Source organism: Pelodiscus sinensis, chromosome 4, assembly GCF_052426305.1.
Source record: "Pelodiscus sinensis isolate ZL-2025 chromosome 4, ASM5242630v1, whole genome shotgun sequence".
In the NCBI taxonomy this organism is placed as follows: domain Eukaryota; kingdom Metazoa; phylum Chordata; order Testudines; family Trionychidae; genus Pelodiscus; species Pelodiscus sinensis.
In genome coordinates, this window is record NC_143055.1 from 95548579 (window position 1) to 95650580 (window position 102002).

Here is a 102002-nt window from a genome sequence, read left to right on the forward strand (position 1 = left end):
CAACCCTTGTACTCCCAATGAAGCATATATCATCTACAAGTCTCCTCCACTTCATTTTGTTTTGAAACAAAACTTTTAGCTGACCCCAGGAGTACTCAGTTGTTGTCCTCCAAACCACTAAAGAAGGCTAATGTGATCTTTCCATTTTCAAACAGAATGCTTAACAGGACTGAAATATAGGACAGGGCTACCTTATGGGGAAAAGTAAATTTAAGCTATGCAATTTGAGTTAGCAGTATAAATTAATGGAGCTTACCACAAGGTGTAAGTGTGTAATGAACTAACTTATATGGTTAAAATGTCACATGCCTAATCCATACTACACTGTCAACAGGAGAAATTCTCCTGTTGATTTCCCTTGCTCTTCTTGTTCCAGTCAATAAGAGAGTGAGGGACAGTTCGTTTAGCAGGTCTTCCCCTAAGCCTACTAAATCACACATCAATGGAATGACCACTAGTCCTGGAGACAAGTCATAGGATAAAATGAATAAAAGTTGAGCACAAGTGAGACTTGACCTAATGTTATGGGCTGGAAGTTAGGTAAGTGAAGAACCCAGTACATACAAAAGCTTCCAATATTCCCAATAGATTCTTACCATTAAAATGAAAATTGAGCAATACATTGAGATGAACAATAGCTACAATTAACTTAGGGACACTTTTGCCTTGACCCAAAACAGATGCTAGAAGAATTTCAGGCTCAAAGGGTAAGCTTCAATGTTACGTAGAGGTACGCTGAGTGTTGGAAAATACATTTCCTAGTATACAGAAATGGTAAATATATTTTGCAATAGGCAAGGAAAAAGTAGTATGCTTAACTGTTTAAATCACAAGTCCTGTTTGTTTCACAAGACCATAAATCTGAGATTTACTTTGAAACTGAGTAACTTAACCTCACTTAGAGAAAAGGAAGAATTTAAGGTAAAGCATGAATTGAGTAGAAGTAAAGTTTAGATTATTAAAATCCATTCTCTAGAGCACATACACCCCTGCATAATCTTTTAATTAAAAGGATAATTGGGTGGTTTTGCCAATTATATTCATTTATTTAAAGGATGATAGTGTTCTGGGCATGTATGCTGCATTTAAAAACATGAAACTAAGGCAGCCAGCCATCCCAGTAACCAAATCTGTTCAAAGCCCTTTAAATGAAGGCAAAAATCTAAAGACCAATTATTTGTAGTTTACATATGTATGTAAATTGTAAGAGACAAATACCTACATATCTTTCCTACAGCATCTCCATATTTATTCAATGAATAAGTAATCTCCCTCTGTTGGATGTGCAATAAGGATAGGATTCTCAAAAAGCAGTCAGGTGACTTGAGTAGAGGGTAATTACCATGTAACCTATATAAATGCTTGAAGATACTGTAATTTCATGACAACTGACCAAAATCTTACAGCATAACCTTGTAAATTTGAGCATTTCATAATGCATTTAAGTAATACATGTGCATACGAGCTAATTCAAGTGAAAGTAGAAAAACAGTTGCTTTATTAATATTGAGAAATGTCAGATTGCCATTCTTTTTAAGACCCATCACCATGTGTCCTTCCCACCATCCAAGCAATTCCAAGAGTGGCCAACCACACTTTCATTATTAGCTTTAAGGCTGTAAAGATATGCAACTTTAGGGCTTCTATCCCTCCTCTGCACACCCCCATACAAGCATATGGGACACCCTTTCATGTGAAGAACATGTGACTGAGTATAGACACACCTATTTTACTTCATAAGGTAGATTTACTTTAATCTACCTCTGTTTGAGAAATCATTTCTAAAACTTAGTTCATGACAAACTAACAGTGAGCAAGCTCTGAATTTATCCCAAAGAGGTTACTATATTAGGCCACTCACCCTAGCTGGAGCTGAATTCACACGAATTTGATTACTTCAAATATTCCTTTATTTTACTGACACTGATCTGAGATCAGTACATCTACCCATTTCCACAGTTATAGTAGATAAGTTAAAGCTGTTCTTCTTTAGCAGCTTTGAGATCCTGCCCACTTTAAAAAGTCTTCACTTGTAAATCTAGACACCTGCTGCTTTTTCTGGTACTAAGCAGAAAGTTTGATCAGTAAGTTCTCCCTGTTCTAAAAGGTGCAATTAAATATTTATTACTTCATTTTAAGAATCTATTATTGACTCAAAAATAAAGTTCCTGTATTTTTTGTGTACTAATTCATTGTGCCACAGTTGCCAACTAAAATTAAAATGACACTAAAGTAGTATGTTTATATTTTAAAAAATTAAACAGAATTGTGCTCTGATTCCACTTAAATGGCTGATTTAGATCACACATCCCAGAACGTGCATTGTCTGATATAGGGAAAAACCTAACTCTAGCTATATTTTGAACTACAGGTTGGACCTCTCTCATTTGGCACCCTTGGGACATGAGCTGTCCTAGACTAGAGAGCTTGCTGGACTGGGGGAGGTCTGTGCTCCCCTACTGGCTGCCCTGCTGCCGACACCTTCTCTCTGGGGCTCTCAAACTGCCATTGGTTCTGTTGCCCCCTGGGACTTCGCTGCTGCCACCTGGCCCCGCTGCCCAGGGCTCCTGTAGCCCCATTACTACCGGGGGTTTCCTGTCCACTGCTCCCAGGGAGTTCCAGGACTTCTCCAGCCACAGCTGTCTAGCCACTAACGATCCTGCTGCCAGGTGCTCTCCAGCTGCCTGACCCCACTGAAACCGGGGTTCCCTGGCCAGGATGGAGGCTCCCCAACGCCACCTGGCTCTGCTGACACCAAGGGTTTCCCTGCCTAGCCACTGCAGGACTAGCCAGGATTCTGCAGATCCTGCATTCTCCCAGCTGGCTCTCACTCCTGGGGCTTTGACTTCAGCATGTTGCCAGACCACTGTCCCAGATTTGGGAGAGTCAACCTGTGTAACAGCATTTACAATGCAAGAGTTGACTGATGTAGTACTTACAACATTTTGAAAATTTCCCTTCAGCAAACTTAAGAATACAATTCAGCACAAGAGCAGGAGGCCAAATGCAGAGGAGATCTATATCCAAACAAAGTACAAGTTAGATAACGATTCTGAGTAGGCACAACTTGAATTTTTCCACTATCAGTATGCAAATTAGAAGGCATGGCCTAGAAAGCCTCACATTTGTATAATATAGTGCTACATTATTCTAGACCCTATACACCCTTGGACTCAGTGGGCCAAATTCAGACGATATGCACGTGGATGTTGTTCAGTATCAGAATGTAACTGAAGTTGTACCTTTTACTCAGTGTGTCACCATCTGAGAATGCTTTAGACAACTTTTTCATTAAATAAACCAAATGATCTGGACAATTACCACTGCATTTATTTTTATATATAAAATGCTTTTGCAGGGAAATTTCATTAGAAGCTGTTGCTACAAAAATATAAAACAAGTATAAAACAATATATTTTTACATATATTACTTGTAAGCCACATAAAATATTTACAGGTAACAAATATTTCAATAGCACAAATACTTTCTCCTTAATTGCTAGTATTGACTACTAAGCAGTGGGGAAAACACATACAAAAACCTTATGTACACTTCCAATTGATTTTTCAAGTAAAGAATTCCTGAAAAATAATGGGTTAAGTCTCAGAGATTGCCCAGAATCAGTCGTGCAGAACACTTGTGTCATCCGAGGAAAATATTACAGGATTTGAAAGATGTATTTCACAAATGATGGGCTTTCCTTCCTGCTGTTTAGCAGCCAGTAGAATTTCTGAACTATGAGTGGTAAACTGAATAAATCAGTCACTTTACTTGAATGCCAGCAAGTTATTCATTAAGCCTTCATGCCCAAAGAATTGCCTTATGTTAGTCAGCGAGGGCCAGCTGGATTGGTAAACATCACAAGAATTGAAGACAAACAATGCAACTTCTCTTTGATGTATTCTGGTAATTTCTCATTGTCTCCATACCTAGCAGGTGGAGAAAGATACACAGGTAAGTAACAAAAGCAATTTCTATGCCCAGAACATCCATACGATTTCAATAGATTAAAATACTAAAGACTAAAAACATTTTCAAACTTGAGTTGACATCTAGAGATCCTTAACCTGGTTTCAGGAGTTGTGGGTTCTCAGCCTCTCTGAAGTTAAGTCACTTAGCTCTGGTCTACACTGATTTTGAAGCCGTAAGCAGAACATCCACTCTACCAACCCAGTTATGAAAAGCTGGAGTTACTATAGTGAAACCTTTGTTATCTGGCACTCTGTTAACTGGCATTGCCTCCAGCCACAATACTGTCACATCTTCAGGTGCACAGGCCTGGCTTGGTTTATCATGCTTAGTACTTAAATAAAAAATTAAGCCAATTATCTTCAACTCAAAATAGAAATGAAAGACCAACTGCCTCGTACTACAAAAATATCAATATTAAAAGCTTGAGTTTTACTATTATTGTCCATTGGTTTTTGCTAGGTTGATGGGACCCTCAGATAATCGGAATTTTTAGATAACCAGAATGCCCTAATTCCCAAGAGTACTGGATAACACAGGTTTTACTGTATTTTGAAATGAGGAATAACTCTTATTTAGCAATTGTTATTTTGGGAGTTATTTTGAAATAATTTCCTAGTGTAAACATGCCCTTAGTACTTGTATATGAATTTGGGTGTAGAATTCTTGTGTTCCGGGTTGTAGAGTAAATTATGTAATAATCGGATACAAATTATGTGAAAAAAGTTAAGCAGCTAACTGCCCATATAATACCGAAACTGATATTGCATTAGGAATTTCATACTTTCTTTGAATAGCAATAAAATATTTGCTACAGTCACTTGAGACTCAAAATAGAACATCAGCTGTTAAAAGGTCAGCTGGTCCATTCACTCAAAGTAGTTATTTACTAGGGCATTCCCTGAACTTGTAAATTGTGGATGTGGTTTCAGAAAGATAGATAAGAGTTCTTTTCATTAAAGCTTCCTGTAGTCCCTGAGTAAGTAATACAAGTAACTATCACGTATCAAAAGTGAGATATGAAAGGAATGCATTCCCATCTTGGCCTGAGCTGACCCGTGATAATTGTCCTATATGTTATTCCTATGCTTATTTGATGGCCAAAACACACATGAAGTTGTACACGCTTTGGGTAGGGTGTGTTTTTTTTTATTACAATACTAGTAAACTTTTTTTTTTTAATCTACACACACAAGTGACTGGGAAAATTTCCATATAAGGAAATTAAAAGCAGCTCTTTGCCTACTATAATGTAGTAATCAAAGTTAACATTTGTAGGAATTGAAAAATACACAAACTGTGAAAGGTCAATATTATATACAACTGCAAAGTATCTTGCATTGAAGAGTCTTGTATTTTCGTTTTATTTGAATGTAACGTACATGCTTATAGAATTAAGACTCACCTTGTTGTCTGCCCATTTGGAGATGTGTAAGTGATAGAAGACACACCCGCTTGTGCTACCAACTGGGATCCATCATTGAACTGAACCCATACTGCTCCACTAGTCAACTGATAAGATAAGTGTCCAAAGTTATTACAATTTGAAAAACTTCAATTAATTTTTAAAAAAGTGTACATTATAACCACAGTGAAAGCTTTATCATCTGGCACTCAGGGGGAATGCTAGTTTCCAGGTAACTGAATGTGCCAGATACTTAAGCAACGGGTTAGGTAGTGCTAGAACAGGCTGAGGGGGATGTCTGCTGATGTCAGCTGGCAGTGCTGCAATGCCAGTTAAAGCTTTCACTGTACTTATTTTAAGACATTTATGGTAAAATTTTCAGACGTGCCTAAGTTACCTAGAAGAAAAAGCCTTATTGTCTTTTAAAGGGATTAAGCAGGTTTGAAAAATGGGACTTAGGAACTTTAGAAAATTTTACTCTTAAATTTAGTAGTGCTACAGTTGGCTAAGAATTGCACAAAAACTAATACAAGATTGGTTTTTGTGGCTATTGGTTCTGTAGTATGTAGTACGATTAGACAATTTACTATACAAATTTACAGACTCATTTAGGACCAGAAGGGTCTCAAATTCATGATGTCTGGATGATGACAAATTTCCCCTCTCCCCCCAAACTCTTGCACAAAGACCATAAAGAAACTACACATGCAGGAATAGAAAATTCCCTCTTAATTCATCCTCCAAAATAGCCAACTAATGACAAGCACAAAAATTAACAATAGCCCTTTAGTTTGTTAACTTAGTCCCATCTGATTGTTTAAAAAGGCTAGTATTTGTTGACTCTACTACTTCAGTTGGAGATTTTTTATATATATATATATATATATATATATATACACACACACACACACACACACACACACACGCCAATTAGCCCATCATAAGACGGGATTTTTTGGTCTTTCCTCCACATCAATCTTCTCTCCTGAGCCTTCTGTCTCTCTCAACTCTCCTCCACCTTCTGCCTCGCTCTCCGTCTCTCTCTTTCTCTTCTCTCCCTCCTGCCTCTCACTCTCCATTTCTCGTCTCCTCCTGCCTCTCACTCTCTCTCCGCTCTCCTCTGTCTCCGTCGGGGATGCATGCACCCGGGTGAGTCCGGCTCTCCGCCAGCCGATTCCCTCTCCCCGCTCCTCCCGATTTCCCACGGCCAGCCTCACTGCCCCCGACGCCCATCCCCGACCAGCTTTGCTTCCCGCTGGCCACCCCTCCCCCGTTCTCCCCTGGCCAGCTATGCTGCCTCTGGCCCCTCCCCTCTTTCCAGCTAGCCCCATTCCCAATCAAGCGTGTCTGGGTTTTTTTTACCCTACCCTAGTGACGTGCGGGGCCATGTACTTCACCGCCCCGTCCCCTTCCCCTCCTGCCATGGCGCTCAGCTGAGTTCTGCGCCGCTCAGCCATGCCGCTGCAGAGGAGCAAGCGGCTGTTTGGGCCCTGTGCTTCCCATGCAGCATGGGGGCGCAGAACCCAGCCAAGCACCACAGCATGAGGCAACAGTGCCCCCCAGAAGTGACTCGTAATACTATAGCATTAGAGGCTCAGACATTGGGCTACTATACACACACACACACACACACACACACACACACACACACACACGAAGTGACTCGTAATACTATAGCATTAGAGTCTCAGACATTGGGCTACTACACACACACACACACACACACACACACACACACACACACACACACACACACCCCCCCCCCCCTCTAGAAGAGAGCTTGTTACAGAAAAAAACTAGAACTAGTGGATATGGATATAAAAATAAATAAAACTACAGGAGAAAGGAATTAATGTATTATCGAATAGGTAGTTAAAGCTCAGCTTTGGTAAGTAGGGCACCTGGACTACTCTACTAAGATAGACACCTAGCCTTGAGACACTACTTTCTTATTCATATTGAGCCTCCCTTCCCTCATCCTGTCTTTTCTTGTACCTTCCAACCTATTTGCCTTCAAAAAGTGACTAGAACTGTAGTTTAAAGAGACTTACTCTGTGTTCCCTGCTTGAAAGTGAACATTAAATACATTTTCCAAATTCATTTTTTCTAGTTTAAAAATATACTTAGAGTTCAAGAAAATATGGAATTCTCTACTTTATCAATTTACTACTCACTTGAGAAGCCCAACCAACATTTTTCACAAAGACAGACTTTAAAAGGTGGGCGGAATTTGGACTACAGTCCTTTTGTTGATTGGAGAAGCAGACTGTTTCAGGAATGGTAGTTGTGAACGCAGAGCCTTCATATGATATCTAAAAACAGAACACAAAGAAATGCACAAAACCATTGTCCTTACTAATGATAAGATCATGATCACTTACAGTTTTATTAATAAAAACTTTAGATGTTTATGCTCCTTTATTCCTGGTCTCCTATGTGTGTCATCCTAGTACTTCAATTATTTTACAGCTTGCATATGTTACAAACCAGCAAATGATACTTTTCTACTGTATTTTTTCATCCTCTCAACTAAAGGACTAACACTGTTCTACCACTTAAGTACTTTGAGATAGCGGATTCCCCCTTCTACTTAAGCCTATTTCCCCTTTACTAGAGAGTGTCCTACTGTTACAACTGCAGTGACTCTACTCCATAAACAGGCTTCAGACCATATTAATTAAAAGAATGATAATTTAACAAAGAGAAACTAACAGAAGAGAAGAATATTCCAAGTTGTTTTTATTCTTTGAATCTCTCAGTGTGCAACATTTGTGTCTACCAAACATTTGAAAAAGGCAACAAGATACAACCACTTTTTGATTCAGTTACTGAAGCTTATTGGGCCTTTTGACATGCTAGACATATGCTTTTTATAGACACTTTTGACAAAGTACACTCTGTTAAAAAGCCTTGATGTTATGTCCCAGAACCACAGTTTGAATGCTTGTTAATATCCTGTGTTACATTTCCAGCACATCCAAACCAGAATGTGCCTCAGACAGCTTTTCCACAGTACTTTACAGTAATTAAAATACTTCTGTTTAGCAAAATAATTTTTAAGTAAGAGTATCAAACTGCTCTACACTAATATTGCTGTTAGATACTGCATGACATGTCTTTCAGATTCCTACAAAACCTCAGCAGAACAAATGAGTTGAAGATCAAAAGTTGCAATTTCTTGGCTTGTCAATTTCTATAAATCTAACTGTGCTTCTAATCTAATCTGGTAGGCACACAGGTTAATTCCATAAAAAAAAATACCTTTGTATCTGAATGTAATTTTAGTGTATTTGAATTCTAACTAGACTGCAAGCCTCAAGTCTACATACTTGTTTACTTACAGAAGGATTTATGTTGGGAGCATGACTAGGAGTAGAGCTCACAACTGTACTTCTATCCACTGAGATAGTATCGCTCGCTGTGCAGTTTACACCCACTAGCGGAGAGGGAGGTGCCAAAGCCTTTGGAGAGTCAGTGTTACCTGGCTTCCTGGAAATTAAAAATAGCACAAAAAATAAAGGTCTTTGTGAATGTCCTCACTTCAGATAAAAATGCAGCAGACGTTGTCAAGAAACCTGGAGTCATTTAACGCAGGCTCATCAGTTAATCCTAATGGTTATACACACACACATCCCCTTCCTGCCAATACACGCAGGAAGCTTTCCCCGTGGAGCCACCTGCTCCCTCCTCCTCCTCCCTCATTGCTGCCTCTCTTTCAGAGGTAGCGAGGCAGGTGGGAGCTGGTAAACACGGTGAGATGGCTTAAAAGCCGGCTCCCCACGAGCAGTGGCTCCCACCCATCCCTGTTCCTGTGTGTAAATGTGTAAGAGCTTAAAAATGTTCAGCAGTTAAATGTTTACACAAATACACGATTAACATACCTACTCTACAGTACCATTCAATTAAGAATTTCGAAGTTCACATGTGTTCAACATCTTCTGACCTAGATTTCTTTAACTCACCTGTATGCAATCTAATTGTATTTTATATCAATGGCATGCCCATTAAACCAGAAATTTAAGTGTTTACATACATCTAGTTTTGTTACAATTAAAAATAAACTTTACCTTCCAACAATTATGGGGAAAAAAGGAACACTTTCACTCCTTTTTTCTTCTTCCAAAACAGCAGCTTCCAATGCAAGACAAATACGGTGTCCCTGGTTTTGGAAAAAAGTGAGTTTATATTCAGAACATGCAAGTGCTGTATAAGTATCAGTAAAAGACTATATGCAATGTGATGGGTGTGCTTGGTGTTTGCAGCAGCCTTGTTAAGCCTTACTGGCACAGAGAAAATTGGTTTGGACAAGGCTGCAGTTGATAGAAAAATATTGTTGGGCCTTTAGGGGGAGCTCAACTCATTCTGCTTTAGTTCAAAAGTGCTCACTCCCCATACACCTGATCCAAGCCCACTGAAGTTAGCTAGAATTCCACTGACTTTCAAGAGACTTTGCATCAGACTCTGTATGGACACACATTTAGTGCCCCATAGAGCAAGATCCAGAGTCCATGCCATCCCCCCTTTCCCTTCTCACAGGCCTAAGCAAGACAGAAGCAGGATCCTAGTCCAGGAAGCTTGCAGTAAAATGAGGATAGAGAGTGGAAATGCACATAGTAGATATGTCTTCTTGGTTTCTTAAGCCTATAGATAGGTGGTGTGATTATTCTTAACTGCTTATTGGAAGACAAGAGGCCTGAAAGGGAGAGCCTAGCAGGTTGGTTGATAAATTAGTATTCTATTAAGATTAGCAGTGTTTTTCTCATAATGAAATTCCTTCATATATCTGCAAAACTGCTTTGCAGAAAAAACAAGAGGCTCTTTTCACAATTATCTTTAATTTACAATAAAAGTTACGTATCCAAATACAGTCTGATTGCATTTTTTTAAAGCAACAACAAAAAGAGAATCGTAGGCAATAAAAGGATACAAAATAGAGTAGGAGCCAACTTCGATGGAAAAAGGCTATAAGTTTAGAGGTGGACTTTGACTCACGTGTCAATACAATAAATCTTTACCTCCTTTGCATGATCCATATATACTTGTATATCCTTCTTCAGGCCAATTTCACTTTCTTCCTTCAAAGTGTAAGACTTTCCAGATTTTTCTATCACTCGAATAATACCTGATGTCTTGTGTATTTTTGCCCCTATAGAAAACAAAGTTGTCTATTTCTCGAAAATATCAATAGCTAAAAAGTACAGTTAATTATTACACCCAGGGCTCGACAAACTATTGAATCTACTTGCCCGTGGCGAGTAGATTTCAGCCCGGCGCCCCATTTACTGGCGGCGCACGCATGCAGCTCCTACGCATGCGCAGTGCGGGGCTGGTGAGTGGCTTTCATCACCATTTGTCAAGCCCTGATTACACCTACATTCCTTCAGAAATTGTCTTAATTGGCAAGAAAACACATTTAAGACTTGTTGCAAAGAGAATCACATCAGCTCCTTTAACTCACTCCAAAATGAACTCTGAATCTACTAGAAATCAAAAGCAATTTAAATAGGTCAACTATAATGTTAACATATAAATGTATTAGTGTCTATTTGGTATTAGATATAGTTCCTGTGCAAATGTTGTGCATTCAAAAAAGACACAGGAACAAATATATGAAATCCAAGCCAGATTACACAGCATATCTACTTCACCTTTAATTACTTAAACATTTATTGTTATACCCTTGGTTCAGGACCTGTCTATGTACCCTTGAGAGTTCAGAGAGATTTTTGGAGGGTACATCATCTCATCTAGATATTTGCTTAGTTTTACAACAAGCTACATGAAAAGCCATAACAAAGTCAGTACAAACTACAATTTCATACAATGACTTGTTTATACTGCTATATATTATATACTAAGGATGTTAAGGACTAGTCGACTATCTGATAAACAAATACTTATCGGATAGTCAAGTTGACTAGTCGATTGCCCCTCACTTTGCTGCCTCTATCAGATAATGACAGCAAAAGGGGGAGTTTGAAAGAGAGGGTACTTCAAAAGCACAGCAGCACCACACGGAGCCTGTACCTGGTGCTTTGAAATGCCATAGCGACATTTCAAAACAGCTCCATGTGGCGTTTCAAAGCAGCAGCGCCGCATGGAGCCTGAGGTCAGCTGGGTTCTGGGGAAAATGACCTCGGGTTCTGGGAAAATGCTGCATGGAGCCCAGGATCAGCTGGGGGAGTCCTCTGCTGACCCCAAGCTCCAGGAGGGAGCTTCTATTTTGAAATGCACAAGAGCCCCTGCTGGGGACTCTTGTATATTTCAAAGCTGGCACACCCACATGCAGCCTGGAGTCAGCGGGACTTCCTGCTGGCCCTGGGCTACACATGGAGTTCTGCATTTCTCCTTTGAAATATCTTGTACATTTCAAAGGAGGAATGCGGAAGAGCCCATCGACTAGTGGATGGAAATTACACTGACTACTCAACTAGTAAATTACTCGATATTTAACATCCTTATTACACACACACACACACACACACACACACACACACACACACACACACACACACAGTATCTCTCTACCTGGGGTTGTGATTCATTTTGTAACTAACAAGGTGTTGATTGGGCAAAGTCATTTCGTGTAGATTACACTTAGAGGATAAACTTAAGCAACAAATGGTCTGGTAGCGCTTTATAGACAAAACATGTAGCTGGTATCATGAGCTTCATGTGCGCGGCCCACTTCTTCAGATGACTGGAGTTTTGAGTTTAGAATGTGCAGACCCAAAAGCACATCCTAAACTCAAAACTCCGGTCATCTGAAGAAGTGGGCCGTGCACACGAAGCTCATGATACCAGCTACATGTTTTGTTAGTCTATAAAGCGCTACCAGACCATTTGTTGTTTTTTAAGTTTATCCTGTAGAGACTAACTTGGCTATCCCCTGAAACTTATAGGAAGGTTCAATAAATTATATATATGTAATAGAATTATTAGTGTGTTTGCAACAGGGAAGTAAAACAATAGATTTTTAATTTTTAGGATTTCAGCTTCAAACATTATTCTTTTTATTGAATTACCATACATAGTACATTTGAATCAAACTTGTAAATCTTCCATTACTCTTTCTGTAATTCACATTAGTTTTGTAACAATACAAATTTTCTTGGCACTAAAATGACAGTTGAATAGGCAACTCTAATTTTAACTGTTAGCAAATATTTTTATGAAATCTAATTATAATAGTCATGACTTGTTTCTGATAAAAACAAAAAATTATTATTGAAACCTTTCACCCAGCATATTCTGAGGTAAAAAGTAGTGCATTCAGCTAATTTAAGTGGCAGGATTGTTTATGCAAAATGTGCTATCTGTAGGTAATTCAAGTATGACTATTTTCCTCAAACAAACTCACTTTTCAAAATATAAAGTAGATTTTATGGTAAAAATGAGAAAGTAAGCAATTTTTCAGTAATTGTGTGCTGTGCCACTTGTTTTTTATATATTAGTTTGTAAGCAAGTAGTTTAAGTGAGATGAAATTTGGGGTACACAAGACAAATCAGGTGTACAGTAGCCTAGACAGGCTGAGAACCACTGTTGAAGATATTCCAACTCAAGACATCAAGATAATGAAGCGAAATATTACTGGTTATTGCCTTTGTGTTCCAACTATGAAACACATGAATAATGTACAGTAAACTTCCGATAATCCGGCACCTTTGGGACCCAGGGGGTGCCGGATTATTGGATATGCCAGAGTACCGGAAGAGGGGTTATGAGGGGTTGGGGGGGAGCAGGGAGAAGGGTTGGCGGGGAACTGTACAGCATAGGCAGCACTCCAGCTGCTCTGCCCCCAGCTTCCCCAAGTCTACCGCTGATGGAACTGACCAGCGGCGGACTTAGGGAAGCTCTGCCCCCGGCTTCCCCAAGTCCGCTGCTGGTCAGTTTCAGCAGCGGCGGACTTGGGGAAGCCAGGGGGCAGAGCAGCTGGAGTGCTGCTGGGTTGGTCCTGCAGCGCCGTTCAGGTGAGGGCCATAGCACTTCCGATAGTCTGGCACCAACTGGAACCCAGGAGTGCCAGACCACTGGATGCCGAACAACTGGAGTTTTACTGTATTAATTATTTGTCTTAATGAAATGAAAGGGGCAACTTAAACACAACAAAAACAGGAACTTGTTCTTCTCAACAGAGCTATTGAAAAGTGAAGTAAATTTACCTGAATACAGACCTATTTGTGTTCTTACATATTTAAGAAAAAAGTAATTACAGTAAACTTCCGATAATCCGGCACCTTTAGGACCCAGGGGGTGCCAGATTTTCAGCTATGCCGGACTATCAGAAGGGAGGGTCCATGAGGGGTCTGGGGTGGCATCCCCCCACCCCGCCCCAGGCGTCCCTGATTCAGCCGCTGCTGGTCAGTTTCAGCAGCGGCTGAATCGGGGACAGCTGGGGTGCTGCCGGGTTGGTCCCGCAGCGCCGAGGGGCAGCGCTACGGGACCTACCAGCAGCACTCCAGCTGCTCTGCCCCCGGCTTCCCCGATTCAGCCGCGGCTGAATCGGGGAAGCCGGGGCATAGCAGCTCCAATGGTCCAGCTGCCCGGAGCACTTCCGGGTTCCTGATGGTGCCAGACCATCAGATGCCAGACCAATGGAGTTTTACTGTACTACTATTTCTTTGGAAGGACTAAGATTTAAGTAATTGTATTGGAAAGCAGCTTTGCCTATTTACACCAGAAAAGAATTTGATCTGAAATCTTTACTTTATTTGTGAGTAACTTACAGATATGATTGATCTCCTGTTCTTGAGATTTCTACAAAAAAAAAAAAAAAAAAAAAAAAAGGCTACAAATCTTTCTAAATAAAGTGACAGAAAAAAAAAAAATCTAAGAACAGGCACACTATTTATCCATTTAAAATGAGAACCAAGTCTCAAGTCGGGAGGAAGATGATCCACAAAGCGCGTGGCGGTAGTTTAATACCACTCTTGTGGTATGTGCTCAAAACACTGGATAACTGAATCTGGAGCTAGCATACTTTGTAACTTAACTATTTAAATGTCTTGTGTGTGCTAGGATGAAGACCAATTGACAAAATGCTAAAATATATACAGTACTTTAAAAATTTCTAATACTTTTTTCTTTTTAAATTAAGAAAAATGCTGAACATTTCCGAAGACAAAATTTTTTAATAAAGTTTGATTTTACACAAGGTTTCTGTTTGATCACCAGGATTTCACTACAGCTTTGCTAATAAAAGTTTTAATTGCTACAATAAAAAGCCTAAGATAGTCCATATGATTACATACCGTCATAAAAACAAACTTCGACATCTGCAACGGGTGAATTCTCCATCAGCATACACTTTGCATATCTTGTATAGAAGGTAACTTTCGGCGTTTTGGATCTTACTAGCTGTACAAATTTGGCTGCATACTGGTACTTTTTCCAGTACTTTTCTAAAAAAAAATATTTAAAAACTTTTAATTTATTCATTCAGCAGGAAGATTATATATGTACAAATTATAATGAATTGTTTATGGAAATCTGTTATTGTCGCTAGCTGGAAGTGGGGGGTTAGGGGCCCGGAAATCAGCTTTTAAGAGCTTACCTAATAATATTTTACAGAGCTATTTAAATGCCTCACTCCTGATATTTTTTTTAAAGTTAGATATGAACATCCTGTACTGGCCTGTGTGAAATATGTTATTCCTGTAGATTCATATATCATTTAAAGCATACAATAGCGATTTATTTACATTTGGAAGAGAGAGACACACCTTTTATAAATATTTTGAAGATGATTTTTGTAAATTCGGTGAATGATCTTTAACATAAAATGTAAGCTGCTAATCAGTAAAATACTGTACTCAGTTATTATAGATGGAGAAGTACTGCGTTGAATTCTTGGAAAAAGACACACGGTCAATATGTTTAACAAGGGCCACAAAGAAGGTAGATGTTAGGGTGCCTGGTCTGAAGATTAGTTGGAAACCAGTTCCCCCTCTCAAGTTTAATTCTGACCACTGAATTCCAAAAAAGTCTTAAAAGCCTCAAACTTGACACCCCCCCCATATGGTATAGTATAGGCCAAGTCTGATTTCTTATAAGCAAGTCATTAAATGAAGACCAGGATACTACCTACCATTCATATTTCAAAAGAGATGTTTCAATTAGAGCTCTAGTTTTTGTCTTGCTCCTAAATGAAGCTTTTTTTCCATTGTATTCAACATGAACTATTTGAACTAGTACTCATTCCTACCATGAGCAAAGTTTATCAAAAGCCACACTTTTCATCTCCCTATTTTTTAAACAAAAGTTTCATACTACCTGGCAAGTTGTCAAATCTGTACATAAGGACATCTTCAGGAGGAGAAGGAGGTGCATCATCAAGAAGGAAACCTCTTCCTTCATTTGGATGATAAACTGTGATCTAACAAAAATCCAATAGTTATATTGTTATACCATATATTACAATATTCCTCCTCAGAAAGTTACAGGTGGAAGTTACACAATTCAAGGCTTAACTATTTCTCTATGTATGAAATTTTAATTTACTTCAGCAGGTTTCAACTAACAATGTAGCCAGTTTTTGCTTTAAAATAAAAATCAGAGGTCTGTTTTCTTTAAAACAGAAACAAATCAGTTTGCTACTTGCATTTGAAAGGCTGTACTAGCCAAGAAGAAAATTTCTGCAATTGCACTCCCATCCTTGAGGCAAAATATTCAACTTTTATCTAAAGGATAACAAGCGTTCAGAACAGATACAATTAAGGCTAATATAGCTAAAAGCTATCACTTTCATTTTTTAATATACTGAATAGTTTAATGGTATAGGTCACTTGATATTTATAATAAATAGAAATGCTCAATTTAAGTTAAATTACTACTCACCACACTTCCATCACAAGATATTCTGAGAACTTCTTTCACAAGCTGTTGGGAATGGAGTTCTTTTAGAAATTCCATACAAACTTCTCCTGTATCTAGAATACTCACCTAAAATATATATAAAAGTAAAAGACAAGTTAAAATTTAATTTCTTGTCCAAATGACACTAACTTTTCCCCTGACAATTGTTTCAGAAGAGTATTTGTTTTCTCCCTCTCCTGGTTTACAACAAACTCATAATAAAAAATGAACAGTGATATTACAAATAAACAGCTGGTATTGTGTTCCCTGAAGTAACTTGTACTGGTAATGCTATCATTTAGGACAATTCTAATCCTTATTCAGCATGAACAAAGAGTTATATAGCAAAGTGTGTGGCTTCCAGAAGTGACCAATCAGAAATTTGGAGGCAGGTCAGCCGTAATTCATTTTCAAAGAGTAGGGAAAGGGAGGAGAAAGAACAGATGAAGGATGAATAGAAAAAGCAGTAAGAGAAACAAAGGCAAAGAGACAACAATGAGAAAAACTGGAAAGTGCAATAAGCAAGGACTGGATTTTTTTTAAGGAATGAAGACCAAAAAAAAGCAAAGAGGAAGCAAGTCAGAGGTGTTTGTATGAGAATGAGCAAGATTATTCTCTTCCATTCCAATTAAGATACATAGCTTAAAGAGCGGCAAGGAGTCCTGTGGCACCTTATAGACTGACTGAAGTGTTGGAGCATAAGCTTTCGTGGGCATCTGACGAAGTGGGTCTTTGCCCACGAAAGCTTATGCTCCAACACTTTATAAGGTGCTACAGGACTCCTCGCCACTTTTGCAGATTCAGACTCACACGGCTACCCCTCTGATACATAGCTTAAAGAGAAATGCTTGTGTTTAAAATTGCTAACACAATATTTTAATTTGGTCATATTAATAGTCAAAACAAGGTAAAGTTAAATGTACATTTTCCCAATACTTTTATTAAAAATAGACACGTTTTCTATATGCTTTGTGCCAGTGGTAGTTTTCTTTTTCTTGTAAAATCAGAATAAGACAACACAACATTTGTGTCAAACATCAGTAATGGTATTAAATTATACAAAGACTGAGGTTTTTGCATACTAAAGTAATCTTTGACTATTTCTTTTAATATACATCTTAGAAAGCGTGTAAGCACATATTTTACTGAGCACTTGTTTTAGTCCATAAACCAATTTTTTTTTCTCAAAAATAAATAAATAAATAAATAAAACCAAACACACCACTGCATTTTTTGTTTTTTGTCTGATTGACTTTAGCCTGTGAGCATTCAGAGGAGAGACAATACTTTGCAGTGTAAGTTTCTGGTGTCCTAATAATTCTTTGCCCCTGGTTTTTCCTTGTTCTGAAGTTGGACAGAGACCAAATGCAGATGCTGGTTGAGCTTTGTCAGATATACACTGAAGTCCAGACGTGTATTTCTTTGTATGGATCTGCTTTATAGAAAGTGCACTATCAATGGGAACATTAGGATTTGTTTTATCTTTTAAGCTCTTCCAGGCATTCCTTGATGTTTCTTGCTGCACACCTAGATGGTATCTGAAACCTCCATTTGCATTATCAGTATTGATGTGCTCCAGAGGTTCTTTCAGCTGAGCTGAAAAATAGCATAAGAGAGTTCATGTTAGAGGTTCAAGAACTTCATTACTTTGGAAGATTTTTCTCAGTTCTTGGGGAGTAAGGGAAGGGATATGTAGAAAAAAACCTATTTCAAAGTAAGGATGTTAAGGAGTGGGTAACTGGCTAATCATGTAGTCACTACAATTTGTATCGATTACACAATTAATTGAATAAGGAATGCTGCTTGCTACCCTCACCTCAGCTCTGCAGTTCAAATGTAGGAAGAGCCAAGTGTGCAGGCAGCTCAGCTCCTACTACAGTAGCTCGGCTACTGGGGGCAGAGCAAGACATGACTGGGACTACTATGGTTCTGCTTCCCACCACTCCTGCACTGCAGAGATGGTGCTGGGGGGAACTGGCTTTTAAGTCGGCTCCCCCCAGCACCAGCTCCCCCGCACCTTGCTGCCTCTGATACAGAGGTAACAAGGAAGGGAAACAAGTAGTCACTCAACTAGTCGCTTACATCCCTAGTTCAAAGTAATTTTTTTTCAAAAAATTAAGTAATTGAAAAAGAAAGGTTGGTTTAGTCCTCAGTATTAAGTAAAATTTCTATGATGTAACAATGTCATTTTAGTTTATTCCAGAATAAAATGACTCTCCAATTGGAAAGATGTACTGAACTCCAATACAATTTAAAATAAACTCTGTGTGACTAATGTATCTTTCACTGACTTTTAAATATATTGGGTGCAGCATCTCTCAACTGAAACAGCATTTCTGAAAAACTTGTTTCCAAATTATACCACTATAGTACACTTCTAAATATTTATTTAATTTAAAAAACAGGAATCAAACAATCTCCCTCATTGGAAAGAAATAGTTAATTTACCACTTACATAATATTTGTAATACTATTAACAGTACTAGTGAGTTTTACTGAAATTACAACATAGCAAGCTCTATGTTGTAGTAACACCTCTCAAATGCACTTTGTAGGAAGGGTTTTCTATTTTAGATATAAACTAACAAATAGAACATCTGAATTCGCCACTGCAAAATTAAAATAAAAAATATGTTTACAACATTATATGTGTTCTACTTCAACAAAAGGGTAGATTAGAAACTTAGGTTACACTGCTAGGTGTAAATCATTGGTCTGTATTTTCCCCCATTTTCAACTAAGGGAACAGATTGTTTTCAACACTTGATTAAATGAGGCTAATATTTAATCAACCTCAGCTCTCTCTGCTTTGCTCAGACAATTAATGCATGCTTTTTGCCACCACATAGAAGCAATGCAAAAAGAATAAAAGAGAGAGTGCGCGCACCCACAAAAATAGAAGGTTATATAAGGAATTCCAATTATACATAATCCGATTACAATTCCCTTAAGGGAAAGGAGTCTGGCAATATCAAACAAAGAAAAAGGAGTGCTTTTTGTTATTTAAACCTCTTGGTTAAATTACATCTTTATTATGTACAGTTTGCACATACGATGTAATATAATGCATGGCAAAAAACTCCTCCTTCCCTTCTGTGCCTTTTGTTTTTCTTTCCACCCAGCCTTCTGCAGCCCTCGTTATCATCTGTCTTTCATATTCTATATTCATACCCAAATGTTTTTATATTATTCAAAAAGAATGGCATTACAATGTCTTCAAAATAGTGAAGTTACAATAAAAGTTTTCAAAAGCAAAAGTGGCACATTCAGGAACTTAAATTCAATTGGAAATAGTGAGGCGGACTTAGGTGCTTTAAAAAATGTTATATTTCACACTTCAAATCATCATTTAAAATGCGTACAGAGTTGTTCTGCTTCTGGTTAGAAGTGAACCATGACGAAGGGTTAGAACGTTCTGTATTATCTCAGTTGATGTTAGTTTTTATTAGTAAAACAAATGAGAAAAATCAAAACAATAATGGAGAGGACCTCAATTCAGAGTTCTAGACAATTTGACTATTAATTTTGTACTATTTACTATCCTTTTAATAAACAATGGATTTATCTGCTTAAAAAACTTGTTAAATAGTGAAAGGAGCATAAAAACACACTACAATAATTAGTTATTTTAAGTACCTTCCAATATTTCCTTTAGGATTCCGCAGACTCCACCCCCCGCATGGAACTATTTAATGTCTAATTTATTGTGTAATATTGGTTGGACCTCCCTGCTCTGGCAACCTCGGGATAGGCTGAGGGAGCTTGCTGGACCAGGGAAGGTCCCTTTTATCACAAGTAAAAAACCTTAAGACCGACAAGTAAGCAATTACATGCCTAGGGCAAGTAATAGCATTTCTTAGTTTGTACAGGTTATGCAAACTTGAATTAAAAAAAACAACGTTCTGTAATTCATACCATTTGTCTGAACACTTCCAAGCCACTGCTGCATTGTTTCAGTCTGGGACTTCTGTTCTAATAAACCAATGCTGGGCTTCATTGGACAGAGATAATTTGAGCTAAATATACAGAAATATTTGTAAGTGTTTCCATAACAATAAAGCTAAATATTTAAAGACTACTAAGTCTAAAGCAAAATATATTTTTACAGAAGGGTCCTTTTAATTAATTTATAATCACAAAAGCTACACATCTAAAGAAGATTATACTGTATGTTTGTATAACTAAGATTAATACTATTCCAGTTGCAGAAACAATAGCAGAATATTTTTGCATGCGCTAAGAGAAACATGTGAAGTTTTGAAAACTCTAGGTAACATGGGACATGAGCATCCAGCATATACAGTAGAAAAAAGATAGTACTTCTATCAATGTAGTCTAAAAAAAAATACATACGTTTATAATAGAAGTTAACTGAAATTAGACCATTCAAACTAGCCAGGGCTCTCATCTCTTAGAACCTGGAACTTGCACATGCAGAGGATTGACATCTGTCAGGGATGGTGTAAACGGAGCTTGGTCCTGCCTTGAGGGTGGGGGGCTGGACTCGATGACCTCTTGAGGTCCCTTCCAGTCCTATTATTCTATGATTCTATGACTATTGTTTAAACACTGCACTTGGACTGCATCTACACTGCACCGTTATTTCAAGATAACTAACATTATTTCAAAATAACTATATGAGTGTCTACACAGCCATTCTGTTATTCTGAAACTTCAAAATAACAGAAGGCTTATTCCAAAATCTGTAAACCTCATTGTACAAGGAATAACGCCTATTCCAAAACAGCTGTTTTGAAATAAAGTATTTGTAGACACTCCACTGCTGCTATTTTGAAATAGCCCCTCACTAGGGCCATTCTAAGTTATTCCTCCCCAATGCCTCCTGGGGCTCTAAATCAAGATAGTATGTATACATTAGGAATGCCTGCCTCAAACTAATTTTGAGGCTACCCTGCAGTGTAGATATGCTACTTCAAAATAAGCTATTTGGAATAGCTTATTTCAAAATAGCTGTGCAGTGTAGACGTACTCCTAGTGGTTTCTTCCTCCACTCCCTGCAACCCTTGGGCAGCATTCACATCCTCCCCCCTACTGGGCATCCAGAACTTTCGGCAGTCAAAACTTGCTCCTCCCTTCATAATGGGACCCTAATTTCTTGAAACGCTAGCAGAAAATGCATTTGTGCTGACAAATTTAAGTAGCTTATTCCATGATTTTGTGCATTTAACCAGGGATATAAAAGAGTAGTCGATTAATGGACTACCCAATAAGCCTAGGCAAGAAGTAGCCGGTACTTGGGAAGCAGGAGTCGATGCTGCATGGAGCCAGCTTAAAAGTTGCGCTGCTCCCCCCCATCAGAGGCAACAGTGCGGAGGGAAGGGAGAGCAGGGGAAGCTGCTCCTGATTGCAGAGGGTCCCAGCGGGGAGTTTGGACCCCGCTCCCTCAACAGACAGGAGCTGTTACTGCAAAGCAGCCTCTGGCCACTGCCAGCTCTGGCCACCAAAGACAGGGGCTGCTCTGGCAGCAGCTGCTGCCCGCAACTACCTGGGCTAGCCCTGGACAATGGCTGTTTGACCCAGCACAAGCTGGGACTAAATGAGCCTAGCTCAGTCCCAGCTCGTGCCAGGTCCAGGAGCTACTCTCACTGTGGCTCTGCAGTTTAAATGTAGTAGAAGCCAGGCTGGCTGCGTGCCCGGCTCTTATTACATATTATATAAAGAGAAGCTTCTTCTGAGGGCCTTCCCTTATCAACTAATCTTGTAATGGATTGTATCAACTGCACAATTACCCAGTCACCCTCCTAATATCCTTACATTTAATAGAATAGATAGCTCTTTTAGATTTTATCTTAAATCTGCCAATTCTAAATTAGACTGATTCTTACTGTGTTTGGTCTTTCACAGATGGAGATGTATGTCTTTCAAAAGAACCAGAACTGCAGGAAGTTGTATCTTTAAATATAGGGGGAATATCACCATAGCTGTTTACAGGTGAAAATCTTTCTGTATTTTCCATCACTCCTATTCTGGTCGTTGAAAGCAGTTCTATGGAATGGCATCTCTCCACAGCATTTGCTATTCCTTGTGTCTGACTGTGAGATGTACCAGACCTATCAGAAGAATGGGCCCTCCGAAGATAACGTGAATGTGGCCTCTCTTCAGAGAGTTGCATAGTTCTTCCTCTACCACTTATGCCAGTTTCTTTTCCCTGAATTCCCCAGTGATTATAAGAAGTGCTTCCACCCACAGATGAAATGTCACTGGAATTTTTATTTTTAGGAAATAGAGTCATTTTATTTGGGAGCGGCTGACCAACTAAAAGCCTCTTCTTTTCCTTCAAGCAACCACTTATACTGACACTTGAAGAGCCAGTAAAGGCTGTAGAGATTGTGGCATTTCCACTGTCCATTGAATCCTCCACAGTTCCTGAATCTTTACTTCGTGCTGAGTTACATCTGGACATAAAAGGGTGATCCAGCACAGAAGAAAGACTTAAACGATCTGCTGGGTTTTTGCGAAGTAACTGGTGTATAAGGTCTTGAGCCTCCCCTGACAAAAAAGGTGGCATCTCATAATCTGCTAATACTACTTTATTCAATGTATTCTTGACTGTGTCAGTGTCAAAAGGTGGTTTCCCAATTAGGAGAGTGTAGAACATGCATCCCAAAGACCACACATCAGATTCAAGTCCATGTGCACTCCGTGTGGCTATTTCTGGAGAAATGTAATTAGGAGTTCCACACATTGTATAATGTTTTTCGTTTGGCATTTTCAATTGTGTTGCTAGTCCAAAATCAGCAATCTTGATGTTCATATTACTGGTGAGTAAAAGGTTAGAAAGGGTAAGGTCCCGATGCAATATTCCATGAGAATGAAGATACAACATCCCCGTGATAATCTGATGCATAAAGTGTCGTGCTGTTAGAACACAAAAATATAAGACCTGGTTTTAGCAGAATATTTGAAACAAACATCAATACATGCCTTTTAATATATCATATCTGCCCCAATCGGGCCTATTTATTATGGCCAAATTAATACACTTAATTCGCATTTTAGTAGTAAAGAGTATCAAGACTACTTGTTTCTGAGGCAAATTTATGAAACATAGTAATGGCTCTTGTAATCCAGTAATCATATCTGTTCATTTGCCACTGTACAAAACTGCACTGAATCTCATATATGCAATAATGGAAAAACTTAAATACAAATTGAAAATATTTATAACAGGCTGTAGATACTTTGATAAAAAATAAAATCACTGCCTCATATTAACTTAATGCCCTAGAGCAGTGACTTTTACCCTGTGATCTACAGACTGCTGGGAGATCCACAGACTATATCTAATGGGTCTGTGAAAGGTTGAAAAAAAAAATCACCATCCTATGGTACTGACAACCTGTGATCCATGGGGTCCACAGACTACATCTAAGATTTCCAAAGGGATCCATAACTCGATTTGAAATTTAGGGGTCCAACAAATGAAAAGTAAAAACAAAAACAAAAACAAAAAAACACCACACCCACAACTTCGCTAGAAGATACCATATAGAGCAAATTCCTAGAACCAATCTGTTTTGTGCAATATATAGGTTACATATACAAGAGACCAGGTATTTGGACATAATGTAACAGACCAGTAATAAGTTGGTACAAATGTCATCAATAATCAACACAAATAATCTTGAGCCATCCTTCCTCCCACTAAACTAATTTAAAAGTTAAAATTTGAGACTATTCGCTCAAATAGAAAAGAACAAGAGCTGTAATCTAGAACAGGCATGGGGAACCTCAGGCCTGGGGGCCATATGCAGTCCCTGGCTTGTCTAGACGTGGCCCTCAAGGCTTCAGGATTCTACCCACAGCATTGGGGAGCCCATTCTGGCACTCTTAACGCTGCCACTCCCCTGTGGAGCTGGAACACACAAAAATCTACTAACCTGGGTCCCCTTCGACCAGGGGTGGGAAAAAATTATTGGACCACAGACCACTTCAGAACCTACTGTGTGGGAACCTACTGATTTTTCTGTGGGTCAGTGGCCCCTGCCCCCCCAAAATTTCCCCACCCCAGTCTAGAATAAGAGGGTTGAATGCGTTCAAGCTTTACGCAGACTGAAATAGCATCCTGTACCACTGCTTTAGGATTATGGCAACATCAGCTTATGGCATATGCTGAGGCAGATGACCATTAAACCATCTCCCATCCAATACACATTACAGCATGAACATTTCTTCTCACTTTCTTTCAATTACCAGCCCTTATTAAAGCTCAAGAAATTGACCCTTCCTAATTGTGTATGTGATGCACTCTTGGCAAAGTGCTTGAAGCACACAGAATAAAAGTTACAAGTTATTCTAAAGACAGTGAAGTTACATTTACGAGGCAGCCTTCTATCCTGAAACCACCCAGAAGTATTCCCAAGTGTACTTTATACAAATCAGCTTCATCGTTAGACCTCCTCTAATTTCAGTAAGTATTACTCTACAAGACAACATAAAAGAAGGATCTTATTCAGCAGATTCTTCTGACTCAGTGAGAAAAGTAAGTGTGTACCACCCTCAACTCCTGCATTAGCGCTGCAGAGCCAACACAAGAGGAATTACATTCACTTGTATTTTATCAATCATGTTAAAGTTCCAATCTGTTGCACCTGTGCAATCCCACTGGGAACAGTGGAGTTACCTTCAGAAAAGATCTGCATTTTAAATTTGGTAAGCTCATCCCAGGGATGTATTGTATTCTTCAGTGCTTCTGCCTCCCACCTGAAGACATATTGGTTGGAAAGCAACACTAACTACCATCCTTCAAATTGCAGAAACTAGCTTATTGGCCAACTCCCTTAATTCACCCCCTCCTCCCACAATCTGTTTTCCAACTCCTCCCTTAGGAGTCTGGAGAGGGCAAACACCTTGGCTGCATCTAGACTGGCATGATTGTCCGCAAATACTTTTGCGCAAATACTTTTAACAGAAAAGCTTTTCTGTTAAGAGAGTGTCTATACTGGCATGTGCATTTGCACAAAAGATTTGCTTTTGCGCAAAAGCATCAGTGCCAGTGTAGACGCTCTCTTGCGCAAGAAAGCTCTGATGGTCATTTTAGCCATCGGGCTTTCTTGTGCAAGAAATTAACTTGGCTGTCTCCATTGGCCCTCTTGCGCAAGAGGGCTTATCCCTGAGTGGGAGCGTCGGAGTATTTGTGCAAGAACCACTGATTTTGTACAATACAAAGTCAGTGTTCTTGCGCAAATACTTGCGGCCAGTGTCGACAGGCGGCAAGATTTTGCGCAAAAGCAGCCACTTTTGTGCAAAATCTTGCCAGTCTAGACGTACTCCTTAAGAAAATTGAGGGGAGATGTTCAATTGTACTGTTAAAGGCACCACTCCACAGAAGAGACTGCTCTGTATCTAGCAGACAGTATTTTTTAAAATAGCTTGTTTCAAATTGGTAAAAGTGTTTTATTTTGCAGCGGTTCTATCACTTGATTCTGGCTCCTGAGTCCGTTCTCTGATATCTATAAGGGATGATGTGATGCTTTAATAAGTGAAAGACAATGAATTGCACTTATGGGTATTTCAGTGCTTTAAAAAAATCCTCAAGTGTACAACATCTGTCTTGAGCCACTATTCAAGAGACCAACAAAACTGGTTTTTCATGTGTATACCTACTCTGACAAGAGAGACTCGTAACATGGTAAGCAGTGTTTCTTGTCTCAATGATAGCCATAAGAAATGTGCACAATTTACAAATATATGAGGGTGTGTTTTATTTTGAACCGCTAGCCCTGCTACCTTGATGTGGATTCTTTCCTTCCATCCAATGTATCACTCATTATCAGTAACAAAGTGTTCAACAAGCCAGTTCAGGTCTTCAGTATCATATGGACAGCCACATTGTTTTCAATGCACTTCAGAACTTGTGCAACATTATTGGAATTATTTAACAAGACTAGAGTGGACCACTTTTTGACCTGCCCTGAATCTGCAGTATCAAAAATTGGAGGAGGGTGGAACCAACCATAGGAAAAGCAAAAAATAAAGTGACTGTCCCAATGTTTTTAATGCATGGAGATGTAATTCAGATTTATACAAGGGCACAGTTCTGTGGAGTAAGAAAGTGACAAATTTGAAGAGTCATAGTTCAGACTAACTGTAATTTAACAAAGATTATAAAAAGGTAAGAGATTTATTATTTTATTTCTAACACAATGACTTATATGGCTGGATCAAAGACAACAGTTATCCATGTGGAGGGGTGGGGGGAACCACAGAACTGGTGATAATACAATCTTTATTTTTTCTCAATGTAAAAACAGAAACATTAACTAAACTAAGTTCTGCAGGAAATATCATTGTCACTTATTCAAACGACACAACCTTCTCCCTTTTATAATTATTTTTTGAACACACTTTAATTTTACAGCTTCAGGGAATAGCCAAGTTAAGTTTACCCTGTACAGACTAAGAAAACAACAAATAGTCTGGTAGCACTTTAAAGATTAACAAAATATGGAGATGGTATCATGAACTTTCGTGGGCACAGCCCACTTCTTCAGATGACCAGAGTTATTTTGGTCCAGGACATCCAATACACTGGTCATCTGAAGAAGTAGGCTGTGCCCACAAAAGTTCATGATACCATCTACATGTATTGCTACTTTTTAAAGTGCTACCAAACTATTTGTTAAGTTTAATTTTACAGTACAGCCCCTTATATCCAATCTAATTCAGACCAGGACCAGAATAGATGAGCAGAAATTGGAATAAAGAGCTTTCTATTACTTATTTTAACATGGGGAACAGTGGGAGCTGACTGCCAGAGTCACGGCCACTGTGGGCCCTGGGTGGCTCGTGAATTAGTTAATATGGAGAATCGAATAATTGGGATTCTATTGTATACTAAGGATGTATTTTGTATTGATTACATGATTAGTCAATAAGGGAAGGCACTCAGACCTGGCTCGTGTCAGGTCTGGGACCTACTCCTGCTGCAGCTCTGCATTTTAAATGTAGTATGGGGCAGTAGCACGGGGGGGGGGGGGGGGGGGGGGAGGGGGGGGAGGGAGGGAGGGAGGGAGGGAACACAGAAACTGGGGATAACCAGCTTTTAAATCTGCTCTTCTACCCACCCACCCCCGAACAACTTCTGTTCCCCCCATTACTGCTTAGATACAGAAAAAACAAGGGAAGGGAATGTGAGTAGTCGAGCTGACTACCTGATAAGCCTAGGCTCATCGAGTAGTCAACTACTCACATCTCTATTGGATACATCAATAAGACATTGACTTCTATTTAACTATATATATTGTGGCTAGGAATGTAAAAACAAAAAAAATCCACACTCAAAAATCCATGCTTGTGATTAAAATGAAACACTGAACTTTAGTCAGAGAATTTTGGGTATTTTTTGATCATAGAAAACTAGGATCGCTGCTTTGTTATGCTATCATTCCTGTCCCAAACAGGACTAACATGAAAACAAAGAAACTATGCATTTATATTTATATATACACACACACACACACACACACACACACACACACACACACACACACACTTGTTGCAAAGCCTTTCAAGTATTAGATTTAGAGCAGAACAGAATTGTTCCAAGATAAATCAATGATAGTGAAACATTTTTAAAATGGACTTATCTATTGAAATTAAATGCCTGTTTTATTATAAGCAAAACACTTAGAATATCACTCTATTAAAAACAAAACAAAAAACCAAACCCACTTTCTTCTTCAGAGAAAGGTTTCATTCTGTTTTTTATATATCTGCTCATTTCTCCATTGTGACACATCTCCAGTATCAGGTAGACATAGTTGCTATCTTCAAAATAATTATAAAGCTAGAAAATAAAATAAAAACTGTTAGAATATTTTCTAGTGATATTAAAAGTTGGTTAAATAGGTATCCATGTAACTGCTGAAAATCTCTTGCCCACTAGGCTCCTAGGGAGAAGGCTTTGCTGCCCTGCCATAGCAAAGCTGCCTCTAGGAGCCAGCTGAGTTTAACCAACACCATTAACCAATAAGCATCATCTTAGAAGTGAAACAGTTAGTCAGTTACATTAACATCCCTGCTTTGTACACTACCTTAATATTCAGCAGTCGTTATTGTAAGAGTGAGAATTTATTCTTACCTCAAGTATAGATGGATGTTTTAATTGACAATGTATCTTCACCTCATTTTGAACTCTCTGTACCATTCCAACTTTGTGCATGGCCTTTTTGTCTATCTGAAAAAAGGGACCAAAGAATTTTTTTCCCCCAAACATCAATGTTTTAGTATGTACATACCAACTAAAGTAGTTTCAAGACAAATTTTAAGATAATTCACTTGATTTTTTTTTAAATCACAATATTGTGCACTTAACACTTTGTTCTTAGTGGTAAACACTGACAGATTTGATTGTTAAGCAAGTATACAAATCTAGAAGAACTGAAAGGACAATAATAAAACAAGAAAGAAATATTTAGTGTGGTTGCATGGAATATTTATATGCAATATATAGTCATTTCCAATGCAACCTGAAAAGAAGCTTAAGACAAACCTACACATTCTGTATTAACTCTAGCAGAAGTCTCTCCAAATTGTTAATATGAATAAGTAAAAAAAAAAAATCCCACCCACACACAAGATTAGCCAACCCAAGCACAAAATCTGTTATCCATGATTACCACAAAAATACCACAAAAAGGATAATTATATATATTAGCAGATGAGTAAAATACATTTATTGTCTGTAGTTCTGCAAGCCTACTGTAAACTCAAGTCCTCATCCTGCAGACTGCTCTGTGGGAATTGAGCCACTGGCATTCATTTGAAACCAGAGTAGTCAGGATCAGGCTCTTAGAATATACACTCAGAAGCAGGAACTCTGGGCCAGATCTTCAGCTGATGTAAATTGTCATAGCTCTAATTAAATGCTAATTTACACAGGCTGATGATCGACATAATCTTTCATGTGTTTCTACTTATACTTAGCATGAAGGTCCCAATCAGACATATCACCTCAATAAGATATTTATGAACTTTAAATCTAATCCAAAGAATTAGAGATGCAACCACAAGCAAAAGTTGGGCAAGAGAGAAGACACTCTCAAGAGTATGCATAGATAAAGTAGGGCAGGAATGAGCTCAGGTGACATGTCTGCCTACAGTTACATCTGCGCAAGTCACTTTGGCAGATGCACATTCTACTCTCTACACCTTAGAAGCAGTGATACTTACCATTTTGATGGCTACTTCCAGGCCGTTTTTTAGGGATATCGCCCTGTAGACACCGGCAAAGGAGCCCTTCCCCAGAAGGTTCCCCACCTTGAAATCCTGTGAGAGAGCACACAGCTCAGTTAGTCTTCCCTCACTGTGCAGGGTGCCCCTCTTCCAGGGGGGCTGTTAGAGTGGTGAGAGCCTTGGGATCAAACTGTAAACCTTGTGTATATGTTGGAAACTATTTCAAACCAATGGGTACGGCAGCACCCCACTCGCTCCCTCCCCCTTCCTAGATCCAGCACCTGTGCTCTGGGGGCCGGGGGGAGTGGAGAGCCTACCTGGATGGAGCTCTCCCCGGCCCAGCCCTGATGCATGCCGATAGAGACAACACGGCTGGGCGTGGGGACAAGGAAACTAGTTAGCAGCCACTTCGGCATCTTCCCCGGAACTTGCAGTCACACAACTGCCAGAGCAGAGCAGCAACTGCGGCGCTGAAGCGGGTCAGCTTTCCCGCTGGCCCTCCCGCGCCTGGGGCAGAAGGGGGGGGGGGGACAACGGCCGCGAGCTGCCATAGCAGCGGCGGCAGAGTCACCACCTCCCATCGTCCCGCCGGACAGCCCTTAGCGACCGCAAAGGGATGCTCCCCGCCGTGACCCGTCCCGGCCTCCGCGCGGGCAGCTCGCTTCCCGTTGGGGGTGCTCCGCCCTACAAACCGGCACTATAGACGCCCTGAGCACCTGTGACTACGGGGCTCCTGTGGGAAAACTGAAGCGAGATGGCAACAGATGTGCGCGGCAGAGAGAAGGGGAAAGAAGCCCCCCCCCCCCACACACACACTCGAGTGCCCTGGCCAAGGTTTACAAAGAAACAGATGATCAAACAGTTGGCCTCCCCTGTCCCTAGAGCACCAGGGAGACCAACCTCAAATTTTGCAACCACCCTCTACCGAAAACAACCCCTTGTCAGCTACAGACACTCAGCCATAGCATACCGCAAAACCCTGTACCCTAAAGGGCTGAGTCCAATGTAACGTAAGTGTAGTGAAGGCGGATCCCAACCACGTTTTCACTTCCTAGGGTTCTAACCCAGGCCTTAATGATATCCCTTCACTACCGTCGATCTGGCTACAACATAGTTAAAGGGACAACTTTGCTAACTAGCACCTGGCTGCCTTACTCTCAAGGCAGAAGGCCCCAATATAAAATATTTTTATATGAACAGTGAAGTAGTATTAGTGCTGACTGGGATGTATGGTATTATGGCACACCCATAGCTAGCAAGAGAAGACTGTCATCAAACAGTGACTCACCCGTTAAGGGTGAGAATTTCCATGGGAAAGTGTGTTACAGTCTTTGGCCCTCATCTGCAAAATACATGGACCTCCAGCTTCCAACACCTCGATTTTCTAATTCGCACAAAACTTCCAATGCTCACAGCCAGAATCATGACTCAGCAAAGAGTACATGTAGAAGACAGCGTCCATCCAGTAGACTGGTAACAGAATAACTTCTAAATACCCTTGTCTGAATCTATCTAATGCAATAGCATCTTGAGCTTTGCCTTCTCTTTGCTGTATGAAATAACTGATTTATATACCGCCCAATTGCCAGAGACCGCAGCCGTCAGGGTTTCTGAAACGCATGCAATTAAGAATAGTGATAGAAATATAGCCGTGTTAGTCTGGGGTAGTTAGTCTTTAAAGTGCTACATTGTCCTGCATTTTGCATGCAATGAACAGTGGAGTAAGAAACGTCTGGTGCACTGCAGCAGGGCTTGCGGTCACTGAGCGACAGAAGCTGCCCGAGTCAAGCGGTGTCTGGACAGCAGAGCAATCAGGTGAGCATCCCCAGGGGCAGCAGAAACCATCTGGGTGGTAGTTTGGTCTCAGAGCAGGCGGCACCAGAAATACTAGGCTAGGGGAGAGAGCAGGCGTTGCTACTGAACTGGCACGTGCCACCTGCCAGTGTTCATGCTGCCAGGAGGTGTGGGTGTGGGTGTGGGGGGGGCAATGACCCTATCTGCGTCCTCTGCGCCAGGGCGCTTCCGTGGGAAGAGGCCACAGGCCCTGAGCCCTCATAGCACTGCCAGGGCACCAGTCCCCTAGCGTGGGGCGGGGGGAGGGGCACCACCCCAGCAGGTAGCAGAGTGGGCGGGGCTGCTGCTCGGAGCTTCCCATCCCGGAGGAATCGGTCTCGGCCCCTCCCCCCACGCCGGGGATGGTCGGGTCCGCACCTCTATCTTCTCGCCGATGCAGGTCGCCATCGTGCAGGCCGCTCCCCCCGCGTCCTCGCTATGATTTCCCCTCCGAAGCGCGGCCGCGGCGCCCCATTATGGCCGCGCCCTCTGCCCGCCGCGCCCCAGGCCGCTCCTTCCCCGCGCCAGGGCCCGGCGGGGACCGCCTTCCCCCCACACCACCATTTTGAAAAATCGCGCCGTTAACATTCCTAGAGCGAGACTGCGGCTGACGTAATCACGCTCGCGCGGAAGTGCCAGGAGCTCTACGTCGGGCCGAAAAGAGAGGGCGCGTGCGCAGTGGCCTGGTTACTCATGCCTCGAAAAAAATAAATGGGGGATTGTTGCGCATGTGCAGCATGCCATGCAGCCCCCCCCCCCCCCATACCGGGGCGGTCTGGCCCCCTCTGCAGGCTGCTGCTGGAAATGCAGCGAAGAACGTTTAATAGGATACAGCCACTCCGCCTTGCCCTTCAGTATTTATTAGAGGGGCTTGGTGAACTTGACCTGGTAAGTTTAGATCTTAATTCATTCAGATCCGAATCTGAACTCCCCCAGAGATAGGGAGTAAAAGAGGAGATCATATCCTTGATTCTAATGTGGACCTTTTCCCCTAGCTCAGAGGCTAAATTACTGTAATTACTATTGCAGAGCTGGTCCCTGGCTGTGCAATGAACTTCTCAAAGAAACTAAGAACTATCCTGAACTCAGTATTGCCCCTCAACAATTAATTGTAAGCCATGGGCCTTTGGAGCCTACAAGGAGCAGATCTCCCAGCTAATGTGTATTCCTACAGTTTTCAGGGCTGCTCAGTGTGTAGCAACAGGAGCATCATATGATGGAGAAGTAAAAGGAGCTGAAGCTTATGTGTTAAAATGTATATGTGTACCTTGTCAGACCCTACTGTCGCCACTCATGGAAAAGTGGCTGCCAAGTCCTGACTCTTGTTCACATATTGAGAAATACAGACCCCAGACTGAGGGCTACCAACCCTGAAGCAAGTGGAGTCTGGGGAAGTGCTCCTAGTCCCAGGACGCTGTGGGAAGAGTCAAGTAAGTTTTGCTTCTTGCAAAGGCTAAACTAATCCTATACTATTTTCACTGTGATATTATCACTTATACGAGTGGTGTAACAATAGAACATATTGTTCTGCTTCTGCATACTAAGGATGTTAAGGAACAGGTATTTAGCTAATCGTGTAGTCGATACAATTTGTATTGACTACACAATTAGTTGACAAGTGGAGGCGTTCTACAGAGCCACAGTGGGAGTAGCTCTGGGCTTCCTCTGGCTCTGGGACCATTGTTGCTCTGCATTTTAAGTGTAGTAAAAGCAGCCAGGCCAGATCTAGTGGCTTGGCGGGCTAGATACATCCTGCAGGCCATATTTTGCAAACATACCTAATTCAATGTTAATGAAGGGATTTGTGTGCTGTAAGCAGTGCTTAAAGTAGATTAAAGCAGAAGAGAGTGCTCTCATCACATCTGTGAAGCAGGAGAGGGGAGCTATGTGAGAGCTGATTACCCAGCCAGGGACAAGAGGAGATTGGAAATTCCCATCTGTTCTTCATTTAGCAGAAGAGAAGAGATGAGCTGCACTTCCTTCCACTCCCATTACTTCACACACCCCGAGGAAAAATTATGTTGCTACTATAATATTATTGTATGGCCAAACCAGTAGCAACTTTCTGGCTAGGAATCACCCCAGCCTTCTCACAATTGTATTACAGTTCTATATTATTATTAAGATATCATTTCACTTAAAGCAGTAGATTTTTGATAGTCTCTTGAATGGTTCTTTAAGATAGGCCTTACTATATTCACATTTCTGTAACTCCTTCCCTCAAAGATATCAACATTGCACACACACTATTTAATCACAATTCTCCTGAGAAACAATATATAATCTCATTCCTATTTTACATGTGGAAATACTGAGACACAGAAAAGTTAAGTTACTCTGTCTAGGTCTCATAAGATGTCTTTATTGCTTTCAGCATAAAAGGAAATTCTTGAACAATCAAACTGACCAATGGTTCTTAAGATAATTTTTGTTTATAATCTGGCTGTAAAGCTAATTTAGTTTTATATTTCTTTGCTTAAAGCTCAAGGTCGCTTCTTAGATCATAGCGTAACTTAACATAACATGTATTTTAGAGGTGTCTATCTCTGTGTCTGATTGCGAGTTTGTTCAAGAACTTCTAAACTGTAAGTGTTAGGGACACCAAATTTGGTATACAGCTTCCTCTTCTCCTAACTTAAAGCAAGGTTAGGGTTTGGTGTGCTAGAGATCCAGAAGCCTGGGGAAAAGGACAGTTTTCCATAAAACGCAAAGGGAGGAGCTGCTGTTCTGAGGGACACAGAATGAGAGCGGCCACTGCGGGCAACGAGCTCAGAGGGGAGAGCTATCCCATGAGTGTCCATGGCAGCAGCCATACCACCAAGGACAGGGGTGGGCAATAATTTTTTCAGGGGGACCACATCACAAATTTTGATAGGCAGTTGTGGGCTGGCTCTGCCCCTGAATGGGCAGGGCCTTACGCAGAAGAGGTGGGCCTCAGGTGGAAAGCGACAGTTTCCTGAAGGCCCCACGCACCCCTGGTGGGGGAGGAGACGTTGTGTGCTCCCTTGCTCCCAGGCCAATTAGGATCTGAGGGTGAGGAAGAGTATGAAGTCATTGTGGTGGCTCCCCCTAGATGCCATGCGCCCCTAGTAGGGGAGGAAGTCACAAGCCACTTTGAATAGTGAATGACTTCACGCGCTCACCTGTCCTCGGGTATGGATTGGTCTGGGGGCGGGGGAGTGCCAGGGTGGGCTGTGGACCAGATCAAATGGCTTGGCAGGCTGGATCTGGCCCACAGGCTGTATCTTGCCCACCCCTGACCAAGAGAGTGGCCAGCAGGACTGGAGCTCTATCATTTTGCCTGCCACCAGAAAAGATAAGTGGGGCCCTCCCTGGGAGTCAGCCCCTGTCAGCCATCCCTACCTGGGAGAGAGACCCCCAACCCAGGAGGGGCTGAGCAGAAGGAGAGAGTCTGCCACAGGAAGGACCAGAGGGAGAGAGAGAGCACTTTCTGCCCCGGGCCAGGGGGGAAGGAGAGAGCCCCCTCTTGGGCCAGGCCAGGAGGGAGAGAAAGAGCTTCCCGTCTTCTGGGAGTGGCCAGAGGGCATGGAGAGAACCCCTCCTGCCCCGGGGTGGCCTAAGGGGAATGAAGGGAGCTCCCCTGTCCCGGGAGTGGCCAGGGGGAGAGAGATACCCCCACTGGCTCCAGGGGAACAAGCCAGCTGGCAAGGTGCACTACCCCATGCTGAAGTCAGGGTGAAGTCAGCAGCCACTGCTACCTCTTGCCCTGAACCCCTCCTCACACCCTTCCCTCACTCTCATACCCTCCTACATCCCCAGCCTCCTGCCCTGAGGTCCCCACATCCCCAAGGCCCTGCCCTGCCCTGACTCCTGTACTGCCCACACCGCCAGCCCCCTTCTCTGAAGGACACTGGCAATGCCAGTTAAGTCATATAATAGTACATGATTATAATATATAAGAAAATAGGAAGGTGAGTGGAAAGCTAGGGGAAATATAGCATAGACCTTTGGATACGATATGCTTCGTGTAATAATTTTATTTAAAAAATAGCTGACTCATAACTAATACTATCATGGCAGGCTACATGTGACTGTTATAGGCCATTTACATAGATTAAAACAAAGGATTTGTGAATGGCGCTTTTCTGATGAATGGGTGGGGTATTACCCTTTTCTGGATATCCCAGCCATACAATTAATTGAATTGCCTGCAGGGAAGCAGGAAGTGTTGGCAGGAAGCCAGAAGAGCCAATAAAAACTGAAGGTGTGATTTTTAATTGGAAGCAGGACCTTTCATTGTGTCAGCCGAGGAGAGCTGGACAGATATGAATTAAGTCCGGAAGCAAAGCTTGGAGAATCCAGTGACATCCATGCTTAGGGAAGGACTAAACCTTGGAACAACTGATATGTGAGTAAATCAGTGAATGTAAAACACGATCAAGTTATTTTTTTTATTTTTGGGTTTATTGGACTTCTTTGTGCTGAACCCATGTATTATGCCTTACTTCCCCCCCACCCCTCCATACACTGTAACTTTTAAATTGAATCCCAGGGAAGCAATTTGCTGTTCTTTTAATCTTTTTTCAGTTGCTCTGTAACATCTAGCAACCAAGTAATGTTTTACCAAGCATGTTTGCTTTGTTTTATTAATAGAACTCACCTGTTTAAGTCCTGGATGTGATTCCTGTATCCTAGAAGACAGGAGGCTCCGTGTGCATGTTCCTAAGACTGCAAGGTCAGTTATTATGGGATTTACATTTTTTTTCTAAGCTGCCTCCAGAGGGAGGGTTAAAGAGCTTGAGAGTACCCCACGGGTAGAAATTCCCAAATGTGTCTTCCTTGTTTTTTTGCATTTGGATGGTGGCAGCAATGCAGCTTACCGTCCAAGTTGGGGGAATCTGTGATTTTGGGGAGATTTTAAACAGACAAGTCTTTAGTGACAGGGTATTTCAAAGACTCTTTTGAGCTCCCACCTTCTGCGCGCAAAGTGCCATAGTGTGGAACAGTTTTGACAGCCTTAATATCAGTACGTTCTCAAGCAGGCTTCAAATATGCAGTTTCTAAGTGGACTCTTTTGTTCCATCTTCTCATTAACCTGAAAAGACAAGAAACAGGTCAGCCATTGATCAGTTTGGGGAAAAGAGCCATGTTATTTTGCATTGGTGCATAATCTGAAAAAAGGCAGTGGCATCTCATCTGATCTTATATGGGAGATATGATTAAAAATGCTCTGATCTGAGTTATGTTGCTCTGTCCGCTGGCTTCTATATTCATTCATAGATAATTTCATATTATCCTTCTGTATTGTTGGGTACATCTACACAGCCTATAACAGCGAATCTCAGAAGCTCAACCCATCCCTCAGCTTTGGATCCTGAGCCTCAGTGTCAGTATAGCTATTTAGCATTGTAATGCAAGCCCCAGTCTGTTACCTCATCTCTGTGACTTGCTGCTGCTGCTTACTGTATAGATGTATCTGTTGCATGTATTTTAGTGTTTTAGGCTGAAAGCAACTTGAGGCTGTTTGACCAGGGCTAGAGCTCTGAATCCAGAGTTGGAGCTTCCTGACTGCTGCCAGGGCTGGAGCTGCACAGCTGGGGCTGGAGCTGCGTGGCAGCTGCCAGCCCCCTTCTACCACCCAGCTGCTGAGGCCTGATCTCCCTGCTGTGCTGCTCTCTCTCCCTCCTCCCCCACACGAGGCTCCCGTCTGAGTTGCCTCCCCCACCCTCACCCCACTCCCACCGCACTCCTACCCCACGGATAGTCCTTCCTATTCCTTGGCTGTGTGGTCCAGGAACATCTGTGGTCCTGCTGAATGACAGATGTTGCCAGTCCTGATTAAGGGAGGTACAAAACGTCAGATACTACACATGTGTCTTAGCACACAGAACACCTTGTTATATTGATGGATTTTACATAGGAAACAACATTTACACAACACTACACAATGGCACTAGTGAAGTGGTTGGCCATCAGCCACTGAATTCAAGTTTACAAATGTTATCTGGTGGCATTCGTTATTATATAACTTTCCATGTGTCCTGGCAAGAAGGCTGGTGGTATTGTGCAGTTTCTCACTTTTTTTATGTAAGTGTGTTTTATTTCTAGTTCATTATTTCTCACAGTTTTGCCTGACACAGACAAGATTTTTCAGCATTTTTAACTTTTACAGAACCTAACAATGTGCATAATGAAAATATTCTCCGCAGTTACACTGCCCAGTGAGGGGCATGGTAGCATTGAATATTCCTTACATGGAAGAGAATTTATCAAACATTTTAATGGAAAAATGGCAAGTCAAAAACTAGTGTAACTCAAGGGTTGAATGTGGCCCATTGCCTCTGTAGAGCAAATTATTTAAATAATACAGGTCTTGCTAAAAATTAACCATAACATGTGTATTGTCAAGGACACCTGAAGCCAGAAGCCAGATTCTCATTTGTTGTAAAATGTCATAGCTTCACTGATTTCACTTTGCTTGGGTTGAAGATCTGGCCCACTGAGTAAACTAAACAGGGTTCTTGTTTGGCTTATTGTCTCCATAGCAACTTCAACTCTACTAAAGTCTTTTGAATGGAGTCATTCTGCTGAGTGAACATATTGTAGAATCTTTACAAAGGGGAATGGTCGATGCTAATGCAACGGGCACAGTAGTCATACAGTAAGTACTTTAGACTTTACAAAAACATTTATATTTTAAGATTTCATTCCTGATTTTTGGAACAGGAGTTTAAAAAAATGCTTCCTAGAAAAAAAACTAAGACTAGTTAGTGGCATGCCAAAGTATGTCTGAGAGCGAACTGTTACAGTCAATTTGCTACAGTATATGAAAAATGAGCTACTTAGGAACTGATATTTAAACTCAAGTAAAATTTATTTTCAATTTAGGTTTTATTTGATTACTGTACATTGACAGTGAGTCTTTTACAAAAGTTAACAATGTCAAAAGGTTTGGGTTAGCATGGTATTTCATAAATTTTACAAGAAAGACTTAAATGGAGAATCAGGAAATCTAATCTGTCAGTTACTGGATTTCTTAATAGTTTTTTTTTAATTATGGGAAACCCCCGAGATGCGACTGCCCGAGCTGCGACCCCCTGCACTTACAACCATTTTTGTAAGTGCAGGAGGGGCCAAAAAACCCTGACTTATGTCCTTGGCCCACATTTACAACAGCGCACGATGCCTATTGTAAATGAGGGTTTGAGTTATGATGCCCCCGACTTGCAACGTGTCCCCAGATACCGATCGCGTCACAAGTCGGGGACCACCTGCATATGGTTGCTTATAATTTTCAACAATATTCAATATACTGCAGTATTCTTGCTCACATTTTTTAATGAAGAAATAGAATTTTAAATTATTTGAAACAGTAAAGCTTTATAAAAAATAGAGTACTTTTAGGCAATAGTTGATTGGTGGTGTTAAATTATACAACATTTTAACGATGTATTTCAGGCTCCTGAATAAATATTTTATAAGTTTGCATTACTATGTTAGGCTGTCAAGTTTCAGAAGGGTAGACGTGTTAGTCTGGATCTGTAAAAGTGACAAGGAGTCCTGTGGCACCTTATAGACTAACAGATGTATTGGAGCATAAGCTTTCGTGGGGAAAGACCCACTTTGTCAAATGCATGTGAGGCTGGTGAGAGTTGCTGCTATCAAGGGCCTGTCAGAAGGGAATTCTGAACATTGACTCGATATGCGGACTTGCGTTAGGCCAGCATTTTCAAATGAGGCTGTTGAGTTGGTGTGTAAACCATGATTTTCAAAGGTGCTGAGCATCACGCATTCCACTTGAAATTGGTGAGAAATAGGTGCTTAGTACATCTGAAAACCATGCCCAAGCTTTGTAAAATTGGACACCCAAAAAATTAAGGGCCCCAAAACTAGTGGCCACTTTTTGAAAATGTCGCCAGTAATCTGTTTGTTTCCTCGTCCGTGAAAAGAGGATAATACCTACCACTTCCTTGGGGAATTGGGAAGATGTGTGAATTGTTTTATTACATTATGTAGCATTATTATAAGTATGTCTTTATTGCTTTCAGAGTAAAAGGAAATTCTTGAACAATCAAACTGGTCAATGGCTCTTAAGGTAATTTTTGTTTATAATCTGGATGTAATGCTAATTTAGTTTTATATTTCTTTGCTTAAAGCTCAGGCTCACTTCTTGGATGTTTTCATAACATGAACTCCATGGGTGCTAGTGCTACTAGACAACTGTTAGGACTTAAGAGAAAAGTAAATATTAAACTATCAGGATTCCTCCTGGAAAAATTGTACTTCCTTCTCTGAAATCCATAATCTGGGCTCTTTGCCAACATGGTACGATTGCTAAAAATGCCCTTGGGATCTGCATATAGGACAGAGTGAGCCTCTTTCCACGTCATCCAATTGCAGCTATAGTTAGCTGAGAAGCTTAAACTAGAACCCCCTCTATACACTGGAGGCTTTTGACAGAGAGTTTATCCTGAAGGGCCCAGGCCACAACTCTTTCCTCTCCCATTGGTTTGAAATAGTCAGATCAGTGGAATTTCCAGGCACACTGCAAGGTTTATGTTTTTACCCAGGATTTTGGGGCATTAAGAGCTATTATAGACTTAACAAAATTAATGTTAGAAAGGACCGTTATGATCTAGACTGGTCTCTGACCTAACATGGGTCATAGAATTTCACTCTCTGATTCCTGCATCAAGACAATGTCTGGTTAAGTTAGAGCAGTGATGGGGAACCTTTTTGGGTCATGGGCTGCTTACTCACAGAAAACTCAGTCAAGGACTGCACACCAGAGAGAAGCAACCTCCCCTTCCCCCCAATCAACCCTCACTGTCGTGGCCCCCAATTGAGAAGAAGGCACTCCCCACATTCCTCTTGCACACCAGAGTCTAGGGAGGCCCAGGCGGATCCGCTCAAGTCAGCCCCCAGGCCTGAGGTTCCCCACCCCTGAGTTAGAGCATATAATTCAGCAGATATCCCAGCCTGATTTAAACACTTGAAGAGAATCTATCATGTTCTTCGATGTTCCAAAGGTTACATTACCCTCACCATTAAAAGTTACAGCTTAATTCTTGCCTGAATTTATCTAGCTTCAGCTACTAACCATTGGGTCAGATTAAACCTTTTTCTGTGAATTTAAATAGCCTTCCACTGTCAGTTTTTCTCCCTATGTAAGTACTTAGATTGTGATCAAGTTATCTCTTAATCTTCTCTTTTGTATCTCTTTGCAAGGCAGGTTATCCAGACTTCAGATTGTTCTTATAGCTCTGAACTTTTCCATACTTGTCAACATCATTTTTATAGTATAGAATTCCAGTTATGATCTCACTAATGCTGGTATACAGAGGTAAAAACAAGTATTCGATATTCTTTGGGGTGTATGTCTATAGACTAGGGATGTTATAGTGAAGTCAATTAACTGATTAACCAATAAGCAAAAGCTTATAAATTAATGCTATAGACTACATGCATTTCCCTCCACCCTCCTTTGCCAGTAAATATTTTAGCAAGTTGGCCAGCAGCCCAGCTCAGTCCCAGATTGTGCCAAGTCCAGCTTGTGCTACTGCTCCTGCAGCTCTGCATTTCAAGTGTATTAGGAGCCGGGCAGGCAGGCAGCCTGGTTCAGTCCTGGCTTGCGCCGGATCTGGGACCTACCCCTGCTGCAGTTCTGCATTTAAAGTGTATTCGTAGCCAGGCGGGCAGGAAGCCCGGTTCCGTTCCAACTTGCACTAGTTCTGGGAGCTCTGAGCGCCCCTGTACAGGGGCTGCTGCCACCCCACGCTGCTGCCTCTGATACAGAGGCAGCAGCGTGGAGAGGCAGGGGGCTCCTCGGAAGTGGGGCCGGAGCTCACTGTCTGCCAGCCTCACCCACAGGGACTATAGAATAGTCTAGTAACCGATAAGAATTCATGAGGTTAATCTACTATTCAATTAACTGATATTTAACATCCCTACTATAGACACATTTGGTGTCTAAGACATACCATTGCCCTGAAAACACATTATCCTTGCTGATCCAAAGTCCTTTTCTGAGTCACGGATTTTCAAAATACAGTCCTTTATCTTATAGCCATGATTTACACTCCTGGTTTCTAGTTGTATAATCCTGCATTTGGCTCTGTTAAAATGCATATTCATCAAATGAATCCAGTCTATCTCTAGAGCTGACCTGTCCTGATTATGACTTACACCTCTTCCAGTTTGTGTCATTTGCAGGTTTTTACTAGTAAAGCTTTTGTATTTTCATCCAGATAATTAATAAAGATATTGAACAACATTGGTCCAGGAGCAGATCCATAGGGAGAGCCTCACAAGAAATGGTTCCCCGTTAAAAGTTATTTTGAGATTATCTGTTAGATAGTTTTAAAACAATTTGATAAGTGCTACATTTATGTTTTGTAGTCTGTATTTTGTAATGTTTTATTCAGAATATCATGTGGTACTGTGCCCAAGGCTTTACAGACATCTAAGATTACATCAACGTGGTTAAACCATAAAAAAATCAGGTTTGTGTGACACAAACTATTTTCTATAAAACCATGTTTACTGGTATTAATTATGCTGCCATTCTTTAATTATTCTATCACCCTTGCAACTTTTACCTTGATTTTTGCCTTGGATCAGTGTCAGCCTATAGTTATCCAGGTCATCCATTTGACTTTAAAAAATATTGGTTCAACATTATTTTTTTCCAGTTCTCTGGAATGTCTCTGGTTTGCCTAGTTTATTAAATACCAGCATGAATGGCTAAATATGTAATGTGGTAGCATCACCTCTATAGCACACCCTTGCATCAGAGTGTGGCTGTGCTGTGGCCTGCCTCAGTGAGCTCACTGTAACAGCCTGATCAAGAAGAAAACAAACAAGTTACAGTACTAGCTCTATCTTTAATAATGCCTTCTGAAAGGGGCACTTGTACAGTAGTTTAAAGGTACTTGCCACAAAGCTCAGATAAAAGTTTAAAAGTCCCAAAACAAAAGTCTCTGGGTTGCAGCTGCAGCTTATCTGAAGTCTCAGATTTCTCCACTGCAAGAAGTGCTTTGAAAGTCTTTCCTCTGTTTGGTCAGGATCTTTCCCAGGCCTGCCTGACTGGAGAGTAGCAATAATCCTTTCTCTCTTTGGCTTTTGAAGAGCCATTTCTGGCTCCTATAAGCTCTCTGGGAAATCCCCTCACTTCTGCCTCATGAGCCTCTCCCACTGAGCTCTCTTAAGCCTTTCAGTGGGCCCAGCTATTATTTAATTGCTTTAGGCAGTTAGCTGTGCAGAGATGGAGCTGGGTTGGCTCATTTCCTTCAGCAGAGCCTGTCACAGTTAGTCTGGGTATCTGATTCCTTTAGGGTCAGCCTCATGACACTCACCTAGATAGCTTCTCTACTAATCTATGTGGGCCTGACATGGGAGTGTTGGGGAATAGATCTGATTGTTATCGCTAGTTGGGTACTTATTTTCTGTTTCATGTGAACAGTGGGTTATTTTGTTACTGTACTCGTGCCCTCTATCGGTGCTTTCTTTTCCTTTTTAGTTATAAATCTTAAATCTATGTTCTTAGCACAAACACAGTGTTTTCCCTGGGAAACAAGCACATGTCTTACAAAGTTGGAGTAAGTGCAACTCCTTGCTCTGGAACTTGAGTAAGGTTATCTAAAGACTGACTGCTTATTTCCTCTAAATCATCCTTAAATTTGGGCAAATACCAAGATATGTGTTCCATGTTGTCTTATTTACCAGGCAGAGGTTAAATATATTTTAGGTTGGTAAGAGGATTTGGAGTGGTGAAATCCTGGACTCTTTCTTATGGTAATGACAGTTTTTCCAGAAACTGTTCCTATTCTATAAAAACCGCCCCTGTGACATAACCTGGATTTCTGATTCCTACAATGCATTGTGGGAACAAGTGACATAAAAGATCAAAGAAGGCTAGGGGTTTTGTTTTTTTTTGGCCCATTTAGTAAAATATTAAAGGGATAGCAGGTGTGATACCCTATGTTTAGATTGGGGTACATTAATCCACACTAGCTGCCCTTCACTTCCCCACACAAGACCCGAACAAATTGAAGGGTGAGAGATGAAATCATCAGGTCACCCACAGAAAAACTAAAAAGGTGTGTTTGCCTGTCTGCTGTCCCTTGAAGTGGACTCACATAGAAGATTCACTGACACTGGGCAAATTTCTCATATAGTCAATGTTTATTGTGCATTTTTAAAAAAATCTTCAGGACTTAACTTTATGTCAGTTTCAAAGACACTGGCAGTAACATGCTCAATTCCAGGGAGTTTAGGAAGTAGAATCACACAACATTCACCTCTTGCAGCTGAATGAAGTGCTGTATATGAGAGCACTGAAGGGCTCTTATCTGGTCCTTTTTGGCACTGTAACTTGCTATTTCAAATCTGAAAATTAGTTCTCAATAGAATTGCATTCATATCTGCATGAGACTGTTTTGACAACACAAATGAGTGAGCTAACTAGCTTTATGCTTATGCCGTGAGCAGATTTTATGAATGTTAGGATATGTCTACACTTGCAGCCTAATTCAAACTAAGGCTGCAAATGTAGGCATTCGGAATTGCAAATCAAGCCTGGGATTTAAATATCCCGTGCTTGATTTGTATGTTCCCGGCTGGTTGCCATTTTTTTGAAACTTACAAGCCCGAACTAACTGCCCACGCGGCAGGGAAACGGGCATTCGAAATAAAGCCTTATTACGAACTACCTGTTAAACCTCATTGCAGGAGGAATAACAGGTAGTTCGGCTTGATTTGCAATTCCGAATGCCTACATTTGCAACCTTAGTTTGAATTAGGCTGCAAGTGTAGACATACCCTTATGAATTACCTTATGTGTTAGGAAAAAAACAAAGAAACTGGACCCAATTCTGAGAAATTCCCATTAACTTCAACATGAACTGGATTAAAACCTCTTTTACAAGTTTTTAGTTTTAGGTTTTTTTGTAAGTATGAAACTATATATTTAAAGAGAGTCTCAGAGAATGTGTAATCTGGTGTATCTTTATTGAATGTTATTTGTTTTCACATGTAACTTGATTGCCTTGTGAAGGAAGAGCACCAACCAAGGACCAAGCAAATATCATTTCACCTCCCACCCACAGTGTCAGAGATACCACACAGAGAATCCCTCCTTTACATCTCTCCTACACCGGATAATAACATCATAGGTGTTGGGCAGGATGGATTGGTTTCCATCTGGACCAGAAACTTAAAACTGAAGAAGAGTCGGCTTATACTTGTGAGTTTTCTTTAAATGGCTTTCCTTTTTAAATAGGATATAGCTGGTGATGCCTCAGAATCTTCACTCTCTGACCCTAGAAATGAGGCATTTCTACATGGAACATCACATTTCAATTTCAGAATTTGCATCTGGTATTGGAGGAGAAACCTCATGCTTGTTGATGAAAAGATTAGTTTCTACTGCCAGTAAAGTCCCATTAATTGGTGATTGGTACAATCTGGTAGATGAGCTGTTTTGATGGTGGTTTCATTTCAAACTCTTGAATGTACTTGGTAGATTTTTGCAATTCATGCGGTGTGTTAATACTACATCCCATATATTTTACTATATATTTGAGAGAGTTTGTGTCTCTGTCTGTTTGTGTCCATCCGCCCATCTGTAAGTCCTTTTGTTCAAGAACTCCTCCTAAATAGTAAGAGCTAGGATCATCAAATTTGGTAAGCAGCTTCCTCTTATCTTAACTTAAAGCAGGGTCAGTGTTTGGTTGTACCAAGACAATGGGATGTGCATGGAATGGGATTGTTCTCATCAAATGGAAAGGGAGGGCTGTGATAGCAGGGACAGTTGTACTCACAAATGATCATGGGGAGTGGGGGGGAGGAGCAAGCACAGGGGACAGTTATACCTTGAATGACCACAGGGGGCAGCAAGAGCTGATCAGCCAGTATAGCCCCATTGCTCTGGGCCAGCCCCAGGTAGCAGCTGCCAGCCAGCCAGTATGACCCCTGCTACCCCAGACTGGCCCCAGGAAGCAATTGCCACAGGCTGGTCTCAGGAGAAGCTGGCGGATGGCTTGCACACCTCTCTGACCAAGGTTCCCTCTAAGCTGTGGTAGCATGCCCCTGTAGCTGTTTAATGAGCCCCATCCAGCCAGGGGCTCAGGGCTCCACCATGGTGCTGCCTGGCTGAGGGAGGAGCACTTCTCCCTCAGCTACAGCAATGGTTCACTCTGGCTGGGCAAGACTCACTGCTCTGTCCCCAGCCAGGCAGCTCTGTGTGCGGAGCCCTGAGCTCCTGGATCGGCGGGATTTATTAAATAGCCGCAACCCCGCCGTAGGCTGATCCCAGGTGGGTGCCCCCATTCCCTGCCACAAGCCCCCCCATCTCCTTCCCTGAGTTTTCCCCACACCTTCCAACCCCTTGCTCTAACTCCTGCACGCCATCCCGTGCCCTGAGTCCCTCCTCACCCCAACCCTGACTCTTGCACACTCCCAGTCTCCTGCCCTGACGCCTGCATCCCATTCCAAGGGGCGGTGCTACGGGACCAACCTGGTAGCAACCCAGCTGCTCTGCCCCAAGCATCCACGAGTCAGCTGCTGCTGAAACTGACCAGCAACTGATTCCAGGAAGCCCAGGGCAGAGCAGCTCTGCCCCCAGCTTCCTGCAGTCAGCTGCTGATCAATTTCAACAGCAGCTGACTTGGGGATGCCTGGGGCAGAGCAGCTGGGTTGCTACCAGGTTGGTTCTGCAGCCCCGAGTGGCAACACTATGGGCCCAACCCGGCAGCACCCCAGCTGCTCTGCCCCCGGCTTCCCCAATTCAGCTGCTGGTCAGTTTCAGTAGCGGCTGAATCGGGGAAGCCGGGGGCAGAGCAGCTCCAATTGTCCGGCAGCGAGAGTACTTCTGGGTTCCTGATGGTGCCGGACCATCAGGAATGCCGGAGCATTGGATGCCGGACCAATGGAGTTTTACTGTATGAGCACCACCAATAGAAACACAAACCTGCCTGTGGGCGCTCCGCTAATGAGCTGGGTGGCATTTGAATCTCTCCTGAGCAGCTGCACAAGTGCTCAGCTTACAGGGAAGACTGGCTGTATCTGAATTCGTGTTCAAATTAGCATATTTTTCTGTATTTTTCAGCATTCAAATAATTGTATTTATCCATATATTGAATCTATGCACTTTGGTTTTTTAGTGTATGTTCACCTTACGGTAAGTTCTGGGCAATTTCCTTTTGTCCTGCAGGATGAAAACAAAGTATTAAACAGAAAACTGAAATGGATTTTAGATTCAACTTTAATGCCTCAGTACAATAAGTTGATTATAGGAACCTGGTGAGTAGCCCTTTGCTGGACTTCTGAATATTAATGAAACGCTCCCATTTGAACAGTGCTTTGGATTTCAAAAAATACAGTTTCTTAAATATGGATGAGTGTTTTCTTTTAAAAGATGCATGGGTCAGAAAAACTGAATATGCCTTTGTGGGAAATGTGTACCTTGTATTCTCATTTTTTCTCTCAAGTCCAACGAGTGGCCTCAGCCCAGTCCCTGGCCATTGATAAAGATCTAGAATATGTGCATTCCCAATGGGTACATAGTAGAATTCAAAATTAATATTTCCCCTCCCTGCCCCCATACACAGCGTAGCTCTACAAGATACATTTGTTGTCACTATAAAGGTTTAATGCCTTCCTCCGAAGCATAAAGTCTTAACCCACTGCCACGTGGAATATACAGCCTCCAAGGCTGACTATATGGCAGCTATTGAAAGGTCCTTTTTGATACTGGGCATTATATCTTGAAGATTGCCTTTTATAAGCAAGACCCAGGGAAGGGATAGTGTTACAAATCTGGAGTCCTTTAGTAAAGATGTCCCTGAGACAATCTGTGTGTGCACAGAGGTTTTATAGCACGTTGAAATATCAGTTCTTAAACAAAAAGCTATGTTTTTGTTTTTGCCTCCCTCCTAAAACACTCTTGTGCTGTGTTCTGAGATTGAACACAGTTTTTCTAGTTTGGAGTTTTCTGTAATATTTTGTCAGTCTATTTGTAACATCTCTTATTGCAGCATAGCTCTGATGTTACCAGAGCAGAATTACAGTTCTCTTTCTTTTCCTCATTATAGCTAACATTTTATTTTAAAAATAACTGTACTTAGCTGAGAAAACCGCATGGGCAATTGGAAGTAGCAGTTAATGTGCTTGCAAATCTCTCAGTATAAAAGTGAGTTATATGGGATGGGATATGAGGATGAATGAGAGATTTTTAGAGATGGATGAGTGAATTTATAGGAGACCCATATAATCTTAGACTTAGTCTACATTAGCAGTTTATGTTGGTATAACTATATCATTCAGGGATGTGAATCTTCCACACCCTTAAGTGACTTATATTGACTTAACTTCCAGTGTAATCAGTGCTGAGTCAATGGGAGGGCTTTTTATGTCAACATACCTATTGCCTCTCAGACCACATCTGTACTTATGTGCCAGATTTAGCAGGTCTAGAAAAGGTGAGAGTGGCACCAGTATTAGTAAGGGAAGCCGATGGGAGCATTTGCTCCCGTCAACCTCCCACTGTGAAGATGGCGCCAAGCTTGGCTTAAGGTATGTTGACTCGAGCTATGTTGTTTATGTAGTCGACCTTCTGAGTCTAGTATAGACCTGGCCTCAGGGTGGTGGAACACCTTCACCAATAGGAAAACCCCCTTTCCCTTTCTGCATAGGCAATATCTTCAGTGAAGCAGTGCAGCTGCATCGCTGCAGTCTTTAAGTGTACATGCCCTTGGTCTCTTTGTTATTACATGATCCTTATAGATATCACAGATGAAGGGAAACAGAGTGCATCTGTTTGTCTAATTGAGAAATCACCATGAGAGGTGACTAGAACAAGGGCACAATTAGGACTGCTTAGCACTATTCCTGGTTCTGCCTCTAACTCTCAAGCCTGATTCTCTTCTCCTGCACTAATGACAATAAACTGATTTCAATGAAGTTGCTCTAGATTTACATCTATCTGAAAAGCAACTCAGATGTAACGTCTCTGTACTTCGGTCCAGCTATAAAATTGACATAATATTTCTTCTACAGAGATAGGGTTATTCATAATATGAATGAAAGATTTTTATTGTTTATTAAAAACAATAAGTTTAAGTATTTCATGTATTCTAGTATATTAAGTACAATCTATGGTGTTTCATGAATATTTCAGTGACAGAGAGATACGCCTATATGAACTTTCCAACTTTGAACCATACTGTCAAATCATTGGCCTTGAAACAATGCCTCTACACTTAGATTACAGGTATGATCTGCTATTCATATTATTTATAATTAAAAAAACCCAGGATATTCTGTTCCCACTGAATGTTTGGGACAATATTTAGTAAGGCGATAAAATCCCATTTAATGGGTTGACCAGTTAACCTTTTAAAGGGGAGGGAGGGTAGAGGTGGGGTCACTCCATCCCTGCTGGAGTGCCTGCCCCTCCCCTGCCTGCCACTGGGCTGGAGCAGCTCCTGCTCTCTCACCTTCTCCCCCCACCACAGGCAGGGACTGCATCCACCAGTTAACCGTATCCAGCTAAACATTCACATCCCTACGGGTATGTCTACACTACCCCCCTAGTTCGAACTAGGGGGCGTAATGTAGTCATACGGAGTTGCAAATGAAGCCCGGGATTTGAATTTCCCGGCCTTCATTTGCATGAAGCCAGCCGGCGCCATTTTTAAATGCCGGCTAGTTCGGACCCCGTGCCGAGGACCGTGGAAACCTAATCCGAACTAGCTAGTCCGTGCCGCGTGTAGCCGCGCGGCACGGGGTCCGAACTAGCCGGCATTTAAAAATGGCGCCGGCCGGCTTTTAAAAATGGCGCCGGCCGGTTTCATGCAAATGAAGCCCGGGAAATTCAAATCCCGGGCTTCATTTGCAACTCCGTATGACTACATTACCCCCCCTAGTTCGAACTAGGGGGGTAGTGTAGACATACCCTACTGTTTAGTGCTAACGTTTGCCCGTGCATCTTATTTGGATGTATAGGAGTTGAACCTGCTTATGCTGTCAATTTTTTCCTGTATCATTTGTGTATTTCAACAGCACCATCAAATTTTAAGTTGTTCGTGGTCTAGAAACACACGTGAAAACCTGGCTCAGCTGAAGTCAAGGGGAGTTTAGCAACTGACTTCAATGGAGTCAGGGTTGTACCCTGTATTTGCAAGTTATAGAGAAGGGTACAGATGTTAATTGCATTGTTATCTCATTTCTTCTGCAAAAGTAGCAATAATACTTGTAATATTACTTGTAATTAATCTTCTGATTTTTTTCTTACATAAAGTAATTGTTGACCTATATAGGGAATGGCTTTTTTATTGAATGTGTTGTAAAAATCTGTTTATCGTTTTATGAAGTGTTCGAGAGGAAGATGAATGCATAATTTTGTATGGTGATGAACAGGTATGTTAATTATATCATTACAGTACCTTCAATTTAGTTGAAATATATTAGAATAAGTGTTAGTTAGCCTTTATAGCCTAAACATACTCTCTGAGAATGGGGATAAGGGCTGTTTTGTTAATTTGTCGCTGCTGGTTATGATAGTGAAGTTGACTAATATGTGAATACATTGGCTAATGGGAAGTGTAGTAGGAACAGTCCAATAAAATGTTTAAAGTAGGCAGCAATGCTTTGACTGGGTACTCAATGCTAGAAACAAACGTCTGAGTATTTGTTTTTAAACCAAGGGTTTAAAACTAAATATGTGCTTTAAATATTCATGATGTTATCGCTGAAATGTGAATTCTTGCTCACTCCCTTCATTATGGGCTCTAACTTGTTGGCCTTTTACTCCTTAGGGCTCTGTTAACATAATCTTGATCTCTTCCGTGGGAGAAACACTTAGGTATGTGATTAGTTCTTTACCTCTCTGCAGAAGATGATGTGAAGCATCATACTAAAGCCCAGGCAAATGAGCACCACGCTAGTGGCTTGGCCAAAGGGAAGCCACCTTTCAGCTCACTTGTCAGAAGTGCTGCCAAAAGCCATAAGATCCTCTTTGAGTCTCAAATATACTAATGCACAGGATGCAGCTCTAGTGAATCCAGCAGTGAGAGTATGGACATTAGATCTACTCTAGTGTCTGGCTAGCTGTCAGTACCTGAGCACCTATGAATACTTCAGTTAATGACAATGATAATAAATAGTGATCACTTTAAAACAGTGCTTTACATTCTCTAAATGTTATACAGTTAGACAAAGTTAAAACTTTGTTTATAAAAGTTTCATAGATAAGAACAGAGAGAGAAGAAAGAGCCAATGGTGGGGAAAAAGATGTCACTGAACACTGATGGCCAATTGAGAAGCATCAGTGACAGGCTGCTGTCTTGATCTTATGTTGATGGCGTAGTGTACAACCTAGTTGTCAGGAGTGAGTGGCTGAATGTCGTAGTGTAGGAAAAGAAGAAGGGATGTATATTGCTGTCTGACTCTGATGTGCTAATTGACACAATGCTGAAATGCTTAGACTGTAAACATAGCAAAGGATTCTGTCATTGAAATTTAAAAAAAAACAATTAAAATTACATTTAACATCAAATGTAATCATTTTTATATTTTTTTAACAAAAATCTACAATTTTGGCCTCAGCTACCTGGCAGTATTCATTTAACTAGGAAAAAATTGATTTATGATTCCTGTCTCATAGCGTAACTCCATTGATTTCAGTGGAAATGCCCCTTATGTGCAGCTGGCTACATGAGAGCCGAGTAATACTTTATATTATAATTTATACTCACAAATCTAGCTCTTTGGGATGGTCCCATTTTTGTTTTATGTTTATACAGTGCCCAACACAATGAGCTCCTACCCTCTTCATACTGTCTCATGAATCATAGCTCAGAGTATACAATATAAGAGTTGATTTTCAGATACCTTCATCATTCCAATCTCATGAAGAGTACGCCTAGACTACGCTAGACTTTTGAAAGAGGATATGCAAATTCCACGGGACTTTGCATATCTTCTTTCGAGCTCACTTTCGAAAGTGCAAGTAATCTAGACGCAGTTTTATTGGTGAACCACCCCCGTTTGTCAACAAGCCGCATAAACCTCATTTTTTAAGGAAAAGTGGCTTGTCGACAAACGGGAGCGTTCACTGACAAAACTACTAGATTAGTTTCACTTTCAAAAGTGCCGCTTTCGAAAGTGAGCTCGAAAGAAGATATGCAAATTCCGGTGGATATTTGCATATCCTCCTTGAAAGTCTAGCATAGTCTAGACATACCCTAACAAAAATTTGGGGCTTGATGTTTAATTGCCTTGCCTCTTGTGTTGTGATTCATCTAACACCTGTACAAAACAGACATCTGATTTAAGGGAATGGTTTACATAGTTACAAATAAATTCACAATGTCCAGTGCTCTGGGGAACCAAATACTTAAAAAAAAAATCAGTTCATAAAGCAAACAAAAAAGCCTCAATTCTCTCAGTTACTAACAGTTTTCCATGACTATAGGAATTGGACAAAGTGTCCAGCTATGGAGGAAATCCCCAGTGTTTCCTTGGAGAACATTATTGATAGTAGAAACATCACCTTCATTCGCTGGAAGGTTCATAACGATTGGGTGACCAAGGTAAGAGGATTTGACTTCCATTTGACTTCATTTTTTGAGGAGTAACATTAGTTCGGACTAAGGGCTTTAGTCCGAACTAACGCGTCCCGGCGCGCACTTCCTGGTTCGAATCAGCTGTGATTCGAACTAGCGCGCCGGCGAGATCATGTTAAGGGAGCGCGAGATATTTAAATCCCCGCTTCATTAACTACTTCGATTGTCTCCATTTGCATCCCTAGTTCGAACTAGGGATGCAGTGTAGACATACCCTCATTGGGGTAGGGAACTCTCTCATGTCAGCATAATGTGAGCTGCTTCATGTGTTTTGGGAGTGTACCTCTCATGCCAGATTTTCCATGCACTGTTTGGGAGACTAGTGCATGCCTAGTTCTCACTATTGTTGGGAACAACTGCATACCTTATTCCCTATGGCCCAGATACTTAAGTGCCTAAGTCCAGCATTTAGGCACTATACTTGAACCTCTTTAATTGGGCAACCCTGGGGAACAGGTTTTGCCGCATGAAAGATGTTGCCGGGCTGGGAAAAGAGTGAGGGGGATGAGGATAAGGTGCTTACCTGGCACTCTTGAGTTCCCCACCCTTCCAGACCCTACCTCCCCGCTGCTATGGGAGCAGTGAGGAAAAGTCTCTGGCAGAGAGCATCGTTGTGCTGCCATTCTCTCAGCTGAACCACTTCTGCCTCTGCCTGCCACGGTCCGGGAGGACACCTGGAGTATGGCGGTTATAGTGTAATAACAAAATCAAAAAGGCTGGTCAATTGCCTATAGGTGCCTACGAGATTCTACTTGTCAGCATTCACAAAGCCGCCTAAAAACAGTGACACTGTGCACAGCCAACAAACTGCTCGAAGCCCTAGCTCAAGCCAAAGCTTCAAAATCCCTAACACAGGATTGTCAAAGTAGGCAGAGGTCACCTAGTGACCTAGCATTGGCAGGGCCTATTCCTTAGGCCTGCTTTGGAGCATGTGCAAGTCCTGATATAAAAGACAGCCAAGAGAGAATTTTTCTGTCCCCACCATCATGATAGTTAGGACATGCACCTGGAAAGTGGGAGCCTTGGGTTCAAAGTCCCGTCTCTGCCACATGTGGTGCAAAGACTTGAACGGCATTCTCCTGCATCCCAGTTGAGTGCCCTCACCATAAAGCTGGAAGGCACGGGTCAGTGTTCATATTGCACTGCCTGTTAGTACCCAGCTCAAGCTGGGGTAACTAATGCTTCAAAGAGCAGATAAAATTTGGTGATGAATCCTAGTAATGTGCCACCTGAGGCATGTTGCACGTAAGCTATGAAGGCCATTAAACTATTGACTATTCACGGTTGAAATTCCTTTCCTCCACAAAAAAGGGATGACCTGGTAATTCCAGGAGAGGGTTCATGGCTGAGAATCATGAGTGGAGGGAAACACCTAATCTGGCCCATCAATCAAGCACCTAAATACCTGTCAGGCTCTGGGCCTAATCCCTTTCCTCATACTTCACTCCTGGATAGTATAACTCAGCTCTGGCTTCTGAAGATCCCTTTCTTAGGTATCTAATGCTCCCCATTCATTGTATGGAGAGCCTAGGCACCTAGGTCACGGTTGAGAATTACCCAAGGTGGTAGGGCACCTAGGGGTCAGCCGTTGCAATGGTGATTGGAATATTGTCCAATACCTTTTTGAATATGGCCCTAAATATGTCTAGATAAAAAAGTAAAACAAGCCTTTTTTAAAAACTCATTGAAGCCTGAAAAGCATGTCAGACGTTTTACTAAAAATGTCTGTATTTTTTTCTATCATCTGTTGCAGATCAAGTATATTCATTCTATAGATTCCATTATATCCAGTTCAAATGATGATTATACTGCAGTAGTTATAGGTAAGTGAAAATGTACAAGCAGAAGAATCTTGTCACACATTGAAATAACTTCTGTGGCAAGGAAGGCTTACTCTTGAATCTCAGCATTTCTTAAGAGGAAGACTTTATGCTGATAAGTTTCATTTTCAAAGTCCATAAGGAGGTAAAAGGTTCTTGCAACTGCCCTTCTGGTTTATAGGGAAGAATCCTAGGCCATTCTGAAAGACAGATTTCCTTGCATAGCAGTGCTGCAGTTTGGTTACCTGACTCTAATGTCCTAGTCCTTTAAACTCTAGTGTTTCTTAAACTGTTGTGCTAAAATACTGCTCCATTCCCTTCCATTCTGCTTATTTAAAAAAAGAGAAAGCTGTATATAACTGTGTATGAGAATGTAAAACTATTGGTTTGTTTCAATTTGTTACAGGCATTTGACTTTGTAAGTGACCGTGATCTTTTAGTGCAATGTGGAGTGATTTAATATTACTTAGGACATTCAGGTGATTAGAAGAGCACCAATATGCCACACAGTGTAAGACTTGAAATCTGTCTCAACAAATTATTGATTAGTTTATACTATGCATGACTGAAACCACAGTTAACATTTTGTTACTGATTTTCAGTTCATACTGTATAGGACATCTCTGGGATATGATAGCACATATTTGCCTCTTTCGCTTTCAAAATTGCATTACTGTCATTATCCTTGAGAACAAAAAGCCATTTGAACTAAGAATACAAGTTACCATTTTTCATCTCCTCATTTAAAAATGGTATATAATACTTCTTTAACATATTAAACCACATGATATTTCTCAATGCCCCTTATATATAGAACAAATCACTGTGCTGTTTGCTTCCTAAATGATGGTGGAGAGAGAAGAGACAAAGAATGATTTGTTATGAGGGAGAAATTGAAGTAATGAGTTATCTGCAAAATCAATTTGACTTTTTCTGAAATCAGTTAGATTGTCTTGAATGTCTACTTGTATATTAATTTAGAAAAATTAGAGATTCTGTTATATTTCTCCACAAATAAAAAGCAAGGCAAGTATTTTTCAGTCATGATTGTTTTAATCTGAAATCAGAATAAACAGTTGACAAAGAATGTCCAAATATGAAGTCTTAGAGAGAAAGAAATCATAATCACAAGAAATCATAATGACTCTTTTACATTCTACAGCTGAACTGAAACTCAAAATAACTTGTAACTCAGTTTTCCTGTAACAGATAAAAAGATGTCTCTATCCCCTACAAAACAGTCTGGTGAGAGAACATAACACGGACACCTTAGACTTTTCTTGCCAGAAGGATCACCTTGCAGGATTGAAGTTAAATTATCTATCCAAAAGCAGTATTATGAGACTCAAATTAGATAATGTTTGTAAAGTGCTTTGAACATGAAAAGAGCTGTAAATGTTTATTCTGTATTTTTACTTCAACATTCAAGCAAACTCAAAGAGAAGCTATTTACTTTCACTTCACTTGGCAGATAGAGAGGACTGCAGATTTCTCACAGCATTTTTTTACACCCCCCCTCAAAAGTCACAGTACATTTAATAAAAGCTAAGGGATTAAGGGGGAAAATGGAGTGTAACGTCATGGATGTGCTATATAAAGTGGGAGCATGTGATGGGACATCTGCCCTGCACTGGCCCATTAAGTGTTAAAACCCAGCCCTGGAAAAGGGCTGGAGCAGTGGAACCAGCAGCTGAGTTGAAGAGCGACAATTAGGGCCCAGCTGGGGCTGTATAATAAGAGGTCCTGGAGGGAGCAAAGATAGACTCATTCTTTCTTGCTCCAGCTGTAAAGCAGAAGGGACCTAGCTGCCAGGGAAGCTAGAGGCTTCCTGACTAGAGAAATGCACACAGAGCAGGGGAAGCTTGGCCAGGGAATCTCCCAGGCTACAGGGCCTGAAGCTTGCCTTGAGGGTACTGCAGGGAGGAGGTCAGGGTAGGCAAAGGCAGCAGGTCCACAACTGCTTGCCAATGATGAGTGGCCATTTCAGACTGCAGTTTGCCCCTGGGGCAGGGGTTAGATGATGACTGGAGTAGGCCACTGAAGCAAGGTGGACGTTGGGGGTTCCTTGGGAGGGAGAGAACCCCAAAATGTGGCACTGCAGTAGTGCAGTACCCAGAGGGAAGGGCAGTGCAGTCTGGGGGGGGGGGGGACATGGGCACTAATCCAAGGTGGTGGAGCCATGAAAAGGTAACAGCAGGTGAGATGCTAGACTGAAGGGGGCACTTCAGCACTGAAGAGCTAATTCCCAAGTGACCAGAAGGAGGTCCCATGGCTGTGAGTTGTCATGTTACAGGGAACCATGCCAGGGAGGAGGTTGTGTCTTGCCCCGGCGGGGCGGGAGAGGTGAGGCTGCAGAGGAAGCCACCTCACAGCAGAAGTTTCTGTTCTGCAGGTCTGGTCCCAGTTCCTTGAACCAAATACTGTATTGCAACCTAGGTCACAGTGCTGCTCAGGTTTGGCCCTTTGTCCTGAGAGAGGGATAGCAGGGCCAAACCTAGGTGGGGCTGCAGTCTTCTGCACCAGGTCATGCCCCACCGAAAGGGGAGCCACAGCCAGCCCACAGGGTAGTAGCTTCTGCTGTGTGGTGAGTTTATATTTTTGCCACTTGACAGTCCAGTAGGTAAATAGAAATGTTTTTTTTTTTAAAAAAACATTTGACTTTTAAATGGTACATTAACGCTCTCTGTATGCACTTCACTGAACAGCTTTGGATCTTCAGCCTCGCAACACACTCCAATACTGCAAGCACTTACACCCCTGCTTAACTTTATCTATGTGAGTATCCCCATTGACCTCAATGGGACATCTTACATGGGTAAAGTTAAGTGTTTGTACCTTTGCAGGAATGGGCTCTTGACATTTTCTTTTAATGTAATTGGGGGGGAAAAAAGCATGTTGTTTATTTTTCTCATTCCAATTTTTCGGGCACAGGCTGTGTCAGTGGAACTAAAGATGTGCAGCATCGTCTGAAGATTCTGATGGACTCGAAAAGTGTTCCAACCAGGTGCTCTCTGCCAGCTGGGTCTTCTCCTCCAAGGCGCTTTAACTGTGATGAATCCCAGTTCAAAGTGCCCAGAGGGGTCAAGGCCTTTGACTTCTGTAAAGAAAGTAATATTCTTGTGACTGGTGGTTTGGACCGGAATATTCGTCTATGGAATCCTTATGTCCCTGGGTAGGTGGCTGAAGGGTTTAACAGTGTCAGTCAGTTTTCATGTATTTGTTTATTGTAGCACTAACAATGTATTTTTAAGATAATCAAGACAAGCTGATCCCTGTTCCCAGGAGCTAGAACTAAAAGCTACATTCACTTTGAATTGAAAATATGGTATTATGCAAAGACTGCAAGTGCAGTGCTGCTGTAAAAGTAACTGCAAAATTGGCTTATGGTTCTACATGTATAATCTTTCAGGCTCCAATCTTTAAAAGACTTGGACATGTGTTTAACAAGACAACCCATGTAATTATAGGCCTGTCAGAAATTCCAGCCCAAGTAAGGGGATGGCTGATATGGGACTTGATTAATAAAGGAGAGTGAGTAATGCAGATCAACATATATTTGTAGGGAAAAAGATATTGTCAAATTAACTCAATATTTTATTTGAGACTACTAGTTTGGTTGATAAAGTTAGACTTCTGTAAGACATTTCAATTTTGCACAACATTTTTATTAAACTAGAACAATACAATAGGGATGTTAGCACTTAGTCGTGTAAACAATTAACCAATAAGTCTAGGCTTATCAGTTCATCCAAACCACAATACTCACCACCCCCCTTGTTGCCTGATAGAAGCTGCTCTGTGGGAGAGGGGAGGCGGAAATCAGTCTACAGAGGGAGCTGATTTTTAAACTGGCTCCCCTCGTGGACCAGCTCTGCTTGCAACCCTTGGAGCAGCCTTCTCCCTTCCCTTGCCCCTGCAGCACTGGGTGGGGCAGGAGGCTCCCCAGGAGCAGAGACTCCTGTCTACTCCCCCCCCCCCCCCATACACATTGCTGCAGCAGAAGCAGCAGTGCAAGGGAGGAGGAGCTGCATGTAACTGTGAAGGTTAACCAATGAGCTTAGGCTCATGTACATGTTTACACTTTCACATCCCTAATTCCTAGCTCTGCTCCTTCTCCTGTGTGGTCTTGGATACTTCTGTGTGTCCATTTCCTCACTTGTGAAATGGAACTAATAAAGCTTACCAATCTTGCCTGTGTATTGTGAGGATTAAATCATTAGTGTTAGGTGATGAATATCTACAAATAAATTGTAATTTTCCCATAATATTAAATTCAAGGTAAAAAATAAGGGCTTGTTCATCATGAACAAATATTTTAAAAAACTGTCACACAAGAGGGTAATTAACACCATGAGACTTCAGGAAAATTTTCACAATTCAAGAGTTAAATCTACTTACAAGTATTTTGTTTTACTAGATGGGCTATTGGCTTACTGCGTGGACATACTTCCCCAATTGGCTTCCTGTGTATAGCTGATGGCAACACAAAGCTCTTCTCCGTCTCTATGGACAGCACAGTCATGGTGAGTAGTTGTGTTCTCAGTAAGTTGCAGAGTTTTCAGAAGCCAGTGTGGACACCTAGGCATGTCAAGCAGAAATTCATGAGGTGCAGGTTTCATCTCCCCTTGTTTCGTTCATTTCCTCGAGCCTTAACAGCATCACTTCTCTGTTGGTAAAATCCAGTCAGAAACAACTGGTTCACATAAATACCAACGGGCTAGATCAGCAGTTCTCAAACCTTAGCTACCCAAAACCCTCTGTTTTGATTAATAAAATTTTTGGGACCCTTTGCTCCACTCCCTTACCCTATTGCCCCCCCCCCCTCCTCTGTTGCTCACTTCCCCCAAGTTGGAACAGGAGTTTGCTGTGTGGGAGGAGGTTGTGGGTTCTAACCTGAGGTACAAGCTTTCTGATAGAGAGGCAGCAGTGTGGAGGATTAGGGGGGCAAATGGAAGCTGGTACACATGGGAAGCTAGCATTCAAGCTGACTCCCCACGCAGCCATCTGGCCTCTTGCCCCGTTCCCGAACACAGCTGCCTCACTATGGGTATGTCTACACTACCCCGCTAGTTCGAACTAGCGGGGTAATGTAGGCATAACGCACTAGCAAATGAAGCCCGGGATTTGAATTTCCTGGGCTTCATTTGCATAAGCGGGGAGCCGCCATTTTTAAAACCCCGCTGGTTCGAACCCCGTGCAGCGCGGCTACACGGGGTACGAACTAGGTAGTTCGAACTAGGCTTCCTAGTTCGAACTACCATTACTCCTCGTGAAATGAGGAGTAACAGTAGTTCGTGCCCTGTGTAGCCGTGCTGCACGGGGTTCGAACCAGCAGGGTTTTAAAAATGGCAGCTCCCCGCTTATGCAAATGAAGCCCGGGAAATTCAAATCCCGGGCTTCATTTGCAAGTGCGGTATGCCTACATTACCCCGCTAGTTCGAACTAGCGGGGTAGTGTAGACATACCCTATCAGAGGCAGCGGCCTGGGGAAGTAGGTGGGAGCCAGTATGTACAAGGAGCCAGCTTTTAAGCTGGCTCTCTGCACATGCCGGCTCTGCAGAGCTGCCTGCTCCCCATTGCTGCCTCCCACAGAAGCAGTGGGGGGGAGGCAGGCAGGAGCCAGTGTTTGTGGGGAGCCAGCATGAGCAGGGTATCAGAGGCAGCAGCGTGGGGAGAGCAGGAGGGAGCTAGTGTGCGTGGGAAGCTGGTTCTCAAGCCCACTCCCCATGCGTGTTGGCTCTGCAGAGCCACCATTGATAACCTACAACCAAGCAAGTATCCTCACCACTGGACTAGAAAGTTGGATAGGTGAAGCGGCTACTTGGAGGAACAAGCTCTCCAGCCTACTCATACTTTACCCCTAATGCCCCCAGTTCTGTTCTCCTCTGTATCTCTCTCTTTATCCAAATCCCTGAACCCAAGTGTACCAAACGAAACTTGGGGGAAAAACACTTTTCTAAAATGTCTTGCACAGAAAACGGAGCATGTTTTCCACTGCATACTAGATTGTGATGACTAGACATGTAGAAGGCACCTACTTAAAAGCACTAAATTTTGGATGGGGGGGAAAAATGTCATTCACAGGTTTTTTGATATACCTTGAAGTTTTTCAGATTTATTTGCAACAGCTTTGTGGTAAGGGCTAGTTAATTGTCCCGCTGAATATAACATTATATATTATGGAATACATGATGCAGCTCTTCTGTTTTACATTTCCTTCATCAGTATTTTTAAGCTGATTTTATATTTTAAATATACTCTTAAGCCTGCATAAGTAAACATTCCAGGTTACTACATATTTAAACTCGCTGAAAAAAATGCATATATTTTAAATTGGAGTGGTTTAGTGTGTTTTAGAAAAGGGGAACATGAACTTATTTTTTGTGATTCTCACAAGAAAACATATTAATGAAATTTCACTATATATTTGTTAAAATGTTTCCAAAGATTTGAAACATAACAAAAGATTTTATTAATTAAGGGTTCTCTTAAAACTAGTTCATCAAATAATCAGAAGTAAAAGGGAAACAGTCTTTCCTGCACAGAATTATGTGCCAAGCATGCTGTTGGGTGAAGGTAGGGCTGGGGGAGGCACACCACTCAGCCCTGTACCCAACCACCCCCCAGCACCACAGGAAGTTGGGGCGGCATGTGGCCTCAGCCTCCCGGTTCCCGCACAAAGGGATGGTAGGCACTGAGGGCAGCAACACTCTTCTCCCAGTATGCCTACAATAGGTGTTCTGGATGTGGGTGAGGCCATGCTTGGCGATTTGGAAAAGCTGTGCTTTCCCCTGCCTAAGATACCCAGTGCCAAGGCAATAAAGACTGATGCAACCCACACACTCTCAGTTCATAATAATGTACAAGATGATGATGTTGGTGACATTTATAGTGAATACTTTTACATTTCACTTATTTAGATTTTGGTTTATTCCAATGTTGCAGTGATGCTTTGAGGTCAAAGAAATCCAACTTTATGTCCTGAAATAGAAATGTGGATACGATGTAGAATGTAGAAATGTAGAAACAATGACACCACCTACATGTTAAAATGACTAGTTTAAAATATTTGCAATTGTTAGTTAATTACTCTAAGGGCTCACTTAGCATCACTTTACTGCTCCATATCATACCTCATCTTAATGTAGACATAATTTCTCAAATGATGTGTGTGTGGAGAAGCTACACTAAGTCAACCAAATCAGTGATGTTTGTTCCTCACCTATCATCACCCTGGTTAAGTAGTAGTTGAAGACTCTTCAACACCTTTTAACATTGAACCCTAAATACTTAATATAGGAAGGTGCTCAGCTGGTGAGAGGAAAAATATCTGCAGTATAATGTCCTGTATTGGTTCTAGATTACCCAGTACCTGGGTTCCTTCCACCTTAGTATTTTTTTTTTTTTAGTCTTATTCCTTGGTTTGATGGTTGAATTGCAATTGTCTGCCTCACGTGGTTTTGATTATACAGAGTATGCCCCAATTCTGCTCTTGAATTCTCTGGAATTATGCAGTAGAAACTGAGAGAGAATGTTAGCGCTACTATTCAAGGCTGATGTTTTCACTTGATATATTCATATCCCTCTCTTCCAGTCCTCACAGACTGCGAGCATTTGAGAAGTTTTATTTTTTAAGGTAGTGTACTCATCACCCTTGGTTCAGGGTGCGATACTGCAAAGGACCCTCACTTGTAGCATCGGCTGACAGTCTGCCTCTGACCAAGTCTTCGGTGGTCTAGTCCACTGGCCAAGTCACAACATTCCGTGTCCTTTGGGGGTAACAAAGGGTCTTACTGAAGGTTTAAGCTAAACATCCAAATAATTCTTTGGCTCCTGGGGTTGCATTGACGTGTTCTTTCAGGGCCTCTTCCACAGGAGCCTAATATACTCCTGCAGTTAAGGTTGCATCCCTCTTCCTTAGAAGCTGGTAGGGGAAACTCAGCCCCTTTCTCTACTCTGGGTTCTAGCTGTATTAAGCAACTGAATCTGCTTCTTCAGACATGCTGCTGCTTCCTACTTCTCACCCTCTTTTTGCTGCTTCCCTACAGCCATTACTTAACACTGCCTCCCTTTGGTACTCAGGCCTCTGGCTTCTTGCTTCTCTGATGAACTAATACATATTTCACCCCTCTCAGGTGCTATTAAAATGCTGTTACTTACCCTACATCAAGGCCTAACTTGCTCCTGCAGAATTCTTCTTTTGTTAGTTCTTTTCTTGGCAATCGTTCCCTCACTGCCTCCCTCCCCCACGGATTTTGTCAGCTTCCCCTAGCACTTACAAGGAACCTGGAGATCCCTATATCAGGGTGCCTGTCCAGAGGATCCTGACCCGCTTCCCAATGCATTTTCCTATCTCCTCAGCAGCCTTGTTTCCCCCTGAATTCACCTCTCTGCTTGCAGTCTTCTTCCAACTCCTTCACAGCTGCTTTGGCCACTTAATAACTAGTGCCATCAGCTAGAGGCAAGCAGCTAGTCACAAGCAAAGCTGAATCTAGTTGGCTTTAAAGGGCTAGCTAGTTTGTGACATTTCTGTAAAAGAATGAAAAAATGTTATTTCCTACTTCTCTGCACACCGTCTGCTAAACAGCCTCTAGATGGTAATAACTATCTGTCACTTCCAAGCTAGCTTAGTTGTGAACCAGCAACACAGAGGTGAGAGTCTTCATAGCTCATTATCACTACTCAGAACCATCTAATCAGTTCCTCTCCCCCATGCCCAATGAACCTTCACTTCTGTCACCCTAATGTCCCCATTCAGGCCTGCCAACCCCTGGGGCAAAGAGGGTAGTTGCTTTGGGGCCTGGCGATTCAAAAGGGCCTGGGCTCACAGCCTCCACTGCTGCCAGAGCCCTTTAATTTGCCACTGGAGTCCAACATGGCATGCTCCAGAGCCCCAAGCGGTGCTGAGAGCTGGCTGCCCTAGCTCTGCCCCTTCCACACAAGACCCTATCCCTTCCAAGAGTCCTGTCTCCTCCTCCTCCTCTGCCCTCACCCAGGGGCCCATCAGTTCTGTCAGCCCCCCTACCTGTCTAGTTAGGAAATTCTAAGCTACGTCCATACAGCTTTAGTGGGGCAGCGCCCAGTGTAGCCATGGCACTTGTGTAGAACAGAGCTTATGTTAATACGTTACCATCTCAAGATACACTGGTGAAAGTTGCATGTCTGCAGTAAGGGTGTGAGCTGCTGTCACCACACTGATGCAGTTAATGAGATTCATACTGGTGTAACTCGAAATTCGCATGATTTTTATATTTACATCTAACTGATCATTGCACACGGGAGTTTGGTTTTTCATGTAGACCTAGAAGTGGCTAAGATAGGAATACTAACCCCTCTCTTCCTGTCTCTGAAAGGTGTGGGACATTGAAGACCAGTCTTGCCTCCTCAGCGTGATTCCCAAGGCCAGTCAGATCAGAGGAGAGATGGCAGTTTGTTACTTCTCAAATGAGCTGAGAGCTCTCTACCTTGCAGCAGATTGCCTTGTTCTCCTACACTTCCAAAAGAAGTAGGTTACCACCCTGCCATCATAGGAATTCAGTGACATTGAAAAGTGGCAAATTCAACATTGATAAAAAGAAACTCTCTTTCATACACGGCATAATTAGATTGTGGAGCTCATTGCCAAAAATGTGTCAAGATTCAAAAATGGATTAATGTGTATTTAGATAACAAGAATACCCAGAGTTGTTATAATTGTTGCTAAAAGGTTTAGGAAAGGCTATAAAACCTCATGCTGCAGGGCTTACGTCAGTCTCTTACTAGTAGGATTTAGGATGATGCCTTCATGGATGACAGACTATCACACATCGACATACTGAGAGTATCTTGCACCTTCCTCTGAAGCATCTGGTGCTTGCCACTGTCTGAAACAGGATCCTGGACAATATGGGCCTTGGGGTCTGATCCAGTATGGCAGTTCCTTGACTTTGGACCATTATGAGCCAGAGAATATAGGAAGAGCTGCCTCTGTGCTATAGAATAGCCTATCACACTAACATGCTGCAAGGATGAGCTGAGAGGACGGGAGCAGACTCATGCTGCAGTTGTTCTCCTACATGCGGCAGCTCCTTCTACATTATTGGCATGGTTCTTGATTTTCATTAGAAAATCAGAATGGTCTTGCAGTGTTTACTGAATCTCTGAACTTTTATATGCAGGAGAAACCGCTACATGCTGGAACAGCTTCCATTGACTTTGCCTGGAATAGTGGGTGCTCAGCCCATCAGGCCATTAGAGATTAACTTTAGGGAGACTTTAAATTGCATGCACTTTTTAAATTAATTCCTTTTGCTACCGGAGGCGATATTAATGGCGTCATACTGTAGCTGTAACTGGTGAGCTCTTCTGCTGGCCATATTCTTTTTCACAGCACCAGAATATACTGCAATGGGTGATGTTCATTTATAGTGCCATATGCTTGTATTATGATAAAAAATACAGAGGCAGGCAGTATCCTGACATCATCATTTAGGCCGGGGTAGCAGAGAGCAAGCACAAGGGCCTGGGTGCCATGTAAGTCTTGGTTGAGCAATGTTTTGCCACTCAGTAATTTTTTTAAAGTAGAAAAGAGTGCTTCCATGGAGTCTTTAAGATGAAAATAATTATTGGGATAGGTCTTAATAACTGACCTATTTAGATCCCTTGGTAAGATGGGATCATTTGAACCTCATGCATTCTAATGCAGCCCAATACAAGGTCATGCACCTACGAACAAAAAATGTAGGTGAGTCTAGTGGTAGCCGGGCCAGGGTGTCAGCAGCCTGGTAGTGGTAGCGGGGCCATGGTAGGGGGCAGGGGCAGCCTGGCAACCCAGGTGGGAATGGAGCAGCCCGTGCATGGCATTCCAGTAGCAGGGCTATGCCACGGTAGTCTGATCAGGGCTGCGTGCCAGCCCGGCAGCAGGGGCAGAGCCAGAGAGGGACAACCTGGCTGGCAGTAAGGCCGGGTCACAACAGCCCAGCAGAGAAAACCCATCAGGGGCCATGGCAGCGGAGCTGGGACCACAGCAATTCAGAGGGCCCGGGGCAGGCCGGCAGCCCAATCGGGACTATATGTCGGCTGGCAACAGGAGAGGTCCAACCTGTACTTGAAATCTTTAAATATAGGCTGGATCGCTTTCCCAAGAATTTATTCTAGGCCAAACAGCAGTTATTTATTTGTTTTCAGAAATTACTGGGTGAATTCTATGATCTGTTACATAAGAGGTAGATCATCCCTTCTGATATTAAAACCCATGAATCTAAATACTTGAAAACTGGTAAAATCAGTTATGCCACCATGACACACAGAGAGATACAGTAAAGCTCTCCTCTGCCTTCCACTGTTCATGAGTGCCAAATCCGTTCTTGACTTACGAAATGACTTTAAAAATATTTGGGGGAGGAGGGGTTAAGATTTAGCAGGTGTTGGCCCATCATTTGCAAATCCCTCGTAAGCACTCAGCAAGCATGTGCGAACGTACTTCGATTCGTCTGACTTTTCTATTTTATTTCCCTTTTTCAGGGAAGACCGGATAAGTAATTCTTGTGTATCCCATAATGAGGCAATCCTCTGCTGCCAATATAATAAGCCATTCCGGCAGGTGGTTAGTTGCTCGGAAGGATCTGTAAGTATCAAGGACACCCCATGAAAGCTAGGATGAAAGCGAAGCGGGCATAGGGAGTTCATCTTGTGAAGCTTAATTTGAGAATTAAGCTTTCAAAATGAAGTTCCACTAAAATGTCATCATATATATATATATATATATGCATCTGACGAAGTGGGTCTTTGCCCACGAAAGCTTATGCTCCTACACTTCAGTTAGTCTATAAGGTGCCACAGGACTCCTCGTCGCTTTTGCAGATTCAGACTAACACGGCTACCCCTCTGATACTATATATATATATAGTAGCCCAATGTCTTTGACTGTAATGCTGTAACATTTTCTGTTGCCTCTGGGCAGCGCTGTTGCCTCTGAGCGGCGTATATTATCATCATATGTATAAAAGCCCAATGTCTGTGGCTCAGTAACTCCGTAACGCTGAGACTCTAACTCTGTAACGTTTTCTGTTGCCTCTGAGCGGTGCTGTTGCCTCTGTAACATCCTTTGCCTCCTGCTGTGGCTCTCAGCTGACTTCTGCGCCCCTCAGTCGAGCAACCCTGTGGGAGCAAGCAGCGCAAATGGCCATTTGGGCTCCGCAGTCCCCATGCAGAGAGAGAGATGCAGGAGGAGGAGGAGAAGAGAAACAGAGTGGGAGGGGGAGAAGAGAGAGAGAGAGAGATGAAGAAAGAGGCAGGAGGCAGAGGAGAGCTGAGACAGAGCGGGGGGGATGCAGTAGGAAAAGGAGAGAGACGGAGCGAGAGACCAGAGGCTCAGGAGAAAAGACCGAGATAGAAAGGAAATAGGATGTGGAGGAGAGACCTGAAAATCCTGTCTTATGGCGGGCTAATTGGCTAGTGTATACAATATTATACATATTTCAGTATTGCCATTTTTGAATAGTATGTGAATTATAATATCAGTCTACAAGACAATTAACTTTTACTTAGTTAAAAGCAAAGAATTGTTAATAATTTAGTCACTTAGACTCCAATCAGGCAATCCTTAAATGGGCAAAACATTCATTAAGCTTAAGAGTTTTGCCTGCTTCAGTACTATGGGATCTTATTGAGCATGTGTTAGTATTAAACTTCCTGCTACCAAAGGCTCAGTCAATACGGAGTACTTTTTATACCCAATGGGCTTATTAAACTCCTGTTGAGATGCATGGGGGATATTCATTTATTTGGAATTTTAAATACTTACCTTGTTAACTTAACTCTCTCTTTTTATCCATGGTCTGAACCAAACTCTTAAGCCAATAGGTACAATGGAAGTTTTGTTGAGCACCTACATACTCACATTTCATGCTTGCCTTTGTTGCCTAGCCCATGTGCCCTAACCCTGTTAGAGGGGGAACCCTCACTGAGTGAGAGGGGATCTGTTCAGTGTTTAACTACTTTGCTGAGACTGTTCATAAAGAAATGATGCTTGCTGAGCCCTTCCCCCTAGTAAGGGTTTGATCTTGCTGCCTTCACCTCTAGTTGCTGCTGCCCCCGTGAATAAAAGACCACTTAGCCCATTCAGATATGCTTCAGATATTTCAGTCGTAATTTGTCAGTAGTACTCTTTTTTTTCCTATTGATTCTGTGTTTACCAATTTTTTTTAAAGAGTGAGTACCATAAGAAATGCCAACATGTCTTCAGTGTTAGATCATCCATTGCTTTTTGTTTCTGTTTCCTTTCAGGCTATGAAAGTGTGGGATCTTCAGAATGGGCAACTGGTTACTGAAGTCTATGGAGCTCATGGAGATGCTGCTGTGATCTGTATGGCCTTAGACACCAGTGGCAAGAGGTATATACAGATGTCCCCCACTTTTGGGAAGCACACAGTTGATAAAGCTACTACTGTAACATAAACCGTGGAGTTTGTTGTCTTTCCTGTCCTCCTGTTTCATCATTCCAGAGTTATTCCTTCTCCTATCTGCAGTGGACCAAACTTTGCTGTACTTAATGTTTGCCCTCCACTATTATTTCTCTTCAGTGGAGTTCCAGACCCAGAACTGAAAGAGCAATTTCATCTTAAATAATTATTCTCGCAATCTGCTGATACATGGGCAATACAGAGTGCATCCTGTGCACACTCTTTCACTAGTTGGATCCAGCAGCATCCTGTCAGACCATGGATATTGCTGGACTAGAGAGTCCTGTATTTCGGAGGTTCAACCTTCAGCATAACCTTTTAAATGGTTAACCGATAAGCCTGGGCTTGCAGTTAGGTTCAAGAGCTCTCAGCACCCTAGTTGTTCCAGCATCCTTGGTCCTGACTCAGCTGCCTGCACCTAGATTGCCCCACACAAAACTCTCTCATCCCATACCTGGATTTCCCCCCTCCCAACTAAGCCCCTCTACACTTGGGTCCGAGCCAGCCTGTGCACCTCTGGCTTTGGGGGAAGGCCCAGACTTTGTGGTGTTTCATGGTTATGTATAGCCTCACTACTGATTGCAAAATTTCCCAGGACACAGATTTTTAAAGCTTTCTACACAGAGTTTTTCTTTTTGCAGAACTTGTACGCTGTTGGTGCAGAATTCCCTCAGGAGTAATAGGCTCTCTGTTTGAGTATACGGTCAAGATCCTGAATGAGGTTCTACAGCCTGTGCTGCTATGGCTTCACTAGTATTCTTATTCAAGCACACTACATCAAAGCTTGCTCTGATATGTCTGCCAGTGCTGCAGTCACACCTCTGAGTGTAGATTTCGGAGGCACTTCATACAAAACACTGCCCCATATTTTTGGAAGCACTTTTTTTTTGTATCTTCTCATCTGAGCAGTAACAGTTACTGTGAAATCTTTTGTCCCTAGATTGATCACTGGAGGCAGAGATGGAAGCCTGAAAACGTGGGATTGTAGCACCATGCGTTCTATACACACCCTTAAGCAAGGTAGTGGCGTAACCGCCAGCTTCTCTGCTTGTTAGATATTTTCTATGGAACAATATGAAGAGCTGTGTTCTGATTTGCTCCCCTTTTTAGCAGCCACTTCGAGTGATGAAGTCACCGCCTGCACATATGCTGATATTTACAGCAACAGGTACAACTGCAGCGGGATGCCGGGGAAATCAATTGTTTCATGCTCCTTGTGGAAATAAGTTGTTTTCTGGTGGGTTTTTCATAGACATTGTTATTCATTTGTAACAACTGGCTAATGAGTATGGGATGAAATGTGACTGTGCCCATACTCATTAGCCAGTTGTTACAAATGAATAATTAAAATCACAAACTACAGCATGCCAAAAGCACAATCTTACTAGCTGTCTGAACTTCCCAGGCAAGTGAAGCATGTGGCCTTCTGCCTCGTGTCTCACAGCATGCCTAATGCGTGCCAGCATCCAGAATAGACTCATAGAAGATTAGGGTTGGACGAGACCTCGGGATGTCATCTAGTCCCCCTGCCCCCTTCTCAAAGCAGGACCCATCACAACTAAATCATCCCAGCCAGCTCTTTGTCAAGCTAGGCATTAAAATCTTAAGATTCCCCCATCTCTCTAGCCAACCCATTCCAGTGCTTCACCACCTTCCTAATGAATAATTTTTTCTAATATCCTGCATAGACATGCACACCCCTTCTGCAACTTGAGATCATTGCTCCTTGATCTGTCATCTGCCACCACTGAGAATCTTTGGAAACAACCACCCCCCTTTCAGGTCATTTAAGAAATCTTCCCTCATTCTTTTCTTCTATAGACAAGTAAGAAGTCATGTGTCCCATAGCACCATTACTTGTATGATGTTGCTTATACAAGTGTTTATATTTGACACACAAACCTTTTGTAAGCACGACTAACTCTTTTTGTGCCAAGATTCATAAGGCTATTTGAAATTTATAAGGGGAGCAAGTGTTGCACCTTGTTCTAAGCTCTACTTGGTTCAAAAAGGAGACTTATTTTTAAATAAGCTTAAGGTTGGCCTAGATGATAGGCCTATCGTATGCAAAATGTTGACAATCAGTGTTACAATGCAAAAAACGTTCAGAAGCCTTTCTCCTTCCTCCCTCGCAGCTATAAAAGGGAAAGCAGTTTAGAACCTGTGTACTAATAGCCATCCATAAATTCAAGTCAAACACTGTTTTATTTCTTCCTTTAACACATGCTAAATAATGTTGGGGTTTTGTTTTTGTTTTTTTGAAAAGGTACATCATTTCTGTTGGTTGGAACAGGAAGATCAATATTTTCCCTGTAAGTAAAGAGTGTCTTATCTTTTAAGTTGACCTAAATTGACTTGGAATCATTATGAGAGGAATTTAGGTCCCTATGATGCCATTCTGAATTGCTTTTCAGTAATAAATTGCTCTAAGATTTATAAGCCAGCACACTGCCCTGGGGTTGCTCAGGTCTGTACAGAGGGGCTCAGAGCTGGGCTTTTAGGATGTGGGGGACTCAGGGTGGGAGACGGGTGTGTGTGTGCTGAACTCAAGGTTAGGGATAAGGAGGGGTTCAGGGTAGGGGATGGGGGCATGAGTCAAGGTAAGAGGTTGGGTGTGGGGGGTGTTTAGGGCAGGGAGTGAGAGGAGGATGTGGGGAGCTCAGGGCAGAAATGTCTAAGATGCAGGATGTTGGGTGTGGGGAGAAACAGGGGGCTCTTTTAGGCAGTGGGGGGGCTGTGCAGCCCAGCCAGTGGCAGCTCCCTGGGGTGACAGGAGCTATGTGGGGTGGCAGAGGCCATGCCAGTCTGCAGGGGACTTTACCCATGGATGGCAACATCCAGAGCCCGACACCCCGCTGACCCTTCTTACTGGTGCGCCTGCCCCCCTCCCCTCGCACCCCATGGTCATTCTGCAGTATAATTGTCTCTTCTAACAGACCCCCTCCTTTTGTGTTTTATGAGACAATTGTATTCCAGGTGAATCCCATTTTCCTGGCCCAGCCAAACCCTGATCTTGCCTTAAGTTATAAGAGGAAGCTGCATACCAAATATGGTGTTCCTAGCTCTTACCATTTAGGAGGAGTTCTTAAGCAAGCATACTCATGCAGACACACACAGACACACTCAAATAGATCGTAGATTTCTTCTACAGTAGCATGTTAAAGCGCGAACTGAGGTTGTGGCTCCACTGAGCTGTGTGTAAAAATAATCGTAAGGATGTTAAGAGGCGGGTAATTGGCTAATCACATAGTCAATACAATTTGTATCGAATACACACTGAGTCAGTGAGGGAAGGCACTCTGTCCTGGCTCGCACTGGGTCCAGGAGCTGCCCCAGTTGCGGCTCTGCAGCTTAATTGTAGTAAGAGCCAGGCGTGCAGGCAGCCAGGCTCCTTCTCCATTTAAACTGCAGAGTCGTAGTGGGAGTAGGTCCCAGCTTGCATCGGGTCCAGCAGCCCCTGTCTGCAGAGGGTCCCAACGGGGCAGCGTGTTTTCACAACCAGCACAGGGGTAGGGGAGGACATGCAGCACTGCGGAGACAGTGCCGGACGGGGGACTGGCTTTAAGCCATCTTCCCCAGCGTTAGCTCCTGCTTCCCTCTACCCCCACCTCGCTGCCTCTGATACAGAGGCAGCAAAGGGGGGGAAATGTGAGTAGTCAACTCGAGTAAGCGATAAGTCAACCAGTCGCTTACATCCCCAAATTATTAAGAAGTGACTTTCTCAGGGGGACACAGTGGCTGAGCCAGGAAGGGAACCCAGCCCCAGAGAGCCCTCCTGCCCTGAGCTCCTCCACACCCAATCTCCTGCACCCCCCACATTTCTGCATTGAGTCCCCCAGCCCCTTCCCCGACTCCCTGTCTACTAGACCATATTGCCTTCCCACTCCTGTTGTATCACCGTTTCCCACAGCCAGGAAAATACACTAATGCATTATTAGTGCTTCTCATTTGGCTTTGATATTCATAGTTTGCTCTTGTACATTATGGCATGCTTCTAGTGGCATTGGAACAATTTTTATAATGTGGGTGCTGAAAGCCATTGAACAGGACTGTAAACCTTGTGTATGATGAAAACCACTTCAAGCCAGCAGGGTGCTGCCATGTACCTCCTTAGGACAATATCTTCAGTCTTGTTTAAATTAAAAAAAAAAAGACTTTATGGAGGATAAATACATATTTATACCTAGAGGATAAATACATATTTTCTTTATTCATAGGATCTTCACAGTGAAACATCTGAAGGGCCATGCCCACAAATGGATTGGATTGACAGAGCGGTAAGAAAGTTCTTCCATATCTCTTTCAGAACACAGAGTGTAATTGAGTACTTACTGATATTCCTTTTGTAACGTTGCTTTTATTTACCTGTACTTTCTCTTAGAGCATGGGTTTTGTTTTTGTTTCATTCATTTCTTTAGGAAGACTTGTAACGTATCTAACTTTTGAGGTGAAGTTTTCACAACTATTTAAAAAAAATGGTTTTGTCGCCCAAATGATCTAGGAAAATGGTCACAAAGATGATGTGTTATGTGTGTCCTTCTGCCCTCCAAATCTCGTGGCCTCTTCTAGTTACGATGGTGAAATTCTCATATGGAATCTCATCTCAGGACATGTTTGCAGCCACCTCAATGCTATAAGCAGCGCAGTAATGGAGGATGGGACAGGTTGGTAGCAGTAGATTTTTATTGCAGTTTCATTGCTTTGATAACAAAATACTGGAGAATTTATCACAAAGAATGAATAGTCCCTTAGTTCCACAAAGCAATAACTTAAATGCCATGTCTCCTTATAGTCTCCCCAAAACTATTACGACAGTCCCTCTTAGGCTTTGTCTACACTGGGAGTTTAGGTTGAACTTAGCCACATTAAGTCAAATTTCTAAACAATAAGTCAACACCGCCAAGCCTCTTCTGTTGGCTTTAAGGGCTGTTAAAGTCTATTTTGGTACTCCTGTTTTTCACAAGGAGTAACGCTAAATTGCATGGTTGACTTTACAGTAGTGCAGACTCAGGGCTGTGAAAGTGTGGGACACCTCCCGGAAGCTAAGAAGTGACTGTTCTGGCCAGGACTTTCAATTCTGTTGCTCTCCAGGTGAACAGGAAAAAACCCTAGGAAATTTTGAATTTAATTTCCTATGTGGCCAGTGTGGTGAGCAGACCTCAGATCAGGCAGCACACCTGACCATGAATTCCCACTGTTGCAAATGGCCACAGCAGTGGAGCATGCAGGAGATCCTGGATCTCCATTGTTGTGTGGGGAGAGGAATCTGTTCTTGCAGAACTAAGAACCAGCAAAAGAAACACGGACATCTGTGCCAAGACTGTAAAAGGCATGAAGGAAAAGGGATACACCAGGGACACCCAGCAGTGCCACATAAAAATACAGGAGCTGAGGTAGTCATACCAGAAGACAAAAGAGGCAAATGGATGGTCTGGAGCATCGCCGTAAATATGACACTTCTATGAGCAGCTGCATGCAATCCAAGCCAGCAGTAAGTGTCATTGCAGAATAAGGCCCAGGTTTCTGGCCACATTCAGTCAGCATCAGCTCCCTGTTACTCTGTGTGATTCGAAGACAACTGATATCTCAACCTGCAAGAAGCAGGGGAAGCTTTTAGCTGATGCCTCTGCAGTAAACCTCCATTTGCTATTCTTGAAGGAATTGTGGCTTCCAGAGTCGCTTCCCCCTCCTGTCTCCATGGTCCTGCAGGAAGGGAAAGTTGCATTCTTGGCAAATGGGGTGCTGGACTAATGAGCCCTGCTGTGCTCCACTACCACATTCAGCCCCTCCACCCCCGCAGCTCATGCCACGGCCTGTCTCTTACCATACCTGCTGCCAAACAGAGTCCAGCTGCTCCACTAAGAACTCTGAGGTGCATAGTGCTGCATAGTGTCTGCTTAAAAGAATAACGAATTGGTCTTGTACATAATACATGCCTATTGTCTCTATCCAGACCTTCCTTTTTTGCTAACAGATTACAGGAGATACATTGTAGAGTGTAAAACCTTAAGTCTGCCCTTTACTTTTCATTACGGTGGGAATAGCAGCAAGCATACTACATACTCCTCCAACTCTGCCAGCTACCCAGCTGGCACAAATCCACAGAGGAAAACATACTAGGGATAACATGTTCAGAAGCTTCAGAGGGTAGCTGAGTTAGTCTATAAAGTGCTACCAGACCATTTGGGTTTTTTGTAATTTATCCTATACAGACTGACAAAACATAGATGGTATCATGAGCTTCCTGGGCACAGCCCATTTCTTCCGATGACCGGTCATCTGAAGAAGTGGGCTGTGCCCACGAAAGCTCATGATACCATCTACATGTCTACAAAGTGCTACCAGACCATTTGTTGGTTTTCTTTTTGTAATTTATAGGGATAACATGTTTAATGAGCAAATGCAATCCACCCACTTGAACAGGGAGCACTTCAGCAAGTGTAGGAATACGCTGCTGTTGGAGATGAGTGGAGCATGAAAACAGGAGAGCATGCAGCGAGCTGGAAGTAAAGAGCCAGGGGAGAGTCTTGAAGATCATGGCGGATGTGATGAATCATATGGTGGCCTTCCAGGACAGCTACCCCCTCCAAGCTTTGCGGAACCACATTCCCTCCTCACCGGGTTCCATAGCTTTTTCTCACAGGGGCCCTAGAACACGGGGGGAGGGTAACATCAAGGACAGCCTCAAACTCAACCCCCAGTGATGTGTCCTAAAGCAAGGGGCTGTCCTCATCACAATTATGATCATTTCCCCCAAGCTCCTGCCATGAACTCCTTTTCTGTCCCTGCTGTGTTCCCTAAATAAAAATGCATGATTTCTGAACAGCCATCTCTCTGTGGCTTGTTTTGAAAGGGGTGGGGAGGAAGCTTACAGGCAGGCACACTGAAGGCAGGGCCACATCATCGAGAGTAACATACAGGACTCTCAAATCTGGCCATTCAAATCTGGTCTGTCAAAGCCTCTTTGATATGCAGTGGCCCTTGCTGTGCTCTCCTTATTGCTCTGGCGTCTGGCTGCTCAAAATCCATGACTAGGTGCTCTGCCTCAGACCTCCCCCACCCCGCAACCCTCCCCTATAACTTTTCAAATTACTCTCCCAAATATTATGGTGCACACAGAAGGCTGCCACCACAATGGAAATGTTACATTTGCTGAGGTATGACCTTATTAGTAGACTGTGGAACCTTCCCTTTAAATGCTCAAAAGCACATTCTGCCACCGTTCTGCACTTGTTCAGCCTGTAGTTGAACCGCTTCTTACTGCGGTCCAGCCTGCCTGTGTACAGCTTCATGCAACACAGGAGCAAGGGGTAGTCTAGGTTACCAAGGATCACTGTTGGCATTTCAATGCCTCTGATGGTAATTTTCCAGTCTGGGAAGAAAGTTACAGCTTGCAGCTTTCTGAAAAGGCAGGAGTTCCTAAAGATGCGCACATCATGCACTTTTCCCAGCCATCCCATGTTGATGTCAGTGGAACGGCTCTTGTGCTCCATCAGAGCCTTCAGCACCATCGAGACGTACCCCTGGCAGTTCATGTACTCTTTGATGAGGTGGTCACATGCCAAAATAGGGATGTGTGTTCCTTCTATTACCCCACCAGTCAGGGAATCCTATCACGGCAAAGCCCTCCACTGTGTCCTCCGTTTCCCAGAGTCACTACTCTCCCTAGCAAAAGGGTATTGATTGCCTTGGCTACTTGGATCACAACAGCCTCCACTGTAGATTTCCCCACTCTGAATTGATTTCCAACTGACTAGTATCCGTGTGGCATTACAAGTTTCCACAGGGCAATTGCCACACACTTCTTCACTGCCAGAGCGGATCCCATTTATGTGTCCCTGCACTTCAGGGTGGGAGAAAGCCATTTCCAAAGTTCCATGAAAGTAGCCCTACGCATGCACAAGTTTTGCAGACACTGCTGATTGTCCCAGACTCGCATAACTATGCGGTTCCACAAGTCTGTGCTTGTCTGATGGCACCAAAACTGGCATTCCATTTTGTCTAGAGTATCAAATGCCAATGGTATTTGCCAGTCGCTCAACTCAGGTGCTTTGGAAAAGTGCTCATGGCCTCTAGAGCAGTGGTCTCCAAGCTTTTTACACCCAAGATCACTTTTTAAATGACAGACCAAGCCAAGATCTACCGCCCCGCCCCTTCTTTGAAGCCCCGCCCTCTCTATTCTCCTCCTCTCCATCACTTGCTATCCCCAATCCTTATACTGCTACTTAAAAAAAAAATTCCCACCATTCCTCACAGCTACTCACCTGTGCTGTTGCTCGGTGAGTAGCTGCTCCTCAAATGAGGAAATCTAATGTAAATGTACTGCGCAGGCGCACAGTTCAGAGAGGACTCAAGAGCTACTCTTAGAGCCTCCGAGATCTACTGGTAGATCGCGATCTACTGGTTGGTGACCACGGCTCTAGAGAGTCTTAATATGATTGCCATAATGGTTTGATGCTCAACAGAATCCATGACATGTTCTGTACTTCCATTTCTGTGGCATCTGCACAGATAACCAAGGGAAAAAAGGTCATGAAGAGACTGTTTGCCATTGCTTTCAAGCAGAGGGGAAGGGAGGAGACAAGTGCATTGTGGGATGTTGATGACATGAACCCCAAACCACCCGCTGCATGGTTTTGGTCCTAGTATGCACTGGAAGCATAACCCAGAATTCAAAGAGGTGCAGGAACTCTGGGATAGCTACCCACACTGCTTGCTCTTAAAGTTGATAGTTGCTACTTCAAACTGCCTCAAATTCTTGTTCACAGTGGAGACATGAACCTTTTGACTTTACAATATTGAGTGCTAAAAATCAACCTTAATGAATATGACCTTATCTCTTACTGTAGACATGGCCATAAGAGTTGCTTATTGTCTACTGAGACAGCATGGCCTGGTAGCTGAGGCCCAAGTTTCAAATTAGGAGTTCTGAAATCTGTTTTGACTATGCCACTGACTCACCACGTCACCTTGGGCCAGTCACTTAACATTAATAATACCTACCTCAGCTTAATTCATGCAATGTTTGTAAAAGCAGGTTGAGATTATTTCTGTAGTACTAAAGGTTATAAATAGTATTTTAGAGAACTGAAAGGCAATGAGTTAGCACTCCAAGTGCCCAGACACTGCAGTCCTTTTACAATCAGGCTCTAAATTAGAATGTTGCATTTCTCTGTGTTGCAAAATATTGAAATGTTGTGTTTAACATTTCTCATGCCAAAATAGATCTGGCAAATGACTCTGCTGAAGAGACACAAATGTTTAGAGACTTAGGGCTTGTCTAAACAATGCATTAGTCTGCAGTGGAGTGGTGTTAATTGTAATGTGTATCAGTATGTTGCACATCAATAGACTTGTGTAGATCCTGCTGACGTTCACTAAAAGTTCTCTAGTGGTGGATTAATACAGTACTGTTTGAAATGGTACTTGATAAATGCAAGAGAACTTTTAGTGGATGCAATCAGGGTCAGTTCAGACTTTTCAAACCGGCTTGGTATAATCTGGGATCAGTTTAAGGACCTAGCATCCTAGTGTAACAATGTTTGCTACAACACTGTAGGTTTCACATGACTGCTAATGTACCTCACTGCTAGACTCCAGTCTGACCTACTTCAGATGCTTTTTCACTTCTTTCCCCCCAGAGGATTTACTCATCAACAAAGTCACATTTCTCCAGTCAAGGACAGAAAGGAAGACGACAGCAGCTTCTTTAGTGTCAAGTGGACCCAGAGGTAAAGTTGAAATAAAAAAGCAGCTGAGATGGAATATAATACTGTGTATTAGAGAAGTACCTTCCCATCTGAAATGGAATCAAAGCCCAGTTTTAACCTGACAGAATTCTCAAGTGGCAGCATTCAATCTGGACTGGCATCAGAGTTCAGGAGAACTGGTCACAGGAGGCACTGGGAATAGGAGGGTCAGGCACTCCTTTGAACAGTGTGGTATATAGAGAAGGGGTGACCTCTTCTCGACATACCAATGCCAATGCACACTGCTGGCTCATCTCAGAATGGCATTCAGCGGAGGATGGGAGACTACAGGACTAAACTAAGCATCCACACCCTGCAGTCTTAACTGAACATAAGAATGGCCATACTGGGTCAGACCAAGGTCCATTTAGCCCAGTATCCTGTTTTCTGACAGTGGCCAATGACAGATGCCCCAGAAGGAATTAACAGAACAGGTAATTACCAAAAGATCCATCCCTTGTTGCCCATTCCCAGTTTCTGACAAACAGAGACTAGCCACACCATCCATGTCTATACTGGCTAAATAGCCATTGATGGACCTATCCTCCATGAATTTATTAGTTCTTTTTTAATCTTGTTAAAGTCCTGGTCTTCACATCATCCTCTGGCAAGAAGGATTGCTCCCAGTACAGACCCCTTGAAGATACCACTAGTTACCTCTTTCCATTCTGAAAACCTACCATTTATTCCTACCCTTTGTTTCCTATCTTTTTGCGAGTTATCAGTCCACGAATGGACCTCCCCTCTTATCCCATGACAGCTTACTTTGCTTCAGAGCCTTTGCTGAGGGACCTTGTCAACAGCTTTCTGGAAATCTAAGTAAACTATGTCCACTGGATGGATCTCCCTTGTCTATATGCTTGTTGACCCCTTCAAAGAATTTTAGTAGATTGGCGAGGCACGATTTCCCTTTATAGAAACTATGTTGACTTCCCCCCTGCTCATCTGTGTGTCTGACATTTCTATTCTTAACTATAGTTTCAACCAGTTTGCCCATTACTGAAGTTAGACTTATTGGCCTTTAATTGCCAGGTTCACCTCCAGAGACCTTTTTGAAAAATGGTGTTACATTAGCTATCTTCCAGTCACTTGGTACAGAAGGGCTACGTCTACACTGGCATGATTTTCCGAAAATGCTTTTAACGGAAAAGTTTTCCGTTAAAAGCATTTTCGGAAAAGCACGTCTAGATTGGCAGGATGCTTTTCCACAAAAGCACTTTTTGCGGAAAAGCTTCCGTGGCCAATCTAGACGCGCTTTTCCGCAAAAAAGCCCCGATTGCCAGTTTAGACACAGCCTAGATGATTTAAAGGATAGGTTACAAACCACAGTTATTAGTGTCTCAATTTCACATTTGAGTTCTTTGCATTCACTCAAGAGTTCTGAATTTATTCCTGGAGACTTGATAGTGTTTAGTTTATCAGTTTGTTCCAAAACCTTCTTTATTTAATGACACCTCGATTTGGGACAATTCCTCAGATTTGTTGCCTACAAAGAATAGGTCAGAATTGGGAATCTCCCTCAAGTCCTCAGCCATGAAAACTGATGGAAAGAAGTGAGTAGGGATTTAACCGACTAATTGATTAGTCAACTACCTGATAAGCATAGGCAGAGGCAGGAAGGGGGGGAGGGGAAGCAGGAGCTGTTGCTGAGGGGAGCCAGGGAAGGTTGAATGCCAGAATGGCTGATGGCCTGGCAAGGAAAGGCCACCACCCCCGCTCCTTAGACCAGGTCAGAGCCAAGGTGAAGGAGCTGCGGCAGGGGTATGTTAGGGCCCGTGAGCGCAGCTCCCGCTCTGGGGAAATGGCACACTATTGTGCCTATTAAGAGGACATGGACCGGATCCTGGGGGCAAGGGAACCCCTGCCTCCTGAGAGGGTTGTGGAGTCTGGGCTGGAGACCCCTGTGCAGCAGCGGCCGCAACTCCAGGGTGAGACCCCTGCAGAGGACCAGCAGCTCCAGGAGGAGGAGGAGGAAGATGACACTACCAGGAGCACAGTGACCCTGACCCAGGAGCCAGATGCCCACACTCAGGAGGCCTCCCAGACAACTTTGGACACCGGGGAGGGAACATCAGGTGAGTGCTGTGAGGGTCCAACGCACACAGGGCAGGGCAGGTGGGAGCAAAGTGCACGGTGTAGGACTGTCACATTTCATGCTGATCATAGCCTGGGGAGGGAGGGGACACGCACACACACGTGGCCAACCTCAGGGAGGGACGTCCTACCCCTGCACCCACGTGACTGCGAGGCACCACCTGCTCCTGCAGGCAGTGATGCCAGGTGCAGGCATGGGTTGGGGATGCTGGGATGGCCACACAGCTTCAGGCCTCTCAGCAACCTGTGGGAACCCCAACTGTAGCCTGACACTTGTCTGGGTGGTGGGACAGGTGTGGTGCCATGGGGTGTGTGTGTTGGGGGAGGGGGCAGAATGGAGGCCTACACACCTTCTGGGCTCCAGGGAGGCTGTGGCTGCTGGCCAGGCCACATCATGCCTTCCTGAGACACACACAAGCATTCTCTGACCCTAGGACAGGCACTGGCTGCTGAGAAGGAGGGCATGCCCTCTCAGGGGAAGTGTGAGCATGCATGACTGATGACTTTTCTCTCTTCTCCTCCTCCACAGCCAGACCAGCTCACCAGGAGGGGAGCACCACACCTGTCCCACCACCCAGATGGCTGCAGAGAACCCGTCGGCACTGGCACACGTATTTGGACCTGGTGCGCCAGCACATCTCAGTCCTGCAAGACACAATGAACCAGAGGATGGAGGCAGAGGCAAAGTGGCGCAGGCGCTTGCTGGACGAGTTTGTCCAGCAGCACACTGAGCTTTGCTTTCCCCGCTGCTGTGCCTGGTCCTGCTCCTCCTGCTCAGCCTGCCCTCCTCCCCCCTCAGCCTCTGCCATCCCAAAACCAGGTACAGCCCCACTTCCTGCCCAGCCCCCTACTGTCCCAGCCCGCATGCACGGCCGTCTGCGAGAAGACCTCCGCAGCTAAAGTGCCAGGGGCTCTTCATCAAGGCATCACCCTCCGCCCTGAATCTGCCTCCCCGCTTCCAGGTTGACATTCCTCCTTCCCACCTGTGAGAGTCACTGAGGGAAGCACCTTTATTTTGTTTGCAAACACTTTATTTTTCTGAACAAAAGAGTATTTTAGTTTTTCAAAAAACCAACAGTGAAATAAACTGTAAATACTTTTTCAAGAACACCTGTCTCTGTTGTCTGTGTGTGATGAATGCATACGTGTGAATGTGGGGCCGGGAGGGATTTAGGGGAGGAAGGCACTGGGGGTATGGGGCAAACCCACAATTGGAAGGCCCAGGTGTTGACTGTAAATTATGATATTAAGATCAAGGACATTACAAATGTAAGGACACTGAAATCAAAATGGAGTCTTGGATTTCACACAGAAATTAAAATGGAACCCAAAGGAGTAAAGGAGTTTGCTGCCAAAAACCATTGTCTGCACACAGCACATGGCTGTGCACATGGCACTGTAGCTCTGCACACAGCACTAAAGTCTGCACCAGGAACGCTAATTTGCACCCAACACCATACCTTGTGCACTAGAGACACTCCTGCTGTTTTCCCGCCTGGGGATCTTTATAAGTTCAGGCCCCTGAAGAGATCGGGTTGGTTCATCTTCGCTCATTCGGTTCGGTTCGTCCGCCTGTTCTTAAGGACCGTGGTGAAGGCTGGGACCTACTTCGGGACAGATCACCATCTCTAGCTACTTACAGGGTGCTTCAGTTCACTACTGTGGCAATTGCCCAGTGTTGTGAGCTCTAGCTACCTGCATCACCGAACCAAACATACCACCTAGTTCTACTCCGATTACTGCGGTGAAAGCCCTTATTCCATAGCCAAGAACCGTTTCCACCGTGTGTGTGTGCGCGCGCTACTCACGTGCTGTCACATCATCGACAGATCATCATCTACATTTGGACCTCCTCAGTGTTCCTCCCCTGAGGCTGCCTATGCCAGCGGGTTGAAGGTCCTGAGCCTCGGCTGTCATCTACCCCTAGAACAGACTGAGTATAGTTTCTCTTGTTATATTGTCTGTGCTATCTTCTGTCACTTCTGGGGCGAGGGGTTGGTTTATGCAGTGTTGTATTCTGGGGTTATTCTTTGTGTTGTAGTCAATATATCTTTTAAATTTGACATTCGTGTCCGTGTTTTATTTCGGACTGGAGAAATCCGCCGGTGATAGATATGGTGGTTTCCAGGTCGGACCATCTTCTGGGACAAAGGCATTTTCCATTTGTTTGGCACCACACTAAATTTAGTTTACTAGTGCGCCTTTGCTGGTAACACTGGGGAAAATCATCAGCCTCCTTGGGAGAATTGCTTCTCGAATGCACAATCCCAGCTAGTGGGCTTGCCAGATGGCAGCTGTCCGGGGCTGCTCAAAGTGCCTCCCCTCCACATCAGCCTGTGTCCCCGAAGCAGGGAGGAAGGCCTCCCCTTTCCTCTCCACTAGGTTGTGCAGCACACAGAATGCAGCAACCATATGGGGGATGTTGTGTTCCCCCATGTCCAGCCAAGTAAGCAGGCATCCAAATCTGCCCTTCAGATGGCCAAAAGCACACTCCACCTGGAAGCGAGTCCGATTCAGGCAGGAGTTAAAGAGTTCCCTACTCGCATCCAGGTGTCCCGTGAATGACGTCATGAGCCAGGGCATAAGGGGGTATGCCACGTCGGCCACGATGCATGTAGGCAGCTGCACATCCCTGACTGCATAGTTTCTCTCCGGAAAGAATGCTACAGCCTGTGGTACAGGTAGGAGTTCTGGAATATGCGGGCATCATGTGCCCTCCACATCAGCCCGTGTCCCCCAAGCAGGGAGGAAGGCCCGACACAAATGTCTGTGAATTGTCCCCAGTGGTCGACCAGGGCCTGCAGCACCATGGAAAAGTAGTCCTTTCTATTAATATACTGTGCTGCTCGATAGGGTGGTGTACAGATTGGGAGGTAAGTCCTGTCGAGTGCTCCACCGCAGTTCGGAAAACCCAGCCCTGCAAATCCAGCCAAGATGGTCTCCAAGGCAGACAGTTCTGTGAAGCAGCTCTGAGTTGATGGCCGTCACCACCTGCAGAAAGGGACAAATACAAACACACATAACAGGACATTAGAGGAGTTGCGTGAGCTGATGAGAAGTGCTCCGCCACCCCTCCCCTCCCAGACCCCAAGAGCCCCCCCCTCAGATAAGCCCCCCCATACCCTCTGTACCACCACAGGGTGAGGCCAGGCTTCTACCACTCCCACCCCATTCCCTGTGCCCGGTCCTGACTGTCCCCCTTATCCGCCTCTCCGCCCCCATGGACTGTCCCCCGAGAGTGACTTACCTCCATCAAGACGGCCCTAACAATAGACCTCCCCACGCCAAACTTATGTCTCATGGAGCAGTAGCTGTCAGGAGTGGCCCAGCTTCCACAGAGCAATAGCAACGTGCTTCTCCAGGGAAATGGCAGGCCACAAGTGGGTGTCCTGGCATTGCAGGGCAGGAGCAAGCTAGGCACAGAGCTCCTGGAAGGTGGACTTCCGCATCCGGAAGTTTCGGAGCCACCGGGCATCGTCCCACTGCTCCATAACAAGCCGCTCTCACCAGTCAGAATTTGTGCCCAGCCTCCAAACTCGCCTCTCCAGGAATAAGTTCAGGGGCAAGGGCAGTGGGGCTGCAGCCTGAGTGAGGGGCTCAAAGCTGGGCTCTGAATCCAGCTCTGCCACAAACGTCATGATGCTTTCATGAAGATGCAGCAGAACTTCCAGCATCACAGTGTTGGGCCGTCGCCTGCCCAGGGGCTGCTCAGGCTCCATGGCCAAAAACACAGTGCAAAGCACAAAAACAAACCTGAAAATAAACTGCTGTGGTGTCCGAGGAAGCAGGGCAACCAAAGCAAGAACTGCAGCAACTTTGCTTTCCCTCTAGGAGGGAGGTAGGCAAGCCAGAAGCAGGAGCAGAACAACGGCTGTCCAGGAGGATCCCTTTAAGCACGCATCTCTGCAAAGAGCATGCAGCAGCACCTGGAATTTAAGGCTCCCCCTGTGACCTGCCAGAAGCACTTCCAGGTGCCTTCTTTTGTCGACAGTGTCTGGCAGTCTGGATGCTCTTTTTCAACAAAGCGGATCAATTTTTCAGTCCGCGTAATGCAGTCTAGACACTCTTTTTCGACAGCGGCTTTGTCGACAGTATCTGTCAACAAAGCCTCTGTCGAAAAAAGCCTGTAGTCTAGATGTACCCCATCAGTCTTCTTGGTAAAATCCTTAGTACGCTGATTCAAGGAACTCCAAGTTACCTATAATACTATGATAGGTATTGGAATAAGGTAAAGGGCAAGTACAGGGTTGGGGAAAGGAAGTTAAGATATATATGGGCTATGCAGTAGGAAAGTTAGTAGGTTTGATTTGTTTGTTTTATTTGGTCTTAGATAAGTGTGTGTGTGTGTGTGTGTGTGTGTGTGTGTGTGTGTGTGTGTGTGTGTGTGTGTGTGTGTGTGTGTGTGTGTGTGTGTTTTTCACAGTTTATCCATTGAGGACAGGTATGGAATCCACCATGCCCTAGAGTTATGTATTTATGAGAGAAATCTGGTGGTTTACAACTTTTTTGTCATTATTGTTTTTAATTTTACAATTAAAAGTATTAGGAAACTAGTTTCCTATATAATTGGTTGATATGTTTTCTTATGTTCTCTGGTGTTTCAGGTTATATTACGTTTTGGAATATATTTGGAGAAGGGAAGCTATTTGCTTATTTTGTTGGAGTAAGTGCTGATTACCTATTTTCACAAAAATTACTGGGTACTTTTGATGATAATATTGTTTTTGATTGATGAAAGGAATGTTTATGTTGGACACAAGAAGGATCAGTAATTTTAACCTGTATTTTTAAAGGAGAGACCAAATTGGTATTTGTAGACTATAGAAGTTTAAGATGGAGATTTAACTGAGAAATTATTTATAGTCTTTTATGCGCCCTTATTTAAGCAGCTATCACAAATGGCAAATCTTGTAATGAATTTTATCTCATATGCATTTGTGTTCTTTTGCTACTAAGCATTTATTCTTGTACTAGAAGTTTTACCCAATGTTGCTCAGGTCTTTCAGGGATTCAGTAGTTAGAGTTAGGGGATAGGGGTGGCCACCAGCTGCTCACCAGGGCTGGCCTAAGGTAGTGGAGGCTGCACTATACAGCTGCCATCTGCTCCCCAGGGCCAACCCGGGGCACTTGCTGCCCCCCTGCACTCTAGTCATTTGGGAGTATGAGGCTATGTCTAGACTACACAGAAGTTTTGAAAGCTCTGCTTTCGAAAGCGTAAGTAGTCAGGGCAGCCCCAAAAAATGAGGTTTACACGGCTTTTGGAAAAAGGGGGGTTGCCAAAAAAAAAGTGCATCCCAATTACTTTCACTTTTGAAAGCTCCGCTTTCGAAAGTGAGATCGAAAGAAGATATGCAAATTCCTGTGGAATTTGCATATCCTCTTTCGAATCTTCTGTGTGGTCTAGACAAGCCCAAACTGTCCCTGCTATCATAGCCCTCCCTTTCCCTTTAATTTAAAAAAAATCACATTCTATGCACATCCCATTGTCCTGGCACAACCAAACCTTTACCTTACTGTATGATAAGAGGAAGCTGCATACCAAATTTGGTGGTTCTAGCTCTAAGGATTTCTTGAATAATTGGACTCACAGATGGATGAATGGACACACAGAAAGACACAAGCTCACTCAAATATATAGTAGATAGTGCTGGAATATATTATTGGTGGGTGAATTGATCTCATTGAATCTCCCTTGTCTATTTATGCCAAGGGTGGCAAGATGTGACCAGCGGGCTGAATCTGGCCCACCAAGCTGCTGGATCCAGCCCACAGCCACCTCGCCAGGACCCTTAATACAGAGCAGCTACAGCTGCTTTAAAGACTGGCTGCTCTCTGCTCTGGATGCTGGGAAGGGAGGGAGGAGACTTTGTGCACTGCCCCTGCCCCCAGCAAAATTTCTCAACTCCCACTGGCCAGTTTCTGGCCAATAGAAACTGAGAAATTTTGCTGGGGTCAGGGGCATCATATGAAGCCTCCTCCTTTCTCCCATCCTCCCACCCAGAGCAGAGCCACATGGAGCAGCTTGGGACTGCCCCAGACAAGCAGCCTCATGTTCCTGTAGGGTTGCTGGCTGGGAACGACCTAGGTAAAGGCCTCACAGCCAGAGCTTGGTTCTGGCCCCCATTACCTCCCTCCCCCAACAATCTGCCCCAGGCCACCACCCAAAACTTCAGTACCTCTCTTCCTACCTCTTCCAGGTCACAATTTCCTCCTAGATTCTGCACCCACTCTTACACACCTCCCCTAGGCCAGAGTCCTCTCCTGTACCCATACCCCCTCCTAAACCTTCACCCCATTCTCCTGCCTCAGATCACAATTCCTTTTTCAACCAAACTCCCTCTCAGACCCCACACCCACTCCTGCACCACAGTCCCCTGCCCCAAGCTCCCTTCTGCACCCAGCCTTCATCCCTGACCCCAAATCCCCTTCATAAAAGTGCAGCCCATGACCACTTACCAAAATCTTGGCGTGGCCCCCCATTTGAAAATTATTGCTCACCCCTGATCTATGATCAAATTAGATTAATATATGAAAACCAATGAGCTCTTTGGTTGAAAATATACTATAGAATTGCTAAGTATTTAAAGGGTTTATGCTTCCCTCACCTGAACTCTTCCTATTTATCAAGCTGCTGTAGAGAATCATTCTGTGTCATATTCATACTTTGTTCTTTTAAATACCCAATAATTAGAGGAGAGTCTCTATTTTTAAATGTAAAGCAAACAAGCAACCTACATTATTGACAAATTTAAAAACCTAATAGTCTTAATTCATATTTTATATTCATATACTGTTATTTTGAAAAAGTAATACAGCTAAATAGTTTTAAAGCACAGGATTACATGCCTAGTGGAGGAAAGGGTTTTCCAGAAGCATCTAAACATATCAAGGAATTTAGATTGTCAGGAGTTTTCCCTTTCTCTTAAATTCAGATGTTACAGCCCACCAAGCTGTACAGGGATGTGGTAAACTTATAATTATAATCACTTGGTGCTAATCCCACCGTGCTCTCGGATCAGGAGTTTGAAATATCCAGAAACAGCCCTGGTAGATTCTAGTATACATTTTACATAGGAACTATATATGCTAGAGGAATAAGGCTCTCAGGAGTTTTAGTTTGGTTTGAGCACCAAGAACTGCTAAATTACAATCATTATGACATAAACTTCCTCTTGGCCTTGGGCAAGTCTCTCTGTCTTAGCTGTAAGAGCTGTGAAACGGGGATAATACCACCTGACAGAGTAACATGAGGGTTAGTGGTATGTAGAACATTCTAAAGACGCAAATGCTCCACAAATACTAAGTATTGGCAATGCTGTCCAACAGGCACATGGGGTCTTCCCCTTAAAGCTGTATCTTAGTGCATCATTTCTCAAAAACTCACAGAACCCCTTGGCTGTGTCTAGACTGCATCCCTTTTCCATAAAAGGGATGCAAATTAGACACATCGCAATTGCAAATGAAGCGGGGATTTAAATCCCCCCCGCTTCATTTGCATAAACATGGCTGCCGCTTTTTTCCAGCTCGGAGCTTTGCCGGAAAAAAGCGCCAGTCTAGATGCGGATCTTTCGGAAAATAAAGCCTTTTCCGAAAGATCCCTTATTCCTTATTTTAAGAGGAATAAGGGATCTTTCGGAAAAGGCTTTATTTTCCGAAAGATCTGCGTCTAGACTGGCGCTTTTTTCCGGCAAAGCTCTGAGCTGGAAAAAAGCAGCAGCCATGTTTATGCAAATGAAGCGAGGGGATTTAAATCCTCGCTTCATTTGCAATTGCGATGTGTCTAATTTGCATCCCTTTTACGGAAAAGGGATGCAGTCTAGACACAGCCCTTCAGTGTATGTCTGCACTGCATGGGAAGGTTGTAAATGTAGCAAAGATGAGCATACCTGTGTTAGCTTTATGCTGGCTAGTATGAATTAATAACAATAGTGGAGATGTGGTAGTCAGTTATTTCAGCATGGCTAATGACCTGACTGTGTGAAACGGGGTTACCTGGCATGTGGGCTAGCAACTAATGTGGAAGGCCCTGCCATGTCGTCTGTTGTTGCTTGTGCTAGTTTGATTGATTAAAGCAAGCAGAGGTATACCTCCCCGTGCTCCAGTCACATCCTCACTTGCCATGCAGTCCTGTCCTCTGACACAAAGAAATACGCAAGCTCCTCCTTTTTGCCTGTAAATACAGCTAATCCAGCTGCTCCTTTCTGTGTCTCATTGCTAGTTAGCCTATCACCTGTTTCCATTGTATATCTTGGGGAATATTTGCTGCCCTTGTCTTACACGGCTTGCCAGCATCATATTTGTGTAGCTGAATTATGAATGAAGACCTTGGCTTACCACTACCAAAAATTGCTTTGTGCTGCCAGGCACCTGCGAGGATTGTATTCACTGCTGCATCTTTCCTCTTTCATTTACAGTCCAAGAAGAGGTCTGCAATCAGTGACATAGCTGTCAGTGATGATGATTGCCTTCTGTGTGCAGCTGACCAGCTGGGTTACATCTATATTTGGAACATCACAATATATGCCCTTCAGGGACCAGAGGAGAAACCGCCAGCTTGTGAGCACCACTTTCTCCTCCCCCTTCAATCACAGTGCCACAAAGCTCGGTTGCATGTTACCGATATCTTCATAACCGATTTGCATCTTATTTTTCCCTCCATCCCTTTGTCAAGTGCTGCAGAGTTGGAGAGCTCACAGCTGCAGTGCTACAAGGTAAAATAAACTTCATAGTCTATTCTTTACCTATTAGAGATGCCATATAATCTTCCACCTAGAGATATATCCTTACATCATAATTTTTCATAGGGAATGTGACGGGTGAGCTCACAGACCACCCCTTGGGACTGTTCCCTGGTTCACTGATTATGCCACTGACACTCGCCTTCTTGCTCTCCGGGATTCCTCACCTCCAGTCTTGCTGGGGTAACCAACTCCCCCTCCCCCAAAGAGCAACGGAGACACTGAATCACTTCAGCTCTGGGAGAATGCAGTTCTAGGGCACAGCACCCAGGAAATCAGATCCCCAAGGAATCCAAACCCCAAAAAATCTGTCTCTGTAAGAGTTTTACACAATGAAAGCTCATGCAAGAAAACTCCCTTTATCAATGAAAGGAGGACATTCATACTGATTGTTCCCCTCAGGTAACAATGATTTGCACTGGGCTTGATAGTAAACAAAAGTGTTTTTATTAACTACAAACAGCAGGATTTATGTGGTTGCAATTGAAAACAGCAGCTCATAGTAAATTGCAAATTTAAAAAAGTGCATAACTAGTTCTAATACACTAAAGCTTATTGCAAACTTACTCTTACTAGAGATGTAAGCAACTACTCGAGTAGTCGACTATCTGAAAGCATAGGCTTATTGGGTAGTCGAGTCACTACTCACTTCCCCCCCTTGCTGCTTTTGTATCAGAGGCAGCAAGTGGGGGAAGAAGCAGGAGTTGTGCCGGGGGGGGGGGGGGGGGTTGAACTGGGTTAAAAGCACTGTCTTAAAAGTCCCGGCTTGTAGCACCCTTTGGAGCTAACCCTGCTGCAGCTCTGCATTTTAAATGTAGTAAAAGTCCAGTGGGCTCTTACTACATTTAAAATGCAGAGCCGCAGAGGTCCCAGAGTCAGTACGAGCTGGAACTGCTTAGTTCTGGCTCTCACTGGCCCCAGGACCTAACCCCACTGTGGCTCTGCTGTCTACGCACCCAACTCCTACTAGAGTTAAATTGCAGAGCCACAGTGGAGGTAGTGAGCACCCTCCTCTTATTGATTAATTGAGTAGTTGATGGAAATTTCATCACTACTTGATTAGCTAATTGCTACTTAACATCCCTAACTCTTACCCTAAAAGGCTGTCCTTGTCTTAGCCATAATCTTCAGGCAAAGACTCTTTTCACCAGACCTGGGTCCTCAGTTTTCCTTTTGGGTGTGTCATGCTAGGCAAAGACAAAGGGACTCATAGCTTCCCATTGTTTAAATAGACTTTTCCGTGTGTGGGAATCTTTTGTTCTACATCCTGCCTTCCATGGAAAATTACCTGGTCAAACTGGTATCCCAGAACAAGGTGATATGGACACACGTCTTCCTAGGACCAACCACTGCTTAGACTTAAAGGACAAACAAAGCAGCTTACAAGTTGTTAAGGCTTCCAGAGCACCATTTCAGGTGCTCATTAGCCCATTTAAAGCCATAAACACTCTCATACTACGTATTTCTAACTGTACATTCAAGAATGTTACATGCCCCAAAATAAAATATGTAGATCCAGCAGATTGTTACATTACAATTGAGAGGTTACATGAGGAATTTTGTCCAAAGCGTTTTCAAGTTATGCATATTTATATTCATAAGCCAATTTCATAAAGCATGGGGGAGGGTGTATCACAGGGAACATAAAACCAAGCTGCTGCCTCTTTGGGGTTATTGACTATCTGATGCACTCTTCACAAGGTTAGAGATGTCAGCCTGTGTTCTGGCCCATTTCTAGTTAAGCAATTCCATTCTGCCAAGCTACATTCCTCATGCAGTGCACTGGGGAGTGAGTTGTTGGGCATAGTCACAGCGTGACTGTTCCCAAAGGGGACTGATTTCAGTTGTGATGTGATGGGTGTTGGGTTGCAGACATTTCTGAGAGCTTTAAAGATGGAAAAAACACTTTATAAATATGCGTATATTGGGGACTGTGCTAGTACAGCCAAGTGTAGGTGATAGACACTTCTCTGTTCTTTGCTCTCTTCACTCATCCACTGTAATTCCCATGCATGATGGCAAGACATCCTTTTGGCTGAGAGTCACTCTGTTGAGGACTGTCTGCCAGGAGGGTTGCTCTCTATGCTGTATGGAAAGCCTCAGGGTAGGAGGCTGTGAGAGAAGGGGGTGGGGCTGCCTGGAGCAGGCTTGCTTAATGAGCCAACCAGAAACACCTGGGGTGCATCTACACTGGCAAGATTGTCTACACTGGCCACTTGATTTTGTGCAAGAGCACTGACGTTCTTCTGTCCGAAATCAGTGCTTCTTGCGCAAATGCTTTGACACTCCCTGGAGGTTTTTCGCCTTCCTCTGTAGCATTGGGCACAGGTCACAGCTGAAGGACTCTCTGCATGTTGGGGCCTTCAAAGTATTTGAAGGCTTCAATATCTGAGACATAGGTGAGAGGATTATTCTAAGAGGGGTGGGCGAGATTCTGTGGCCTGCACTGTGCAGGGGGTCAGACTAGATGATCATAATGGTCCCTTCTGACCTTAAAGTCTATGAGTCTATGAGTCCCATTCAGGAAAAAGCCCTCTTGTGAAAATGATTTTGCGCAAGAGGGCCAGTGTAGACAGGCAGCTAAGACGTTTTGCAGAAAAGCAGGCTAAACGGAAAAAAGCCCTAGTGGCCGCTTGGAGACTCCTTAGCCGCCGTCAGCTCCCGGACTTCCTGGTAACCCGAGCCCTCTTAAAGCAGACACAGGCTGCTAAGGTCACGAAGCAGGAGCCCTTCTTGGACCTCTGGCCAGAGGTTTGCCACATGGCCCCTGCCATCCTCAACAGCCACCCCAGAGCACGATGGCAGCTCCAGAGGGGGATCAGGCACCCTCACCCCCAGCACAGGAGGCCCCCTGGGCCAGAAAAAGATGGGCCCCATCCTGCTCATCGGAGGAGCTGGAAGCCCTCATGGACCTGTGGCAGGAGGAGGAAGCCCTGCACGACACCCGCTCCCGGCACCGGAACACAGACATGTTTGCCCGCATGGCCCAGGCGCGCGCCCAGCAGGACCCGGGCTGCGGGGATTCATCTGGATAGAGTTAAAGCTTTTAATATTTTTATTTTGCCCAACTTTAACCTGGAATTATTTTCTGCTTTTAGTTGACTCCTGCAGTCTCAGTAGAACAGGTCAGAGTGGCTAATGTGAGAGGCTAAAATGTGCCAGCTGGAGGATAATTTCAGTGCATTGTTTTTTAAATTTTGCTATAGTGTCTGTTTTGCTCTGGCTGCTAGTTTGCTGCCATTCATAGTCATTTTGGAAGCACGTGGAAGAATCTGTTATTTCAAACTCATTGAATATTTGGGAGTCCACTTTAGCTGCAACCCTTTTTAAGGTCTGGGGGTAGAGCAAAGGAAAGCGGTTCAGGAAGAGGGTTGAGAGAGAGCATATAAGAGTGGCAACTGAGGGTGCTTAAGGGGCTGCTTCTACACTGCAGCTGGGAATGTGAGTTATCGCCCATGTAGACACATCCATGCTAGTGTACTATAATTAACTCAATTAAAAATAGCAGTGATGATGCAGTGTTGCAGGCTCTGTTGAAAGCTGCAAATGCCCATCTAGCCACACTGCTGCCTTTGCTCCCATTCTTAGCACTCTGGCTAGAGTACAGCTAAAATGGGTGCAAGCTGCCAGTCACCCCTGTGGCTGTAGTATAGATGTAGCCTAAAGAAGAATCAATTTCACGCTCTGTATTGTGCCAATAAAATGCAAAGAGCTACTGTAATACCATCTCTCAGTACATACACTTAAGGATACCATAAGGACACGTTTTAAAGTAAATCTGAGGAGAAAGGAAAACAGGAGTAGGCAAAGACATTAACAGTAGGGATGTGAAGGACTAGTGCAAATGCTTATCAGATAGTCGACATGCTAGTCAACAAAGTGCTTCCCCCCTTTTGCTGTCTTTATCAGAAAGAGGCAGTGGAGAGGAGGAGGGGTACTTCAAAGAGGCAGCACCACTTGAAGCCTGGGGCCAGACCCCAGGCTCCTTGCGGTGCTGCTGCTTTGAAACACTGTGTGCAGCTTGGGACCAGCTAGGGACCCCCCAGTTGATCCTGGGGCTCCGTGTAGTGCTGTCACTTTGAAACACTGCAAGGAGCCTGACAGCAGGCTCCCTGTGACACTTCAAAGTGGCAGTGCCGTGTGGAGTCCAGGATCAGCTTGGGACTCCCCCGCTGACCCCGGGCTCCATGTGGCACTGCCGCTTTGAAACGCCGCAGGGAGCCTGACATCAGGCTGTAGGCAGCGTTTCAAAGTGGCAGTGCCATGTGGAGCCCTGGATCAGCTGGAGTCCCCAGCTGACCCTGGGTTTCACGGGACACTTTCGCTTTTGAAGTGTAGCAACAAAAGTAGCCCATATCCATTCTGAGAAGAAGTGACAGACATGGCGTCCCTTGCAATTTATTCTGTGATGTCTGTTTCTGGTTAACCCAGTTGAAATGGTTCCCAACTTCCTGAGGACTTTTTCCTTTTATGGATAGACTACACAGTGAAGCAATACATGGTTCATGGGTGTGATTCAGGGGTAGGCAATACTTTTTACAGGGGGGGCACTTCACAAATTTTGGCCTTGGTCACAGGTCATTCCCCAAAGTGGTGGTGCTTTGGGCAGAAAGGAGCTGTTCCCTCTAGGTGTGGCCAGCCCCTGGATGGGGGGAGGAGATTTCATGTGCTCCTCCACCCCCAGGCCCTGATTGGTTTGGGGGAACAGCGGGGTGGGGGTATGGCAGGGTGGCTGAGGGCCGGATCAAATGGCTTGGCAGGCCGTATCCAGCCTGTGGACCCTACCTCTGGTGTGATTTCTAAAGGGCATTAATGTATTGCCTTCTAACTGGTCCATGTAGACCCTGCTAATAGTGAACTAAAAGTTCTTTAGTGTGCTTTAAACACAGCACCTGTCTGAAACCGCATAATGTTAGTGTGCACTACCTGGAGCCTGCACCAGCAGGATCCACGTGGATTAGTTGCTGACACGGACTCACCCTCCTCCCCTGCCATGAAGCCTGCATTGCTGTATTGCACAGACAAGCCCTTAGTATGACAATGTCAATATCTCCTTTTTTCTTCCAATGGAGCAGTGTCACCCTGGTGAGTGAAAACCAGCTGCTTCTCACCTCATCCTTGGACTGCACAGTGAGGCTATGGAGCCTAGAAGGGGAATACATAGGTAAGTGAAGAATAAGATGGAAGAAGTTCACAATATGGTGGGTTGGTTGCTAATGAGGATCAAACCAGTTTCTTTGACCTAGAATCATTTACAGCATCAGGCCTGGCACTAGAAGGGTTCAGGGCCTGGGGCAACCTCCCCCGCTTTCCCTAGTCCTTGCCCCTGCCTACTTTCATTGCAGTCCTTCCCTGATCCCCTCTCCCCTAAGAAACAGGATCTGGGGTGTTACCACAGCATCTGGGGCATGGTGGCATCAGGGGTTGCTCCCCCATCAGCACTCCCCACGGAGGCAGGAAGGAAAGCACCCTGGCTGGGAGATGGGTGGCTGAGTGGAACAGGCTGCTGGGTCATTCTGCTTCCTGTGGCTCCTGCCACCACAGTGAGTGCAGGGGATGGGCCTGACTCCTCCTGCTGCTCCACACCAAATCTCTGAGGTAATGCCTCACACCGTCCTGGGCCAACATGGGGACCCATCCTTTCCATAGGCCGGTTGGGGTGGCTGCTATGGGACACCCCCAAAGTGCAGGGCCTGGGAAAGCTGCTGAAAACCATCTTCTGGACAAGACAGTGCTGCACAGGATCATGTTTGTAGGAAAGCAACAAGAATCTTACTTGAGGAGAGGAGTCAGAGCACCGCCCCTGTTCATTAAGTGGCTCGGCCTTTGCCCACTGAGGGCCAGTAGTCAGAAAAGCAGAGTGTTATGATATCTCCCTCCCTTTCCGCCTGTAAGGGTACGTCTAGACTACATGGCTCCGTCGACGGAGCCATGTAGATTTGTTTGTTCGGCAAAAGGAAATGAAGCTGCGATTTAAATAATCGCAGCTTCATTTAAATTTAAATGGCTGCCCCGCTCTGCCAATCAGCTGTTTGTCGGCAGATCGCGGCAGTCTGGACACTCCCCTGTCGACATGAAAGCCCTTTATCGACCTCCCCAGTAAACCTCATCCTATGAGGCATAACGGGGAGGTCAATAAAGGGCTTTCAGGTCGGCGCGGGAGCGTCCAGACTAGCGCGCTGAGCCATCAAACAGCTGATCAGCTGTTTGTCGGCTCAGCACAGCAGCCATTTAAATTTAAATGAAGCCGCGATTATTTAAATCGCGGCTTCATTTCCCTCTGCCGATCAGCCTAATCTACATGGCTCCATCGATGGAGCCATTTAGTTTAGACATACCCTAAGAGTTCTCAGAGTCAGATATGTAATTGGCCAGTGCTGCAACTTAAGACAGATTTTTAATGGCGAGTTGATTAACCGTTGGAACAAACTACCAAATTAGGTGATAGATTTACCATTGTTTGTCTTCAAATCAAAACTGGATGCCGTTCTTGAAGATATACTTCAGTTAACACACGTGACAGGGTAAAAGAAGTGAAATTGGCTCTGTATTCTACAGGTCAGACTGGATGATCTTATTGTCCCTCAAGGTCTCAAAATCAATGACATTTCTAGGAGGATAGCAATGATGGAAGCTGTACTGTAGATGATGAGTCAGGAGTCTTGACCATGTCCTCATCCCTTGTTGTTTTTATATTCCGTTAGGTACATTTGGCCAAAAAGATCTATGGAACATCAAGGATAACACATCGTGGAAGCCAGGCTCTAATCTAGATGGCCACATTACTCCAACTATGCGTGCTAGGCAGGTGTCAGCAGTAAAACCAAGCTGTGCCACAGGGAGGGAAGATAAGGAAAGCAGCACAGAGGTGGGAATGCTTTTAATAACAAAGTCAGTCAATATAAATACTTGGGGGAATGGGGAGAGAGAAATTCCATTTCTCTGAAGACTAATGCATACTACACAGGGGCTTATTATTCACAGGTTATGAATAACTGCACTAAAAGTGCAGCGCTAGGATTGGAAAGAGCTTAGTGACACACGTCAGTAAAGCAACTTAAACACAATGATCAGTAGAAAAGAGATCCCTCCTTAAATACTGGCTTTTTTCCCGCTCCTAGAACAGACTGTACAAATGGTTGCATGGTACAGTAAACTTACGATAATCCGGCACCTTTAGGACCCAGGGGGTGCCGGATTATCAGATATGCCGGACTATCACAATGGGGGGCTATGAGGGGTCTGGAGTAGGGTGGGAGGGGATGCCACCCCAGACTCCTCATAGCCCCCCCCTTACGATAGTCCGGCTCTGCCCCAGGCGTCCCTGATTCAGCTGCTGCTGGTCAGTTTCAGCAGCAGCTGAATCGGGGATGCCTGCAATAGAGCAGCTGGGGTGCTGCTGGGTTAGTCACTACGGCACCAACCCAGCAGGACCCCAGCTGCTCTGCCCCAGGGGTCCCAGATTCAGCCGCTGCTGAAACAGATCAGCAGCTGATTCCAGGAAGCACCTGCCCCGGGCTTCCTGGAATCAGCCGCTGATCTGTTTCAGCAGCAGCTGAATCGGGGACCCCTAGGGCAGAGCAGCTGGGGTCCTGCCGGGTTGGTCCCGCAGCGCCGTCCTTTGGCGCTGTGGGACCAACCCGGCAGCACTGCAGCTGCTCTGCCCCAAGGGTTCCCAAGAGCAGCTGGGGTGCTGCCGGGTTGGTCCTGCAGCCCCTCTGGGCAGTGCTAAGAGACCAACCCGGCAGCACCCCAGCTGCTCTGCTCCCGGCTTCCCTGATTCAGCTGCTGGTCAGTTTCAGCAGCAGCTGAATCAGGGATGCCTGCAATAGAGCAGCTAGGGTGCTGCCGGGTTGGTCCTGCAGCCCCGAGGGGCAGCACTACGAGACCAACCCGGCAGCACCCCAGCTGCTCTGCTCCCGGCTTCCTCGATTCAGCTGCTGGTCAGTTTCAGCAACAGCTGAATGTGGGAAGCCTGTCTGGCTGCCCCAGCACTTCCGGGTTCCTGATGGTGCCGGACCATCAGGAGTCCCGGAGCATTGGATGCCGGACTAATGGAGTTTTACTGTACTATGCATTTGTGTCACGCTGACTCACATCAAACTTGCTCATCTTGGTGGGGTAGGGATCAGTGATTTCCCTTCATAGCGATCAGGCCTGCAAACACAGGGTTTTTCCTTTTTCACTTGTCATTATCTATTCTATAAAGGTTCAAGAAGTCCAAGTCCTCCACACAAGTGACACCATGTGCAATGCCCATTAGCCTTCTGTGGATTTTGATCCAGAGTTTTTGCTATATATCTGCCACTTTCTGGATGAAAAATATATGCTACAGTTACGGTAACAAGTGAGTAAGTGATTTCGTTGTTGTTTAGCTTGACAGTCAGGTGGCTTCTCATTCGAGCCTGATAAAAGATGACGAAATTGCAGAAGAACTGACACAAAGGCAGACAGCAAAGTCAGAGCGCAGGTACACACCTTCATTGATTTCAGGGGCTTTTTAAAGGGCTCTAGAGCAGCGTTTCCCAAACTATGGGCCACAGCATGATACTGGGCCATGGGAAAAAAAAAATACCAGGCCTTAGCATGCCTGGTGATTGCGGGCAGGGGAATTGGGGCAGAGCTGGGGGCCCTGCTCCACCGACATGTGGAGCTGGGTCTCTCCCCCGGCTCTGCCAGACGCGGATCCGCTGCGCCGGGCCCCCCGTGCGCCCCCGCCGTGCGCGGCTCCTCCTCACCACCTGCTGCTGCCCATGTGCGGCGTTGTACGTGGGCGGGGCGGATGCCCGGGCGTGACGTGACGTCACGGCTCGGAATCTTAAAAGTCTTCAGAGGCACGTGACAGGGCCACGCTGGCTCTGGCGGCCTCTGGCCCCGCAATGTGGAAGGCAGAAGGTAGGGAAGGGGCTTGGGCGGCGGCGGCAGGGGCGGCGGGTGGGCTTGCGCGGAGGGGGAGGAGTGGAAGGTGAAGGGGCTTGGGAGGGGAAGGCACCAAGGGCCAGGAGAGAGAGACAAATGGCAGGGGGCCAAGTGCAGACAAGGAGGGAAAGGGCAGGAGGGGAGGTGTCAGTGGGAGGGGGGGGCAGGGTGATGCTGGGAGAGGAGAGGGGAAGGGCATTGGGGGCTGGAGGAGGAGGTGCTGGGAGAAGGCTAGAAAGAAGGGGTGGGGATGAGAGAAGTAGGGATGGAGCAAGTCATGTGTGAGGGCACAGAGGGGCAGGAGGGATGGGGCAGAGAGTGCTGAGGGGGTGGGTATCGGAAAGAGAGGGCAAAGGGGGCAGGGGCAGTAAGGAAAGGGGGAGGCACCAGGAGGGTGCAGGGCTAAGGGAAGGTGCAGGTGCCAGGGGATTCTGGGGTGAGGAGGAGGGGAGAGCTGCCCACCAGAAGTAGCACTGGACAGGGGAATTGGGGCAGGCTGGGGAGATTGGGGGGGCCGGTGGAAGCAGGGCTGCCGGGGGTGCGAGGTTGGGGCCAGGGTGCTGGCCCGGGAAGATGGCGGTGGGAGAGGGGAAGAAGTGGCTGCTGGAAGGAGGGCTGGATGCGGGCAGAGGGGCTGGCCAAGGGAGATTGGGAGGAGAAGCGGGGGGGGGGGGGGGAGGCTGGCTGCCTGGGAGGGGTTTGGGGGAAGTGGGGCTGGCCAGAGGTGCAGCGGGGGGGGGGGAGCAGGGAAGAGGAATGAATCAGCCTGCGGGGAGTGGGACTGACCTGGCCATATGTAGATCTTGGGACGCTGCCCCTGCTCCCCCCTCCCCCCGCAAAGCACAAAGCATGAGTTAGTCCGGCCCGGGGATTCTGTTGTCCCCACACACACACACCCCTCGAGTAGTTGCGAACTGTCTGGCTGGTAGACACACTCACGCAGCCTGAGCACATTTACCAGCCAGGCAGTTCGAAACTACAAACGGATACATCTAGTAATAATACAACTTACCTAAGTTGTTATATGTCTGGTATTTTCTCAGTTTGTTTTTTATGTGTTTATATTTTTGGATTGCAAAAAGCAGTATTGGAAAAAAGGGTTCCAACTAAAGTAAAAAGTTTGGGAAACCCTGGTGTAACCAGCTCTCTGTCTGTCTTACAGTCCATTTATCCAATCCATATTCCTTAACTTGCTGGCAAGAATATTGTGGGTGACCATAGCAAAAGCTTTGCTAAAGCTGGCACTGGGGGTTTTGGGAGGACCAGAAACAACTTATTTGAATATTCATCATTTGATTAATGAATATGCAAATATGTAATTGAACATTACCAGTCCTCCAGAAGTTTGTGAATGGATTTACTGGTCCCTGTGTCCAAAAGTTTGGGAACCCCTGCTCTAGAGGATGACTCCAAGGGTCTCGCTAACTTGAAGTGTGTAGGGGTGGGGAAGAATAGTGGAGGGGGCATGATTGGTCTCTGTATTTAAATCATGATTGGTTAGCATTCTGCCATCTGAGAATTCCATCTTTACATAATCCATGGGGATGTGGGCAGTTACCCTGCTTTTCCCTCTTCTAACCATGCTTTTGGGTAGGGAAAATGCACTACATTTACAAAGCTACTAGTGGCATATTTGCATGGGAAGCTTTCTGATCTTCTCATGGATCCTTTCATCCCCTTCTGCTCTTCCCTAAAGAGAACCTGTGTGTGTTTGATTTTTCCACTCTCTCTCTCTCCCCCCCCCCCGCCACCTCTTGAATCTGCCCCAGTCTGAGTGTGAGAGATGGTGGTAGAACTTCCTTCCCAATGTGCAGAACCTGCTTTCTCTGCAGCGTTCTGAGCCCTTGGTGGCCCAGAAGGAGGAACTGAGTTTCTCAGAATACACACAAATGTTACTAGCAAACTGCCAGGGAAACCTAATGGGTGGGATTTGCAAAGAGGATTTAACCCAACTGTTATGACACCTAACTTCTAGGAGACGTGCTGCCAAGTGGAATCCATAGCGCCAGGCTCCCCACACAATGGATGGGCAGAGTTCGATTGGCAGGGCAGAGAGGGAGGGAAGAATCTGCAATGTTGGCTTTCTGAGCATGGAGGAGCCACTTAAGCTTACCAGTACAAAGTACAGGGAAGGATTGGCCCTTTGCCCCACCTCTAACTCTGCTTGCCTTAACAGCATGTCAGTCCATCTAGAAAAATGGAGGTGCAGTGCTCCCCATTTCATGCACAGTAGCCCATGGTAGCTGGAGCACTCATCCACAGTCGTTATTCGCTGTACACACTGCTCCGTTGCACTTACCTTGGGAATGCCTTCTGATGCATGGAAAACAAATTAACCAAAATCCTGGACCTCCGGTCTGTTCTCTTGTTGGTACCATAAGTAGAGTGGAGGCTGAGCCTCTTAATTCCATGGTATCAGATGCAACAAGCTTAGTGGAGTCAGAGGAAACACGTATCACAGTGCATGCTCTTGTAATGCAGTGTGGAGTGGAACTGCCAGGTTTGGTTTAGTTTGCGGAAACCGAGGCCACTTTTCATTGGGAACAAACCTGTTGGAAATCAAATTTGAGAGGAAAAATCCCCTCTTTTTAAAAAAGTGATACCTTAAAGTTTCCTTCCTTTTTAAAGGCAATTGCATAATCATCTGCATTTGTTTATATATCACCCTGTCTTTCAGAGCACTTCATTCTCAACTCAAATCCATTACACAAGAAACCAGAGTGCAACCGACTTATCATTCCCTCCAACTTTGTGAGTTAACCTATGTACCACCAGCCGCCTTCCATAAACGAAATCCAACAGAATGTGACGATCCAGACAATCTGACATTCTAACATGTCTTTTGGGAGTGTGTTTGAGGCAGATGCCACTCACCTCTCAGTATGGCAATGAACAAAAGGCAAGTTCTTCGCAAAGCATCATCTCGGTGTTTGATTTTTTTTTAAATGACAGATGTAACTATGGGAATTTTAGGCCTTTATGCAGTTAATTCAGTTCTTGTTACTCACCTGCTCTTGACTCCGAGTTGGTTTTAGTGAAGCAGCTGTGGCTTGCTTAGCATGCGACCTCAGCTTCTTGACCTTCCAGCACAGCTTTAGACCAGGCATTCTCAATCTTCATTGTATTGCCACCCTCTTCTGACAACAAAATTACTTCACAACCCTGGGAAGGGGGTCTCAAGCCTGACCCTCCCTCTCCCCTCCTCCCACTGTCCCAACACTCTGAGCAGGGCGCCAAAGCTAAAGGGCTTCAGTCCCAGGTAGGGGGCCTGCAATTGGAGCCCTGTCACCTCAGGCCCAGCAGTCTAAGCCAGCCCTCGTGACTCCCTTCCAAGGGGGTTTGAGAACTGCTGCTTTAGACACAAATAAGGCACAAACTAAGCTTTAGGCTTGGTGATGGTTCTGTAATATCTGACTAAAAGTAGGTGGCCACTTATTTTTAAACCTCTAGATCTGAGAGTTGCCTTTTAATACTAGTGAGCAGGTTTAAAACTAATAAAAGAAAGTTCTTCACACAGCGTGTAGTCAACCTGTGGAACTCCTTGCCAGAGGAGGCTGTGAAGGCTAGGACTATAATAGAGTTTAAAGAGAAGCTGGATAAATTCATGGAGGTTAGGTCCATAAAAGGCTATTAGCCAGGGGATAAAATGGTGTCCTTGGCCTCTGTCAGAGGCTGGAGAGGGATGGCAGGAGACAAATCGCTTGATCATTGTCTTCGGTCCACCCTCTCTGGGGCACCTGGTGCTGGCCACTGTGGGCAGACAGGATACTGGGCTAGATGGACCTTTGGTCTGACCCAGTACGGCCATTCTTATGTTCTTATGAGATATTGTTGGCAGGGTTAAACACTCCTACTGGAGAGGTGGTGGCTCATCCTGCCTGAGATGACACAGGGAAGAATTTGGTCCAGGGACCATCATCAGAGGGGATTGTGCAGGGTCCTAGTTTATCATTTTTCCAGCATGAGGGGGCACCAGGAGAGACGGTGAAGTTGTTTGTGGCAGCAGCATTCCGACAGTGCCACAGCTCTTTGTTAAATGAGCAGTGCACTCAAATGCAGATCAGGTTCTAGTTGAGGGCTAACTAGTTAAAATCTCAAGACCCTAAAGTGGTGACCTTTCTGGGCGGAATATGCTAATGAAGTTCGGGCCTAAGGTCCTTGTGGAACCACACAGGTGCACCTGACTAGCCAAATACAAATAGGCACAACTGTGCTGTTTTTTTCCCCTTGGAAAAGGACTATAGCAGGGTTATCCATATCAGTGTGTAGAGGTGGCTTACTGCAACATGCTCTGCATCCCATCAAAGCTAATAAACTTCTAGCAGATGATGAAGCATTTACTTGTTTCTCAGAAATGTAGCTATTTGTGTGGTATTACCTACCAGTTTGTTAGAGCAGCAGTTGTGTAGTTCATTCTGCTTTTTAAAACACATGCTCTGAGTGTGGACATTCTTAAAATTATCTTTAAGATATGCGTTAGACTGAACCATCTATCCCTAAAGACAGTGTAAGGTACTCACACAGTGTAAGGTGTGCTCATGAGGAACATCTGCTGAGTGCTGTAATCTGACTTCTCTACAAAATGCCACTTGTTTTGCAGAGTACAGTGGCTTTTATGCCATTGCATATTGTAACTGCCCAAAACAAACTGACTGAGCTGCTGGGAGGAGGGACTTTGTCTGCCCTGTTAGTGTGGAAAGAATATATAGAGCCCTGTGCCGATACCAGATTTTGCAACTGATCCACAATCAGCAAAAGACTCTCCATGGATTTGCAGAAGGGATGTTAAATTGTGGTTATCTGATACACACTATTAACTAACTACACAATTAGTTGATAAGGAGCGCTCTATAGAGCCTCAGTGAAGGTGACTCCAGGAGCTGTCTCGAGCAGGGACTAAGTAGTCCTGGCTTGTGCGGACACCAGGAGCCACCCCCGCTGCGGCTCTGCATTTTAAATGTACCGTATTTTCCGGCGTATAGGGCGACTGGGCGTATAAGACGACCCCCTATCTTTTTAATTAAAAGATAGGGTTTCATCTTATACCCCAGCGCCCCTCCGCCTCCTTTGCTCCCGGTGTCCCTGGTCTGCTGGAGATGGTCCCCAGCAGACCAGAGGCACCGGGAGCAAAGCCGCAGCAGCTTTGAAAGCCTCGGGGGAAGCCGGCGGGGGGGCATCCCAGGCGCGCCTGGGCTGCTCCCCCGCCGGAGCCCCTCCGCGGCTTTCAAAGCCTCGGGGGAAGCCGGCGGGGGGGCATCCCAGGCGCGCATGGGCTCCCCCCCCCCCGCCGGAGCCCCTCCGCGGCTTTCAAAGCCTCGGGGGAAGCGGCCGGCTTCCCCCGAGGCTTTGAAAGCCGCGGAGGGGCTCCGGCGGGGGAGCAGCCCAGGCGCGCCTG

At 44.0% G+C, this 102002-nt stretch overlaps 3 protein-coding genes across 5 annotated transcripts; 2 read left to right on the forward strand and 1 right to left on the reverse strand.

The window, feature by feature from the left end:
* Positions 1–3308: 3308 nt before the first annotated feature.
* PLK4 (polo like kinase 4) lies at positions 3309–31841 on the reverse strand. Of its 2 annotated transcripts, none has more exons than XM_006131789.5 (16): positions 31639–31841; positions 29425–29520; positions 28334–28429; positions 27925–28039; positions 22077–23109; positions 20146–20246; positions 17453–17826; positions 16213–16317; positions 15649–15751; positions 14628–14777; positions 10391–10521; positions 9443–9534; positions 8717–8864; positions 7550–7687; positions 5376–5482; positions 3309–3930 (listed from the first exon to the last, which is right to left on the reverse strand). In XM_006131789.5, the coding sequence occupies exons 1-16, from the start codon at positions 31666–31668 to the stop codon at positions 3831–3833; spliced, it is 2919 nt and encodes a 972-aa protein (XP_006131851.3). In that variant the 5' UTR covers positions 31669–31841; the 3' UTR covers positions 3309–3830. The 2 variants fall into 2 exon arrangements, with proteins under 2 accessions (XP_006131851.3, XP_075785993.2); XM_075929878.2 differs by lacking the exon at positions 31639–31841 and adding an exon at positions 29745–29894.
* A 192-nt stretch (positions 31842–32033) lies between these two features.
* Positions 32034–101563, forward strand: LOC102462772 (cilia- and flagella-associated protein 337-like). 2 transcript variants are annotated; one of them, XM_075929869.2, is made up of 30 exons: positions 32034–32148; positions 32435–32690; positions 35509–35629; positions 37767–37882; positions 39270–39316; positions 44276–44464; positions 46433–46521; positions 48398–48490; positions 49593–49638; positions 50037–50083; positions 51695–51812; positions 53599–53668; positions 56597–56837; positions 58083–58188; positions 63019–63170; positions 65168–65270; positions 66932–67038; positions 68048–68127; positions 68218–68275; positions 69374–69419; positions 71325–71384; positions 71609–71771; positions 76749–76838; positions 83555–83613; positions 87365–87506; positions 87622–87661; positions 92764–92852; positions 94393–94556; positions 96064–96158; positions 99285–101563. In XM_075929869.2, the coding sequence occupies exons 5-30, from the start codon at positions 39305–39307 to the stop codon at positions 99439–99441; spliced, it is 2616 nt and encodes an 871-aa protein (XP_075785984.2). In that variant the 5' UTR covers positions 32034–32148; positions 32435–32690; positions 35509–35629; positions 37767–37882; positions 39270–39304; the 3' UTR covers positions 99442–101563. The 2 variants fall into 2 exon arrangements, with proteins under 2 accessions (XP_075785984.2, XP_089634129.1); XM_089778003.1 differs by lacking the exons at positions 32034–32148; positions 32435–32690 and having other exon boundaries at positions 35439–35629.
* On the forward strand, positions 76941–80060 carry LOC149524553 (uncharacterized). Its single transcript, XM_089778004.1, has 2 exons — positions 76941–78931; positions 79480–80060. Exons 1-2 carry the CDS (start codon positions 78688–78690, stop codon positions 79848–79850), a joined length of 615 nt encoding a protein of 204 aa, XP_089634130.1. The 5' UTR covers positions 76941–78687; the 3' UTR covers positions 79851–80060.
* Positions 101564–102002: the final 439 nt, after the last annotated feature.

Coding starts and splice junctions, on each gene's coding strand:
- LOC102462772 (XM_075929869.2), top strand. Junction 68,128..68,217: donor TATACACACCCTTAAGCAAG/GTAGTGGCGTAA, acceptor TCCCCTTTTTAG/CAGCCACTTCGAGTGATGAA. Junction 68,276..69,373: donor GCTGATATTTACAGCAACAG/GTACAACTGCAG, acceptor TTTTTTGAAAAG/GTACATCATTTCTGTTGGTT.
- LOC149524553 (XM_089778004.1), top strand. CDS start 78,688: ATGGACCGGATCCTGGGGGCAAGGGAACCCCTGCCTCCTGAGAGGGTT. Junction 78,932..79,479: donor CACCGGGGAGGGAACATCAG/GTGAGTGCTGTG, acceptor CCTCCTCCACAG/CCAGACCAGCTCACCAGGAG.
- PLK4 (XM_075929878.2), bottom strand. CDS start 29,843: ATGCCGAAGTGGCTGCTAACTAGTTTCCTTGTCCCCACGCCCAGCCGT. Junction 28,040..28,333: donor AACATCCATCTATACTTGAG/GTAAGAATAAAT, acceptor TTTATTTTCTAG/CTTTATAATTATTTTGAAGA. Junction 8,865..9,442: donor TTCCCCATAATTGTTGGAAG/GTAAAGTTTATT, acceptor TTTAATTTCCAG/GAAGCCAGGTAACACTGACT.